General features: G+C 62.5%; 1 protein-coding gene across 4 annotated transcripts; it reads left to right on the plus strand.

The window, feature by feature from the left end:
- The first annotated feature begins 18,414 nt into the window (after positions 1 to 18,414).
- Positions 18,415 to 104,633, plus strand: NR5A2 (nuclear receptor subfamily 5 group A member 2). 4 transcript variants are annotated; one of them, XM_028531382.2, is made up of 8 exons: positions 18,415 to 18,482; positions 27,962 to 28,098; positions 31,716 to 31,834; positions 33,362 to 33,503; positions 36,317 to 36,963; positions 74,444 to 74,563; positions 81,733 to 81,880; positions 104,382 to 104,633. In XM_028531382.2, the coding sequence occupies exons 1-8, from the start codon at positions 18,415 to 18,417 to the stop codon at positions 104,627 to 104,629; spliced, it is 1,629 nt and encodes a 542-aa protein (XP_028387183.1). In that variant the 3' UTR covers positions 104,630 to 104,633. The 4 variants fall into 4 exon arrangements, with proteins under 4 accessions (XP_028387183.1, XP_035871977.1, XP_035871976.1 ...); XM_036016084.1 differs by lacking the exon at positions 27,962 to 28,098 and having other exon boundaries at positions 18,415 to 18,478; positions 104,382 to 104,629; XM_036016083.1 differs by lacking the exon at positions 18,415 to 18,482 and having other exon boundaries at positions 27,299 to 28,098; positions 104,382 to 104,629.
- The last annotated feature ends 34,869 nt before the right edge of the window (positions 104,634 to 139,502 follow it).

Genomic DNA, 139,502 nt, shown 5'->3' on the forward strand with positions numbered 1-139,502 from the left:
CAAACCCAGTGGCCAGCCGGGGCCGGGGCACCCTCGGAAGTTGCCCCGGGGGCGTGGAGCTGAAGGGGGTGGGAATACGCCCGACACAGGTGGACAGGCGGACTGTTGTCCGAGTGGCCTCCCGGTCTTTCTCCGTCTCCGCTGGACCGGTGACGCCCTGATGACGGTGTTTGCTTGGTCAGCTCCCCGCGGGAGCTGTCCCGACAGGGCGGGGGCGGGGGGTGGGGGGGGCCAGCGGTCCTGAGCAGTCCGGCTCCTGACGCATCTCCCGCTCCCCTTCTCCCCCCGGGCCCCCCCCCCCGCTCCCCCACAGAGATCAGGGTCCGCATCGCAGTCCCCGGGGGGAGATTCACTCTCATCCTACAAAGAATGTCTGCGGTTGGGAGGTGACCCCTCTGGAAAGAAGTAATTAAAGCGGGCGGTCTTTCCCTCTCCCAGACCGGGTGAGCGGCGGGCGTCCCCTGGACGGAGATAAGGTCTGGCCGCCGGCAGGCCGGGCCATCGATCAGCGGGGACACCCGGACCCTCGTCCCCAGGGTGCGCGCCGCGGCCTTCCCGCCGGCCGGTCAGGAGAGCGGCAGCCGCGGCGGCGTGATAAATGGTCCCTCCCGGTAGGTCGCTCTTTCCACCCAGAGTCACAAGCGGCTCCTTCCTCTCGGTGACAGCCTGAGCCCTCAGGGCGACCGATTTATCGCTGACTCGGAGCTCCGAAAGCCACGTGGCCGGCCTTGCTGCAGACACGGTCCCGTCACAGGGCCCGGCTCTGTCGCAGGGCTGAGGCCGGGGCGCACCTTCCCGTCCGACGGTGGACACACGGGGCCATGCCCGCTTCTCTGTGGACCGGGGCCGGGGGCGGGGACTCGGGTTTCAGCCACGCGGCCACTGCAAGCTCCGGATGTTAAACGTCTGTTGGCAGAGTCTGGGGTCTTCTCTTCTCCTGAGGGGGTTCAAGGAGCAGAGCCAGCTGCTCCGTCTGCTCCCCAAAGCGAACCCTCCCTCTGACGGCCCGTGTTCCGGGCCACCGTCCCCCGGGCTCCCACGAAATGCCCCCAAAACCTGAGGAGGCCGTGGGGATGTTGATGGTCAGGTGAGGTCACGAGGGGGAGGTCTCACAGTGGGACACGGAGCACAGTCACAGACAGCCCCCCCAGGCGAGTCCATAGCCCCCACTCAGTCCTCCCTGCTTCCCGCAGATCGCCCACCCGGCCCCCTGCCAGCAGCCCCCCGGAGTTCTAGCCCACCGTTCACCCTCACCTCAATCCAGCCTCAGTCTCCCTGCTGCGAGAGAGCAGGAGCAGACCCCCCGGCTCTGGGACCCCCCGCAAAATGTTAACATTTTCCAACGCTGCCCGTGGGGCCAGGCTCCCCGCACACCAGGGACGGCGTCCTTGAAAGTGGCCGGAGTTAGCTTTCAGGTCACACCGGCCACGGAAGGTGAGAGCTTCTCTCGGGGGACCAGCAGACACCAGCGCTCCCTTGCACGGGGCAGACTAGCCCCTCGACAGACCCAAGTTCATGGAGACATTCAGTTACTTGTCAGGGCTCCCCGGCCAACCCTGTTACTGGGGCACTGACTCGTTCCAGCGCCTGAAAGTAAAGCGTGCTCACATGGTTTCAGAAAAAGATGGGAGGCTGCCCACGCCTCTCTCTGCCCTTGGTTCTCGGGGTGGTCATGCGGGGCGGGGGGGTCTCCCGGGCACCCACCCAGAGGGCCTGCCCTGCCCCTGCGCTGGCTGCCCCTCCAGCACCTACCACCGTCATAGAACACAGGCGCGGTGACGGCACTGACTTCGGCCGCCTGTCCGTGACGGCGGACCTGTGCCTGTTCCCCTCCCCCTGTGTGTGTAGCACCGGACAGCTCCCTGCAGGCAGGAGGTGCCCAGCACTGTTGGCACTGTTGGCACCTGGGGACGTGGTGAGCCGCTATGATGTGACAACTGCCACTTGACCACAGCGCGGGGCAGCAGTCCCGGAACCCGGGTCGGAGCCACCGTGCCCACGGGTGGGGTTCTGGAGACGGACTGAGGCAGGCTCCCCCGCCCCTGCCCGAACCAGTGACCGCCGCCCGCTCGCAGGCGCTTGCAGGCCTGAGATCTCCGAGCCGGGGCAGGGGACAGGGCTCCAAGGGGGAGGACAGTCAGGCGGACACCTTGTTCTGGGCGGCCTGCGCTCGGGCCGGGCGGCCCACGGAGTGAGCGCGGGCACCCACAGGCTTCTCTGAGGGCGGAGGCGGGCTCGCTCTGACCCAGCTCTCCAGCAGGGCGGCGGGGGCGGGGCCCAGAGTCTCTGGAGGCTTGTCCTGAACTGTCCCCACACTCCAGCGGCTGAAGCCCTGGGGGGGGTGGTGCAGAGGGGTGCCACTGGAGGGCAGCAAGGGCCTCCTGACGTCCGCCCCCATGTCCAGCCCCGGGTCTCGGGGCCTCCCCCCAGCCCCTCACGCTCGGCCCCCGGAGCCCCAGCCAGCGTGGGGCGTGGCGCGAGGCAGCTTCTGCAGCCCAGCTGCCCGGAGTCAGAACCGCCGTCCTAGTTTTTCTCCCGAAGGTCAGAGCCCGGCTTCTGACTCCGGATACCGGGGCTTCCCTGTCCTCGCCCAGGCCCTCGTGGGGCCCGCGTGCAGGCGGCTTGGCCCTGCGAACACAGAGAGACCCCACATGCTGCTGCTGCTCCCCCCTGTGCCCCCCCCATCCTTAGGGCCTCCCAGCACACTCACCCTCACACACACACTCACACTCACATACACACTCACTCTCACACACACTCTCACACTCACACACACACTCGCTCACACACACACTCGCTCACTCACACACACTCTCACACTCACACACACTCACACTCACTCTCACACACACTCTCACACTCACACACATACTCGCTCACACACACACACACTCTCACACTCACACACACACTCACTCTCACACACTCACTCACCCTCACACACACACTCGCTCTCACACCCCTGGGTAACGGAGCTGCCTCCCTCTCTAACACGACCTTCATTATTCACATTTTCCTCCCCCGTTTGCACCAAGCCTGTCCAGGTGTCCGCGGCAGGGCCAGCGCCCTGGCCACTGGCCACTGAACGCTGACCCTCCCAGGGGCCACTCGGACCGACCTCAATGACTCACCCGGGGGTGCCTCCCATCGTTTGCTCAATGGCTCCATTGCACGGGTTTAATCCCTCATAAGCAAGTCAAAGGCAGCCGTTGGGACCATTCCCGGAGGATTCAGGTGCAAAGGACCCACTGGGCCCTGGAATATCCATCTCAAGAGAACGTGGGTCTCCTCCAGTTCCTCCTGCGCTGGACCTGGACGCTGCTTTCATGTGTAAATCGGGTGCACACCCTTCTTCCCGGCAGACCGAGAGCAGCACTGGGTTTCCCGGCTCCACGGTTAGGGAGTTTCCGGCCCCAGAAGCTCCGGGGAATGAGGGAGAGATTGGGTGTGTTCTCACTCGTCCCTCAGAAGAAAACTGGACCCAGGAAGGTTCCTGTCCCCACCGGGTGGGCAGCGAGCCGCCGGGAGGGCCTATCCACTCTGAGTGACCAGGTCTGGCTAATCACAGGTTGTGTCCTCCGCCTCTAGACATGAGACACTCTTCTATGATTCTAGGACAATCTACAAGCAAAATTCTACGTTTGGTCTTAACCTCAGGGAAGAAAGCATGGCTCCCTTTCCAACCACGCCGTCGATGCATGTCCTCGGTTAATTCTGCGCGCTGCACAGTCTTGGAGGTTTTTGTGAACCAAGACTTTCCTGAAAGGACTTTCCAGTCACCCCCGGCCCCCCGAGATGCTCTAGTTGGGCTGAAGAGGTGTGTGTGCCCTACCACCTAATACTTCTGTGCGTAGCCTTTAACTGCACGTTTCAGAGGGTCTTACACGTACATTGTCCCTGATTCCCACATCAGCTCTACGGAGCGGGCGCGGTGTAGCCGCGTCTGCTTTACCAGGGAGACACCGAGGCACCCGGCGGGTGCGGGAAACGGCAGGTGCCGGCCTGGGCGCCGGCAGACCCCGGAGCTCCCAGCGGAGCCCCCGCGCTCTGCTCACTCCGGGTGCAGGGCCGCCCCTCCACCCCCGGGGACAGGGCAGGCGATGGGGCATTTAGGAACAGGTATGGGATGTCCCGATGCATGGATTCACCTACTTAACGTGAGAACCGCTGTGTGTCAGAAAACAGCACGTCACAGAAGAGGCAGAGACAACCCAGGGAAATACCGGCAACATCCGTGCCAGACGAGAGAGCAACACCTCTCCACCTGGGGTTCTTGCAACAAGAGCACCACGGCCCCCAGAGAGGAGGCGCGGGCCAGGGTTTGCGTGAGCACCGCGGAAGGAAAGAGCGCGTGCACGCTGCTCACAGGATTCGAGAGCATCTTCGAATGCCGGCTATTTGATAAGTGCAAACCGAAACAAAGCAATTTGGGGCCTATAGAATGTGTTTCTTCTACACTAATATTTTCACTGAGGCAGTTCATGGGCCCATAAACTGGCACAATCTTTCTGGGAATTTTTTTTTTTTTTTCAGAGACACTGGGACAGTGAAAGTCATCACTCACAAATGAGGAAAAATGGTGAAAATCTTAATAATTGCTGAACCTAAGAGGCAAGAATATGAGGGTTCATTTTTTTAGACTCAAGTTTTGTTTGTTTGAATTTTTCACCTTAAAAGTGTTTTCAAAACAATTTTTAATTTGAAAACACTCCATTCTTTTTATGCAACAGCTCAAAAAGCATATGTACAAGATTACTCATCTTGACCCTATTTATAACAGCCAAAAATCACCAGAAGTGCATTTCCGACAATAGAAAGTTGTTTTTAAAGCAGTGCCAGGTTAATATAACGGGATGTGGAGCGACCCTCAGAAGAATCACATGCGCAGAGACCGTCCCGTGACACGAGCAAACATTGCTGGCGAAACGCCGAACAGAAAGAAAAGAAAGCTGCAAGAGCCCATGCTCTTCAAAAACATCTTTATACCCCTAAAATGTCTGAGAGAAAATTCTCAAACTATACACAGATTTTCCTTGATGGTAGGATTATAATTTAAAATTTGTTTATACCTTTAAAAATATTTTCTACATTTTTCTACCTGTAGTCATAGTAGAGCGAGGGGGGAATGTCATTTAAACATCAAAGACAGGGAAAAAAAGCAAGAAAGACGGAATCACAGATGCACAAATTAGCCCTGGCTGGTGTGGCTCAGTGGATTGAGTGCGGGCTGTGAACCAAAGGGTCGCCGGTTCAATTCCCAGTCAGGGCACATGCCTGGGTTGCGGGCCAGGTCCCCAGTGGGGAGTGATCACACGAGAGGCAACCACACATGGACGTTTCCCTCTCTCCCTTCCTCCCTCCCTGCCCCTCCCGAACCCATGTGAACCCACTCTGCCCTGAGAGTGCTGGCCCCCCACCTCCCGCCCAAGGTGGCCAACACACGGTGACATCACGGTCTCTCCCGCAGCCCACAGCCCCCGAGGGGTCTCTTCCTGTCAAATCTGAGAATTTTAGAAGTCCTGGTATTCTACCAAAAACAAAAACAAAAAGCAGAAAACAATGCAGACTCCAACTTCCAACAACTCAGGGCGACCACCTTAGAACCACACGTCCAGCCCACCCAGGGGAGCAGAGTCCAGTCGGGGGCCGCAGGTGGTGGGAGGCAGCGTCGGGGGCCTTTGGGGGGGTCCCCAGTGGGAGCCCCACCGGCTCTCCCAGGTGAGCCCACCACCTGGGGACGGGACGTCCCCTGGGGGACCGAGACTCTCCAGACCACGGGGACTGACGCCGACAGCCGACGGCACAGGTAACCGTGCGTCCCTGTCCTTCCGTGGCGCCCGCCGCTGTGCCCTGGCTGCCTCTCAGCGCCCCCAAAACAGAAGGTCTGGGCGACGCCTCCCGGCAGGTGGGCCGCTGTTTTCTCTGTGGTCAGCAGTCAGACGGCCGGGTGTGAAGGGGACGACGTGGCTGATAATGCGTCTCCAGATGGAAGATATTTGAGGGAAATTCAACAGAGTGTCAAAATGTTTATAAAATAGGAGCGGGGAGAACTCTGTGATACAGAACAGGTAGACAAAACAAACAAAGCTAGTCCTTCCGCCACCCCCTCGGTCTCCTGCAAATCTCTGAGTGCCCTGGACTGAGAACCTGAATTGGCTCACCCGGGGGCACGGCGAGAGGAGCCTGCAGCGTGGGCACCGAGGGGAGGGACACACTACGTCTGGAGGGACGTGGCACCTTCCTCGCCCTCGAGGTCCCCACGCCCGGCTGGGAGCCGCCCCGGGCCGGCTTCCCATCTGCAGGCCAAGTGCAGTCCCCGGGGGGCCCTCTGTGGACAGAGGGGCTCAGCGCCATGCAGCGGGCAGTGACACGGGGGTCCCTCACGCTGGAAGGGGGCTTTCAAGGGGTGTTTGTGAGGCGAGAGCCTGGCTGACACACACTGGAAATGTGGCTCTCGGGCTTGACGAGGTGAATTACTTCTAAGAGTGTGAGAGTGCGGTCTTCAAAAGGAGCAGAGGTGAGAATTCCAAGTCGCAGATGAACACCCAAATCCTTCACATACGCCTCCCTAGCGAGGGTGCGTGTTAACAATCGTACCGTGGTCATCTCAAGTGACTTTAAAAAAAAAAAAGAAACTTACGTGAGTCTGTGACTCACGTGTGCGTTCTTAACATTTCCTTCAGCGGAGTTGTTTTGGGCAGTTACGGGTTCCCAGCGACACTGAGAGGCAGGGACAGAGACCTCCCAGGGACCCCCTCGCCCCCCCCACAGGCACAGCCCCCCACACACACACTGGGTTCAGCATCGTCTGCAGGAGGGGGTGCGTTTGGCGTCACGAGGAACCTGCGCCGACCCGCCCTCGTCACCCGACGTCCACGGCCACCAGGAGGGTCGCTCCCGGTGGCGCGCCTGCCCCGGGTCGGGACAGAAGGGTGACCACACGTATCCACCTCGACGGAGCCACAGGGTGGTCCCACCGCCCTGTGCCCTGCCTCCCGCGGGTGCCTCGGTCACAGCGGCCGCTGTCGTCCTCCCCTGCCTTCACCGAACCCCAGCACCCCCGTCTCTGGGCCCCCCCCAAGAACAATGAGGGCGAGATCCCGAAGGTCCCAGCAGCGACGTCGGCATTCCAACCCGAAGAGCAGTTCCAGAAGATTCTTCGGTGAACGGCCTCAGTTGTGTGTTGTCCTTGCGGTTGTTTTGGGGAAAACACCTGGTGTCCCAGGCCGCCCACCGTCGCGCCTGTCCTTCCCTGTCCCTTTGGGGCTTCCCGTCTGGTTCGGCCACCGTGTCCGGAGCGCATCTTGGTCGTCCGAGCCCCTTCGCCTGTCTTCCGGACGCTGCCCGCCCGGGCGTCCTGTCCCGAGTTCTCCTGTCCCCATCCGCCCTCCGGGGCCGCCGGCCTCCTCTCCCACCCGCCTGCAGCGTCATCCCCGCCGCCGAGCCTCTCCCTGTCACTGTCCCGGCACTTGACTCCGATGTAGTTTCTGGTTTTTGCTGCGAGTCGTTTTCACATGCGGGGGCCTCGTCGGCCCAACCCAGCTGTCAGCACTAACCCACGAGGGCTGTGGGTTCCCTTTGAAGGAAAACGCAGGCCCCGGCCGGGGAGCCCGGTCGGTTGGGGTGTCACCCAGGTGTGCGGTGTGTGGGTGCGACCCCTGCTCCGGGCGCACGCGGGAGTCCACCAAGCAACGAACGTGTGAATGGGTGGGGCAGTGGGCGGGTGTTCCTCCCTCCCTCTCTGTCTCTCTCTCTCTGTCTCTCTGTCTCTCTCCATTTCCCTCTAAAAAGAAAGGGAGGGAGGGAGGGAGAAAGGGAGAGAGGGATAAAGAGAGAGAGAAAGAGAGAAAGAAAGGAAAGAGGGGGGAGGAAGGATGGAAGGAGGGAGGGAGGGAAGGCAGGGAGGGAGGGGGGAGGGGGGGAGAGAGAGAAAGAAAGAAAGAAGGAAGGAAGGAAGGAAGGAAGGAAGGAAGGAAGGAAGGAAGGAAGGAAGAAAAGGAAAAAAAGAGAAAGAAGGAGGGAGAGAAGGAAGACAGAGAAGGAGGGAGGGAGAGAGAAAGAGAGAGAGGGAGGGAAGGAAGAGAGGGAGGGAAGGAGGGAGGGAAGGAAGAGAGAGAAGGAGGGAGGGAGGGGGAGAGAGAGAGAGAGAGAGAGAACACACAGTCCCATGCACAGAGACGCAGCTCCACAAACTCTTTGCATTTCTAACTAGATGCCAGCCCCAGTCCACACCGTTTGCACCGCCAGAAAGGCAGGTGTGCCAGAGACCACAAAGTCCATGCTTGCGACGCTGTCACTGAACTTGAACCACAAACCCGCGTCAGTGGCGCTCGCTCTGGCCAGTCCAGACTTTCCTCCAAGCAAAGCTTCCCAGTCGGGAGCCAAGCACGCCGATTCCCGCTCTCCCGGATGACGGAATGGCCCACGGCTAGGCAGGCCGGCCTCCCCCACGCCCCACAGCCCACGGGTGCGTCCGTCCCCGCACGGGCCCTGGAGCGGCACCCACCATGAGCCCATGAGCACGAGGCTGTGTTTCCCGAGAAACCAGCCTGCCCTGACGCGCCTGAAAGGAAGCCAGCTCCCGGCCCCGCTGGAAAACACCGTCCTTCGAGATCGCTTCTCTGCAGATTCCCCTTCCGCGCAGTCCTCCTTGTGCGATCCTCCCAGAGCTCCGTGAGCGTGGAAGCCCCCCGAACGCTGGGGGGTGGGGGGGGCAAGCTGAGGGAGCCGTGTGTGTGGGAGGACAGCAGCCCGTCTGGTGGACGACGGCTGTTTCCCACCTGAACGCTGTCTGCGTGCTGGCGTGGGAAAGCCCCCCTCGCAGCCCTGGCTGGCGTAGCTCAGTGGATTGAGCTCAGGCTGTGAACCAAAGTGTCACAGGTTCGATTCCCAGTCAGGGCACATGCCTGGGTTGCAGGCCACGGCCCCCAGCAACCGCACATTGATGTTTCTCTCTCTCCCTCTTTCTCCCTCCCTTCCCTCTCTAAAAATAAATAAATAAAATCTTAAAAAAAAAAAAGAAAAGAAAAGCCCCCTTTCCTTATGGACACCCATCACTTAGAAGAAAAGAAAACATGGCTGGTGACTGTTAGCCAGTTTTATTCTATTTACCAAGATAAGATTTAGAGCTTCCCCGTAAGAATGCACGAGTGCGCCCTCCCCTCTGCCACCTGGTGACACGGGGGAGGGGGCGGGGCTCTCTGTCCATGCGGGGCTCTCCCGGCACGGTGAAAATGCCCCGACTCCCCTCGCCGCAGCGACCTCGGTGGAGCGGCCGGGTCACAGTGCACTGCGGGCGGCTGGAGCCGCTGCAGAGGCGGCGAGAGCACACTGGAGGGAAGATGGTTTGAACGGGGCTGGGGCAGCTAGCCGGCCGGGGAAGGGAGGCGAGACGACTCCCTGAAAACCGGAGTTCACGCCTCATCTACCGCCGCGTCTCCCAGAGCAGCGCTCCGGCCCAGAACGCGCGCCCGGTAACGATGTTTTCGTGCAAACGGAGGCAGAGGCAGCAACAGCAACCGCACGCCGGGGCCCTTCCCTCCCTCTGCCGCGGCACCTCCCAGTTGTGCCTGGAACTCGGGCCACATGGGCTGGCGCCGCCAGCTTCCGTGAGAAGACTCCCTCACACGCTCGCGCTCCAGGGGACAGGAGCCGTGCCCGGGGGACAATTTATGGAAGGACATTTCTGGGGGGGGGGGAACACATCCTTCCGGGAGCCCCTCTCCGGCGGCCAGCTGGCCCGAAAGCTCCCCTCAGAGCCAGCCCCGCACCGGGTGGGGTCTCCCGCAGAAGGGCCCGGAGCTCTCCGGCCAACCTGTCCCTGTGTCCCAGAGACCAGACCAGCCACCGTGTCCCCACGGGGCCCGCCTGGCCGGCCACACCACTCGGCTTCGCTGGACACGTGTTCAACAGTCCATCGGTCTGGACCGGCGTGGGGAGCAGAGACAGTGACGACAGAAACTGGCCTGGCCGGCTTCCACGTGGCCCAGGCCCAGGGGGCAGCCACCCGTAGGGGCCACTGCGTCGGCTGGTGGCTCCAGTGGCATGTGGAGGCCCCGAGGCTCGGGGGCAGGGCCCCGCACCCGGACTTCACACCCAGGCGGCCCTCCACGCCTCCTGCCGTCATCCCTGCACCTGAGGACCCACCGGGTGCCCCAGCTCACAAAACACGGCCCGTCCTTCGTCCCGCCAGACACGCACAACAGCCCACCAGGGCGTGAGCGCCCACCCAGACCCTGTCCACGCACATGGCCCCTCGGGGAGCTGAGTGAGGCCGCGGGAGGAGCTCTCCCTGCACCCCTGGACAGGCGAGGGCATTTCGGGGACTCCGACCCCAACCGGGGAGCCGAGGAGCCCTGTTTCCGAGCCGAGCCCGCTACCACCGGTGGAGAAACGTGTCAAAACCAAAATTTTGTGTTTTCTCCAAGTACCCACGGAGTCCACTCCGGCTCCAGGTCGCGCGGTGTGCAAAGCCCCGGCGCTGGAGGGGCTGCCGAGGGTGGGGGGTCGCGGGTTGGTGCGGGTCTCCATGAGGATTTCCGTTTCCAATGCACGAGGGTGGACGGCGACTCGGTCAAGGAGGGAGGGGGACTGGACCGCAGCGCATGCGCGCGAAGACCAGCACACGGTGGAGTTAAACGCCGGGCGGGGCACCCGCCCGTCCGTGCGGGGCGCTGCCCAGTGAACAGTGAACAGCGGAGAGGAGACTCATCCGGGTGACCGTGAGCCGCAGGGGCAGCGTTCCGGCCGCGCTTGTCGGCCTTCGCCGCCACCAGGAAAGACAACATGCCCTCTCTCAGCCTGTCACCGTCCCAAGGCCCCCCGGCAGAGGTGGGAATGGACCCCAAACGCCTAGTGATGCCTTGCGGGCAGTAACACCCTCGGACTGGGACTGGGGGCGGTGGGGTTCCTCAGTGAGCACCAGATGCAGCCGCGGCCTTGGCCTCATTTTAGTCTTTCATTCTGTCCGGCGTCAGAAAGCCGTGTCGGGGCCGGCGGGCTGCCCGCTGCACGGGGCCCTCGGACCCGGCCAGGCCCAGGCTGGCTGTCAGCGGAGTCCCGGGACCCCGGCCCCCACTCCCGGTCCCGAGACGGCCCTGCTCAGGCTGGAGCCCTCCCTGCCCCCCGGCAGGCCCCAGCAGGTGCCGTGTGAGTCTCCTCTGGTCTTCTGAAGGGATCCCTCAGGGCGGGCGTGGGAGTTAATGGTTAAGCCCGTGTTTGTGGCTCCGTGAATGCAGGTCACGGCATCTGCCGGCCCCCAGACAGAGGCGCACACAGACGGCGGCCAGTTCAGGACCTTGTTACGGCCTGTCCGTCAAACCCAGAGGGCAAACACAGTGCGGGATTGATTTAGAGAAGAAAAAAGGAAGAAAAGGAAACTCCGGCGGAGAGCCCTCCATGTGCCTTTAGCCCCAGACCTTGCCCCGGCGGAAACTGGAAGTCACGCTCCCAAGTCACCTCCCTCCCCAGGACCGGCCCCTTCCCGGGCGACCCCCAAGAGTCTCCCTCCCTCTCACAGGTACAGCTGCGGGCAGCCCAGAGTCATCCACAGGGAGACCGTTGTCCCCGGGACTCAGCGCAAACGGAGACCCACCCCCCACCCCCCAGAACACCCAGTGTAAACACCCCCTTCCACCCCAAGCACGTCTGCCCCTGCCAGCCCCTGCCTTCTCACGGGACAGGCCAGCCACAGGCCCGCAGAGGCCCGAGGCCCTGGAGGACCGCTCAGGGAGGGGCCCACCTCGTGAGCAGCCCCTTTACTCCCGGCACTCAGGACAGCTGACGCCACTCCCAGGCACGGCTGCTCTGGGAAGCCCCCGGGCAACCCCGTGGGGACTCTTATCACCTTCGACCGTTGTCCCCACGTGGCCTGTTACAAATGGGGGGTGGGGGGAGCAACGATCAAATGCAACACGAGCCAGTTTCCAAAGTGACACAACCTTTAAGTTCCAAGACGGGACTCGGAGTGTTCTTAACCCGCCTACCCACGCACACACACACACGCACACACACACCAGCTCCCGCTGTGTATGAGGGTGTCTCCCGCACAGCCGAGAAGAGGAAGCTATCCCGTGCAGGTTACAAGGGCCGCGAAGCAGACGTTCGGGGAGTTACAAAGTACAACTTCTACGTCGAGGGTAGGAAAGTACCTGTTCCGTGACAGGCCCCGGCCGGAGCAGTCGCTCCGCCACCCCTCCCGCGGTGGGAAAAAGCAGCCCCGTCGTTGCAGCCGGCGTTACAGCTGAGCAGCTGCAGCTGAAAGGGAAACCAACAGCGTCACAAAAAACTCAGGTTTAAGCTCGGGAAGCCCTCCTCCCTGCCCACCGCCCACCTCCCCGGACCTCGCGCCCCAGTTCGCCTGACGCCGCGTCAACGCTGGTCTCAAAACTCGGCTTCGACGCACATTTACCAAAATGGCGACTCCCCCTGTCCCCCCAAGGAGCCTTGTGGAGTTTCTCTGTTAATATGTGGGCAGGTTTGAGATGAAGAGATGGGGGTTAGAATCAATTCCAATCAGCATTCCGTGCATTTTCAGCTCCGGTCAAAAATGTTCCACAGCCCTAGACACAGGCATGATTACTGCCCGCGGTCTGTAGACGAAGGATGGAAGCTCAGAGAGGTTAGGCGACCGGGCCGAGGGCACCCAGCACAGCGGGGCTGACGGCAACCCCACTGCGGCCTTCGGACCCGAAACTCAGCCCTCCACTGCCTCCAGGTAAATGCACACACACACATGCATGGCAGACACATGTACACACACTCACACACTCACAAACACACGTGTACACACACAGACACACACACACACACACTCAGGTGGGACAGGGTGCCACCCGGGCTCTCTGGCCCTCGCACCTCCTCTCGCCTCCTGCGCGTGTCCCTTCCCCGCCTCGCCCCCCCCTCGCCCCCGCCTCACCCCCGCCTCGCCCCCCCCCCGCCCCCGCCTCTGTGGAGTCGGTGCCGCTGAAACGGCGCAGGTGGGCAGGAGGAGGACACGACCTCAGGGACCAGGGGACGGTGCTGCCTGCTTCCCCACCCCAGCCGTTCTCTCTCTCCCCCTGGGGACCCCCTTGTGAGCTCCGCCTGAAGCTGGACCCCGAGTGTGCTCACTAGCCACCCCCGCGCTGTCCCCTCCCAGGCAGGGCCGGATCGGGGGGGGGGGGGGGCTGGGGCCAGGGCCTCACCCAGGACCAGAGCGGAGCCACTGAGTGGCAGGCGTCCACCACTGAGCAGGGGAAAGGCCACCCTCACCCTGCGTCCCCCTGCGCTCCTCGGTTTTGTTTGTTTCACGACGGCTCATGGGCCGCGGGATGACAGCGAGACCCTGCAGACCGCCCCAGCGTCACGACCGCGGAGGACGGACGCGTGACCTTCAGCTCGGTCCGCAGAAGGGCCTGGCCGCCCTCTCTCAGGGTCACGCTGACCTTCTGGGTCTGGCTGCCTGCCGGACGGCCACGGAAGAATGTCAATTACCGTGTGACCAACCAGCGAAGGAGCAGACCAGAGCCAGGCCGCCTGGGCCACTCACCGCGGTGACTGACGAGGCCACACTTGACCTTATGGGACAGACGCTGAGGCCAGGCCGGGGCCAAGCTCCCAGAGGGTGGGGGAGGGGGCGCTGGGCCCCAAGGCTCTGAACCAGACAGACCCGTGAGTCAGCGCTCCCTCCTTCCCTCCTCCCCAGCCGGCGGACCCTGGGCAAATACTTGGACTTCACGAGCCCTGCTTGCCCCACCCTTGAAACGGTTCGGGGGACGTCTGCCCCGTGGAGGAACGAACACCGTTTCCCTAACACGGGGGCCTAGGGGTGGGATGGCACAGCCTGGGTCAGAGCCCCGCCCAGCGCCTGCCCACCGCTCGGCACGTGGCGCCGTGCTCGCCGGGGTACGGTCACCTCGCTCAGTGACCCCCCGTGACCGCCCGGCTGCCCCCACAGAGCCCCTCACCGCCCCCCATCACCTTCCAGTACTTCCCCTTCCTCGCCTCCTCTGCCCCCCTGGCGGTTTCGCCCCGTCCCCGTGGTCAGGACTCTGCTGTCCCTTCCCTCTCTACTCCCTTCACGACCTTGAACCTTCCTTCTCCGAGCCCCTGGGCCGGGCGCTGGGCTCGACGAGTGGAAGATGCGTGTCTTGGAGAACGAGGAAGAGAGAACAGAGCACAGAGACGCCCTGAGACGCCGAGAGAGAGAGACCCTCCAGTAGAGTGACGTGCGTGAGCCCGCGCAGGACCCTCGCCCTGGGACGGGAGGCCCCCGCCGAGACCCGGGCCCGGCGTGTCGCAGACGCCACATAAGCCACGTGTTTGAAGCCCATGTGTGGACCCTAAAAATCCCAAACTGTGTGAGCGCCCAAAGTAAGTCCTGCTTGACGGCTGGGAGATACAACTTGTTAGAGTCCGGGAAATAAAACCGACAGGAGAAAGTCAGCCCGCTTCTTGGAAACTTGTTCTCGTTCTCTCCACGGCACACGGTGCACGGCACATGGCACACGCAGCCTTTGTAAGCACCTCGATGGTTCTGTTTTCCAGCTAATCCTCTCTCTCTGGGTTTTTCTCGTCTTTCCCAAAACACAGCGGAAACCAGGACACATTTACGCCTTTATCATGGAGTGACGTTTTGGTCAACCACGGGTTCCCGTGTGCTGAGAAACTGCACAGAGGACGGGTGTTTCTAGATGCTGCCGTAGTTGTCATTTTGGGTGAAACGCTTCCCCTTTTCCAGCAAGGCGTCAGAGGTCAAGGCCAGTGTCCATTAGGACAACCGAAGCACATCCGAGGTCCAGTCCTACAGCCCCGTACAGGACCCGCGTGCACACACGCCTCCTTCCAGAGGAACGCACGGTCTGAAAGACCACCTCCTCCAGGTGGCCCCCAGACGACGCCAGGTAACGTGCGACCTTGCATGTCGTGAACCAGAAACGCCCGGCGCCTACTTGGCGGGTCCACGTTTTAGAATGATTACCCCACGCGACTCCCAGGGGCATGGCGTTGCAGGCTCTCCAGGGAGTGCGGCTGTCTGCCTGAAGGGGTCGAAAGGTCTTGCATGGACACAAAATGACCGGAGTCCATTCCCTGTACCCCGAATAAGGATGGGAGCCGTCGGCCGTCAGACAAGCGTCACAGGTTGCGATAACCGTGGGGAGCTGGCCCCGGCTCCCGGGGGAGCGCGCTGCAGACGCCCCGGTGGCCCAGCGCGGCGAGGCTGTTTAATGATTAGCGCTATAAAGAGTGAGTAATATTTGCCCGGCCGTCACAGCGCCGTGTCAAAGTCGCTTATCTTTCCGGCCAGGTGCCACATTTCTCACAGTTATTAAAAAGTTTGGGGGCTAGAGGAGTGGTCAAGGAAGCCGATGTTTTTTTCAAGTGTCAAATAGCCCAAGTCCTAAGTACAATCGGGGACAAACGCCCACGAGGTAAGGGTGTGAGGCCAAGCGCACCGCTCAGCGGTGGTTTGGCAGGAACTGGCTGGTTCTGCATTTCTACGGTTTCTGCAACCCCCTGCCCCCGCGTTATCCGGGGCAACCGGTGCATTTGAATGACGAGCAATTGAGGTGCCAGTTCTGAGTGCCCCCGAACTGCAGGCACACTCAGGGGGCCCTCCTGCATGTGGGCGCCCGAGTCCCGACGGTGCAAGAGCGTCAGTCCCGAACGGGCACGTCACCATGCCCCGGGCGAGAGTTCTCAGGAAGCCGGCAGTGACTGTGACTCATTAACTGAACCCGAACACCGTCACGCAACGTGCGCGTGCACACGGCACTGTCACAGGCCTTTCGGATTTCGGCAAAGACGTCTGGGACGCACGAGTTACCCCTCAATCATTCACGAGCCCTCCCTGACACCAGCGGGCGGACGCCGCTCTGTCGTGCTCCAGGGGCCCCGGCGGTGCTCGGACCCTCGGACCCTCGGACTGTCCGAGCCTGGAGCGGAGGGCGGGAGCGGAAAATGCCGGCATCCACGGAAAGGAAGCGGCCCCACGGCGCCTGGCCTGAGGAAAGGAGCCGCTGGGAACGGAGGCTTTGATCTGTGTTGTGTTCCTCCCCCGGTTCAGGGGGGGGCGCGAACACTCCGAGTCCCCAGCACCTGCTGGTGGTGCCACACGTGGCCGCCGCGCCGGGTCCTCGCTCACAAAAACCCGCTCGCTCCTCACCGCACCCTGAAGGTCTGTTTCCACTCCCCGGACAGACGCGCTGTCCAAAGGCCAGATGAACCCGCTGGCGTGACGTTTCCGCCGCATGCCGGGCTGCTCTGCAGGGAAACGAGTCGGCGGGGACGGACGGCAAACCGTGCTTCCGTAGGAGCCTCGTGGGAGTCGGGAAGAGCCTGGTCGCGCTGTCGGCCCCTCTGGGTGCTCTCTGTGCCTCTCGTGCAGCTACTCCGTCTAGTCGGAGGCTCAGAACGAAGCAGGAAACCCGCCGTTTCGTCGTCGCCTGGGTTCCGAGCCCCGCTGGAGGAGTGGGCGGGTCAGACCACACCACTGCGGTGCCCTACACCCTGTGAGACCTGCCACCCGGTGTCGGACGGCGCCCGTGGCTAGCACAGCACGTGAACAAGGACACACGGAGGTCATCCAGGATTCGTCAGGGGAGCCGTGTCTCTCCCCTAGGGCCCACGTCACACGTCCACGCTGGTCTCACGTGACACCTATGCAGGCGTGAGGCACCTCCAGTCGTGACACGGAGCACTTCCTCTGTGTCTTCCCATCCACTTCTCTCCAGAAACCATGACTGGAGCCCACAGCTTTTGCCATCTTTGTCACAAAGAATTCGAGGCTGAGAGAAGTCAAGCGTGATGTCGCCTTACGTCCTTTAAAGCACACAAAGGAATATTTTTAGTGGTGCCACGTTGTTGTTTGATTATTTAAAGAAATAACTGCCAAGGACGGACATGAATGACTATAATCGCCCAAGCCTTTTTTGTTTAAAATACACAGTCACTTGTCCAGCTACAACACTTCACTTCCCAGCCCCCCTTGCAGCTAAGCATGAGTGCGGGCTGAATTTCTGCCTCGTGAGATGTAAGCGGTGCTTCCAGGAAGTGCCTCATAAAGGGGCCTGCCTTCTCTCCCCTTCCTCCACACCGCTTCCCGGCAGTGATGGCCGGAACCCTGGCAGCTCTTTCGGAACAGGAGGACTTGGAGGACAGTAGACAGAAAGAACCAGGTTCCGGACAACTCTGGGGAGCTGTTGTGCGATCCTTGGATTCCGAACTTCTTTCGGAAGAGAGAAGTGAATGCCTTGTGTAAGTCTTCCTTGTTCCTTGTTATTCTGGTTTCTCTGTTGTATGCAGTGAAATCTAATCCCCTCAAATATCATTTTGATGGGGAAAATGCTGTTCATAAGCCTTTTGAGTTTTCCAGATAGAATGTCAGACAGACCAAAAAAAGTTTGCCCTATTAGCCAAATCAGATCGAATCAGAAAAGAATATCGGAAAACACATGCATTGCTCCGAAGGGTCCAGGCCTACGACTCTGAGGGACCACGGGGAAATCCACGAGAACCTAGACCTGCTCTTGTTCGTCTGAGTGACAGCGCCCTGACCCGGGCTTTTCCATGGATTTAAGCAAAGAATAACTTAGACCACGGGAGATGCACCACACAGGCACCACTTTGCCAGCACCGACCTCCAAGGACACGTTTCCTGCCATCGGGGGCACAGACGCAGGCTGCCCCTTCAACCCCCGGCAGGCACACAGGCCGGATGCCCGTGCCGCTCGCTCCAGGAAAACAGGAAGCCCGGAAGTCGCGAAGTGTCAGCCCTATCTGTGGCCATCACTTACGGGACTGATATCTGCCCGCGTTATCACGCAGAACATGTTTACGGAGGCCAGGGGAGCTGCTTCGGCCGCCCCTCTGCAGAGAGGGGACCACGTCAGGGGGCCACATCCCGAGCCGGGGCCGAGCGGGCGGCTGGGGGCCGGCGTGGAGTTTCACCCGCGGCTGAGCATGATCCCCTGACCCCTCCGCCCCGCAGCCTTCCCCTCTCGGCTCGGCTCGGCTTGGCGCCTCTCCGCTTCTGGGTTAATCATTTCTCCACCACTCTCTGCCAACAGTTCTTATCTGTTTTGCTGTCACTTTAGAACAGGGTCCCCTTATCGACCTGCGTGGAGTCATGTGACCCTGCCGGGCCTATGAAAAGTTTCCGTTTTTCTAATTAGGCACCATCACGAAACTGGATGCATGGTTTACGGCAGGTCACAAACGCTAAAAGAAGTGCAGAGTCCAGGGAGAGACTTACTTGGAACCTTCTGAATGCTTGGATTATTATTTTTTCTTTTTTGCTTTTTTCACACTCTCAGGACGGGTCAGCGTGGCCAGGTGCGTCCTGTCCCAAGGCCACGACATTGGACAAGCCGCCCGTTTCCCTGCGCCCAATGACTCCTGCTGTGCACCCAAGGACCACCTGTGCATCCAAGAAGAATGTCTTCCCGCGTGGATTCCGGGGACTCACAGGACCCTCGGAGGCACGGACGTGCACCTGCTGGTGAGTACGAGTCGCTCCGTGAACCGCCTGTCTATTGTTCGGCTCTCACAGGAACGCGTGTATCTAATCTCCTTGTCGGTACTGTCCCCGCTTCCTGCTGTGTCCACTGAAGGCTCAGACGTCCGTCCACACCCCACACTCGTCCCTCCTGAAGTTCAGCCGGAGCAAACGGGCATCTCAGCAGTTATTTATTATGTGCACCGTTGTTGGGTACAGCTCTGTTGGCCTGAAGTAGCTGGGGAAGTGTATCCGTTTCATCCCTGCTATTGTCCGAGAATTCTAACAAGCTAACATTTGAACAGCTTGAAATAAATTGACCGTATGGACTGATCAATCACTGGTCAGACTCGCCCGGACGGCTTTCAGACGTGTGTGAAGTTTCGGGCCACACCACAGCGCCCTGTCTCATTCGCAGCAGATGCCACGGGGAAGCTTTTGTTTTTGTGGCCAGTAAAAGTCGTACAAATACACACACACAATCATCAGTTAAGGGTTAGAAGTTAAGGATTACTGTCTGTTTGTCACAATAATGGCCATGTCTTGTATTTATAAACACGAGTAAGCCCATAAGGATAATTTTCATTTAAAACATTAAAACGGAGAGTCACGAACTTGTCAACACCAGGGCCAGAGCGCCCTGGGTCGGCTGTGGAAGCTGGAGACCGGCGGGGGTCGGGTTACTGGCCCCCGGAGGCCCCTGCCTTCCCGCCCCGGTTTCTGAAGGCCTCTGAGCGCTTTCCCGGGCTGCCCAGGGGCTTCCCCACGCCCCGGCCCCAGCCTCTGCGGGCCCAGGAGGACGAACGCGGCGGCCCGGGCTCTCCCACCCGGTCGGTCGCTCGCTCGCTCGCTCGCTCGCTCGCTCGGTGACCAGCTGACCCCGCTGAGCGCAGCGATTGCTTTTTTATGGGCGCACTACACCCTGGAGTGCACCAATGAGGAAATGGTTACCCAAAAGACGTCCTGTACCGAACGCGAAAGAACACCCGGGAATGGCACGCAGGGCGCACCAGGGGATCGATTGCTCGACAGATAAAAGCAGCTGCGGGCACGATGAAGGGGCTGACAGGGGAGCACCGAGCGGTTCCAAGTCGTTTCCGCGGGCGACCTGTCCCTGCGGGCGGCAGCCGCGAGGGGCGGTCTGTGGGCTCGGCATCGGGGGCGCGCGGCGAGGGCAAGCTCAGCCGGGGACGCGGGCGGCGAGCGGGCGCGGCGGTCCGGAGCACAGGGGGCCGCGCGCGCGCGCGCCCGGGGCGGGGTCACGAGACCACACACGCCCATCGCCTGGCGCAGCGCTGGGGCCGCGGGTGGGTTCGACAGGGTCAGGGGTGGGAGGAGGCGCGCTCGCATTTCCCTTGGCTACCCCCACCCGCGCTGGAGAGGCGGGGGGCGTAGGTTCCCAGCGCGCGGAACACCTGCCGCTGGAGTGGGGGGGCTGGCTGCAGAGGCTGGGGACGCGCGGGACGCCCGCCTCCCCCCCAGAGACTCTGGAGACTGAGCTTCGGGGAAAAGTACCGGGGGAGGCACCCAGGCAGCCTCCCTAAACGTGCCCAAGCGCTCCCCTGCGCCGGACCCCGGGATAACGAAATTCCAGGCCATTTCCAGGCAAACGAGACTTCTTTCCGGATCTGGCGCGCAGCCGCCCGCCCCTTCCCGGCCCCAGCACACGCCTCCCGGTTCCCTGGCATTGCAGGCCTGCGGGCGGCTGAGACGTCCCGGTTGGGAACCTCTGAGTCACCCCAGGAGGCCGCTGGCATAGCCCGTGCGGCCGCGGGACAGCCTCGGAGGAGGGCTGAGTCCATCAGCCCCGGGTTCGTGGCTGGACAGAGCCACCCGAAGGGCTGGCTGGGAGGAAGAGGGGCCAGTGTGCAGTCCTCAGGCTGCCCAGTGGAGCCCAAGAGGCTGACCCCCACCCCGGGGGGGGGGGGGCGCGGCCGGTACAGCCCCGGGCTGGCCCACTGAGCAGAGCCCCAGGGCACACTGTTGAGAGAGTCTGAGGTCGCCGGGCAGCTTTGAGATGGGACCGGGACAGAGCGGCTGTCCACACGGAACCGGGTGTGGAGGGGTCGGTCGGTCAGCACTGCCGCCTCCACGTGAATTCTGTGTGTCCACTGGCAGGCGGGCCTCCGTTTACGTACAAGCTGTCCCTCTGGGTCCCTGCTGGCCCGAGAGTGCTCTGCCCGGGGATCCCCTTCGCCTCCTGGAGTCTCGTTTTAGCGCGGTGACCGCCTCTGGGAAGCCCTGGGCCCACGGGGCTCTCTGTGGCGGAGAGCGAGAGCCGGGGGTCCTGCCGCCCCCCGGGGATGACAGTCGCCCAGGCCTGGGCTCTGGCTGCTGGCAGCTGGCAGCTGAGCTCTGCCACCCCCTCCTTCCCACCCCAGCCCCCCACCCCCCGGGGCTTCCGGGAACCTCCGCCCACAGCTGGGACTCGAGCTGAAGGATCTCTTTAGTGGCCCTTCGAGGAAACCAGGAGAGGCCTGTGGAGGGAGGGAGGACCGAGGCTTGGCAACGCTTTTCACTTGACCCTTCCACCCAGACACGCTGTCTGGTGCTATCTGGGACTCGGCCTTGAACTTGAGCTGAGCCAGAGAAGGGCCCTGGGAAGGCTGCCACCTGGAGGCCCAGCCCCCCCAGCACCCCCCGGGCACGCCGCTCACAGGGCAGGCTTCAGAGTCAGGCTCCCCGAGCCCAGAGCCTGCTGCAGGGCAACGCTTCTTTGGGGTGGGGGGGAGCTGCGCGTCCTCCCTGGCCCCTTCTTGGAACAAAAACTTCCCTGAGAATCCGGTTAGCTTCTAGGAACTACGGGAATGTGGGGGGCGCTGTGGTCTGGGGGGACCCAGAGAAGGGGTGAGATGTGACCAGGGAGCGTGAGGAGACCTGGGGGGCCCATGAGGACCGGCCGCAGCCGGACCAAGTCCTGAAAGCGGCGGCTTTCCGAGTCTGGGGGCGGGTGGGGGGGAGCACCGTGAGGTGTGTTTCGGGGGGCTGAGGAGCACACACACACCCGACTCCCAAACCCCAAACGCCCCGCCACAGAGGGGCAGAGGCAGCCGGCGGGCAGTCTCAGCCGGGCGAAGGGAGCTGGTCCCTGAGGGTGGGGAGCACTCGGGCCAGCCGGCGGGGGTCGCCTCAGTCAGAGGGGTGAGTTTCCCGACAGAGGGGTGCGTGTGGGGGGGGGGGCCGGCGGCGAAGGAGGGGACGAAGGGGAGCCGAGCTGGGCCCCTGGCTCGGTGGGGCGAGCCTCTGTGGCTGACTCTGTTGAAACGCTGTCCCGCCGGCGAGCGCGGGACAGAAAGGCCCAGCGTTCTGCCCAGGGCCGCGCAGCCCGCAGGGCAGCGAGCCGCACACGGAACGCGGGGCCGGGAGTCTCGGACGCTCGCTCTCCCCCAAGGGGCACCCGGCTCCCCCCCCCCCCACAGCTAGGAAGGAGTTTCATATAAAACAAGTGGCTGGATTCAGACTCTCTTCCGGGAGGCATTTGGGATTAAGAAAGGAATTTGTCCCCGGCTCCTTATCGCCCTGCTCGCTCCACAGGGGAAGTGAGACCTGAATCCCCCAAAGGCATAGGCGGGCCTCAGGGTGGGACATCCTTGGGGGCCCGGGGGCCCGGGGGGGGGGGGTGAAGCCTCACTGTGACCATGGCAACGGACACAGGGTGGGGGGAGGGCACGTGGAGAAAACGCGGCGCCTCTGCGGGTGGTGGTAGTGGGTCTGAGGACGACGCAGACCCACTCAGCGTGAGTGGCTGCCTTCAGGGAGAAGAGGACTTGCCCCCCAAGAAGCCAACCCCGGCCCCCAGGGGGACGGGGCAGGGAGAGGGCCTGTAGGAGGCACCGCCCTTTCTTAAGCACTCGTGAGGAGTCCAGCACCGGGTGTGTCTCCCGCAGGGCCATGCGGGCCCCGGGCCCGCCCGCATCCTCCCTCGGTGCCGACCGGTCGCTGCGTCGGGGCTCTAGGTTCCGCAGCCTGTGCCCCGCCGCCTCCTGCGGCCCCGACAGGACAGGACGGGAGAGAAACCCCGTGGGGACCACCCCCACCCCACCCCACCCCACCCCGTCAGGTCCCCGAAGCGACTTCCCAGTTTCCAGGCCAGAAACCGGGGGGAAGTGAAAGGACTTCTCCCCACCTCAGGGCACGCGGGCCGCGGCCTCTGAGTCAGGAAAGCTGTCTGCAGGTTAGAGGGGAGCTGACACTCCCCCCCCCCACCGCACAGCCCTGACACGTCCCCACGTCCCTGGGGTCGGCACCGCCGCAGGCCCCGCCCCCCCAGCACCCAGGGTCCTCGCTGTGCGACAGGACTCCGACCACTCGACGCCGCGGCTCCGCTCCCCTCGCTCCGCAGGCCTCAGACCCAGCGACCCTGGGCGTGCCGCTGCCCCCGGGCAGCAGCCCAGCAGGAGGGGAAGTAGGGAGTGTTCCCTCTGGAATCTTCCAGCCCCGCCCGGCTCTGGGGACCGACCGCTGGGCGGGAACCACCAGGCGGGGCTGAGGAGGGGCTCGGGCCGAGGGGAATGCTACCCCCAGGCTCCGCTGGCTGCCCCGAGGGCGGGGTGGCCTGCTGGCGGGGGGATGGTGCTGGAGACCGCCACTCCTGGTCCCGAGGAAGACTGGGTGGCTCCGGTTCTGGGCTGGAGCTGATGGCTCGTCTCCCTTTCAATCAGGGAGAGGAAGAGGGGGATTGAACTGGACCACCCGCCCAAACTTGTGTCCGCGGCCACTCATCTCCTGAGGGTGGTCGCTCAGAAAGTCCCGGGTGCTCCCAAGGCCGGAGGCGCTGGGCCCCTGCGCGGGTACAGGGCACCCTAGAGAAAATAATGTCGAAAAGTTCTACAGCGAAGCCTTCGTCCAGGGAGCCGCGGATTGCCAAACTCCGGGCCAGACTCCTCGACCTCACCTCTCCCGCCGCCTGGGCGAGGGCAGGAAGCGGCCTGGGGCAGGGAGGGGCGGAGCCTGGAGGCGCCCAGGCCCCCCGACACTGGGCACGCTCAGCCCCGGGAGAGACGGTCCCGCACGGTGCAGGTGCAGCTGGAGCAGGGCCCCGCGGAGCCCCCAACAGCGGCCTCACAGTCGGCGGCGGCTGTTCACGCGAACAGTGGAAAGGGATTGAATTTAAAAATAAAAAAAACAAACAAACAGCAGGACATCTCGCCTATTCAAGTTTATCTCTTCAAAGCCTCGGCCAATACACAGTTCCTTATAATTCATTTGTAGGTCTGAGCTGCGATTTAATTCCTCTCTACTTGAAACCTAGTGCTAGGGACTCCGGGTGGTGGGGGGGGCCGTGGAGGCGGGGCAGGCAGCCCAGCGCCCGGCGCTCAGCAGCCGACCCCCGAGTTTTTGCTGAACTTCACTTGCGGAGAAAAGCGGAGCGCTGCTCTCGGGCTTTTCTGGGTGGGAAGGGCGGGCAGGTCCGGCGAGCGCGAGGTCAGGGGCTGAGGAGCCGCCGCCGCTGGAGTTTCTGCTGGAGGCCTCGGGGGCGGGGCGCAGAAACCTAGGTTGTTTCCCGGGGCTGAAGAAGTAGGCACGTGCGATGGGAAAAGCCATGCATTGTTCTGGTTTCTCAAAAAACGCCAGCAAGTAGGGCTGGAGGAAGCGTCAGAAACTGTTTGCAAGGATGTAGATCCGCAAGGCTGGTGGGGGAGGGGGCGGTCAGGGGGGTTCTCCCCGCATCGCGCGCCCCCGACCGCCGGACAGGAGGGTCCCCCACTCCCGTCTGCCGCAGCCTGAGTCGGCCGGGCCAGGAAACTTGACCCGCGGCCGAGGACCTTGACGTGTGTCCCTTCGCAGCCGTCGGTGTTCAGCCCAGGCCAAGGGCAGGCTGCTCCCCGAGCTGCGGGGCGCGGGGGGAGTGCGAGGCCCTCCCGGCGGCGGCGGCGCGCGGGGGAGTGGGGCGCGCGGCCTGCGACGCAGAGCCGGGATAAAATATGCCAGGACCGCGCTCCCCGCGCTCGTCAAGGCTGCGGGAGCCTCCCCGGGCCATCAGCCTTTATAATTGCAACCGTCAATCAGCGCTTTCGGGCCGCAGGAACCGCGAGGAGGAGCCCTGGAGACCCCCACCCCCGCCCCCGCCCGGTCAGGAAGGAGGCAGGGGAGGGAAGGGTGCCCCAGGCCGGCGGGCGCGCAACGAAGACCCTCAGAGCCAGCCCCAGGCCTGTGGGTGCCTGAGCTCGTCCCCACCCAGGGGCGGTGTCCGGCGGAGAAGAGGGTGCCTTGTCCTTTCAAACCAGTCCGTGTGTCTGTCCGTCAGTCCAGACCACACCGGCCCTGCCCCCGCCCCACCTCAGGCCTCCCCTTCCTGCTCGCCCTGCGGCCTCTGCCACCTGGGCCCGTCCGCAGGCGGCAGACCAAGGCAGCGCCGGCGGCGCGGCCCCTCCGCCGCAGCAGCTCTCCTGGGGGGAGGCTGTCCCAGGACGCCCAGACCCGGCACTCGGCGCGGGGCAAGTGGGTGCCCGGCTCTGAGAGGTGGGGTCGGGGGCACGCCGCGGAATGCAAGGGTCAAGGGGCCAGAGGTGAGTGGTCGCACGAGGGGAGAGGGGAGAGGGCGCTGGCGATGTGCCTGGCGGAGGAGGCCCCGGCCTCTGCAGCCGCCCCAGAGACGGGGCCCCGCTGCGGAGAGCCCCAGGAGACGCGAGCACGTCCCCTCTGAGAAGAGCCAGCGCGGGCAGAAGAGCCCCCCACCCCCACCCCCGCGTCTGATCCAATGGCGGGGGTGGGGGGATTCCGAGGTCACCCAGGGCGTCTGGATGGGACGGGCCCTGGTCAGCAGGAGACCCCCAGCGCCTGGGTGCCCCTCGGTTTTGCTGCTCACTGAGCAGGGCGTGGGCCTGGACTGGCCCCTCCGCCAAAGCCGAAACCCGGGGCCTCTCCTCCTCCCCAGGACTGCGGCGCTGTTCCAAGGGCGGATCTCTAAAACCGCGGCCCCAGCCCCACGTGCCCCCACCGCCCGCCGCCCCTCCCGTTTAGTGAGGCGGTAGAGGAATGCCCGCGGTCCTTCCACCTCCGCCAGCCCCCGCCTTCGGGGGAGGGGCGGAGGGGCGAGGGCGAGAGGGCTGGGCCCTGAACGTCGCTCTGGGTTAGTGCCCAACGCGAAGTTCTCCGGGGCTGGGTCGGCCCCACGTCGAGTCCAGACGCGGCGCTCGGTCCTCACCAACGCTCCGCTTCTTTCCATCCTTCCCCCTCCTCTCCCCGCCCCTCCCGCCGGCGGACCCTGCTGCCAGCCGGAGCTGGGGAGGCAGCGTCAGCCCCCCGCAAGCTCTCTGATGGCGGGGGAAGGACCCCGTCCCAAGTTAAGGCTTTGCACCAAACTGGTTTACTGGTTTTCAAAGCTCACCCGAATCCACAGGCAAAGCCCTGATTTGGGCCTGGAATTCATTCCTGTTCTGGAACGTGAATAGATAAATACATATAAAATTGCACAGTGATATTGCAAACAACTGGTCGTCTACCATGCTGAAAATGGATCGACTCGTCAGGAAAATGCGAGCATCTTAATCACTAACTGCAGCAACTCCGGCCCACGCCCCTTTGCAAGCGGACGGTCAGCCCCCCCGCCCAGCCCACCCCCAGTTTCACTGTTTCCATGAGACCCGAGACTGCTCCTAAAACCAAAACTTCAGCGAGGTACATTGTGAACAGATACCGAGGAGCACAGCGACCAGTGCGCGCAGAGGGCCCGCGCCAGCCGCCGAGGCCCGGCGCGCGGGCGGGCGGGCGGGGAACCGCGCTTTCCTATCCGACTGCGGTAGTGCGCGGCAGAGATTGGAGCCGCTCCCCGTTCGCCGCACCCCGTTCGCCGCACCCTGCACCCGCCGTCCGAATAGGCGACGCGCGGGTCTTTGGAGATTCGAACCCACCCCCTCTTGCGTGCACTCGGGTAGTGCCCCGACTCCCAGCACACACGGCCGGGAGGCATCTCCTGGGCGCCAGGAGGCTGGCACGAGCCGGTCTCATCCCGCTGGGAGGAGACCTGGAAGCCCGCGAGAGGTGGCCGCGCGGGCGGCCGAGGAGCTCGCCCGACAGATGGCTCCTCGAAACTTTAGGAAGGGCTGGGCCTCTGGGCCTCCCGCGGCCCGGCCCGCCGAGGGGACACCGGTGTGGAAAGGCAAAGCCCGGGCGGACGTCTGCATTGCGTCCTACACGGGGCGCAGCTCAGTGAAACTTGGGAAGCCAGTCGCCAGCCTTGGGTTGGGGCGCGGCGGGGGGGGGGGGGCGGGGGCGTTTTCAAGCGAGCAAAGGACCTGGACGAGAGAAACGGGGGTAGGTGTTCCTCCGATTTCCGGCGAGTGGGCGAACTCTCGGCGGGCGACGCGGCTGCCCGCTGCGTGAGCCGAGCTGCTCCGCCACGCCAGGGCGCCGGGGACCCGCGCGGACCCAGCGTCTCCGGGAAGGGAGCCCGACACCCCGGCGAGGCGGGCAGCTGTGCCTCTGAAAAGAGCGGCGAGCTGAATGCACCATCTCTCCCCTTTAGATTGTCGAATAGGGTGTTTGAGCCCCCCCCTTCAGCCCCTCACCCGACGTACACACGAGGGCGCACCCCACTCCCCTTCCCGCCGCTCGGCTCCCCCTCGGCTCACGGAAATCGCAGCCCCCGCCTTCCAGCCGCCGCAGCTGCGCTCAGGCAGAGGTCGCCGCTCGCCCGCGGTAAGACCCGGAAGCATCCGGGTCCCCCGCCCCGGGCCAGGGTGCGGTGGGAGGGGGGTTAGGCGGGGTGAAGAGGTTGGGGCAGGCGCGGGGACTGGGGCGTGCGCCGCCTCCTCATTGGCTGGCGCCTGGGGTCCGACCCGAGTCCGGAACCCGAGTCCCCGGTCACTGTCATCAGCCCTCCTCGCAGGCTCCCCTGCCCCCGGCCCACTCACCTCCCTTCTCCCCCTGGCCCCCTCTTCCCTGCCTGCACCGTCACCCTCGGGGCTGCGAGGAGCGGCCCTGGGACCCGCGGGAGGCGTGAAGGAGGCGCGAGAGCGAGGCTGGAACTTCACACTCCTCACTTGTGCCTGCGCGCGCCAGGGAGCAGGGACCGGGAAGGGGCGGAGAGGAGCGGAGTGCAGCGCGCGCCAGGGAGACCCCGGTCGATCCTGAGCTCGGCTGCGCACCCAGGGCGGGAGCCGCGGAGCCGATCCGCAGCAGAGACTGCGGCCCCGCCGTGCGGCGGCACCCCTGCCCGGCTGCCCGTGCTGCGCGCCGAGAGCTCGGCGCGTCCGGATCCGCGCCCGGGGCAGCTGCGCCCTCGCAGCCGCCGCCTCCGCCGCCGCCGCCCTCGCCGCCCTCGCCGAGCCGAACCAGCGCGCTCGGGCTCCGCCGGGGCTCGAGCCCTCGGTCTCCTCCTCGCGGCACCGCGCGGCTCAGAACTGCGGGACTGGACGGAGCATAGGGGTCCGGACTCGCAGCCCCGGAGGAGACGGAGGTACACTTCAGAGAGCGGGCGGGCGAGCGGACCCCCAGCGCCCTTTCCTCCGTACCGCCGGAGCCGAATCTGCGGTCGCGCCCAAGTGCGGGGCTTCCTCACGGACACCGAGCCCCTCTCCCCGCCCGCAGCCGCCTTGTCATGCTGCCTAAAGTGGAGACGGAAGCCCTGGGCCTGGCCCGATCGCATGGGGACCAGGGGCAGATGCCGGAAAACATGCAAGGTAAGCGGCGCGGCGCTCCGGCTCCCGCGGCCACAACACCCGGACTCCTCGCGCCCGGTGTGGCCGCGCCGGCCACGCGCGGGCGTCGGGCCCCCTCTCCGGGCAGGCATAAAAGTTTATGGCTCTAGAACCATGCGGCGGGGGGTGGGGGGGCACGTTTTCCAAGTAATGCCGAACGGGCCGCTTCTGATTACGAAGGGAGAAGCTTCGACCTCCCGAGCCACCCGAGTGGAGTCTTCGGGGTCAAGGGGGCTGCGAACGGAAAGGAGTGGGTCCCTGGGAGCTCGAGCAGGTCCTCGGTCACCGGGATGGGTGGGGAGGGGACCGGCGCGCCGGTGTGGAGGAGAACAGTCCGCTCCGGCAGGCCCCCGCGGAGAGAGAAGGTGACCCAGGCAAGGCCTGTCTCGGCGTCAGAATGCCCATGGGCAGCCCAGGGCCCAGGCAGGTTCAGCAGGGCGGGCAGAACCGGAGAGCCGGGCGCGGCCCGGACCCCAGGCTCCGCGCGGGTCCTTCTGGAAGGGGTGGGGGAGGGCCGGGCGGTGTGGCTTCGCACCCCGTCGCAGCCCGCGAGTGGGCACACGGGGGCCCTGTGTGTTTCCCCTGCTCCTGATCGCTGACAAAAACGGCGGCTCTCGCTGGCTGCGTTTCCACCGAATTCCCAGACCCCGACTCCGGCTCTGGCCGCGAGAAGCCCTTCAGAAGTTTGCCGCGGCGGCCCCGGGCCGGGCGGGGAACAATGAATGCTCGGAAGAGTTACGGGTCCCCACGCTCGCCCCTGCCCGCGCGCGCAGGATGTACGGGCAGGCAAGCCCGGGATCCCGGAACGCTTCCTGCCGTCCCGGGAGCGAACTTGAAAGGGCCGGGAGGTTTCGGGAGCAGAGTTCAGGGCTGCTGAGCTCACCGCTCGGCCGCGCCGGGAAACCGGCTGGCGGGGGCGGGGGCGTCGGTGTGCGGCGGGCCTGGGGTCTCTCCAGCCCTCCGGGAAGGGCTGTGCGAGTCCCCTGGGCTGAGGCCCCCGAGGCCGACTTAGAGTTGGGCCGCGGAGGGAACCGGGTTGGCCCAAAGTGGCCTTTCCTGGCGTTCCCCCGGGTCCCCGCAGTGGCGGCATGGGGGCGCGGCGTGGAAAAGCCGATCTGCCGCCAGGGAAGCCCTATCCGCGGACCCTCCGCCTCCAGCTGCCGAGAGAGAGGACTCCTCTGGGCGACCGTTCGGCCGGCGCGATTTTTGAGTCCAAAAGGGAAGTTTCTGCTTCTCACCCTGACTCCTGCGTTTCCCAGGGACCCATGGAGACGCCAGAGCCTGAAGTTTGGGGGGGAAATGGGAGGGAAATGCCGCTGTAACATTTTCTTTCTGAAGTTTGAGAGGGGAGTTCTGGTACGACCTACTGACCCAAAGCAGTACGCTGCTTTCCCCGTGCCCCAGGCTCGGGCAGAGCCGCTGGCCGCGCGCACGCGCGCGCACTCGCTTAGCCCTGGGCACGAGAGCGCTCGCCTGGGCTTCCTCCAGGCCACACGGCCGGAGCGGAACCCTGGGGAGGAGCCGGTCGGGACGCGGACCCCATTCCCACGTTTGCCCCGGTTTCAGCCCGAAACGCCCGAGCCGACCGTGGGGAGAACCGGCTGCACAGTGCCGCGCGCCCAACTTCGGGGGAACTTCTCTGAGGGCCTCTGAGGCCCCAGCTTCCCAAGGCCCCACTTCCCCTCCACTTTCTCAAGATAGGGACTTCTTTGTCCCGACAGATCCCGTTCTCCAGACGCCTCCCTGCGTTACACCACCTGGGGAAGTCGGGAAGACGCCCCCGGGTCGCACAAAGGCGTCTGTCTCTCTGCACGGCTTCCGCGGTCGAACTTTCCAAGTGTCCCCGCTCCAGCCCCGTCTTTTCGCTGTAGGGTTCCCACCGTGGGCTCCGAGTCCCCTATGCACGGTGGTCTCTCCGCACCCCTTAGGTGCGAAGTTGGCATTGACTTTGGGGGGACAGGGAGGTAGGAAGTAACAGGCGTGGTTAAGTACACTTTTTTCCGCCCCTAAAACTTGCCGCAGGCGATAACCACGAGTTTTAGGCGAGATGGGGCTGCATCGAACTTCTCCAACCTTCCACCTCCCCAAGCCCCAGGTTCTCAAAACCGGGGGCCGCCCGCTTCCGCCGGGGACCCAGGCTGCGCCCTGGAGGACCGGCCGGCGGCTTCTGCGTCTGACTGCAGGCTAAACCCCAGCCCAGGACTCCGTGCCTGCGGTGCTGGGCGCGCCCTCACCGAGTTCTGCCCCTCCCCACGGCCCCTTCCGGGGCCTACACAACCCTTACAGGAGGAAAAAAAAAAAAACTTAACAGAGAGAAACAGCAAATCCTGGCAAGGACGCCACTCAAGACACGAGCGGCCAGGTATTTCGGAGATGGGGGCGGCTACCTCTCTTTCCTTTTTGGTAAACAAATCAGAAAACTTCTGCTCGGTCACCGGTTCCCCACCCCCCTCACCCCGCCCCCTGCGAATGCCACTGATTAACTTAAAACAAACCGAGCCGGTGTTTGCGCGCCTGTGCTCGGGGAGGTTGAGCAACTGCGCGAGGCGAGTGCGCACCGCGGGTTCACAGGACGGTGCCGAGGGCGCGCGACCTCCGCGGGCCTCGCAGACTCGCAGTCTCGGGAAGGGACTGGAGCGGGGACCGCGGTCCGGGGCGCTCCGGCCACTGCCCTTCCGGGCGCGGACGGTCCACCTCCGCCGAACGAAGGCGCTCGGCGGGGCTGGCTACGGGGCTTCGCGTCCGAGGAAGCGGCAGCCGGAGGCCCGCGGCGCGGCCGGCGGCCTCGTTCCGGGCGGCCTGGGACGGGGCGACCTCGGCGCGTTGATACTCTCCGGTAACGATCGAAAACAGGTGAAGTTCACGCCGGGACTTTGGTGGCTGGGATGAGCCCAAACCCTCCGGCGTCTCTTTTCCCCCTTTTCCCCCACCTCCCTTCTTGCGCCTTCCCTTCTCCTTCTCCTTTCCCTTTTCCAGAAGGTTTTCGAGGGGGCGGCGGTGAGAGTGTCCGGACCGGGCAGACCCGGTTCGGCTTATCCCGGCAGGCGCGAACGCCGGGCGCCGCCGGCTGCGGGGGAGGGGGCGGCTCAGACCCGCGTTTCTGGGGTCAGGTCGAGTTTCTCCGCCAAGGGCTTGCAGTTCCCGGCGGGGATGTGCAGGCCACGAACTTCCTGGGGGCGGGGGGGGGGGGGGGGGGGGGGGGGGGGTTGGGTGTGCTTATTTCTGTCCGTCGGGCAAAGGTGACATTTTTTTGGAACTTTTAAGGAAGTTTCAAAGACATTGTTACGTAGGCGATTCCTCTTTCTGGCTGGGTGGGTGGCTTCGCAGGCGTGCGGCCCCCCTGAGGCCAGGGGGTAAATGTTGGAGACGCTGGAATTATCTTTAAGTCTAAAGAGGTGTATGAGCTGTGCACTCCTGGGTGCCAAGAGACGCTTCGCACCCACCGCAGGGCAGGTCTCTGAAGAACCCCTGGGTGGACGTGACGGTGGTTTTGGGTCCTCCCCGGGGTGTTCGCCCACCAGCCCCCATCGCGCCGTGCGCCCCGCGGAAGCCCCCGGAGGGAACTAACTGGGCCCCGTGTCCCCCGTCTTCTCTTTCAGTGTCCCAGTTTAAAATGGTGAGCTACTCCTACGACGAGGACCTGGAGGAGCTCTGCCCCGTGTGCGGGGACAGGGTGTCGGGGTACCACTACGGGCTCCTCACCTGCGAGAGCTGCAAGGTGGGCTCCCCTCCACGGCGCCGCCCGGGGCGTGGGGTGCGGGGTGGGGGGGGGGCCCGGACCAACCACGGGGCGGCCGGGGCAGCTCCATGCGGGCTGCATGTCCCAGACCCAATGAACAAGGAGAGGGGAGGGCTGGGCCCTGGGGAAATGCGTCTCAGAAATATGTGTCTGATGCAATGCGAAAGGCAAAGGCATGTGACTGCTCAGGAAACTTTGCCGCCCTCGTGGCTTGTAGGTATTTCGCTGCAGTGGAATGACGTAGCTGCGGCGGCGCTTCTATTCCTAGCAGCCCCGAGTATTGACGCTGCTTGACTTATGCACGTTTAAAGCACCGTTGTTCTCCGGGGGGGCGGGGGGGGCCGTGACAGAGTGCTCCCCAAGAGCCTCCCGTGCCGCGGGCCCACAATTCATTATCCCCCGACATAAAAGTCTAAATTCCCGGCCGTGTGATCGCACCCTGATTTACTCCGGGAGTAATTTTTTTTTAAGATTTTTGGAAATTTATATCACCACAGAACAAGAAGCCAGGTCTTAGTCTATAATAGAGTAGTTTTCGTGAATATATGGCCCACTTAAAGTGGAAGGGAGCGATCCGTGGAAAGGGCTACATTGTTGCTGGTATCAGTTAGGCATGAAGGGTTTACCCTGGACCCTTCGTAGACGCATTCCCAGTATATTTGATACTCGCTGTTTTTCAAGGTTTTTTTGACGTGGAAAACTCGGGACAATTACTTACAGCGTTGCCAGGAAAACGCCTTCGCTCCCCACTGCCACGCTCATTCCACGCCGTGGCTCGTGGGGGGGACAGAGCAGCCCCGGCGCCCGGCCGACACTGCTGCTGTGACAGAGAAAGCTGTGGCCTTTGTTCCCGGGGCCCCTGCGAGTGAAACCCAAGGCCCGCACTCGCTCTGCGCTAAGCTCCCTCTCCCCGCTGTGCTCGCCCGCCTATTAGATTCACTTTTTTTTTTTAAACAGTTCCCACACTGGAATGCATTCCAGTGGAATTATGAACATTTTCCCATTTTTGCTCCTTAAATCCTTTTGCTTTTAACCACCTCATGTTGACATTCGCAAAGGATCTGCGGTGTTCCGCTGGTCAGTTTTGCCACCGGCACTTGGCGAAGGTCTGTCGCCGGATTGTGCCGGACCCCGTGAACCCAGCCAGCCAGCCGGCCCCACTGCCTCTATCTGGGCGTGAGGGGCAGCAGGGCAGGGGCACTGGTCCCCACGAGATGTGTTTTCCCCTGACTGTTGTGGTGAAGTGGTCAGCCAGCCCCTCCCCAGGTTTGATGTGATGCTTCAGGGACAGACCCCCGGTGCCAGAACACTCCGCGCTGGGCCCTGGCAGTGCTGGGGGGGTGGGGGGGTCCGCCTTGTCAACATGCAGGACGAGCCAGAGACCCACAAAGGGCTTCCGCCGGGCCGTGTAAAGACCGGCCGGTGGTTTCCTTAGAAATGAAACAGTGGGAGGGAGACGGGGTCAGATGATGTACAGTGCGTCTCACCGCTTTCTCCGTCTTGCAGGGGTTCTTTAAGCGGACGGTCCAGAATAATAAGAGGTACACGTGCATAGAAAACCAGAACTGCCAGATCGACAAGACACAGAGGAAGCGCTGTCCCTACTGCCGGTTCCAAAAGTGTCTGAGTGTGGGCATGAAGCTAGAAGGTAAGGTTCCGCGAACCACGCCCGCCGGCCAGCTCTCCGAGGCCGGAGAGCTCAAGACAACATTGTATCTACCGTATAGTAACATTATTGTCCTAGTCTTTTACCTCCACTGACAGTGATGTGAGACTTTGTGTGTCGTCCACGGAGGAAGGGACGGAGTTTCACTTTAACCCTGCTGAAATCAACTAGCACAAAGGATGTAATAGGAGTTGTGCCCTCACCTTTGTTTTTTTTGGGGGGGGGGGAGTAGCTGTATTCGATGGTAAAAATAAAAATAGGTCAGACGAAAATAAGACATAAGTAATTCAACTGGGAACAAATAAAAATAATCTGCAAAAAGACAATCCTCAAGCTTTCGACTCAGCATGCCCGTGTAAACGCTCTCCTGGGACCTTTTCAAGCAGGTGTGCCCGCGATACCTGTGGCTGCCCCCCACGCGCTCCCTGGCTGAGGAGGGAAGCCGCTCGCCGTCAAAGGGAGTGTCTCGTGGAGAGTGTCAGTTTGGGTAGTGTGGGAAAACACTTTTTTTAATTAAGATCATGACCGAGTCTGCAACATATTAAAAAAAATGTCAAGAAGCAGGAAACTTGAAAAATAACAAACAGTTCAAAAGCCACTTTCAACTTGACGTTGAAAGAGCAGAGCCAGGCCGGCCGACAGCTCGGCAGGTGGGCAGGTGGGGGAGCCCCCGGGTGCCTGCCGCTCCTAACGTGTCGTTTGTGGGCGACTGGGGTGTGTCGCTGCTCTTCAGACGCCCACTTGCCAACCTCCCCCCCCGACACACACACACACACACACACACACACACAGATGGTGTGGGCTGCAAACGACACGGTCGTGGCCGTGCACACCGCGGGCACGCGCCAGCACCAGAGACCGCGCGCTGTCCGATCGGCGCGGCACAGGCTGGCCGTGTGTGGAGTTTTTCTGTTATGCAGAACACAGACGGGCTGGACACACGCCAAACTCCCAATATAAGTCTGCCGAGTTGCTAGCGGATTCCTTCCTGATAGAAGTAGCCACTTTGGTTATCACGGGCACTGTTCCGTCTGGGTTACTTTTAAGAAGAGATTGAAAGGAAGGAATGGGTGTTTATTAATTTCTTTATCAGGAATCACTTCTTTTTCAAAAGCCAAATAATGGCATAGAGACTTAGTGTAGTAGGAGAAGTAGAAAATAAAATGTCAAAAATTCCATGTTGTGATTTCCTAGGATGTCATTGATTTTTTTAACAAGAGGAAAAGTTGCATTGCTTTGCCTGAAAAAAAAAAAAATACTTTCTTAACTGTAAGTCACTTGCCTTGCCTGTGCAATGGAAAAACTGACTAATCGGTAAATTCTTACCCACGTGGGGAACTCTGCTATCTCTGGACGCCTAATATTTGCCATAGGTTGTTAATGCTGTACTAATCCCGAGATAAAAACCTCAAAAACATCACCTCCAGCCTTTTCAGCATGTCACAAGCTGTCAGAGGTCACTGGCATCTGTCTAATCGCCACTGGCCACTAGGGGCTTGGAGAGGACGGCCAGCTCAGTAGGCGTGGCCCGGACTCCACGCCGCGCTGTGACGGCGAACTGTCGGGACGGCTTCTGAAAGGAACTCGCTTTAATTATGGCCAGTTTGGCTAAGCTTAAAAACAGTCACCAGATCAGGTGACCTGATGTGTGTCCATCGGTCCAGGTGAAAATCGTTTTGTAAAGAGAAGTGTGTGCCCAACCCTTTTGCAGCAAATTAGCCAACAGGGCTTTGAAGGAGGAGGGCGGTCTAAGAGAAAGCATCCGCCGTTCCACCCAGAAATGGGTTATGGGGATATCTTTCTTCTCTCAGCAGCCTGGGTTTCCACAGAGAGAATCCCAGTGTAGCTGGCATGATAGCAACAATGCTTAGGAGAAACACTGACACTCCTAAGCAACACAAAGTATCCTCTAGGAGTGGCAACAAAGTATCCTCTAGGAGGGCAACAAGGTATCCTCTAGGAGGGCAACAAGGTATCCTCTAGGAGGGCAACAAAGTATCCTCTAGGAGGGCAACAAGGTATCCTCTAGGAGGGCAACAAGGTATCCTCTAGGAGGGCAACAAGGTATCCTCTGGGGGCAACAAGGTATCCTCTAGGAGGGCAACAAGGTATCCTTTAGGAGGGCAACAAGGTATCCTCTGGGGGCAACAAGGTATCCTCTAGGAGGGCAACAAGGTATCCTCTAGGAGTAGCAACAAGGTATCCTCTAGGAGGGCAACAAGGTATCCTCTAGGAGGGCAACAAGGTATCCTCTAGGAGGGCAACAAAGTATCCTCTAGGAGGGCAACAAGGTATCCTCTAGGAGGGCAACAAGGTATCCTCTAGGAGGGCAACAAGGTATCCTCTGGGGGCAACAAGGTATCCTCTAGGAGGGCAACAAGGTATCCTTTAGGAGGGCAACAAGGTATCCTCTAGGAGTAGCAACAAGGTATCCTCTAGGAGGGCAACAAGGTATCCTCTAGGAGGGCAACAAGGTATCCTCTAGGAGGGCAACAAAGCATCCTCTAGGAGGGCAACAAGGTATCCTCTAGGGGAGTAGGCATCTCTGCAGTGCCCCCAGGGCAGCTAGGTCCCTCCATATCCCAAATACCTTTTTGGTGATAAACACCCTTGGAGGAAACAATCATAAATGCTGAGGACAAGGCTTTGCGGGGGACCTTTAGGACCATTGCAGAGAAAACCACCACACATGCCACTCCCGGTCCATTTTCCGTGTTTCCAAACCACGGGCTGCCTGGGGAACGCTAGTGACGCACGTCTGACTGACACCTGACTTCCCTTTGCCGCCCCTACAGCGGTGAGGGCGGACCGCATGCGGGGAGGAAGGAACAAGTTCGGGCCGATGTACAAGAGAGACAGGGCCCTGAAGCAGCAGAAGAAAGCCCTCATCCGCGCCAACGGGCTGAAGCTGGAAGCCATGTCTCAGGTGATCCAGGCGGTGCCGCCGGAGCTGGGCATCTCCTCCGCCCTGCAGAATGTGCACCCCGCCCCCAAGGGCCTGCCTCTGAGCCACGCCGCCTTGCCCCCCACAGACTTCGACCGCAGCCCCTTCGTCACCTCGCCCGTCAGCATGGCCATGCCCCCTCACGGCGGCCTGCAGGGCTACCAGGCCTACGGCCACTTCCCCAGCCGGGCCATCAAGTCCGAGTACCCCGACCCCTACGCCAGCTCCCCGGAGTCGCTACTGGGCTACTCGTACGTGGACGGCTACCAGGGCAGCTCCCCGGCCGGCGTCCCGCCCCTGGTGCTGGAACTGCTGAAGTGCGAGCCGGACGAGCCGCAGGTGCAGGCCAAGATCGCGGCCTACCTGCAGCAGGAGCAGGCCGGCCGGGGCAAGCACGACAAGCTCAGCACCTTCGGGCTCATGTGCAAGATGGCCGACCAGACGCTGTTCTCCATCGTCGAGTGGGCCAGGAGCAGCATCTTCTTCCGGGAGCTCAAGGTGGGTGGTCCGCCCGCGGCCGCCGTGCGTGCACGCGGGGTCCCGCTCGAGCGAGGCCCTGCTCTCTTGCCGACGAGACGGGCGTGCCCCCGGGGCTGCGCGTGCGCCGGCGTCCACGTCCTTTGTTGCCCCCCCTCTCCGGCGACGTGCGCAGATGAGCTCTCACCTCCTGACCTCGGGGCACACGCAGCTTGACCTGGTGGGGCTGCTGCATAGCTCTTAATTTGTAGGGGTGACGTGTGAGGTGATGTGTGGGAAACAAGCTCTTTACTGTGTAACTCTTAATTTGTAGGGGCGACATGTGAGTTGATGTGTGGGAAGCGGGCTCTTTACTGTGTACTCTTAATTTGTAGGGGTGACATGTCAGGTGATGTGTGGGAAGCGGGCTCTTTACTGTATACTCTTAATTTGTAGGGGTGACATGTCAGGTGATGTGTGGGAAGCGGGCTCTTTACTGTGTACTCTTAATTTGTAGGGGTGACGTGTGAGGTGATGTGTGGGAATTGGGCTCTTTACTGTGCACTCTTAATTTGTAGGGGTGACATGTCAGGTGATATGTGGGAAGCGGGCTCTTTACTGTGTACTCTTAATTTGTAGGGCTGACATGTGAGGTAATCAATGGGAAACGGGCTCTTTACTGTGCACTCTTAATTTGTAGGGGCAACATGTGAGGTGATATGTGGGAAGCGGGCTCTTTACTGTGTACTCTTAATTTGTAGGGGCGACATGTGAGGTGATATGTGGGAAGCGGGCTCTTTACTGTGTACTCTTAATTTGTAGGGGCGACATGTGAGGTAATCAGTGGGAAGCGGGCTCTTTACTGTGTACTCTTAATTTGTAGGGGTGACATGTGAGGTGATGTGTGGGAATCGGGCTCTTTACTGTGTAGCTCTTAATTTGTAGGGGTGACGTGTGAGGTGATGTGTGGGAATCGGGCTCTTTACTGTGTAGCTCTTAATTTGTAGGGGTGACGTGTGAGGTGATGTGTGGGAATCGGGCTCTTTACTGTGTAGCTCTTAATTTGTAGGGGTGACATGTGAGGTAATATGTGGGAAACGGGCTCTTTACTGTGTAGCTCTTAATTTGTAGGGGTGACGTGTGAGGTGATGTGTGGGAAACAGGCTCTTTACTGTGTAGCTCTTAATTTGTAGGGGCGACGTGTGAGGTAATATGTGGGAAACGGGCTCTTTATTTTTTTTTTCCTGGAAAGTACAAGGTCTTTATTTATTCCCTTTAACCCAGATGGTTTATGGCTGGATAATTTAAGTCAATGGGAAACAGCACCTAGTAAACTTGAAAAAAAAATGACCGAGCTGAGAGCTAGCTTATAATGGTGTCGTTTGAAAAGAAAGAAAAAAAGTGGCAACGTCGGGCTGTGGTTGAACCCAGATACCGCCACGGGCGAGCGGCATCAAGCCACTATTTACTGCCTGTTTACCTGGACTTTTGGTTGGTGAAGCTTTTGTTTTTGGAGCAAATTCCACGGGGATGTTTGCTGGCTCTGCAGAGGGGTGGGCCCCGCTGCGGCCGGCCTGCGGGGCTGGGGCTGGGGCTCGGAACCCGTGTCCGCCGTTGATGCTAATGGGTCGGTGCACTGCAAACACAGGGCTTGTTTGCGTAAGGACCTCTGTTTAACTACATAATTATTTTATTTCCTGAAACTTAAGACTGAATTAATATGGGGGAGTCGCATAGATGCCGGGAACCTCGCCGTGGCGACCGGAGCCCACGCGGCGGTCCGTGGTTTCGCTCCCCGGTGTGGAAACAAAAGTGAATTCCGGATTCACTTTCCAAGTGTGCCCGTTACACAAACAACGTCCTCCTCCAGCTGTCGCGGTGGGGTGGCGTGCCTGCTGTCCGAGGTCTCTGAGCACCGCGGCAGCTGGGGCGGGGGTCTCTGAACCCGTGAGAGCACGAGACGAAGCAGACCCTGCCGCCTTTGCAGGGTCTCTGCTAAACACTGTCCGTGCGGAAGGACAGGGGTTGGGGGAGCCCCGAGGGAGGGGCTGTCTCGTGCGTTCCACGGCAGTCCCGTGCGAAGGACAGTTTTATCGGAATGGGGCCGAATAAGCTGGTGGAGCCCGGCGGCTCTCGTGGGGACGGCTGCGGCCCCGAGCTCTTCGGCCCCCCAGGTGCCTTCGTGCAGAGTTGAAGGTGCTGGAGTCAGGGTGCCCTGGTGGCAGAGGGGGCCGGCAGGCGGGGGAGCAGCACCCCCGCCCCTCCCCGGGCCGCCGGCAGCCTGAGTGCCTGACCTTTGGCGCCCATCACTGACAAACCCCCCCTGGGGTCCTCCCGTTTACTGTTTCTTCGCCTGGACGAGAACGGGGAAGGTCTTTGAACGCGAGCATGAGAAGGATGGTTTCAGAGGCAGCCGAGAGGCCGGGGCGTGGAGCGCGGAGGAACACAAGTTTGCACTGCACTGCCCTGGCCCCGAGTGACTTCCACACCAGCCCCTCCGCCCCTGTGGGTGGGCAGGGGGTCGGTCTGCCCTGCAGGCTGGTGTGGTCAGCTGTCCGACTGTGCATGTGGCGTTGAGGGGCAGGCAGTGGGAGGGAGGTTTCGCAAGGGGTCGAGGAGACCCCGTGGGCACAGCGCCCAGCCCCGGGGGCCCGGCACACAGAAGGTGGCTCAGCCAGTGGGCGCTCTGGCGGCCCCGGGACCAGCGTGCAGGGAGCTGGCTCTGCGGGGCTGCGGGGCTGCACAGCACGTGTCCTCTCTCCCTAGCTCACCCGGAGCAACAATGTTGCCGCCTCTGTTTGGAGGACCGCGATTGAGCAATAAACAGCCATTAATGACTCACCCAGCTCCACCGGTTGCCAGGCAGGCAGCTGGGTGTAAGACGAAGTGAGCGAAGTCTAAGACGAGTGAGGCAAAAGATTGCCTCTCGAAGATAGTTTTGTAAATAATTATGGGAAAAAAAAAAAACCTCCGAAGACCCTGAGGTTGTATTTCACAAATCTGCAGGGAAAGGAATGGCGCGCATTGTTTTTAGGTAAAGAGCGAACGTTGGAAAGGAGATACACCCAGAGACCCCAGCGAGGGCTTCGGCGCGGCTAGGAGAACACTTTCTCCCCACGCTTCTCTTCTCCTCCGCCACCGCCAGATCCCGAGGTTCTTTAACAGGCGCGAGGTTTGCTGTTTGGCTAAAATGCAAACACCCCTGGGGACAGGCATAGGAAAGCAGCATTAAGCACTTGGACAGCTGTGTGGTGCGCAGACCAGGGCTCGGTGAGCATGTGGTTTGAAAGGCAAAGGAAAGCCCAGACCTCGGGGGCTCCTGCAGGGTGGGGGGAGGGCCCCCCCCGGAGAGAAAGCCCAACCGGACCCGCCCGCCTTGGGCTTGACGGGAAGCTAGTGGTTCCACTGCAGCGTCTTTCAGGGGAGGAAACGCAGAACTCGGAGGAACCGAGGGAGAGTTAAATGCAGAGCCGAGAGGTGGCGTTCCCGTGGGGAAGAATCCCTTGCCCTCCTGTCTGTGAGGTGACCAGGTGGGACAGCAGAGCAGGGCGCCTGCGGCTGGCGCCGGGGGGCGGCGACGGCGTGGCACGGGCGTCTCCGAGGCCGTGCCTTTCCGATGTTTTTCACGCTGACCCGCAGCAGGAAGTAGGTTTTGCGCTAGAATTGGGTGAACCAGGCCTCACACACACACACACACACACACACCACTGAACCAAAGTTTCTCAGGACAGCACACCACCTTGTCTGTGCTTTGAACCTGTCTGGTCTGTCCTACCTATTTATTTCACGTTCTTAAAAAATTCCTGGTCTCGATCCGCGACCCACGACCCACGACGCTGATTTGACGAGGCACTAATGAGGCATGACTGGCAGCCCAGGAAACCCCGCCCCAGGCAAGGAGTGGTGGGGGGGTCCCCTGGACCTCGCCCACCTGCCTTGGGTGAGCACTGCCCCCCCAAAAAGCCCTCCTCCTCCTGGCGTGGCCTCCCAGCCCCCCGCCTCCCAAGCCCGAGGCCCCGACCTCACCCTACTACCTACGTGCCTGCAAAAGTTGCAACCTCCAAACGTCAGGAAGAAAGATGAATCCTTCCCTTTAAACATTAGTCTTTTTCTTTCAACTTCACAGCAAATTAGCCGTCACGAAACAAACATACAGGGCAGATTGCTTATGACCGTGCCACCCACCCCAAGATGAAAAGTCACCCATGGGCTCCCGGGGAGTAATAGGATAATGAGGCAATTTTGCCAACGACCCCTTGCCCCCTCTCCCGACCCTGCCTTCCCTGCCCTGCGCGCGAGAGAATCCAGAGTTCGTGTGTTTGCTATTTAAGGGGACAGAGGGCTGGGGGAGGCGGCTGCGGGGGGGTTGTTTAGTGTTTCCACATGTTTACAGGGTGCAGAAAAGACACCCTGGTCTCCGTCCAAAATGCCGGAACGGGGAGGAGGCTTTCGCGGCTCCCAAGCTCTGGGCCCGCGGCATGGTTCGCGCATGCGCAGGAACGAGGACCCAGCACCCTCGGACGGACGGCCATTTCGGAGCTGCGGGCCGTCGGGGGGGAGGCCCAGAGGCCCCCGGGACCCCCAGCCAGGGCACCAAGGGATGGAGGCTTCCCAACAGGCAGCTGCCGGAACGGCTCTCGGGGTTCAGCAGCCTCCTGGCCTGGAGAGCAGGGGTTCTCAGAGCCGGGAGAGGTTGGGGGGGGGGGGGCTTGGACCCCAGCGCCTCCTTTATATTTGAGGAAACCGAGGCAGGGGAGGGCGTGTGGCCTGCCCAGTATGACACGGCACTGAGCGGCGGCCCGGGGACTGGCAGATGCCGGTCCAAAGGGGCAGCACGTCGATGAGCCCCCCCCCCCAGCACACACGCACACGCACAATCACACGCACACGCACAATCACACGCACACACACACACGCAGTATTCCCTTTGCCCGAGAGCACGCAGGCCTCGCCCGGGGGTCAGGGCGGCTCTCCGGGTCATCGGAAGTCCCCGGTGACTGAATCACTGGCCGTCGGCGACACGGGTCTCGGCGGAGCCCAGAGGACCCCCCGGGGAGTGCGTGAGTCACTTCAGAAGCGGCAGTCGCTCCTCCAGGCCACGGGGGGCCGGGGCTCCCCGCTGGCTCCGCGCCGTCCCCCCCACCCCCCCACCCCCCGTCCACCCCGGCCGCTGGTTCCCTGGGAGGCACGGGCTCCAGAAGCCCAGGGGCTGGGGTCTCCGCGTGTTTGTGGGAAAACCAGGCAGAGAGAGGCCACCAGCCCGAGACCAGGTGACGGACGAGCAGCGAGCCGTGGGACTATTAGGGGCATCCCCGAGGTCTCGTCGAGTGCAGCACCTCACTTCCCACGCACCTCCGCATCTCGAACCCCGTTCTCCCTGACGGCAGCCGGCGCTCTCGGCTTCCTCCTCGGGGTTTTGGGGGGAAAGGAGGAGCGAACTCCAAGCCACCCCCCACACCCACCCCCCTACTACACCCACCCCCACACCCCACCACGGGAAGAGCTGTCTCTGTGAGTCCAGAAGCTGCCTCTCTCCTGCCCGTGGTTTTCCTCTCCCCCGGGCCCCGGGCCCACCCCCAGCCCCCGCCGGCACGCTGTCGGTGAGTAATGAACTTGCAGCGTCTATTTGATCTTCTAATGAGACCAGATGTCCTCAGAGGATTCTGGGAACCGAGCGAGGAGAACTTCCCCTCGACAAATGATTCTGATACATGGAGGAATTAAAAGAAAAAAACCTGAAATTAATCCTGTCTGAACCACCCAGCCCGCGTTTCCGTGGAAAACAGCCCCGCAGACTCGGGGAGACCGCCGGACGTGCGGACACCCCTTCCCCAGCACAACCCTCTCTGAAGTCGGGGGGCCGGGGCAGGTGGGGTGAGGAGGGGCAGGGGGGGCCTTCTCTTTTTCTGGCCCACTAGAGAAGCTTTCTGGGCAGAGGGTCATTCATTCATTTATTTTTGAGCAGTCCAGATGCCTTTTCCGAGCTGCATTCACCCCTGCCGACCAGAGCAGGTCTGCGGTCCGAGGTTCGACGGCTCTGCCCCGAATGGTGCGCCGTATTCTGTAGTCGCCTTAGTTAGCCCTTCTTTCTTTTCTTTTCTTTTTTAATTTTATTTACTTGTTTTTAGAGAGAGGGGAAGGGAAGGAGAAAGAGAGGAGAGAAACATCAATGTGTGGCTGCCTCTCGTGTGCCCCCTCCTGGGGACCTGCCCCACAACCCAGGCATGCGCCCTGACTGGGAATCGAACCGGCGACCCTTTGGTCAGCAGGCCGGCACTCAGTCCACTGAGCCACACCAGCCAGGGCTTAGTCAGCCCTTCTTTCCTGTGTGTGGGGAAGCGGTTGGGGGCGGCGGGGGGGGGGGGGTGGCTGCACAGTGCCCCACCCCCCGTCACTTTGGCTGGGGACTGGGGTCCAATGTCCCGAGTCCCACCAGCGCCCCCGCAGGCTGCCGTGATGCCCGAGGGTCGCGGACGGCCGCTCTGCCGCACTGCACTTCCGTTTCTCCGGACGCTAGGGGGTCGCCCCCCGGGAGGGGCGGGCAGCAGGCAGCAAACCCTGGGAGCAGGGAGACACGGCCCCCTCACCGGGTCGCCCGGGCACCGGGGTCAGACCAGTGCAGCCGCCCCGGGTGGCCGGGAAGCAGGCTCGGGCGTCCTCCTGTCTGGGGGGCTTGGAGGCGGCGCTGAAGTGGCGGGGGCGACCTGGTCCCTCGGGGCGTCGGGTGTCAGAGGCTGCTCTGAGGACTCCCCCCGGCAGCCCGGCCGCAGGGGCCTCTGGTCCGGTGGGGCGAGTTGAGAAGTGGTCACGTGCTCACACGGGTGTCACTGCACGCGTGTCCACCCCTGGCACGGGGACCCGAGATTCCAGCTTCCTGTCCATCAGCCACCAAGCGGGCCGGCTCTGCTCGGCCACGTCCCCCGCGCGTGGCGGCTCGTTCTCCCGTGGGAGGCCCCCCCCCAGAGGCTGTGACGAGGTGCCTCCCCCCTGCCCTTCACAGAGGTGTCACCCGAGTCCCCAGGCAGCCGCCTCGGGGGTGTGCCACCGAGGCGCTTCCCCTTCAGGGCCCCACGTGCCTCGCTCGGTGCGCGGGTCTCTCTGCGAGGCCCGCTCAGCGCGACCCCGCCTCCCCGGTGCCGGGCCAGTTGGCAGTGGCCTCGGTGGTGGGGACCACGGCTTCGTGCTGGGCTCGCTAAGCTCCCGCTCACGTGTCTGCTGCCTCCCAGGGTCATGGGGGGAGCCAGGACTTGCACTCCCCTGGCTCCGCTCCGGGCCGGGTGGCAGAGGGGACGGGTGAGGAGGGGCTGGCGGGGTGCTCCCTGTCCCCCTGCTGTAGAGCCTGGCGCCCTCGGGTCCTCCTCTGGTCCTCACGCCACGTGCGCTCGGCAGGTCTCCCTCTCAGAAGTGGGGCGAGAGCAGCAGCCTGGGACCCTCGCTCCCGAACCACACGTCTGTGCCGGGGTCACGCCCATCCGCCCCTTCTCGTGCTCAGGGTGACGGTGACCCACGGGGAACCCACGTTGGCTGATTCGTGAAAGGTTACGACCCCTTTGTCACCAAATCAGTCCGTTGGTTCAGCAACGTTGACCAGGGCACGCAACGCAGCGTGAGGTCGGAGGAGCAGGAGCGAGGAAGATGGGGGAGGGGATGGGGGGGTGGGGCAGGGACAAGGCCGCACGAGGAGAAGGGGTCAGGCTGCGGCCGTGCCTGGAGGCACGACGGCCCTCACCTGGGTGAAGGTTTAGGGGACGGAAGAGACTTGTGGCTGCCCTGCGGGCTCCGGGTTCCGGCAACGGGTGACGAGACCACCCGGGGTCCGTGGGGGTTTGGGGATGACTCAGATGAGTGGTGATGCTGCGAGTGTTATCTCTCTCAGTGCCGGGGGGCCCCGAGCCGGAGGGGTCAGTGTTCCTGCCGGCCAGATGGGGCCGAGTCCCGAGCCCCAGAGACAGGCCCTGACTTGCCCCAGGCCACACAGCTCATGCCCGGAAACGCCGTCACCTGGACGAAGGGGGGCGTAGTGTCGGGAAAAGGTCCCGCCCTTTATCAAGGTCACCGCCGTCACTGCTCCCCAGCGCCCCTTTGCAGCAATAGCTCTTCCAGGACCTGTGTCGCCCCCAACCTGCAGAGAGCAGTTTGTCTTAAACTGGCCCAAGGAGGTGTCCAGTTTTCCCCAATCAGAGGGGGACATTGCAGGAACTTTCCAGAAACTTTGCAATGAGTTCCCATTGGAAGGGTCAGTCGTGTGTCCTCGGAGGTGGAGGCGAGCGAGCCCCAAGCTCCTTGGCCTTCCCCTGCGGAGCCGGCTGTGGTGGGGAGGGGGAGCACGGAATGAGGCCAGTGGGGGGAGGGGTGGCAGGCAGTGTCGTCCCCAACCTGGGCAGGCTCTGCCCCCTCCCCCGCCAGCCCCCCACCAGCCCTGGCGTCAGCAGCAGACTCCTCTGTCTGCTTGTCACCTGCCGTGTGCAGAGAATATTCAGGGCACACAGAGCGCCCCCAGACCTCCCGGGAAGTCTGCCCGTGTTGGCTGCTCACGGTCGGGGCCGTGGAGCCCCCCAGTCCCTGGGCCCCCCCCCCTGCGCACGAGACCCACTGCCACACAGCTAGGTCACGGGCAGGAAGGGGACAGCCCGACACCGGACTCCTGGGCGGCGCACACGTTCGCAGGACTCTGCCCCGCTCCCACGAGGAGTGACGCCCGCTCTCCCTCCTCGGGGCTGCGTGAGGAACGGCTCTGCCCGCCCCTCCCCTGCCTCCTGGGAGGCGGTCACACAAATCTCGGAGGGCTCGGCATCCATTTGCGGAATGGCCGCACAGGAATCGGGCGTTTCAGCTACACTTCACGCCCCAGACATTCCTCTCTAACCCGGGGACGCCGCGCGGCTGGCGGGCAGGCGCCCGCACTCCATCATCCGTGCCGGCGGCCCGGGCGTCCTCCGCCGTCCATCCGTCTGCGCCGCAGACCCGGCCCCCGCTGCTGTCCCGTGTCTCCCCACGCCCTGCCCCCGCCACCTCGCCTGCCTGTCTGTCCAGGCCCCCTCTCCCCTTCCTCGGGTCCCTTCCTGCCCCTCCTCCGCCGCAGCCCCCCCCCCAGTGTGCTGGGTCCGGGGGCCACACAGTTGGTGGCCGCCTGCCCCCCGCCGCCCCTGCATCTGTCTGCTGCGGGAGGCACCGGGTCTCGGGGGGCAGCCGGAAGTCTGCGGGTCTGAGCAGGGTGGGGGAGGCGAGAGACACCGTGGGCAGGGTGGTCGGCCGCAGACACGGGCTGGGTCCATGGACCGCAGCCAGAACGCGTGGGTCCCTCCAGTGTGCGGGCGACGTGGCCCGGTGGGTGGCGCTTTGTGTGGGAGCACCCGGTCGGGGCCGAGAGGCGGGGGCGAGGAGGGAGTTGGGGGCCACGGGCTCTGCAGGGGCGCCCGTGCGGGCCTGAGTAAGGTCCCGCAGAAAGGACGTGAAGAGCCCCTCGTTTCCCCGAAGCCGTGGGGTGCCCGAGCGCTGTGGCCGGGGCCGAGGTCCCGCGGTCCCACTGTGGGCCCCCACGCTGTCATCACTCGTGACCTGCTCCTGGAAAGTCTTGCTCGTGCGCCCCCCGGTTTGACCACCGGGACAGAGTCCGAGTCCTCGCACGCGGTGCCCTGGGGGACCGGAGCAGGGGGACGCACCCAGCGTTCTCGGGGGGGGGGGGGGGGGCGGTGGTGCTGAGACTGTCCCTTCCACCCTGGAAGCGAAGAGGAGACCAGGGGCCCTCGAAAACTTAGACACGTCACTAGGATCCCGGTTAACTCGGCGGCCCAACGCGGCCCGACTCGGAGTCCCCTGAGGACGCCGTTTCTCCACGCAGCCGAGAGGGCGGCGGCCGGCGGGAGGTCCGCGGTCTGTCCCTGCCCGGTCCGTGTGGGCACCTCTCAGGGGCAGGGCGTCCTCCCGTCTGCCCGCGCCCTTCCATTCTGGGCCGCAGATACCACAGGCCTCGGGGCAACGGGGCGCAGTGTCCGCAGCAGGACCACCCCTCCCCGACCCCGCGAGCCAGCTGCCCCCGTGCCGAACGACCTGCTGACCGGACACGGTACCTGGAGGGGCAGGACAGTTATCTCCCGTGAGTGGGGCGCGCCCTTTTGTGGGAACCGAGCACAGGACGCGCGGGGGCCTGTGGAGTCGGAACTCCGGGTGTGCGCTGCGTTTCCCGACAGGCTCTCCGGAACGTGGTTCATTTTTTATTTAAAGATTTTATTTATTTAGTTAGTTTTAGTGAGAGGGGAAGGGAAGGAGAGAAACATGGATCGGCTGCCTCTCTCGTGGGCGCCAACCGGGGGCCAAACCCTGAACCCCGGCCGGGAATCGAACCGGTGACCCGTCGCTGTGCGGGAAGACACGTCCAGCCCACTGGGCCACACCGGCCAGGGCTGACATGCCGGTCCCTGCGAAGGCCCTCTGTGCCACCGCGCCCCTGCCCTCGCCACCGACGCCATCCATCCTCCCGCTCACGCCGTCTGGATCTCCGGTTGCGACGGAGAACAGGCTTTGTTTACCGCCTGATTAACCAAAGAGCCGAGAAACGCCGCGCGGCCCCCTGTGAAGCAGAGGCACAGATGGGTGCTTGTGCGGGAGGGCTGTCCCCGGGGGATGAAAAGCGGCTCTGCTGCCCTGGCTCGCTAATCAAACGAGAGGGGCCGCTGGAGGCGCCGCATCCGGCATCAAAGTGGCGGGCGTGGTGCCGGCGGAGCTGATGAAAGGCGGCTCCCCGGGCGGCCCTTTCCCGGTGGATCTGATGCCGCGCGTGGGAGAGCGGCGGCCCCACGGCCCCGACACGCCCCGGCCCGTGAGGCATGGCATTCCGTGCTGTGACTGACTCTTGCCCCAGCTTTGGAGAGAGAGAGAGAAACTGGACCTGTGTGGCGAGAAAATGACAGAGGGAGGGGTCTTGGGAGCCGTGAGGGAGGGCACTGTTGGCATTGGAGTCTCATCCAGCCCCCGAGGGGAAGGCGGCGGCCCCCCCACTGTTGGGGGAGCGACTTGCTTTAAACGCACGAGTCGTTTGCGCCCGTGCGTTGGGGTGTGCGGCTCTGAACGTGGTCGCAGGCGTCCTACCTGGCCACAGAGGGTGACCACGCCTGCGGTTGCGTCGGTGGCACTTGGCCGCCTGGAACACGTACCGGCCTTCCAGCCCCGTGTCTGGGGGGCCCCACCCGAGGTCGTAGCTTTTAAAAAGGATGGAAACACACAGCGTGCGCACACTTCACCGGGTGCGGCGCTTTCCTTCCGGGCTGACCCCCACCCGCGAGTGTCCCTGCGCCTCCCCGGGTGTCCCTCCCCGATCGGCTGTGACCGCGCATCAGGCCAGACTCGGTTCCTGCCCATGCCGCGAGCGACCGTTCAGGAGCACGCCCCCCCCCCCCCCCCCGAGGCTGGTGCTCCGACGGGACGCCCGCCCCTGTGCCGGGTTTGACTGAGGGCAGGATGGGGCGGCGTCCCCCCGAACAAGTCAGTTCCCCCGGCACTCTCCTCCTCGGGGGGAGCCCCAACTTGGAGGCCCGGACGTGGGGCCGACACAGGGTGGCCCCCACCACCGCGCGTGCCCGGACGGCCAGGATCCCGTCTGAACGGACAACTGCCACTAACGAACTCCCCGGACAGCGAGCCGCCCCTGGGAATCGTGGCCTCGGTCTAAGGACGCCTAAGGCAGAGGCAGAGACTGGCCCAGAACGCAGTGCGAGCCCTTTGGGGGTGCCGGCCCCGGGGGACGGGGGACCGTGTGGTCATGGAGGGGCACGAGATGCTGATGGGGGGTGAGCAGGAGTGGGGACCCCACGAGCGGGTGGGAATGAGGGCTCAGGGAGGCATTCCTCACAGAGAAGGATGGAGCGGAAACAGAGGCGTCGGCGTTGGGCTCGGAGAGAGGGCAGGTGTGTGTGGGGGGGGGGCTGCGTCGCTCCGTGGCCGTGGGGCCAGCGTGCGGGGAAGCTGGAGGAGCTCAGGCGTGCAGGCGGCCAGGGTTCCGGCGCCAGGGTCTTCTGTGTGGCTCTCTCTGAGGCGCGGGGAGTGAAGGACAGGGGACCAGGGCACACGCCGCCGTGTGACCCCGTGACTGTGGCCTGGGGAGAGCTCCCCCTCGTCGCCTCAGGGTGAGCCGGGAGTTCGCTCCAGCAGGTCCCGCTGCCCTTGTCGCTGCTGCAGAGGGGCGGTGGGTGGTGCCTCTGCCGGCTCCGCTACTTGGGCTGTTCTTTCCGGGGGGTACCCCCCCACCCCCGGGTGAGTGCCAGCTGCCGTTCTCGACCTGCAGGTACTTGAGGTCTTGGTTCTGTTTTGTGTTTAATTTGAGCAAATGTAATGTTGTAAACTGCCTTTGGTGTAACAAAACCAAAACATCGATGTTGTGGCCTCGGACGGGTCTGTTGCTGTTTACTTTGCCGTCATCGGTCCGATGGCACCAAAGGGCCTTCCGAGTCTCACACACGGGACGAGAGGGGTGTCTGGCCCAGCGCACGTAAAGTGACCACAGGTCTGCTTTTCCAGTGACCTGTCCCCTGGCCCACAGCCACCCCTGTGGACCCTCCCTCCATTCACTCTGCACGTGTCAGACAAATGGCAGGGCGCCCAGGGCGGGTCTGGACCGGGGACACTGTCGGGGCCGAGAGCAACACGGGGGGGCTGCTCTCATTGGGGCTCACGTTCTAGTGGGAGGGGAACAAGTATAACAACAACAATGATGATGATGATGATGATGAAGAAGAAGAAGAAGAAGAAGAAGAAGAGTTGATAGAACAAAAGAGCCAGGGGGGGGACAGGGAGGGCGAAGGTCCGAGGGGTTCGCAGTGGACAGCTCTGAAGAGTTGACTCTAGTGCCCCAGCTGGTGTGGCTCAGTGGATTGAGCACCGGCCTGAGAACCAGAGGGTCACCGGTTCGATTCCCAGTCAGGCCACAGGCCTGGGTTGCGGGTCAGGTCCCCACCCAGTAGGGGGTGCTTGAGAGGCAACCACACGGTGATGTTTTTCTCCCCCTCTTTCTCCTTCCCTTCCCCTCTCTCTAAACATAAGTAAATTAAATATTTAAAATTAAAAAAAAAAGATTTGACACTGGCCCTGGGCTCTCAAGAGCAGGGCCAAGCTAGCCACGCCGAACCGGGTGCCACGCCATCCGGACACAGGATCCGCGCCTGCGGCGGCCCTGGGGGGAGACACGCTCGGAGTCTCCAGGAGCCCCGGGGACAGCCAGGGCCGCAGAGGTCAGCTCTGGATGAGGTCCGGCAGGCTGGCCGGGTCTGGCTCAGGCAGGGCTCGGGTTCTGGTCCGCCCGGCCCCGGAAGTCAGAGGAGGGTTTTCAGCCACGGAGTGACGTCATCGGACTCGCACGATGAGAAACGCCGAGCGCTGGGGCTGCGGGAGGGAGGTGCGGGGAGAGGCAGGGGAAGGGGGTGGGGGCGCGGCAGGCCGGGGAGAGGGGGCGGCGGCTCTGACCGGGGCAGGACCGTGGACACGGCAGGAGCGGGTGCACTCGGGGCTCCTGTGGACACGGGTCCAGTGGAATGTGTCTCAGAGGCTTTGGGGGATACAAAGACGAGACCAGCGAGAGAGGTTCTGGCTTCCGAGAGCCCTTTGTCCCTTTGTGGAGGCGGCACCGCAGCCCCCAGGGCGGGCCCGCAGACTCCCCACAGCGCTCCCTGGTCGGGCGGAGCCAGCTGCCGGAGCTTGTCCGTGGGTGCCCCCCCCCCCGCCCCAGGCACTACGGCTCGAGCCCAACCCCCACTCTCATTCGAGAGGATGCAGCGAAGCCCCCGGGCAGATGCGAAGTCCAGCTCTCCCCCAGGCCCAGGGTTCCCCTCGAGTCCCCGGCCACCCAGGTCAGACCCCACGGAGGTGCAGACGACCTTGTCTTCTCTGTGACCTCAGTCCTTCCCTCGGCAGCGCGGGCCCCCCCGAGGACGTGGTTACTCGGGCTGCAGCCGCATGAAGACCCAGAAGCACTCGGTCACAGAGGGACCCCAGCCATCCTCAGCGATCGAGTCTGAGGGGTCTCGCTCGGAGGGGACCCCAGGCTGACAAACGGGCCGGGGTGCAAATTCAGTCAGCGGCACACAGGGAAACTCGCGGCCGGGGACACGGGGGGCTGGCCGCCCGGGCCACCCCGTCCTAAGACCGGCTCCGAGGGGAAGGAAGAGGGGCACTTGGGACCCCCCTGGGTTGCGAAGGGCGGGATGTTACTGCTCAGGGTGTTTCCCTTCCTTGAAAACAGAGGCCACCGGAGACGAGGACCCAGAGCCGCAGGTGGTCAGCGCCAGGACGCGGGGGCAGGCTCTGCTGCCGGCCCCTCCGCGGGCCCTTTCCAGGCTGTCTCTCGGCCCTCAGTAACCTCTGCTGCTCTGCCCGGGACCCCTTCTGGTTGTTTCCTACAGCAACGCGGGGTCGCCAGCCGAGGTTTATTTGGTGGTTGTTGTTTTCTGATGCCTCTCTCCCCGCCACGCAGAGCTCTGGGCGGTGTTCGGATTATAAAACAAATCCGGGGATTTATCTACAACATTACAGACGAGCGTGAATATGTCCTACACGCCGGAATCGATAACTCTGCTAATAATGAGTGTTTTATCTATGCTAATTCTTAAATCTCCCCGTATTCCAAAAGGAGCCGGGCCTCCCACCGCGCAGCTCCTGACTTCATTTACTCCAGACCCCGGGGCGGGGGTGGGGGCGCCCGGTAAGGCTTTTGTCTGGTATCTTTGTGGGCCCAACAGCTTCTCGCTGCCGGTTCCTTTCTGGGCCCAAGTCCCGGGTCGCCGACAGCAGAAACCAGTCCCAGGTTCGTGGACCTCGGAGCTCGGGTGGTTCGGGGAGCTCTGGGTGAAAGGGGATGCGGACATACGTATCCCCTGTTTTGCACACTTTCCAAAACCCTGAGCTCCTCGAGGAGAGGAGGTCGGATGCGGAGAAGATCACTCCGCGCCCTTCGGCGGGGCCAGCGCGGCCCCGGCTCTGAGCGCCGCCCCCTCCCCCCGCGCCAGAAGCGGGAAAGGGCCCTGATGCCGCCACAACCAGCCGCCGCCCGAACGCGGCTCGCTGCGCAGACGGTTCCGAGCCAGGGCGTGTGCGCTCCCCGTGACCTTGATCGAGGCAGAGTCGGCGAAACACGCGGAGCTGGCGCAGCGCGAGGGCGCCCCCCGCCCCCCGCCCCGTCCACCGTCCCTCACCCCGGGCGCAGGGCACACGAGCGCGTCCAATCCTCCCCGCCCGAGCAAGGGCGAACGACGGCCACCTAAGCGCTCCCACTGTTCCCCATTCGCAGTGTGATCGGTTTTAGAGCGCAGGAGGAAAGCGTATTTCTATTCAAAAAGGGGCTTTTGAGATGGAATGCTCGACTTAATGGCCGGCCTTTCTCTCCGTAGACCTTTGGACAAAAAACCGAATTGTCTTCGTTCTCGTGGGTGGGGAGGTGGTGATGGGAAGCTGAGCGACCGCTCCCTGGCAGCGCGGGAGAGCCGGGGCCCCCGGTGTGACTCCGCGTTCAGCCCCCCGGGACAGGGCAGTCCTCGCCGGTAGCGTGCCTGTTCCCCCCAAGGTCCGGAATACGGACACTCCGGAAGGGTCACGCCCCTCCTGCCTGGACTCTGAGGCTAAACCAGTCCGACCAGGCCACGCTGGGCTGGGGGCTGGCCCCCCCAGCTGCGCATTCCTGTGCGTTTTCTGGACGCGGGGCAGAAATTGATTGATCTTTGCTGTTATCTTGGCTGGGGCTGCCTCCACCAGAAAATGCTGAGAACGGGGCGGGGTCCACCAGCCTCCTCAGAAATCCGGGCACAGGAAGTGCAGAGGGAAAGGTAGCAAAATTGATCTTTCTGATTTTGGATGCTTCTCATATCGGAAAACTCACCGGCTTCAAAGGGAATTTCTGTGTGCGACCGTGTGTAGAGAGGTGGCTATCCCGGTCAGCAATCTGGGGGCTAGGGGATTGGGGGAAGAGGAGGCATTTTTACATATCACGTTTTCTAACTATATTATATGGCCATCCAATATGTTTTAAGTCAATAGTTCGTTGATTAGTAAATTCTTCATGGATTAGCTGTTATGGCTATTTTGCTTCCGTGTCCAAAGACAAACCTGGAGTGATTTGAGAATACATGACCTACCCCAGAAAGCGAGATTCTTTTAATCAGAACATCTGAAGGTCAGATAATGTTTCGTGTAAAATTTGGAACGAAAACAGTCATATACCCCTCCCCCCCCCCCCATTGAAATCTGTTTTTAGTGCACCGGACATGGGAGTAAAATACTTTATTGAGCCTAAATATAGGCTTTCATATATTAAAAGAAAAGCTATTTACAGGTGATGTGTTACTAAATAAACTCCTGGAGGAACACTTTTAATCACCAGAAAGGTAAAGCAACAGAAAACACAGGAACCATACGTGAATAAGTCGCTCCCAGAGCCATGCTGCTCGGGGGACTATAAATAACCCCCAGCGCAGCCTCTATTATTAGCACGTGTGAACAAAAGAAGATTCCAGAAATAGAAAGGGAAGAGCATGGTGGGGAGCTTTGCGCTGCCCTGCATAGGAAATGCTTCTAGCGAGCTCGAGAGTCGAGGGGGTTAATGGGCGTTGGAAAAGGACATTTCCATGCCGCCCGTTTGCCGAGGAAATTCTTTGACCGGCGTGTTTGTGGAACGGGCAGGCCCCTGCTTCCTCTGGGGACCCGAGGTGTGATGAAGAATTTTATCTGCACTTCCTCACTGAAGTCAGCCCTGATTACTCCCCCGCTGTGAGCTTATTTGGTTATTAGCAGACGGCACCCACGGGGGATCGGTTAAGGCAGCTGCAGGAGGACACGGCGGGGGGGGGGGGGCGGGGGGTGTGCTGTGCGGGGCACAGTCCTGGACCAGGAGCCAGGTCCCCTTTTCACCCGAGCCACCAGGGAGCTCCAGGACCCGGGCAGAGCTCCGTGTGACCCCTGCACCCATTCTCTGGATGGACAGGCAGTGCACAGCGATGGAGCCCCCCAGGAGCCCCTCACCCTGCCCAGCAGAGGGGAGACGGAGTCCCTGAAAGTGCCTGTGAACACAGACCCGCGAGCACATACTTACAGTTTATAAAGAGTGTGTCGTGGGGATGACACATTCGTGCGGGCCCGGAGCAGAGCCGCTCCGTCTGTGGAGGGGACGCTGGGGTGGGGGGGCTGCCGGGGTCCGCTCAGGCTCGCAGGAGCCCTCAGAGCAAACAGAAGCTGCACACTGCAGGAGGCCCGCGAGGAGCTGCTGGGGGGCCGTCCAGGAGACGCGAGAGCCCACAGACCAGATGCACGCAGACTGCCCTCGTCCTGCGTGGTGCCCCCCCATGCCTGGATCGCACCCCACTTCCGTGACAAACGGCCTCAGGCGCACCCACACGACACAGCTGCTAATTTCTGATTGTCTGGGGGTCGGCTTATTTCTTTTTGGGTAACGACTGGGAGCGTCCTCCTTCGAGAACTGGCTGTGAAGGCGCAGAGAAAAGGGAGAGAAACCCAAATCGCAAGCACGTGCGTTATGTTGGGTCCCCCCGCCCCCCCCCCAGTACAGACCGGCGTCAGATGGAGAGGGAATGACTTGCCCGAGTCCAGACACATGCCCCCGAACACAGTAGAGACAGCCATCCATTTCAAATCTGCCTGTTTGGGGTGCCTTTCAGGACGTGGGATTTTGCGGATGAGAAACACAGTGCGAAGATCCTCTTTTAAGCACACACTCCGTCCCCAGCCCTAGGTGCGCCCCGGTTTAGAAAGAGATCACCTTCTCAGCAAAACAAGGACTAGGATTGTCGCTTGCCCGCAGACTTTTATTATTTCCCGTGCTCGGCCACACGGCTCGGCGATTATTTCGTTTCGTGATTTATCCCTGGTGTCTCTGAGAGCCCCCTGCGTGCCGTGCCGACCCAGGCGAGCGGTACGTTCGACACTGGGTTCCGGCGTCTTTCAGAAACGTTTAAAAACACAGGCAGATCCGAGGTTCACCGCACCTCCCTCCCCGCCCCCACCCGCATTTCCACCCATGCGTGGTGCCGCTGTGCACCACAGAATAGGGGGGAAAGCCTCTTTGCTTCGGCGGTATGCAAATTCATTTGGAGGGGCGTCCGTGTGGAGCCAGCGTGGTGAGCACCTCGCTCCCCCGTTTCTGCTTTGGTGGGAAGGGGATGCCGACCGCCGGGAGGGTGTGACGGAGAGAGCAGGGTGCCGCCCTGTGCACTTGCGCGGTTATTGATTCAGAGCCCAAGTTCAAGGGCAGAGGAGAGAGTCCCGAGCGGTGTCCTGTGGCCGGCTCCCCGCCTGCCCCACCCCACCGGCGTTTCTCTCTGTGTCTCTTCTCGCTCTTCCTCCGCCTGGTCAGGCTGAGCCGAGGGCCCTCCTGCTCGCAGCCCGGGGGCGCCGGGTCCTTGTCCCCAGGTCTTCAGAAACTAGGAGCTGGGTGGCTTGAATTTAGAAAAAAAAACACAAGTGTGTACAAAAGCTCTTCTGGTTTTGTTTGATTTTTGTTAGAAACAATAGTGTTTATTTGTCATATTTGGCTTAGAATGTCTTTGGTGTTCGGTCCTTTCAATTTGCACAAGAAACTCGGCTCAGGAACGTCTTTGAGAAACAAAGCAGTTTTTGGCTGAGGGTGGGCGAGGGACTCGGACGAACATGAGTGGGGACCTCAGCCCAAGGACAAAGCGGACCAGGGGCTGTTTCTCCCCCCTCCCCCTTCCTCAGGAGCAGCCTTCCGCGTGCCTTCGTGCGCTAACGTAACCCCGGCTCCCATATTTCAAAAGACGCAGAGCTTCCCAGCACGGTGATAAAGTTTTCCTGTGTTCCAATAATAAAGCCAGCGCCCGCGATTCCCAGTTCCTCTGGGCTCCGCGACTTGTGAGGAGGGCCGGGCTCCGCGCGCTGGCAACAGTATCAGTGTGGGAGTCGGAAACAGATGTCCGCGGGACAATGCTATTTGTTGTCACTGTCGATACGATGTGGCAACTTCCCCAAACGAGATTGTTTGCGGATGGAAAAGAATGCGGGCAGTGGTTCGTGCCCAGGAATTCTTTTTTCTTCTTTTTTTTTTTTTTTTTTGGTTTTGGCTGCAGGCTAACCATATTTTATTTGTTTTAAATCCTAGAACGTGAGGATAACTTAACTATTAGAGTTTCTTTCCCATTTTGGGGTCCAGCACTTTCTTCTCAAAGGAAGAAATGCTTTAGGTGGTTTACTGGAAATATTAAGTGCCTCATTTCTACCTGCAAATTCAGATACATGAATGGCATGCCTTGCTTAGTGTTTTTGTAAATAACTCTGTTATTTTTTTTTATTTTGTGAGTCACGCGCGTAGAGAATTCAAACTAATCAGACGTTAAGTGGAAACATAGTTATTGGTACCAGGTGGCGTTGCGTGAACCTGGTTGGAGATTTTCACGACTTGCGAAGGAACACACACGCTGACTGATACTGTCAGACGATGGGTTGACCCGGGCCAATGAAATATTAATTTATAGAGAAGCCGAAACTGCTTGCAACGAAACAGGCACGACAGAGGTCCCTGAAGGTTGGACCCAGCGCGTCTCATCACACACACACACACGCACACACACGCCAGTGTTGGCGGGAAGCAGACCGAACACTAACCCAGCGAGTCTCATCTCTCTCACACACACACGCACACACACACACACGCCAGTGTTGGCGGGAAGCAGACCGAACACTAACCCAGTGCGTCTCATCTCTCTCACACGCACACGCACACGCACACTCACACACACACCGGTGTTGGCGGGAAGCAGACCGAACGTAGACTCAGGCACACGGCCCCTCGTCCGAGCGCTTTTCCGTAAAGACCAGGTGCGTCCACAAAGGAAGGTCCGGGGACATTTATCCCGAACAACAGACGCCCCCGGCCATCGTGAAGACCGTTCTGTGACTCTGCATGCCCGGATATTTGTTCTGCTGAGGGTTCTGCACGCACCAGGGGAAGGACTTCCGGCCCAGGAGGCAAAGGCCGGCCTGTGCCCGGGCGGCTCGGGGCAGGGGAAGAGGCTGGAGCCCCACTTCTGCCGACTGTCCCCTTCGTGGGGGGGGGGCGGGGGGGGCTCCCTCACGCTCCGCCTTCTCTGCCTCCAGAAGGTGACTGGTCAGGCTGGGTGACCTTGGGGTCGCTCAGGGCCAGCCCAGGTTTTGCTTCTGGTTGGGCAAAAACTTGGAGGACCTCCCACTCTGCTCTGGGGACTTCTCTGAACATCTGACGAGAAAGAGGCTCAGTCCTCCTGGGAAAACACGTGAACGGGAGCGTTGACGTGACAACCCCGCGGCTTCCCGGGGGCGGGCTCCAGGGGGACAGCCCTGAGCCCCCGGAGCAAAGCTGGGAACCCTCGCAGCTTTCTGTGAAGGTCGGAGCAGCAGGCAGTTTTTAGTGACTCTGCTTTAGCATCAGAACTTTCTAGTGCATTTTTTATTATTTTTATTTCTGATCATTTCCGCACGTTAGGAATTAGGTGCTTGGTGTCAGCACTTGTGAGGGACAGTGACGCAGGCATCAGCCAACTGAAGACCAGCACGAACTCGAAAGGGGCACCGTGCGTGCCCAAGGGCGGGTGTGGGGTGGCAAGGGGGCCTCCTTCCCGAGTGTGTCCTTGCCTTGGAACAGGAAGTGAGTCCACTCAGCTGCCTGTCACTCGTGAGCCGAGACGGGTGCTGGGGCTTGTGTTTAACTTATGAAAAACTCGCAAGCACTTGAGCGCCCCTGTCACAGAGACGAGGGGCTGGGGGACGACGGTCTCAACACAGGGCGCCCGGAGGGCTGGAGGAAGCAGGCGCTGCAGCAGCAAACGCAAACCAGAAGTTCCTTCTAGCTCAAACGCAAGAGCATTCACACTGGCCGCTTCCTTTCGGGAAACACATCTGCCGGCGGCTTCCAGCCCCCCCGCCCGGCGGGCCCGCGCTCTCCCGGGTTCCAGTGGCGGTGGCAGAGAGCTCTGGACTTCAGACCCGCGCGCACACGGCTCTGTTTGATCCTGTGCCGCCGTGTTTTTTTGCAAGTAAGACGTTGAGTAACTAAACCCGTGCGACTCGTTCTGGTGCACGATGCAGCAAACCCCTCAGCCTGAGCGAAACTTTCTCTTTACCTCCCGCACGGTAGCTTCTCGGTTCTCAGACCGACCGAGGCTCCACGGGCTCGTGCTGCGCGTGCCCCCCTCACCTCCCCCCACTGGGGTGAAAGCAGGTTCCCGTGGCCCCTTTCTGGCGTGTGCGGCGCGTGAGAGGCCGTATCAACAAAGCAGAAACTGCGGTCCCGGGGTCCCGGGGAGCCCCCAGTCTCCGTCAGACGCGACCGCGGTAGGAAGTCCGTCCCTGCCCTGTCTTCCCGGCGTCACCTGCACGGGTGCCCCTGTGGGAAGGGGGTGCCCCAGGAGCCCGGGCGCCCGCCGACGGGGGAGCAGAGCCCCCGGAGCCTCCGCAGCCTGCCTGCGGTCCCCGGCGGTATTTTTCTCTGTTATGTCACAGAGGTCACCTGGCTCGTGTGTGACAAACTGCCTGCATAAGTCACAGTGCCAGTGGCAGAGATTTGTAACCGTGCCCCTGGTCCATTGCCTTTGAGTTATTTCCCGGGCCCGCTGCTTTACATCTGCGCCGCGCCGGAAGATGGACTGGGGCCGGGAGGAACTCCAAGGGCAGGGTCTCATCCTGAAGGACAAGGGGAACAGGTGGAAGGTTAATGGCCCTGCAGCCATTCCGCCAGCCTCTCAGCCTTGATATATGGGCCTCGGGCCCGAAACGGGCATTGGCTTTCAAAGATATATTATTTCATTTGAGCAGAGACACTCCGGGGTTCCTGCGTTTGTCCGCTGATGGATGACCCCGTCCGCAGCCGGCTCTGGCAGGCGCGTCTTCCTCGGGCCCGCGCCTGTTCATAAAAATTCTGCTGAGCTCTCCAACCTCCGCCGGCCGTCACGGACGGGGCGCGCGGGGCGCGGCGGGTGCGGCGGGCGCCGGGCTTTGCCGCTGCTCCTCCGGCCGCTCCTTCCGAACCGGGGGGCGAGGGGGCGGAAGGCACTTGCGTCCATTCACCTAGAACCTGATGCGGTGGCTTTGCCCCCAAAGGGGGGTGCAGGGGGTGTCGGGGGTCCAACTCAAGCCCGGGTCTGGGTTTCAGGCGTCACTCACGCACAAGGGGGCCACTGCCGCCGAACAGCTGCTCTGCGCCCCCCCCCCCGGTCTCCCCAGCTTTTGACAGACAGCTTTGGCGGGACCTGGGGACGGGCCACGACGGGCAGGTGGGACAGGTGCTTGCACACGGACACTGAAGACGGACTCGCCAGAGCCGCTGCGTGGTGCTGCCGAGAACCGCGCCCGAGGGCTTGCAGGTGACGGGCGCGTTCGGCCGGGCGCCGGACTGGGGGCCGCGGCCGCTCCAGGTCACCCCGTGTGGCCCCTCAGAAGCGGTGCCACATCCGAGACGGCCAGAGGCCCGTGGCCCCGGCCTCCAGTGTGCACAGGTGCTCACCCGCACCTTGGGGACTGGACTCGGCCCTGATCTGTGAGTGCCTGAAGTTGGCTACTAGCTCCAGTTCGGGGTGTGTGGGCATGTATGTGAATGTGTGTGTGTACATGTGCATACGCACATGGACCTTGGACCTGAGAACCCTGCTGACGGACACCGGCCGTGCCGGGGGGCGGCGCGGACTTCCGCGGGGAGCACGGGGAGCTCCGCCAGCCCACGGCCCGGGCAGAAGGAGTCTCCCTTCCCGGTCTTGCGTGCCCCCGACGCCCCCGTGTCTGGCGACCACTCGCGCCGCCACCCAGCGTGTCCGGATCCCACGAGCACACGTGTTGGCCCCGAACGGCCTGTCAGAAGCACATCCCTCCCATGGGCCGACTCCCCATGGTCACCGGAGATGCGTCGGCATTTCTGAGAGGTTGATGTCCGGCAACCGACCCCACGGCAGACGAGAGCCGACGGGCGTCTAATTTCCGAGCGAGGGACACACTGCGTGACGACCCACAGACACGGCGGGGCGGCCCTCACCCCCGCCCCCATCCCATGTTTGTGCAGACACAGCAAGCCCAGCCCTCGGGGGAGGGGGAGAGCTGGGCTCCGGACCATCTGCCAGGACGCTAATCACATGCGGGGAGGGCGCGCCGTGAGGGGCTGCTGTGGAGCACCCCCTCCCTTCCCCTCTGGGACCCCGGAGAGCGCGGCCCGGGCCGGGAAGACTGCGGGGTTCCGGCAGGAGGAACACCCGACACCTTTGTAAAAGGGAAGCGTCCGAACCGGGGGCAGCACGGAGTCCCACGGCGGGCGTGGAGGCGGAGGGAGCCTGCCCGTCACCCACTTGTTGCTGGGACCCACAGATAAAACACCGCCGGCCACGCCAGCCCCCGCACACCCCCCCCCGTGGTGGAAGCAATCCCCACAGAAGAAGGGGGGCCCCAAACCCCACGGACAGGCTTCTCCGTCACAGGATGTCTGTGGCCGCTGCAGGCTTCCCTGCCTGGGACCTAAACGCCTCTCCCTCGTACCTAACAAGTTGCCGGCTCCATTTCAGTCCTCCGCACCCTCCCCCGGACCACGCCCCCGTGGCCGTGCCCCCGCCCAAAGCCGGGCTCCAATCAAAGGGGCCCCGAGAATGGAAGCTCCTTCTGAGCCAGGCAGGGACTCAGCCCCCCACATCTGTCCACGTCCCGGCTCGGGGAGGGGGGTGAGGAGGGACCCCTCTCTAAGCCGAGCCACGGGAAGCCCAGCGCCGGCCGGCGACCAACAGGCAGGCCCCGCGGCTCATTTGCAGTCCGACAAAACGCCCAACACAGAAAGGCTTCAAAGCCCGCGGCACCGGGACCTCAATGCACGGAGTCGCTTATTGTCTCGGAATTAGAATGACAAATGCTCCCAGCGTGAGGCCCACATAAACTTGCCCGGGCATTATCCAACCTGAGAGGCGCTCAACTTTTTTTTCCCCAAACAGCCGGGAAGGGGCCGCTCCGCACCGTGTTACCCTCCGCTGCTCCCTTTAATGACACGCCTCGGTCCCGCCACACTTTGTGTTTGTACGTGTAATTACCCGCATTAAAAAAAAACCACTCATTAGCGTTCCGTTCCACTGACTTAATTACGCCCTTAATTAAATCTTGACTGACTGGAGGTCGCCGCCGTGGCAGCGGGCCTGGCCCTGTCTGTCAGCAGGTGTCTCTGCTCGCGTCCAGCCCCGGTCTCCCTGCCGCGTGGCGGTGTGTGTGTGCTCGCGGGCTGCCTCCCCCCCCCCCCCCGAGATGCCGGGGTGGGGGGCGGGGGGAGGCACAGAGCAGCAGCTCCCGGACGGGCGGCCACTCCCCGACAGCTCGTTTGTGGGAGGAAGCCATGGTCCCCGTGAGTCCGGGACGGTCTCCGGTCCCGGGCTCGTGGGAAAGACGCCCCCGAGAAACGGGGGCGCGAGGGGCGCGCCCTGGAAGGGACGACGGTGTGGACGTCCCGGAGACCGGCATCTCGGTCGTGTGCGCGAGTCTGCCGGTTCCCTGGAGAGCAGCAACACACCGTTTTTCGTGGTTGTCACGGCAACCACCGCGTTTGATGCGTTGCTCCCGGGGGCTTGGTATCAGTTCATTATTTGGCTTGCAGTTGTCGCCGGTGAAACTGGGGCACAGAGCACAAAACCAGGGACTCGGCTGGAACGGCGAGCCTGTCCTCCTCGGTGCGCCTGGTGCGCACAGGGGAGCCAACTGGTTGCGGGGGGAGACGGCCCGCCATGGCCTGGGGTGCCGCGCCTCCCCATGTCACGCGGGAAGGTTTTCGCCTCGCCGTGTCCGCCCGATGTGACTTCGGGGGGATGTGATCCCCATGTTTACACATGCAACATACAATGTCGGTCTGGGGAACTCATGCGTCCCGGCACGCTTTTATAATGAGCCGGCGGCCTCTCAGCAGAAGCCCCCCAACACTCGGCTGTGAATCTACAAAGCTTTTCTGTTTAGTAGTCGGCCTTTAATCTGAAAATGTATGCGAGCTGTCGGGAAAGCTTTTTTTTCCCTGAAATTAAGACGCCCCTCTGGCATAAGCCCTAAGAAACTAAACTCAGACTAGACATATGCCTCTCGGTGTTTCAGTCCAGAAGGTTCTGGACTGTGGCATTCCGCTTTTTAAGTAATGACGTGTATTTTCCTTGAAAGGGGAAGAGCCACAATTTTTCTACCACTTAAGCTTTTTTCAGGCCTCAGACTGCTAGTGGTAACTTTATATCAGGCTCTCACCCGTGTGAAACAGTATCATCACTTTGTTGTCACGTTTTGTCAATACAGAAGCAATGTTTACTGTTTTAACCTACAAATGGGGTATGGCAGAGTAAGAAGGGATTTTAAAAGAAACGTATACAGTCATTCCATTTGCTCTGTTTCTGAAACTCAGACCAATTCATTTCCTCTGGAAGCATTAACTCCAAAGCCGCCTCTTCTGAAGCAACAAATAGTCTCATTTGTAATTCAAATAATTCTCAGAGCAATTCTCATTTGATGTTTCCTCTAAGTTTCTTATCATGTCTAAGTGATTTAAAATTTAAATACGGGAGCGGCCCTGGTCTCGACGCCAACTCGAACGGCGAGACAGGCCTGTTACGCACCCGGTGCAGGTCCGGCCCGCCGCTCACTGTCCAGGGTCGGGACGTCCAGGTCCCGGGGGTGGACAGGTGCCAGCTAGGGGCCCAGGCTCCCCGACACTGACCCGGTGGAGCTGCAAAGGGGCAGGTTAGTGACCGCCGCAGGGGGAGTGGATGTTGCCGGGTCCCTCCGTCCCGTCAGCGACTCCTTGCCCAGTGTCATACGTGTGGCGGTCAGCTCGGAGGGTGTGGGCACCCCACAGAGAGCGCAGGAGAACCCCTCCCCGGGAGGGACACGCTTTATCCTACATGGACTCCAGCGATCCTGAGTGTTCCCAACCACGCTACTCTATCGAAAGTGTGTATAACTCAGCAGCAAAGTAGCCAGTCAAGTATTAAAACAGCAAATGATGGGTGTTTCTGTCCCCTCCATGATGGTTAAGGAGGATAATGTTCTCCTCGAATTCACAGTCAGTAACTTTATGTAGGTGAACTTATCACAGAATAAACAATGATTTTAAAGCTGGAAGCTTCTCGGTGGAATGCTAAACCCCCAAAGCTCACGCCCACGTCAACCCCGCAGACCCGCCATCAGTCTCGGAGAAGGAGGGGGTACCACGTTCGGTTTATTGGAGACGAGGCGGGGCCCTCGGGTAGAAAGTCCTCCAGCCCACTGACGTGTTAGTGCCCGAACAAGGCAAACCCGGAGCCTGACAAAAGGCAGCGAACCGTGCTCGACCTTAAACCCCGTCGGTGACCTGGGCTGCACCCTCCCAGCCTCCTCCCCATCTTGTGTCCCCGGGACTCCTTCCATCTAGAGGCCAGGACCCCTGTTCCTCTCCGGCCGCTCACTCCCCCAGCTGCCTCCCCAGCTCCTCGCCCGCCCCCGCCCCCCGCCCGGAAACCCCGCTCTCCTGCAAGTCCTCCGGTCGGCCCCTCCCTTCTCACGCGATTTCATTCCCCGCGGTTTCACCCACGCACACAGAGACGCCCTTGCTCCCACACTCCGCAGGGCGCCTGGCACGGCTTGCAAATGCACGGGCGTTCATCGCCAGCATCACCTCCGCTCCGTCCCTGCCTGTGCCTTCCGGGGACATGTCCCTTCCACCTGTTCACCCCGGTTTCCTGACTTGCTCACGTCCCTCTGCACACCCTGTGGCTCCGACAGGAAGAGGGAGGACTCCCAGACAGGTCCCCACCTCCGTCACCTTTCCATCCGCCCCGCCCCCGGCTCACACCCGGAGCCCAGACACCCAGACCCTGCCTGCGGCCGCCACACCTGTGCTTTGGCGCACCTGCCCCCACTGCTCAGCTGCCCGTCGCTGCCCCGACCGGCCGTGGCCGAGGGAGCTTCAGGGCCAGCTCCAAGGCCCTCCCTCCGTCACCGCTCTGATCTGGACTTAGCCTCCCTCCTTCCCAGATGAAGGGTGTTTTGCTTGTTCCTCCCTTTCAGCGCATAGAACCAGGTGGGGCAACGGCAGGTTCACAGTTGTGGGCACCGAAAACACGGAGCTTCCTCTTGTGTTGTTACGGAGGGACTGTCGCACCATTTTCCACACGGACACCTGGCACCTGCCTTTGCCCGCCCTCCGTGACCCACTCCCGGGCCACTCGGGCCATCCATCCGTCTGCACGTGCTCACGGGGCTGCGTGAGGTCGGGGCTCTCCGACAAAACCCGGGACGCACGGCGACCATAAATGTACAGCTACGCCCCCTCCCCCCACGGGGGTCGCTGACGTGTGTGTCCGTGTCCCCAGCTCGTCCCCACCCCTGGCTTGTCGCTGCTTCCTCCCCTGACCCCAGCGCAGAGGTGGGGGCGCAGCAGCTGCACCCCACATGGCCTTGCCCCTGGCTGGACCCCGCTGTGGGCGGGGTGGGGTAGCTCAGGGACACTGCCCTGCGCTGGGGGAGACCCAGTCACCACTCGGCACCGTCCAGGCTCTGAGTCGTGGTCGGGAGAGAGGGTGAGCGTGTCTTTCGGCAGGGAGAGGCCCTGGCTGGTCCCTCTCCAGAAGCGAGGGGGAGGCTTTGTGTCCTCGCCAGGGGGGTTGGGGGGAACGGCTGGCGTCACTGAGACGAGGACACGTGCCGGGCTGGTTTCGGGGACGCGTGCTGCGGCTCCGAGGTCAGGACCCTTCCCTACCCCGGACACGCAGGAGCGGCAGCGGCCGGGCGTGGCGGCGGGGCCGGCTGTGTGCCCACAGAGCTGTGGGGCCGAGGGCCTGGCCACCCCACCCCAGGCTTCTGTCTGTCTGTCTGTCCACACAGCGGGAAGGAGGCGGCCAGGTCGGTTAAGAATTAGTGGACTTCACGGGGTGGCTGGGCTCCTTCCTTGCTTGAAAGGGCAGAACTGACCCGTCCAGTCCCCCCACTAGCCCTTCTGGGGCGCAGCCTGCCGCCCGGCGTCAGAAGAGTCACCACGAGCCAGCAGGAGCGGGCGGGCAAGCCGCGGGCACACCTGGGAGCCAGCAACTCCCAGCCGGGCTCTTTGCCACCTGACTGTTGGGTCCGGGGCTCCGGCCTCACGTGCCTCAGATGGGCAATCCAGGAAACGGCAGCAGCCAGCCCAACAGCAGCCGTCCAGTGTGCCAGTGTGAGTGAATCACAGTTACACCTGTGTTTTGTTTTCTGGGTTTTAAAGATTTTTTATTTACTTATTTTTAGAGAGGGAAGGGAGGGAGAAAGAGAGAGAGAGAAACATCAATGTGCGGTTGCTGGGGGCCGTGGCCTGCAACCCAGGCATGTGCCCTGACTGGGAATCGAACCTGCGACGCTTTGGTTTGCAGCCCGCGCTCCATCCACTGAGCCACGCCAGCCAGGGCTGTTTTCTGTTCCTGTCTGATCCGCACACTGTCACCGTGCCCCTGGTGCAGGACATTCCCCCTCAGGACGGGCGGGCACTGGGGAATGACACGTTGGTCAGAGGGGGCGGGGCGCGGGCAGTGCGGGCATCGCCGGCGCTTCCCATTTCCATGGGGACGCGGCCCTCCTCCCAGGTTGCAGCTGCTCGGCGGGGTGGGGAGTCCTGCACTCCGCCTGGCCCAGCCGTGGGAAGGGCCCGCCACCAGTGGAGAGGTGATGACTCAGTGTCACCTGGGGACCCTGAGCAGCCAGGTGCACCCCAGTGCCGAGGTGACCCCCCTGAGCTGGCCCAGGGGGGACAGAGGGGAGTGTCCCGCACTCTGTGGGGCCGACAGGACTCATCCCGACGAGGTTGCCTGTGGGTGCTCGGGAAAGGTCCCGGGTTCAAAGTAGGTGTTTGTCCGTCCAGATTTCTCCAGAGAAATCTGGCCGACCCCGTTGTGTTGTGTAACAATTCATGCGTTTTCCAAACTGGGGAGAGAGAGCAGCTTGTTCCCTTGGGCTCCGTGTTCGTCCCGGTTCCGGTCTGCCCGGCAGACCCGCGGACCCGCCTCCGTTTCCCCACGGGCCCCGGGGGTCCGGTCGGTGCGAGGTCTTAGTAGTTCTCACACCCCGTCCTTCAGAGTCCCCCCCCCACACCCCCACCGCCAGAGCCAAGAGCCCTGTCTGGACTCTGCGTCCAGGCCCTGCCCGGGCCCCGTCCCCCGGCGGCCCGGCCTGTATCTCCAAAGGACCTCGGCTCCAGAATCACAACCCCCCGCACGTCTCCAGCGGCGAGACCACACCGCCGAGAGCGGCTTCCTGGCGGGAAGGAAACCGAGGCAATGCTGCGTTTACACAACAACCTTCCGGGGGGAAGAGGAGGAGACTGGCCCCCCGTCCGGGGTGAAGGGGCCCCCTGCCGGCGCCGTGGGCTGGGACCCTGGACACCGGGATTCCCACCTCCCTCCTCCACCTCGGCCACCCTGCCGACGTCCCAGGGGGCGTGAGTGTCCCCTGTGAAGTGCGGGAACTAAGGGGGCGCCAGGTGCCTTCCGTGCTGATCAACCAGACGCTCACCGAGCCCCCGCGGCCGGCCCAGGGCCGGGGCGGGGTTCGCAGTGGAACCAACGGCTCGGGGCGGCGTCCACAGCGTCGGAGCCGTGGGGGGGCGGGGCCAGCAGGAGCTGTTGCCATTGGAAACGCACGCAGTTCAGGGCACGGCAGTGACCATTCCCCAGTATACGCTTTGGGGGGTCACGTGCCCAAAGCAGGAACGGTGGGGTTTGCCTAAAGACAGCCCCCCCTGCACCGGGGTGCTGACCCTTCGACCCTGCTCTCCACAAGCCCCGCCCGGGGTCTCTCAGGCAGAGGCTGTCCGTCCCTCCGTCCGTCCGTCCGTCCATCCACCCGGCACCGCGGCCCAGAGGGAGCGCGTGAACTGGGTGCAGGGGGTGTGTCCCCCGCCCGCACGGGGGCCCGGCAGAGGGAGGCTCCGGGAGCCCTGGTTCCCAGCCGGCCCGGTCACCCGGTCACGGCGCCGCCCGCAGGGACCACGCCTTCGCCTCTGCCCTCCTCTCGGCTGCACTTTTGCCGAGCGGTGCTCCGGCCGCCTGGGGCCCGTCCTCCGCCCCTTGGCCCGCGGCCTGCGCGGAGCAGCCGGCCAAAGGGACCCAAGGACGTTTCGTCTCCAGGAAGTTGTTTTTTTTTTTTTTTCTGGCTCTGAAACGCTGTCCGCAAAGGAAGACGTGGCACGGAGACCTTCCGGGCGTCGCTCCGTGGCCCCAGCCCATCCCCTGCTTCCCCGAGAACCTCAGTCGTGGGTCCATGTCCCCCGGCGGAGGGCGGCCTGAGTCTGCCTCAGTTTACACCTTCCTCATCATCACGGGCGTCCAGGGGACAGGCCCCCCCCCCCCCAGTCCAGACGCGACGACCGTGAGCGCCCACTCTCTGGGCGTCCCAACCCGCGGAAGAAGAGCTGTCAGGCTGGGGGGCTTCCTTGTCACGGCTCCTCGGTGTCAGACCCGCGGGCACGTCCCTTCGGTTAGCCAGAGGGCGGCTCTGAACCCGGGGACAGGAAGCAGGCGGCCACCGGCGGGCAGGGGCACAGCGCCCGGCGAGGACAGCTCTGGAAAACAGGTCCCAGCGGTCCACCGACGACGCGGTCCACCGTAAAACGTCTCTGCTTCTCGTCGGCCGTCCTTTCCCGGGCCCTGAGGGGCCCTCCCGTGCCCCCGGTCACCTAGCGCCTCTCTTGTCGGTTCGGATCGAGATTCCCCTGCCATTCCTGGGTGTCCTCTTCCAGGGGGGCCGGCCCTGTTCTTGCTTAGCCGTGTCTCCGCCCTCCCTCTCCCCGGATGTGCACGCCCCCTGTGTTTCCCTGTCGGTCTCTCGCCCTACCCGCCCGTAGCTGCTCCCGATCTTTCTTTGTAAGGGCGTGGATGCACACACAGGTATGTGTGCAAAGATTGACATGGATACTCACGCTCTAGTTATTAGTTGTGCAAACCGATGCTGTACCTTGTTCATTCCGTTCCTTTGTAAGCTCCTGGCGGGTAGCAACCAGCTTCCGATCTGCTTTGTTCTTACTAAGTAACGTGTGGCTGGCGGACCCAAGAACAAGCTCCCCATCTAGTCCCGTTTCCGTGGCGCCCAGCGCCGGCATCCGCCGCTGGATTGGTTGTCGGGGGGCACACGCCCGCGCTGGGACGAGGCACTCGGGGCCGGGCTGCCGCACCTGCGTGCGGACCTTCCTTTCAGCATCTGTCCCCCGAGCTCCAGGGCCGCTCTGGCCCCCAGGTCCATCCATGGGCTGGCTCCTGTCTCGGGGCCTGGCACAGGTCAGCAACCTCACGGCACCGCCTCCCACACGGCTGACCGACCGACCGTCCCGTCCCGGGGAAGCGGCTCTGAGGGGGGCCGGGCTGGCACCGCCAGCCTCCTGGGAGGGACAGGGTGCCCTTGCCCGGTCTCTGCACGTCCTCACGCCCACGGGGACTTCAACACTGTGCCCCACCCACAGCTGCGGGGAAAGGGACTCCGGACGTCCAGTGCCCTCCGTCCTGGGATGGTGGGGGCAGGGGCGGGAGCGGCTGTGCACAGACACTGGGACGGAAAAGGCCGCCGGGCACCGTGTGCGAACTCCCACCTGCCCACAGCTGTGTGTGATGGATTCCTGTTTCAACAGGAAGCTTCTGGAAACCGGGTGAGAGGAGGAGCAAACGCTGGGCAAAGTGTATCGTGAGAGACCGAGGCTGTGACCGCCACACCCTCTGCTCCCCGTTCCCACGGACGGGTGTGGCGGCCGGGCAGGGAAGGAGGCCGGTGGGGAAACCCGACCCACGTGGAACGCGGGGCTGGAGGGAGCTCTGCGGAGACCCTGGGCCGCCCCGGGGGGGGGGGGGGGATGAGCCGGTGGGTCCCGGAGCAAACCAGGCCTCAGCCGTCCCTGGGGGCAGGACGACGGTGACGACGCTGAGGCTGCCCTGCTTGGAGCTCCTCGTGAGGAGGCAGCGTCGTCGGACAAGACGGGAACACGGGGACGGCAGAGGCTGCGGGGAGGAGGGGACCGGCCGGGAGGCGGACAGACTCCATGAAGGGGGCCGTGGGCTGCGTCCCCGGGGCGGAGCGGGGCTGTGAGGGCAGGACAGGAACCCTGTGGGGCCCCAACTGCTCCCACAGCCGTTCTGGTGACCCACGGCGGGGGGCGCCTGCTGTGAAACCCGGTCTCGGCCACTCCCTCGGGGCCTCCGAGCATCCTGGCCACTCCGGGGGGAGGCTGGCAGTTCCGTGTCCTGTGTCCTCTCTCTGCCCACAGCCCTCCCCCTCCCCCCTTGTCTGTCTCCTGGTCCCTGTTCTCGCCTTCATGTTGCACCTGGTCGTGCGGGGGTGGGGCAGGACCGGGACGCCCCCCCTTTCCCCCGCTTCCCCGGAGGTTAAGGCCTCAGTGGCGTGACAGCCACTTTCCATCCTCCCCTGCTGGGTTCCTGCCATGGGTGGGGGGGTGCCCGGGGCCATCCAGGGCTGCCGGGCCAGCAGCCCACAGGCTGGGACCCATTCCAGCACGCGCTGGCCCGGGGGGTCTGCTTGGGCGGAGACCCTCGACGGGAAACGTGGGGAGTTCGGGCTAAGTTTCTGTCCAGCGGGCAGGCACCAGGGGGCAGGTCAGTCTAGCACCCGCGCTGCGTGGGCACACGGGGAGAAGTAAGTGCACGGCTGGCCACGGCCGGGTGGGAGCTGGGGGAGCTCCGTCCGGATGGGGTTGGGGGCGGAAAGGGGCAGGTGTCGTGGACTGGAAGCCCCCGTGCCCCCCGCTTCTGCCGCCGGACGGAGTCTACATCCCGGGGGCAGAGAACACCCCGAGTCCCGCCCCCGAGGCGTGGAGCGGGGCACCCGCGCCTGTGATCTGCAGCCGGGAGGGCCGGGAACCCACCCGGCGTCCCAGCAGCCGGCAGGCAGCCCTCCCGGCTGTGATTTCTCTGGCGCAGCATTGTTCTTCGCGCTTGTGTAATCATTGCTCACGGGAGGTCCTCCCTTTCTTGGACTTTGTAGCAGTTTGCAGTCATGGGGTGCTTTGTATAAACAGTGTCGAGCGAGCGCCTGGCCCCGGGCGGGTTCTCGTTGAGGGGGGTGAGGTTGCTTCCGATTGGTTTCGGTTTAGTTTCCTCCCCCACTGCGTTGGCACAGACCCCCCACTGACGCCCCCGAAGCCACAGAAGGAAGTGTAACAGACAGGGGGCCCTCGGCCGGCGTGGCTCGGGGGCTGGGCATCGTCCTGGAAGCCGAAAGGCCGTGGGTTCAATTCCTAGCCACGGCCGGGCCTGGGTTAAGGGTTGCGTCCCCGGTTGGCGCACGTGTGACAGGCAACCAATCGATGCTTCTCTCTCTAGTCTCCCTCCCTTCCCTCTCCCTGCGTCAATAAAAATAACCAAATAAGTCAATGGGGGTCCACCTCCAGGAATTCTTGTTTACTTTCTGCCACGAAGCAAACGTAACAACGACACCAACAGTGACGACGGGACTTCGTCTGTGACGGCTCTGGAGAAACTTTGTGTCTCGTTCTGAGCACTCTGTTCCGAGGTTCGAGGCGGGAGCCGTGCGAGGAAATGCCCCCTGAGTGTCTCTGTCGCACAGCAGCCGCCAAGGCGCGCCCCTCTGGGAGCCCCCGGGAGCCCCTGGGAGCCTCCCCGGGAAGGGAACCCAGGAGAACGCTGTGGCTCCCGGGGACCCACAGTGGCGGCGGCGGGTGGCACTGCCGTCTCCTGCCCTTGAAGGCGGCGGCCAGGTCTCGGTCCCTGGTTTTGCATCAAGGTTCTCACCCACGGCCTGGCACGCCCGGCTCAGCGCGCAGCAGACTTCAGGAACGGGTGCGGGTCCACTTTAAACGCTCCTCGCGTGCGTCCAGAGAACGCCGTCCTGTAAGACTCCTTCCGGAAGCTTCACCGCAGACGACCATCACGCCCCCTCCCCACGCCCAGCAAGAGCGCATCCCGCCGGCCCGGCTGCTGGGCGGTGGGACGGGGAGGGAGGGGGCGGCCGAAAGCCTGTGACAAGTTAAACGGGGGCTTGAGAAAGATCCACACATTTTTCTTCCTCGGCTGTTTACCCGCTGGCCCGTCCTTATGAGAAAGCACAGGTTTGTAATGATTAACCTCCGGGGCTGTGGGAGCCGGGCTCCACAACAATGCGGGGCTTGTGCTCCTTCCACGCTGCCCACAGCGTCAGTGTGAATGGCTTCCCCGGGGAGTGACCAGGTCCCCAGATAAGCCTGCCTTTTATGACAGCTGATAACCCAGGACTGCACGGGGTGGCACCTGCTGAGTTCTGCTGAGGTGCATGCCATCGGCCCCCCCTCCCCAAGTGGCCCCTTTTAAATTGTTTACTGATGGCACTGGCAGGTGAAAAATCGACTCCAAAATCCAGGTGATTTTCCTCCTGTGCCCCCACCCGGACTCTGACTTCCAAGGAAAAAGTATCTTCTAAATTACCAACCTTTCTTATCTCGAGATAAGGAACCAGTCGGCCGTCACACCGACCCTGTCCTTTTGTTCAGAGCTGCACCCAAACCCTGTCACCCACAGCCCTGCAGAGCTGTGTCCCCGCCAGGGTCCACAGAACAGAAAGTGTGACGTCATCGATTATGAAAAACAACGAGGCAGAAAGTTGGCTCGGGCAACCTCCTCGGAGGGAGGGGAGGCGGGCATCGGTGGCTCGGGAGGGCGTTGAAAGCGCAGTCGGTCGGGAAGGCGTCACCAAGGGCCCCAAGAAGGTGGGTGCAGACCCATGGCCATGCGGAGGGGCCCGTGCACGGGATGGCCCTCACAGGGCTCCCCCGGCCGCAGCCACGGGCAGCTGCTCGCTCAGCCGGGGGCTCAGGGCCAGAGACACTCAGGGAGGAGCAGAACCTGCAGAACTGAAGGCCGTTCCACCGCTCAGCCCGTCACTGCACATGCTCTTACAAGACGCACCGTTTTTGCCTGGCACCGCGGCAGGCGCAGCACAAGGGACAGCTCGGTCCTCCAGCCCCCCCCCCCCAGGGATGCAGACAGGTGACGGCGCTCCCACAGGACCTGTGCAAACGGGGTCGTCACGGAGACCCTCCGGGAGATGCCAGGAAGAGTGAGGACAGACCCCACCAAGCACAGCACCGAACGGCAGGCTCCAAGGGCAGGAAGCAGATACCCGCCCGAGGCCGCCACCTGCGGCCATGGGCAGAGGGGCCGGACGACGTCAGCCCCCAGTGAGGGACCAGGGGGTTCAGGGGAACGGGGACCGAACACCCGACACCCCACCCCTGTTCCGAACAGGACACCGAACCACTCCCTCCTTTGCAGACACAGGCGCAGCACCCCCACAGACAGGCGGCCGGGAGACGTCAGTTCCTGCCTTGCAGTCGGAAGGACTCACGTCCCAGGGCACCTGAGGGTCAGGGGCCGTCCGGGCCCACGGGGGAGGGGGACCTGCAACCAGGCCCCCCACCCCTGGCGCTCGCCTTCCCCGCCCTTGTGGCCGGCGGCGACTCTGGGCTCCTTCGCCCCGCCTGCACAGAGGAAGCCAGACGCCCCCTCGCTGCATGAACGGCTCATGAACCGGCGTGCCCCCACATGCACCCCCCCCCCGCCTCTCCTCCCCCCCCCCGCCGGCTTGACATTATCCGCGACGTTGACGCGCACGGTAACTGTTTCTGGGGAGACGACCGCACACACGGCACCGTCGGCCTCGGGCATCGCTGGGGCTTCACGCGCGTCACGGGAGGAAACGTGTCTCGTGGGGCCGAGTGGCCGCCGCCCTGGTCCACACACTTCGGGTGCGACGCCGGGGGGGGGGGTGTCAGCTGCGCGGTGGAGAGCACGGGGGCACCCCCGGAGCCCAGCGCTTTGGTCTGAGAGCTCCCCCAGGACCTGCGGCGGCTGGGCCCGGTGCCCGCCGCTCTGGGGCCACAGCCTGGAGGTTGCGAGGACTCGGGCCACGGCTCCTGGAGCCACTGTTTGCTGACCAGGCTCAGGCGGTCTCTACCACTGCTGGCTGCCCGCGTCTGATGGGTGACACCACACGCGTGTGCCCCCCTCCCCCCCGCCAAGACTTTCCCTGGAAACACTCTCCCCGGCTGGTGGAGAGCCTGCGCCTCCCGATCGCGGGGCCTGGCTGCCGCTCCGACCGCCACGGTCGCCTTTCCGCAGGCCTTGGACGGGACGGGCTTCTCCGCCAGCGTGTGCGGTTCCACACCCGGGGGGGGGGGCTCTGCGGCCCACTCTCACGCCCCCGCCCTGTGACGAGAACTGTCCCGTGTGTTCGGGCGGAGGGTCAGGCTCGGAGACAGCAGGGGCTGCCCGGCCCTCTCAGGCGGCAGTCGGATGGTTGTGCCTGGAGTCCCTGTCGCAGCTCGGGGGGGGGGGGGGGCGGGGGACCGCAGTGTCTGGGGCCCCGGACTCGTGGACACGGCCTCAGGGTCGTGTTGCTGCTGACGCACGAGGGGAACCTTCCTGAGAACCATCCAGCCTCATCCCGAGGGCCCTGGCGCGGCCGCTTCCACGAGAATGTGTCAGAATGAGTTAGGTTTGCTCGGTTCCTAAAATCCCAGCGCCCCTCCAGGTGACCTGGACACAGCCTGGTGCCTGCGTGGAGGCAGCGCCGGGGTGGCCCCGCCGACCCTCTCTGGGACCCGGGGGCACCAGGTCTGCCCACTGCAAAGGCAGGTCCCGGGAGTCCAATCCGAAGCACCGCACGGAGGTGCTGCCGCCGCACGGATGCCGGGCGCCGTGTTTGCGGACCCACGGCGCACGTCTAATCAGGGCCACAGCCTCTGGGACGCAGTGGCCTGTGGCTGGGACAGACTCCACAGCACGGAGTCACCCGTGGCCCGTCGCCGTGGCGATGGCGACCACAGACCTGTGGGTGGTCCCTCGGGCGTGCTTTTGTCACGGACGCATGGGGCCCCCTGCAGGGCGAGGCGGAGCGCGGGTGGAAGCCCTGCTGTGCGGTCTCCCGGTTTTTTAGACTCGGAGAGTGAACGCGAGAGCGTGTGCGGGCCAACCGTCTGGGCCCGAAGCGCCGGCCGGGGAGCCACAGGGCCACTGTGCTCCGAGCAGGGTCTGGTACAACCCGGACACTCGGTTTTGCAGGCAGCGGCAGGGCGCCCCACCCCCCAGGTCCCTGGGGCTGGGAGGCTAGTGTCCTCTGTGTAGATCCTCCCCCAGTGGGCAGCCCGCAGGTGTCCGCTTCGGTTCCGTCAGTCAGTCAGCCTCCGGACGCGTGAGCACGAGCGAGCCGGGGGTCACTCCACAGGGGTCGCGGGGGACGGGCGCCTGCACCCCCACCAGCCGGCTCTGCCAGCTCTGCTCATGCCGGGCAGCTGCCCGACGCCCTGGGCGCCTTCTCCCCGCGGCTCGCCGGCTGTGAATGCTCAGCGTCAGGTGCTTCTGGGGGGGCAGAAAACTGTGCGCCCAGATGGAAACGCTGATTCTCAGGAGCCACGCTGTAAACCCTGAGCACCCTGCTTTGGGGCCGTGGGCGGGGACCCCCTGGCTTGTTGGGGTGCGGGGGGCTCTCTGGTGCACAGAACCGTGCGGGATCGGCGGCGAGGGCGTATAACCGTGTCGGTGCCCCTGTCCCGCTGCAGGTGGACGACCAGATGAAGCTGCTGCAGAACTGCTGGAGCGAGCTCCTGATCCTCGACCACGTCTACCGCCAGGTGCTCCACGGGAAGGAAGGGTGCGTCTTCCTGGTTACCGGGCAACAAGTGAGTGCCGAGACCGACAGTGTCTCTTTATTAAGCTTGTTCCGAGCGGCGGGGACGAGACGGGGTCGGAAGGGCTCTCGTGCTCCGAAGAGCCAGGCTGGCCGCGGGTCACGGACAGAGCTGACCGGCGCCCGGTGTCCCTGCCCCAGAGGTCACGGCTGAACTTGACCGAGCAGACGGACTCTCAGAGGCGCGGCCGTGGCCGGGCCGCCGGGCTGCCTGCGAAGGGCCAGAGTGACCGCTGAGCCGGGTCAACAATGAGACCCGGGGCGGTTTCCTCGAGCTGCTGCTGCCCGTTTCCTTTGAGTGTCGGCGACTAGAGACCCTCGTCGCCTGTGGAGCCCTGAAGACTCGGGGGCCCCGCGGGCGGAAGGGGCGGGCTCAGAGCCACACGTAATCTGTGTGCTCGGCGTGGGGGCAGGGGGGTGAGGAGGATCAGGAGGCTTCCTTGTCAAGAACGGGCTGCCATTCAACAAACAGGAGGATGGAAGGAAGAAATCACTGCTGGTTCCCACTCCCTTTCCTTTTTAAAAAAGATTTATTTGTTTTTAGAGAGGGAAGGGAAGGGAGAGAAAGAAAGAGAGAGAAACATCCATGTGCGGTTGCTGGGGGCCGTGGCCTGCAACCCAGGCACGTGCCCTGACTGGGAATCGAACCTGCGATGCTTTGGTTCGCAGCCCGAGCCCAATCCACTGAGCTACGCCAGCCAGGGCGACTCCTTTTTCAATAGATCCTCGCTCTGGCGACCACTGTTCATGGAGCACGCTGTTCTGGGGCTCCGGCCCGGGTTCGAGGGCGAAACAGGAAGGACAGGTGCCCTCGTGGGAGTCAGGGTTGGCTCGGGGAGCAGCGGGCAGCGAGTAGCCCCCTAAACGGGCCCCCAGGGCCGCAGAGGCCAGGTGCTGCTGAAGGGGGTAGAAAGGGTCGTCACAGAAAGGGACGTCGGCTCGCACCCGGGACCCGAGGGCGCCACGTCACGTGCAGTGGGCTGGGTGGGTGTCCGGGGCAGAGGACATCGGCCCCTGGAGACCCCCCACCCCGTTCCACCCGCACGGGACCCGGCCGTGCCCTCGTATCTCCGACCCTCCATCCTGTAACCGAGCTGTCACCGAAACGGACACGGGGGGCACCAGGATCCCGTCAGTGGGTGGCACTGTCCCTGCTCAGGTGTGGCTGCGGCGGTCAGCCGCGCTTCGGCCGTCCTGCATGCGGGGGCGGGGGCGGCGGCCGTGAGTGTGCCACGGACCTCGGGGGGTGAGAGGCTGTCTCCACGCCGCCCACTGTTGCTGGACACGCGCGTTTTCCCAAGCAGACGCAAGGCAAGCGCTGACCCGGAGGTCTTGCAAACTGGGTCCGTTCGAGCCTCCTCACGGCTGCCGGCCCCTGCCTCCCAGGTCTGTCCCGGGAAACGCCGCTGGGTTGGGGAGCAGAGCCGCCGTGGCCTGCCCGGCTGGGCTTTCCGATGCTCGTTGGCCGGGCGCCCCGCCCCCGCCCCGCGGCTCGGCGGGGAGCGTGCCCATGTCCAGAGCCTCGTCGCCCGCTCTGCCTCCCGCCCCCTGCCCTCGCCGAGCTCGGAGCTGCATTAGGAGAAGCGCAGGCCTCAGCCGCAAATTAATGTGATTTCATTTCCGCCCGCGTCTCGGGGACGAGATGGGCTCTGCCGTCCTCTCCCAGAGCACTTCCATTCCGGCTCTTTAGAAATATTCCTTCTTCACATTTCATTTTCCCTTAAGTGCTGCCCCTGGGCAGGCGTAATTACCGTTTAAAAAGTAGAGAAAGTGCATTTCTTGTCTTTCTGTTCAAAACCAAGAACAGTCCGGGCACAGATGCTATTTGCGGTCTTCTGCAGCGGCTACTGCCGCCCGGGGTTCTGCCCCCACCGCTGGGGGCGGGGGGCGGGGGGCAGGGTCACCGCCTCCCACTGCCCCTGCCGCCTGATCCGTCCAGGTCTCCTCCCCCACCACACTTTTTCCAAAAATTATTTTTAAATTGTAGTTGAGGTTAAAGGTTACATCAGTGGCAGGTGCAGCACAGGGACCTGGTTCTAGGTACCTCACGACGTGACCACCTGCGTGCGTCCGGCACGCCACCTCCTAGTCCTGCGGTGTTATCGACCAAGTGCGCACGCCCGGTCCCAGAGAGCCGCGTCTCCGCCAACGCCCCGCCCACCCTTTCCCGCCGGGTCCAGGGGAGGAGCCCAACCGGGATCCGTCCACCGGGCAGCCCACTTACGGAAACGCCGAAGCAAGTCCCGTCTTCCGTGGAACAAGCTCGGTGAAACACTGTAAATGTGTCTCTGGGCCTCCTGCGGTTTCTGAAGACGCAAGTGACACGGGAAGACGTTTGCCAAGGCACGGCAGCTCTCTTCCAGGAGGAGGAAGGAGCTTGCACCCAGTGCTGGACGCCTTTCGTGTCTCCGCGACACCTGCGTGACCCTGAAGGTGCCAGGCTCGGGACAAGCACGAGCTGGGCGGACTGACCCGGAACTAAACGTGTCCCGAACCTCACTGCTCAACGAAAACAATTACCTTGGACTCAAGACCCAGAGGGCCCGCCCCCACCCCTCGTCCCACCCACCTGCCACTTCCAGTTCCTTCGCGTGCGACCGAGACACCGCCACGCTCCTGCAGCCATAAATCCCCTAGGAAAACGGGGGGGGGGGGGGGTCTTTCATAATGCTGCCCCCCCCATCAGCCATTTCTGTTGGGTTCTCTCCCAATCTTTAGAGTAAACATGCTAAGTAGGGGCAGGCGGGGGGGTCTTACTTTCCTAAATAAAATAATCCATCTGCCACAGGGGCATGTCGACCCCCTAGCCCGGATTCGAGCAGAGCGCGAGCTCTGAAACGACGACAGAAGCCTGTTTCTGTGAGGAGGCGTGTGGAATCAGCTCAGCACCATCACAGGGGAAGCTACACGGCATTATTTCAGAGAAGCACGCAAAACACCCGAACACGCACCGATAACCGACAGGGCGGGCATAACTTCCCCACGTGGTTAGGCTGTTTCTGAAGGTCAGTGACGGGACGCTGCAGATGTGATGGGGAAACTCTAGACCCCGCCCGGCCCCCCACACTGATGACGGGCGTAACCCACCCTCGCTGGGTGGGGCTGGGCCCCCGGCACCCCCTCAGGCAGTCCCCAGGGCCCAGCTCAGGAGAGATGGGAGGAAGGTGCCTTATCCCTGGGGGGAGGGGCTGACCACTGTCCCCCTCCCGAGGTTAGGTGACAAGGAACCGCTGGGCAGAACTTGAACTTGAACCCGCTCCCTGCTCGGGTTCAACCGGAAGAAACCCAGCGCAGTACTCCCTGGTCGCTCATCATACATTTCCAGGTTTGCTTGGAGACTTTTCTCCACGGCGCTGAGACAATCCCTTTCCAACAGCTGAAAATGTTTATTTGCGTGTTTTAAGATTAGGGCCATGGCATTGCCACTGAGGGAACCCCGGCAGCACAGCACCCTGTGTCACCCCCAAACACGTGTGCAGCACCCGCACCACACCTATGGCAACTCCGATGGGTGAGCCGGGGGGGGGGGGGGGGGTGGTCCCCGGCTGCTGCTCCGCCCAGAGTCCAGCTCTTCCCCGGCTCAAGGCCCATAGTGCAGCTCGAGGTACAGAAGTGACACATGTACCCCAGCCCGGGAGTGAGAGCAAGACTAGGGGGAATCTCAGAAGTGGGGGGACTCCGGGCAAGTGCTGCTGGACCCTGAAGCGAGAAGAGGGACAGGATAGCACCCCCTCCCCCGGCACATGCCCGTGTCTGCAGGGTGGTCCCCCCAGGGTGCACGCAGGGCCCGAGCCCTGGAAGTGGTTCCAGCTCCAGCACCTGGTACAGAACCGAGAGCCCAGCATTTCCCACCAATTTCCCACCCAACCCGGAGTCAGCTCTGGGTTTGGTTTTTGTTTTTGTTTTTGTTTTTAAGATTATTTATTTATTTATTTTTGAGAGAGGGGAAGGGAAGGAGAAAGAGAGGGAGAGAAACATCCATGTGTGGTTGCCTCCTGCACGCCCCCTACTGAGAACCTGACCCACAACGCAGCCCTGAGCCCTGACCGGGAATCGAACGGGCCACCCTTCAGTTCTCAGGCCAGCACTCAATCCACTGAGCCACACCAGCAGGGCGGAAGTCAGCTAGTGTGTTTTCACTCCGTCTGTTAACCAGGCATCCACATAAGCACACACTAAATAGCCTGGCCCAGCAAAAAGGAATAATGATGATCACAAACAGTAAGCATTATCACAGCAATTCTATATGTGTGGTATCTTACACCTATGGCAAGGGCCCATTTCTACCCAGCACGGCAAAACGAAATGCACCGAAAACATATACAAGGCAACAACAGAGTACTCTGTGTTAAGGCTGCTTTTAGTCTTTGCACATTGTAGCTAAATACCAGCCTCTGCAACATCAGCCCTGTGGTCTGCTGGCAACTTACTATCTTCTATCAGGGGCGGAGCGTATTAAAATGACGGGCATCTCACAACATTCAACTCATCAAAAGTTTCGGCTGTTAGACACAGCTCACACCGCTCCTACCCTCACGACGCGTGAATTCATCCAAACGGGACGACGCCGGCCACCAGGATTTCGTCAGTCCCTGCCTTGCGTCTCGCGGCACGCAGACAACGTGAAAGAGGGCGACCGGTTAACCTTACTAAAAGTACAAGGAAGGCCAGGCCCGCGGGCCCTGACACAGGTGCGCGCTCCGCCTGCGACGACGAGAAAGTACCTGTGTTTGCAATAGAACGGGAGGGTGTCGTGGCTGAGGGCGCTGCCGGTCTGCTGCCGGTCTGCAGGAGAATCGCCGGGCCTCCTTCGGAGCCGTGCAGTTTGATACACTATCCCGGGGGGAGGTGTTATCGGTGTTACCGGAGCCCCTGTTTAACAGTGAGCCTGTCTGGGCTCTCGAGGCAGCACGTAGGCGCTCGCCCGGCTCGGAAGGCGCTGGTGAGCCGTGGACTCCGGAGTCCGCCGCCTCCCCAGGCACCGGATCCCACAACAGCCCCCGCTGAGCCGTATCCGCACAGACGAGCCCGGAGCGGTCACGCTGATCACGTCACACCTTCCAGAATGCTCTGCACGCCGAGTTTCAGTGGACCCGTCTGGTCACAAGAACACCCCTCCGTCAGGCCCTTCGCAGCTGCAGGCACGACCTCGGCAAACTTCCCAAAGGCCCGGGATTCGAACTTGCGGCACACCTGCTAGAACGGCAGGCCGATGGGATGGACTCCGTCGTGATCGCCTTCCCGCGCCCGGGCCTGCCCGGTGCTCCGAGCGAGGTGCGCCGTGTGTGTGCGCGTGCGACGCTGCGGCTGCACCACGGCCCTCGCTGGCCCCGCGCTTCGGCGGGCAGGGCTGTTCCCCGCCCCCGGCCCCCCCCTGAGAACCACGGGAGGGGGAGGCGCCTTATTACCCTCTGGCTGCACGGCCTCATTGCGGGGCTCTGAGGCGCGGAGACTTCGGGCGACTCGCCCGAGGCACGGTGTTCGGAAGGGCCGCGTTGGCCGAGGTCTTGTGCGGCAGCAGCCCCGTCCTCTCCCCGCTCTGCGGCCCCGACTGTCCTCCACCCTGCCCCCCCCCCGCCCCGCCGCCCCACTGGCTCCCGCAGGGTCTCTGTCGCCCTGGTCAGGAGGAGTCAGAGCGAGAACAGTCCTAGAGAGATGGGGAGCTCAGGCACCACTTTACATAAGAAAAACTCCCCTGGAGTGGGCATGTCTGCCACGGAACTGGCAAAGTGGTCGGTGACTCGCCCTTCTGCGCTGGGCACTTGACCAGTGGGTGCCCCCCGGGGTCCGCCTGCCCCCAGCTCCAGGCTTGGCCGCCCGTGCGGGCTCTTCCTGCACCCACTGGAGACAGGAGCCAAAGGAGCCCCAGGACCGCCCCCCCCGCCCCAATGCGCAGGCGGCCGGGATGGAAGCCACCCTCGCCGCGGGCAGCCAGGACCGCCCCGGCGGGCACGCTCGCCGTGGCGTTTTCATGCGCAGTTGACTCTGCACAAACTGATTGACACCTCCGGGGGCCGTCTTCCCATGGACGCATAATTTCCCTCACTCTTCAAGAACGCTTCTGTACACCCAGGGTTCTCCGGTGAAAGCTGAAAATTCAACTCATCATATTTACACAATAAAAACAAAACCCTTTCTGCCTCGTTTTTAATTGCAAATCCCCCTCCCGGGAGCGGCCCGCCGGCGTGGGGGCGGCCCCGCGCCTTCTCCTAGACAGGCGAGCGCAGTCAATTATGGTAATGAAATGTCAATAAATATAAAAATTTCATGCAGCCGCTCCAGCTGACTGGCACAGGAGCCCTCGCCTCCCAGACAGATTTGCTGCTTCTGCAATATTAAATGCACCTGAAAGAGGCGTGTGCCCCAGAGCGCCTCGGCGGAAAGGGGGGGCGCCAGGTACCGGCTGGGCTTTCCCGTCAGACGGTAATTGGTCACTGACAACCACCCCGACATCTTATTATTATTAGACAAGGAACCTCCCGCGTCTCCGAGAATAATCCCAGCTCGGTGCGCCGCAGCACCGGTTCTGACGGAAAAGGACGTGAGCCTTTTTGTGTGTTGCTTTCTCAGTCCAGAAACTCTTCTTATAAACAAGGCCGTGGCTGTCTCTGGGGAGAAATGTATCCGTAATCACATGGCCACAGTCTGCTGTAGCTTTGCAGGGAGCGGGCAAGCTACGCAACAGTGTAACTGGGGCGCTTTCAGCACCCACAAACACGTGACCTCGGAGGAGGTCTTTGAAACACAGTCTCTGAACAGAAAGCTATTTCTGCCTCCCTGTTCCCCCCGGGGCTCATTCACACCACCCCTGTGTGCTCAGAGAACTCTGCATTGAATGAACTCAGTTTTTGTGGACGGTGTCTTTTTCTTTGAACTTGTTCATGAGAGGTAACGCCTTAATCTTGTGAGATAATGCAATTTCACAACGGAAAGGGGATATATATATATGTAATTGAGTCAAAAACTATTCCCTACAAAGCTATCAAAATAATTAGACCTATCAGAGTAATCTCGGGGCCTTTTCCAGTACGAGCGTGTGTCTTCGGCTGCTCGTCTGGGGAGAGCCACCTGTCACGAGTCTGTGCCGCGCGTGGGAAAGGGCTCAGGCGAACCGCGCCTCTCCGAGCGCGATGGTCACCGGCCCGACGTTCTGCATTGCAGGTGGATTACGCCATGATAGCGTCGCAGGCGGGGGCCACCCTGAGCAACCTCCTGAGCCACGCGCAGGAGCTGGTGGCGAAGCTGCGCTCCCTGCAGCTGGACCAGCGGGAGTTCGTGTGCCTGAAGTTCCTGGTGCTCTTCAGCTCAGGTAAGGAGCCTCGTTCTCCGGACCGCGTCCCGCCGCACGCCACGGCGGGCAGCCCAGCTCTGCGTGTCTTCAGTTCCGTGCGTGGTTTTGTTCTGTCAAGGTCACGCCCTTCCTTCCCCATCGTCAAACCTCCCGATGCGACCAGGACGCCGCGGTGGGCAGGCTGTGGGGTGTGGGAGAGGAGTTACGAGACCGGGGTCCTGAATTTCCTTCCTTAGTGGTCACAGTGAGGAGGTGGCAGTCACAGGAAGCTGTGACGGAAGGTTTAATGGAGACGGCTTGGGAAGGAGAGATGGCATCGAGTTCTGGCCATCTTTCTGCCGTTTGTTTATGGCTTGTCTCTGTGCGTCTTTCGTTGTAGCTGGCTACCTGCTGCTGGTTTGTTCTTGTCAAAGTGGATGGTAACTAGGAGCCTGCGTCTTCGGCCTCCGTCAGGATGCACCAGAGAGCGCCCACGCCCAGAGGGGCCGCTGAGCACGTGCAGAAGGTGGCAGTTGTCGGGGGAGGGACGCGCCGTTGGGAGGGCTTTGGAGGAGAAAGATACCAGAGCAAGACAGATTAGCCAAATCAAGGTTCTCGGTGAGTCAGATGAGAAAAATCACCACTCCGTGCAATAAAAAAAGGATTAAGGAGATGGATTTTTATTGACTTCAAAGGAACAGATTTTTCTGCCTGTCCGAGGCTTGATTTCTGCACTTTGTTGGCTTAATAAAGCCAACTTAAATAAACTTTTTGCCAAGTCCATTTATTACTTATTGGCAGGCGGCTGAAGGAGGCAACTTCCCTCGAACGAAAAAATGCAGAAACCAGATTTACCAACATATGTTTTTTCTTTAGCCCTCGGCTATAAGATAGCTGTGGATTCATATCCCAAGGAATAAAATAAAACAAACTGCGAAGTAAAACAGATGTGTCCACTCTCCGAATGGGGCGCTTGGGTCCGAAAATTCCTCTTGACATCGCTGCACAACTGTTGCTAATAAAGGCCCGGTTTGAAGTAATAGAACCAGGGTTGATCTTTCACATGTCGTCAACACTGGAAGTAGAGGGAGCATTTTTATATTTTGGAAAATGTGATAAATGCAGAGGAGAGCAATGTGACTGAAATGTGAAAGGACAACAGGATTTCATAGATGTGGTGTTCAAAGGTTTCCCATGCCGGGGCCGAATCCTGTGTGGTTTCTCCGTGAACCACAATAAATGGGACGGGTCTGGCCGGGGAACTCGCCATCTCCTACCCAAGACCAGATCCCAGAGAAACCTGAGGATGCGAGCGTAGGCCTGTTGGCTGTGACCGCACAGGATGTTCTGGGTTATCCGGGTTGTGGCGAGATACTCGTCTCTTCGCCTTGTGCGTTCGCGTCTCTGGGGAGAAATCTCACGGCGTCTCCGTGGTAAAATGCTTCGAGTCGTCTCGCGTGAGTGGTGCCTCACGTTAGCTGGATCGCTGCGTTACGTTCAAAGAAGTAGGGATGAATCACGACCGGGTTTGGTTTTCATCACTTTTATCTTGGCTTCATCGTTTTTCAAAATTGTCCTCTTCTCTGCCAGTGCCACAGAATGGGGGAAGCGTTGAACCTCATGCATGACCTTCCGGAGCAATGGGGCCATGTACCTACCGTCCCTCCTCCTGTTGAATGAATGTCCCTACCGTCCCTTCCCCAGTTGAATGAATGTATCTACTGTCCCTTCCCCAGTTGAATGAATGTACCTACCGTCCCTCCTCCTGTTGAATGAATGTCCCTACCGTCCCGTCCCCAGTTGAATGAATGTATCTACCATCCCTCCTCCTGTTGAATGAATGTCCCTACTGTCCCTCCTCCTGTTGAATGAATGTGCCTACCGTCCCTCCTCCTGTTGAATGAATGTATCTACCGTCCCTCCTCCTGTTGAATGAATGTACCTACCGTCCCTCCTCCTGTTGAATGAATGTACCTACCGTCCCTCCTCCTGTTGAATGAATGTATCTACCGTCCCTTCCCCAGTTGAACGAATGTGTCCACCACCCTCCTCCTCGCTAACACACGTGACCGCCTCAGCAGCCTAGGCACCAGGGATGAGCAGCCTGGAAGCCCCTTAGAACCCTGCCTAGTGTTTAAAGAAGGAAGGAAAGCATGGCTTTCAGAGCAAAGCTAAATAGTTTGGGCCAAGAGTTTGTTGTTAAAGAAGCAGATACAACCTAACAGGAAGTAACATTTGAGTAGTTCCCAATTTATGAAGGGAAGGCTCCCCCCCACACACAGAAACAATAAATAATCATCAATCCTAGCATGGGAGGGGCACCTTGGTTGGAGTACATGGGCACTGAGCCCCCAGGTCCCTGGGCTAGCCCGCAAGTGGCTGCCTTACCCCGAAAGCCGAGCCCAGGTCCAAAGCCAGGACCTGCTGTCCCCAGACCCTCCTGAACCTGGCTCCCCAAGTCTGGGACCCAAAATGCCATGATCCCAGCCCAGCCCCTCTGACCCGGGAGGCAAATGAGGCTTTCGCCGACTCCTCAGGGGCCGCCAGGGCAGGGGTGAGAGGGGGCTGCACAGCGCCCCCCACCCCGGTGAGAGATGAAGACGTGTCTTGTGGCAGATTTGGTGAGAGCAGATAGGGTGTGAGCCATGCAGGTGCGGTCAGATTCCCACCCTGTGTCCCCCAAAAACAAGCAGAGGTGGGGGGCAGCCCCCGGGTTCCTATTGCAGCCCCTGAACCCATTGCCCCGAGTTGAGCCCGTCGGGGACATCGCTGTGGCCCAAGTGCCCAGAGTGACCGGACGTGGCCAGCCCAGCTGTTCCTCTAGGTGGAAGGTGGCCGTTGGGTCTTCCTAGCCTGTGGACTCGGCGGCTGGGCGCGGCTGGGCTCTTGCGTGTCCCAGGTGGCAAAAGACAGCCCCGGGGGGGCCTGTCACATCCTGTGTCCCCGATGAGCAGCGGCCTTGACCCGCTGTGAGTCACTGTCTTTCCCGGCCAGCCAGGGCCCCTGGGGGCACCTCCTCCTCCTCGGTCAGGTCAAGAGAAGGTTACCCAGACGGTTCTCCTCGCTGAGGGGCTTCCCACCCCGAGACGCGGCTCTCGCTCTGGGCTAAGTCGCCGGCGGTGGGCGGGCTCCACGTGGCCCTCCGAGCACTTCCGGGCAGGACTCGTCTCGCCTGCGCCTCGCTCCGTGGACCCCGGGCTCCCCGCACCGTGCTGGGCGCTCGCTCGCCTGGGGACTCGGGAAATGCCGCTGAGAAAGCAGAGGCACGGGTGGCCCCATTTCGTTTTAAACTCGGAGCAAAGGCTTCACCCAAGTGGTTTGTGACACACAACCAGGACAGTTCGGCCAGCAGGTCTTAGACTGAGTGCAGGTCAGTTTTCTGGAGCTGGTTTCCCCAGACAGTCCCCACCAATACCTCCTTAGCACTGCACCATCCAGCTACCGGTCTGTCCGCATTCCCGCCGTGCACGAGGTGGGGGCGCTCGCTCACTCACATGCTCGCTCTTCGGGAAGGCCGGCGTGTGGAGCTGCGCACACTCACGCACGCTCACAGCTCACACGCACACACGTCCCACGTGCTCTCAAAGTCGAGGGGCAGCGAACGTCCACCCCACGTCCACCCCACTGCCAGGTGCGCCGGCTCCCCGTGAGGCCAGGTGGGCGACACGGACCCCCAGGGCTCTTCTCCCCACGCGCTCCCCGTCTCCCTCTCCCCCGTCCCCCGTGGGGCGTGCTGATTCAGAAAAACGCTCATAGACGCGGGTCAGACCACTGCTCCGGCGCCCGCAGCAGCGGCTGGCCGGCGGGCGCGGGGCTGGCCGTAACCCCTCCCGGCTGGCCGCCGGCCGCCGCAGCGGGAGTCGGGGGCATTGATCAGCAGCCCGAGAGGCCACCGCTCGATACTCGCGCCGCCGAGCGCCGGCCGGGGCGAACAGCAGCACATAAAGTTGACGCGTGTCTTAATTAAATGCACTGTGATCGGTGCTGCGCGGGGCTCTTCCTTCCTTGCAGCGCGCAGAGCGCTTGGGCGAGGGCCGGAGATAATTCATTTTGGAGTTCTAAGTTTGAGCTTAATCAATATGTGCTTACAGCCACAGGAGAAGGGACGGCCGTTTCTTATCTGCCGGCCCAGGAATATAATTGCCTGAATAGCCCTTATTCAGGCATATTTCTGGAGAGCGCGTACTTAGGAACGTTTATTACTTGGGGGGCGTTAATACTCCCAGTGTCATCGCACTAAGGGCTGCGGGGAAGGGAGAGGAGGCCTTGGAGACAGGCGGGTCTCTTCTCCCGCTGCCTCAGGAGCGGCGTCCCCGGCTCTGGCGGCCCCGAACCCGCTGCTGTCCTCACCTCCCCGCCGGAGCCCGGATGGCTAACCTGGTCGGCCCGGATCCCGCAGGCTGGCTGGCTCCGGGCCTCGGGAATGTTCCAGAACAGGCTCGATGCACCCATGACTCACAGCCGAGTCACCCGTCCGCCCCTCTCCGCCCTCCCGAGAACGCCCGGCAAGCCCAGGCTGGCGCCCGCGTTCCATGTGGTTTGGAGGGTCGCATTCCAGGCAGACGGGCTGGGGGCTGGGCACCTGGGGGGCTGCCCTGGACGCTAATGGCCTTCGTCCCTTTGAAAGATGAAGGTTCACAGACAGACCCAACGACCCGACGAGCAAAGCCGCTGCAGTGGGTGCTGTGAGCACCTGCAGCCTGCAGTCTGCCCAGAGGGGGGCCCCTCGGTGGGACTCAGCGGCGCTGTGGACCCCGGGGACGTTGTTCTGAGGCAGGCACGGCACAGCCGGCCGCCGGCCACACCCCCACACGGCGTCCTGCTGTCCCCCCCCCCCCGAGCCCAGCCGTGCACCTGCCCCACGCGAGGCGGGCATCGGGCCTGTGACCCTCTCTCTCGGGTCACACAGACCTGGCCAGGGCAAGAGCAGAGCTGGGAAACTGGGCGCAGGGTCACCTCTGGGGCCTCAGCGGGAACCCCCATGCCCAACCCCCGCACCCTGAGCGCCCCGATTGTTAGCAGAGACTCTGGCCTCAGCCCTGAAGGGACGGCGAACCCCAGAACCTTAGAGAGGGGCCTGTGCTGCTGCCAAGCCCACCCCCTGAGGGTTGGAAAAGTGGGGGAAAAGTGGGGGACACGGAGTGAGTCGGGGTCCCGGCTGAAACGCTCGCCCGGCAGGAGGACCCCAGGCCCGGGCTCCCGCCGTCACTGAGGCTCTGCGTCTGTGTCATTGCCGAAGTCAGGTCTGGATGTTCCCCGGCCGTGCCCTTGAGCTGCATCTAAAAGTGTCCTCCTTGTGGAGGGTGGCGGCCCCCGCCTCACGGGGGAGGGGGCCCCGGGAGCTCTGTGCCCTGCGTGAAGGTCGCGGCGACCTGGTGACCGTGCTGACCTCAGATTGGGCAATGCTGCCTCCTCTCCCCGGGGGCGGTAACCACATTCCAGCCACGTCACCCTGCTCTGCTCTGTCTGTCTTGGAGGCCTGTTTGTGGGGCCGACAACACACCTGAAACAACCCACCTCCCGCCCTCTGCCCGGCCTCGCTGCCCGCTGTGCGAGCCGTCTCGGTCAGAGTCAGGTTTTTCGTCGCTCACGCGACACCGCAGGGGACAGCGGTCGTGCGGAATGTGGCCGGATTCAGAGCGTGGTCTGCCCCCAGCCAGGCTCTCGGCGGAGCCAGACCTGGGCCACGGGCTGTGCCCCGCATGCAGGACGGGAGCCTGGTGCTCCGGGTCGGGGTGATGCGGGAAGGGCCGGTTTTAGGAAGAACTCGGCTCGACGCCCAGCACGCGGTGCTCGTGAGTCGTCACCCCGGGAGGCGCCAGCGCTGCCGTCAGCAGAAGCCGCATCAGCACATCAAGCGTCTGGGGTTCCTTCCGTGTGCCGCCCGGCGCACAGGAAGCCCCCCTCAGAGGTGCGGCTGCTCTCAGAAAGGAGGAGCCCGGGTGGGGGGGGCTGCCCTGGGCAGCGCGGCTCGTTGGGCAGGGCGTCGTCCCGCCAAGCAAAAGGTCACCGGTGGGTGTGACCCCTGGTCAGGGCACAGGCCTGCGCTGTGGGTCTGGTCCCCAGTCGGGGTGCATGTGAGAGGCAACCAGTCGACGTTTCTCTCCCTCTTTCCTCCCTCCCTTCCCCCCTCTCTAAAAACCAATAAATAAAGATAAATAAAGTGTTAAAATGAAGCCAGGGAAGCGGAGGCCCCGCCGTGGGGAAACGCCTCTTCTCCGATATATCACCTCCAGTCGGGGGGGGGGGGGGCGGCCTGCAGGGGAGGTCTGCCCCGTGTCCTCGGCCACTGCTGTGGTCACTCGGCCGGTCAGCCACGGCTTGAGAAGTCTGCCCCGCCCGCCGCAGGCTCCATGAGGACCCTGGGGACCTGGCGGTGTGTGTGTCACAGGGAGCAGACTCCAGCCGCTTCCCTCTTCTGTCACCTGCCACGTGTCCCGGAATCAGACGCCAAAGAGCGAGCCCCCGGGTCTCGGGCGGGGGCGGGGGGCGTCGTGGCTGGTGACTGTTCCCCCTGGGCGGGGGTGGGGGGCTCGTGCCGGGAGACGCTTCGGCCTTTCCCTCCCACTTCCTAGCGTGCAAATTCCCCGTGGGCAGCTTCCACGTGAGGGCGTGCGTCCCCCCTTCCGACTCATCGGTCCCCCGCCTCTGAGTCCAGCGGCTCAGCAGGAGTGACGGCTGCGAACACAGAGAACCCAAGGTTTCGCACAGAGGAGAGCCCGGTTCTTCCAGGACTGAAACCCCAGAGGACCGCCTCCTTCCGCGGGAGGAAGGGTCGGAATCTGAGAGCCGAACCCTTTCGGAGAAGCTCGCTTTGGTCTTTTACAAATTTTAAACACGAGACTACGACGCCTTATAAAGAGCTGCTAGCAGTCCCCGTATCACGATAAGATTAGCAGCTTCTCCCCTCCTCCCGGTGCTGGCTTCAGACTCAGGGGGCTGCGTGGAGTTGGGGGTCACACATGAACGTGCCCCCGTATTAAACTGGTGCTTGTTACCGCTGCGTGCTGGCCGGGGCCGCCCCCCCACGGGGAGGCGCTGCCCGTGTCCACCCCGAGTTCCCGGCACCACGGAGCCCGTCCCCGTGGAAGGCGGTGCTTGCTCTGCGTTCAGTGCATTCAGCACGGCACGTGTCCGTGACTTCCGAGCCTGAGCCCCGCTGCGTGCCCTCTCCGACCCCAGGGTGCGCCTCAGAGGGCGAGTGTGGCCGGCCTTTCCCGGTCCGCCCATCCCCAGTCCCCGGGATCGGACCCAGACACCAGCCAGAGAGGGGCGGGACAGAGGTGTGCCCACGCCCTGCTCAGGTGCATTCCTCCCGCACCGCCCGCCGCTGAGGAGCCCACGCGTGGCGCTCCGTGGGCACGACGGTGCTGACCCCTCGGACCAGGCCCCGCGGGAGTCCGGAGGGAACCGGATCCTCGTCCATTGCATCGGATTCTTTTTCTTGAAAGCGCCCTCTCGGGGGTGGCCACGCCCCTGGCCAGCACCCCTGCAGGGGCCCAGTGGGCCCGCGTCTGGGGCGGCTTCTAGTCTGCGGTCGCAGGAGCGGGGTGCGGTCACTGCAGAGTCGGACGCACCGCGGGGGACAGAGCGTGTGTCCCCCGTGCTGACCTGCCGACCCTGTGCGGGTTCTCTCCGTGACGGCAAGGAGCCCCTGGCGTCCACGCACCTGCCTCCTCACGAGTCTTGGCGGGGAACGAGGTCGGACCCTTCCCCAGAGCCGCCCCATGGGTGGTCCCCAGCGTCTCCCTGCCCCGAGATCGCTGGCTCCGGACCCGAAGGACCGGACGGTGTCCAGTGGGAGGGCAGGAAACGGAACTCGGGCCGCGGCCCCACGCCTGTTTCCAAGCATTTCTAGGACGCGGAGATCAAACTCGCACCGCAGAACTCTCCGTGCGTTTCTGATGCTCACGGTCAGGCCAGAGTTTCAGGAACTTGCAGTTTCTTCAAAAACTTTTCTGTCTAAGCTGCTGCCCTCGCTGGCCACAGCGATGCCAGGAGAACTGGGCAGTCACACGTGCTGGGGGCGGTCCAGGGCAGCGCCGACGGGGCGGGGGCGCCGTAGCGGCCACATCTCTGGTCGTAACTTCGCGGAGCCTCCTCTCTCGGCGAGGGAGCTGCGGAAGCTCGTTCTTATTTGACAAAAAAACACGGCTCCTAGGATCGGAGCGCCTTCCCTCATCCCTTACCCTCCCTGCCCCCGGTCCAGAGGCTGGGCGCCGTTGTCAGTGAGCCGTTGTCAGCGAGCCGTGCTCAGTGTTGCGTGACTGAGCCTACTGTGCGCACCGCACTGCGGCGGCTGGGTGTGCGGCCGGGTGTCCGTCACCAGCAACTCCGAGGGAACCCCTGTCTCCCATCTCCCCCTACACACTTGGCTGGGCAGCCCTTTCGTTTCCAGAAATCCCCGAATCATTCTCCCGGTGGCTGTACGTCGTGGCCACCGTGGGGGGCAGGTCGGGGGGGGGGGGCTCACATTTCCCCAAGCCACCAGCCCCACGACTGAAGGAAGTGCCGTCATTCTGGGTTAGTTTGCATTCTGCGGACAAGCGAGGTTGGGGATCGTGTGCTCCGTCTCTGAAGTGCCCGTCCCCGTCCTGTGCCCGGTGGAATCTGTGTCCTTCCTTACTGATCCGAAGGTCCCGTCTCGACAGGCGAGGTTCGGTTAAACCAGATTGGATTGGCTTTCCTGTTCACCCTGTTGCAGATCTGTGCTTTCACAGAAGTAACCGTATTCTGGGGTCTTCTGTGTGTGCTTTGTCGTTGCTCTAGGAAATCCTGCCTTGAAAGTCATAAAATTCACTCTCCTTTAGCTTTTTTTCCAAACGCATTGAAGCCGCACTCCCCACACTCAGGTCTTCAGCGCGCCCAGAACTACTGGCCTCCGGGCACAGGAGCAGGTGGGCGTCTGCTGTGTGTTCCAGGCCGTCTCGTTCCCCTGCCGCGCGCGGTCAGCCGTCCCGGGGCCGAGTGGCTCGTCCTCCCCGAGTTCTTCATGCCGCCCTTCTGCTCACGGCCTGCGTGTTGCTCTCTGGACCCTCGGTTTCGTCCCACTGGCCTATTTGGTCATCACAGTGCGAATCGCACATTTTAAGCGTTTGTTTAAATAAGTCTTAACGGGCGGTTGAGCACACACATTACCCTTTGGCTATCTATCCCTCTACCTCTGGGTTCAAAACAGTCTTACGCTTTGCCTTTCCAGGCACGTTTCAGGGCGGGTTTGCTGTGAGTCCACGAAGACCCTAGCTGGGAACTCGAATAGAGCTGCACACTTCAGAGACGAACGTGGGGGTCCTCACACCCCGCAGTCCCCCACAGCCAGCACCGGCACACACACACACACACACACACTGATCATGTGGTGCCCAGGGGTTGCCTCTTTGCAGGTTCCTGCTTGACACCCCCACGGCCTGTTTGTGCCAGGGCTTGCGCTGCTTGTCTGAGGTCTGTACCCCAGAGCTCAGCACAGAGTCAGTGTTCAGACTATGTGGATGGGTCCGTGGATGGGTGCACGGATGGGTGCATGGATGGGTGGATGGATGGTGGATGGATGGATGGGTGGATGGGTAGGTGGATGGATGGATGGATGGGTGAGTGGATGGATGGGTGGAGGATGGATGGGTAGGTGGATGGATGGATGGGTGGTAGTTGGTTGGGTAGTGGATGGGTGGAGGATGGGTGGGTGGACACATGCATGGATGGTAGTTGGATGGATGGATGGTAGGTGGGTGGATGATAGTTGAATGGAAGGCGGATGGATGGGTGAGTGGGGGATGCATGGATGGATGTATGGATGGTAGTTGTTTGGATAGTGGATGGATGGGGGAGGGATGGATGGGTGTTGGATGGATGGGGGAGGGATGGATGGGTGTTGGATGGATGGGGGAGGGATGGATGGGTGGGTGGGTGAGGATGGGTGAGTGGGGGATGGGTGGGTGCACGCATGGATAGATGGCTGGGTGCATGGGGAGATGGGCGCATTGATGGGTGGGCGGATGGAACACTCACTGATGAGAAGCTCCACCAAGCACCTCACAGAAGCCCTCCCCACCGCCTTGGTTCGGTGCCGTCCGGTTCATTCACTCCCCAGAACAACACGTAACAGGAAGCCAAAGTCGAATGGAGAACCAAGAACCTGATGCCTATTTCCTCATCCTTGGTGGATACTTAGTGCAGGAGATAAGAAACTGTGCTCCGTGTACAAGGAGTTCCCAGGTAAACCAGTTTACCCGCCACTCGCCTCAGTCCGGTGGAAAGACAGAAAGAGTCCTGAGCACCAGTAAGCATCATTTATATTTAACGCCCCCACGTTGACACCAGTAAAACCCTGATGACTGTCAGCACCACTTAAAAATACGGCTCCCCGGTAAATAATTAATGCATTTGATGGGGGCGAGCTCCAGGCAAAGCTCAAAGCCCAGTAATTAATAGACTGATTACAGGATGCTTGTGAAACCGCTTAAACACGGAGGGTGCAGCACAGGTGTCATTGTTTCAGAGTTGCCCTGTGTCCGTAAATGTGGCTACACGCCCTGTGAGGGTGGCGGAGGCAGAGGGGCGGGGAGAGGGCGAGAGAGAAGGGGAGGGACTGAGCGAGCGCACCCACTCAGAAGCCGCCATTGATTCAGAGCTGTGAGGGGCCCCGTGAGGCAGAGCGTGGCTGTTTGTTTAGGGCTGTCTCCCGCCAAACGGGAGCATTGGCCGTGGGGCACGGGGCGCCTGGAACCTTTCTGGGGAGCACAGACCGCTGGAGCGGAAGTCCTGCCCGCCTGGTCCCCTCCCCTGACCCAGCCACCGGGACCCCTCGCAGCCGCTGCCCTGGCCCCACCCACGGGAGCGCCGTGCCTCGTCCCGGCCCCTCACGGGTTCAGAATGGATGGCGGCTTGTGTGTCCCCCACGGCTCGCTGTCCCCAGGAGAGGCCCGCGCTCGGGGCTGTCTTAAAGCCTGTGACATTGGGGCTCCAGAAAGGGAGGGGGGTGGGGAGGCCACCCACCGAGCTGGAAGGGGCCCCCACCGCCACCGGTCCCCACCCCCCGGGGGGGGAAACAGCGTCCTCTGGAGGATGACACCTCGTTGACCTGTGCCCGCTGGCACCGCGCTGCGGGGACGCACCGGGCGATGCCAGGGCAGCTGTTTCCGGGGAAGCCAGGGGCTCTGAGTTAGCAGGACCCGGCGGCCTGTCCTGAAGACTCGGCCACGATTTACTGTCAGGACGTCACAAACCCCCGGCCTCTGCCTCCGGTGAAACACTGCGCTTTGCTTTGCTATTGATGTATCAACTCTAATAGTTACAAACAGCTACAGGAAAATCAATAGCGAGCATCACGTGCGGAGAGAGCCCCACCTCGTTAGTTACACCCGCCAGACGCAGCGCACGCTCCCCACCAGGCGGGCCGCCTGCAGGGAGTTTATTTAAGACATTCGGCCTCACGGCAAACGGGGGAGGGGGAGCCTGGGAGGGCCACGCACGGGGCGGGGGCGGGGGCGGGGGCAGAACCGTGTTTCCGAGTGAGAGCCGCCTTGCCCAGGGGGACATGCAGACTCCGGGCCGTGCGCTCTGTCTTGCCGCCCTCTCCTTGGGGACACTCGGGCCCTGGGCGTGAGGGCCAGGTGGGCATCTGCCGGGTGGACCCGCGAGACACCAGCTGAGCGGCGGCTCGGAAAAACCAGCGCGAGGAGGGGAGCGGCTGGAGGCTGACCCCCAGGACCCAGCCCCCAGCCCTACGCCGGCACAAAGTTTAATTCCCCTTCAAAGCAGACGAGGAAGAAGGCAAGAGACTTGGGAGGCAACAAATACCTGAGCTGGCCTTGGGGAGCACATTAGCTACCAATTAGTGCATGTAAATCAAGATCGCCGGGAAACAACACCGGGCTCCGCGGCCCTGCGCGCCCGGGGGCCGGTCAAGGCCTCGGGCCGGCAGAGCGCTCCCGCGTCAATCTGTCCGCGCGAAGGAAGGGGGGCTCTCCACGGGGGACCCTGCTAAGTCCTGGATCGGGGCCCGTGAGGAAGCCGCGAGGCCTGTCGAATTCCCCGTCTCGAAAACGGCACCGTGAAGGGCATCCACACACACTCACGCACACATGCACATGCACACACATGCACACACACACGCACATGCACGCACATGCACATGCACACACATGCACATGCACACACATGCACACACACGGCTTTCTGATGGGAAGTCTGCCCACGGGGTTTTCACATTTCACTCTCCGGGTCCCGCTCCCGCCCTGGCTGTAAAAACTGTCTTCAGACTCGATGGTTGAGGAGGAAGGGGAAACCTGACCCTGGCTCACCGTGTGCCTTCGTGGGGGGGAGTCCTAAGGAGCAGTAACAACATTTGTTGGAAACATCCCAGCGGCAGCAAAGAAGAGCCCGGGGCACACCCACCTCCCCAGACGCCAGTGGACGGGCTGATGAGCCTGCCCAGGTGGGCGGGTCTGCTGGGAGGGGGGGTTGTTTTCAGCGATGAGTGTTTCAAATGTCCATCTTCTAGTATATTTTCCCCAACTTCTGCCCCCCCCATGTTTCCATGCCACCAGAAATGTTAAAGGGAATTTTAAGTTTCCCTTTGACGTCCCTTCTGAGGACAAAGTGGACTGACACTCAGCTCCGGCCACCACTGGATACGTTTACGATGTTCCAAAACGCTCGCCCCCTGAGGAGTGGGGAAGGCGACCCCACCCGCACTGGGTGCCCCTGAGGACAGGGCGGCAGAGCCCCAGGCCTGGGCACCCCGGGAGCAGCAAAGGCCACCAGGTTACGGGTGCTGTCACTCGCCAAGGTCCCTAACAATTAACACTGTAACGACAACGCAGGCAATCCAATCACGAGTGACAACCTCACTGCCGTTTGCCTCTCTCCCTGTTTCCTGTGCTCACTCGCCTGCAGCGTCTGTTTATTCTTGTGACCCCCTTCGCCGTGGTCGTCCTGCCTGTGATCGGGGGTCCGAGGACGAGGGGTGGCGTTGGGACGGTTTCTGACCAGGTGGGGGTTACAGGTCTCCCTCCGGGTCACGCTCACACTCGCTTTAGTAAGCCCGCCGTCTGCCAGCGAGGCACCTTCTCCCCGTGCACTTTGTCTCGCGAGTCAGTCTGCGGCACGCCGAATGCGCACACCAAACACGCACCCCGAACACGCCAGGGCCGCCTCCCCCCGGCTGCCCAGAGGAGCGCCCACTCCCACACCCCAAGCGTGGCGGCATCCCCACCCACAAACGCCTCCTGCAGGACGACCCAGAGCAGGCACCCTGCACCGCTGGGGCTGTCCGGGCCCCGAGCCCGAGCCCAGTGGGGCCGGCTGCCGGGGAAACCCAGCACGCCAGCAGGTTTGCCCCGGACACAGCTGGTCCCGCCCTCGAGGCCGAGGTCGGACTGGACAGGCGGCAGCAGGGGCCGGGGTGTCTTAAGACGCGCACAGGAGTGCGCAGAGCAGAAGGCGCGGTTGTCGCAGGAACTGAGGAGCGGTGAGAATGCGGTGGCGGTGACGGAGCAGATAATCAGGAGAGAGAGAGACGGAGGGAGGGAGTGGGAATTCCAGTCTGGTCATTTCGTCCCCTAATCAGCAGCTTTGAATTTTCTTCCCAAGTAAGGAAAAGGACAGAAGTCCATATGTTGGGGGGTGGGGGGGGAGTTCTGAAATGGCACCGGCCGAAGCATTCATCTGGGGTCCAGCCGTGGGAAGGCGTGACCTACGCCGACTATCTGACAACTGTGCCTGGACCTTCATGTGTTTCACAGGGTGCTCCTCGCTGTCACTGGGTCCCTGCAGCGGCCTCCCCGCCCTCAGGGCCGCCTGCCTGCTCTGGCCTCCCCTGGTGTGCGTCCCCGTGTGGTGGGAGCCGCAGTCCTGAGGGTGTGTGTGTGAGTGTGTGTGTGCGTGAGCAGGAGGGAGAACTCTGCTGTGTGTGTGTGTGCATGTGAGTGTGAGCAGGAGGGAGAGTCCTGCTGTGTGTGTGAGTTTGTGAGAGTGTGTGTGTGTGTGTGTGTGTGTGTGTAAACAGGGGGGAGAACCCTGGTGTGCATGTGTGAGTGCATGTTTCACAGATTTAAAATCTCCTCATGCCTCCAGCCGTGGGAATGCACAGACCCAGTAACTTCTCAGAGTGTGCACACCTTCCGCCTCGCAAATCAACGATGCCTGGGTGTGCAAAGGCGTGGTGGCCGCCGGCGCTCAGGGCCCTCCCTCTCTGGGGCTCAGAATCGAGTGTCCCCTTGTACAAAACAAACACCACCCGACACAAAGTATTTCAGCGTCACCAGCACCGCCGTCTTAGCAAAATCCATGGGTACACGCAAAAAAAATAAAATCAAAATTAGAGAGTAGCTTCCTTTGCAAAATGTTTTAAGCTCTTTTAAACTGAACTTCCTGTTATTTTCTCTGTTGCATGGTTAAAAAACACAAAACACATGGGTAATATGGATTTTCTGTCTTTCGCATACAAATCCATGTCCCTGAGCAATCGGATGAATTATTAATTTCAGTTATGCAAAAAAATTGATAAGTATTTGGCTTTAATGATCTCGTCGGGTTGTCCATTGGCTTTCCCCTTGTTTCCCCCTCAAAGGCCCCTTTTGTTGGCCCAGCCCGGGCAGGGCAGGAGAGATGTGGGCCGGCTGAACGATTTCCCCCTTCGTTCCAACCCCCGATCTCACCGAGCCGAATCTTAATAAGCTGAGGGGAATGACCTAAGAAGAAGGACCGCGCACACCGAGTTCTTAAGGAGAAGTTTTATGCTCGCTCTGCAGCCTGGGAAGGCGCCCGCTGCCCAGGACAGGTGCGCGGCAGCTGCACAGGTGTGCGGGTGCACCGGCTTGCGGGCTGCTACGGAGGGGGATGCTGCTTCTCACTGCAAGTGGAAGCAGAACGTGCAACGCCCAGTAAACCTCACCAGTTCAGAGCCGGCCGGCCTCGCGGCAAAACGCCGAACGTAGTGGCAGTGAAGACGCGCAGTGTCGGCGGCCTCAGTCCCGTCCTGTGGCCGGCACAGGGAGGTCCCCCGAAAAGAGTCTGGGAGCATCGGAAGTGACCCCGAAGTTCCCACTGTCCCAGTCTCCCAGTAATTCCCCGTGTGTCTGTCCAAAGAGGTAGGACTAGACCTTCCGGAAGTGCTGGGGCACATGCGACAAGGGACAGAGGAAAGGGCTGTGACAAAAGTCCGAAGAACTGAACAGAGATGTCGTCCCCAGAGACCGCAGCACCGACGCCAAGCTTACGCTTCGCAAAGCACCCTGTGAAAGGCCTTCCCTGTTTAAACGAGGTTCTCAGACAGATGGGCCACCCACCACCACGCCCTGCGCGCCCGGGACCTCTGCTGCTGCGGCCGGTCTGAGGGGGGGCTCACCTCTCACGAGGGAGGACTCAGCGTCCACACAGACGGGCGGCCTCCCCACTGCCAGCCGCAAGGGAGACCCGGCACACGGTGGGGGCCGGCCCGGCGCCCCGGTGGCCGAGTCCTGGTCGGCAGACCCACCGGAGAGCCGTGCGGGGTTCTCCTCCGCCCGGCTGCTTGGGAGGCGGCCTGTCCTGCCGGGTGCCGCGCCCCTGCGTGGACTTCACTCCCGCATGTCCCGTCCTGTTAACGTGATCCACGCGGGTGCTGCCGAGTGGCAGGGATGTCACGTGCGTGTCTTGGTCGCAGCCTTCTGCTGAGACAGGGGGGCGAGTCCCAAGGCCGTGGCCCGCCCACACCCAGCGGCGCGGCGGCGGGAGGTCTGTGGCCACCGGAGACTGAGTCCAGGGAAGATGTTACGGGGTTCCCCCGCTGACCCCCACCCCGCCCCCCACCGGGGCGCCGAGGTGTGCGGAGCACAGGTCACAGGCGACACCTGCGACGGTGAGTGCCTCTCCCACGACGCCGTGGGGAGGAGCTGTGGTCTGAAGCGCGTTCTGCTCTGTCACGGCCCGTCAGCCTCTGTCCCCGTGGACCCTCCTCCCCGCTCACCCCGTCCCCCTTCTGCCCGAGCCCCGGTCCCTGGCCGCCCCTGAGACCCGCAGGAGCGAAGGCTGCTGGACAGGCAGCCGCCCCCGGCCATGCGAGCACGCCGCGGCCGACGCGAGCTGTTTAAAAGAAAGGGATTTCTTTCAAATGCTGAATTATGGAGCAGTATTGATCGAGGGGGCGCGAGTGCCCGGGAGCGTGCGTGCGAGCGTCTCCTGGACCCCCACCACAGAGCGGGGCCGGGTTCAGGCCAGCCACTCGAACACGGGCTTCGTGTGCTAAACGCACGTCCACACCCCCCGGGGTCGCCTCTGCCGCTCTCCGGGGGGCCTCCCTCGGGAAGCCGGGGCGAAAGCCGCGGACACCGCGGGCTCACACACGCCGCCGCGTCCGGGCTCCGGGCCGCGCGCACGCAGGGTAATGTTTTAATTGGCGAAGCTAATATTTGATCCAGCCTCATAAAAGTTTGAAACCCAATAATGAAATGCAAATACAGTCCGCGTCCCGGAGACGGTAAGAATGCCTCTAAGCTAACATTTTTAACAAGGCGTGCGCGGCAGCCTCTCTTGTAAATTTTATCACACCTGAGGCGGCGCTCCCCTCTCGGTTCGCTGGGCAGCTGCATTTGTCCCGAGGCAAGCAGGCATCTAGCGCAGGCTAAACTCAACCTCCGGAGCCGAGATTCGGCTTAATGTATCCCCACGTGGATGCGCCTGTTTAATTCTCTTTCATGCGGTGGCGTCGGCTCACCCACGGCCCCGCCTTGCCGCCTGCGCAGACCACAGCACCTCCCGTCTTATCGGAGAGAACGGGGGGGGGGGGGGGGGCGGGGGGGGGGACGTGGAGGAAAGCCCCGAAGTCTCTGAACGGAAGTCGATGCACCCGGGCGACGCGAACCCTGTGCTCGGACGTGCCCACCGATCGGAGGGGCGAGCTTCCGTCTCCGCGGAAGGGGGGCTCTGGGTGAAGGGGGCGTTTCGTGTTCCCAGGGGACAGGTGGACATCTTACGGGAAGACGAGGACGGTGACCCCGCGGCCCGAGGTCGGGGCGGCTGTGACTCCGTGTCTCGGGCACCTGCTGCCTGGTTGCCAGATGCTGCCTATGCCCGAAGTGTCGAGGCTGCCCGACACCCCACTGTGCGGAAACTTGGGGGGACACCGGGAAGCTGCCTCATCCTGCGCCCCTGGCCATTCTGGTTTCTGGCTCAAAGTATCCCATCGATCCCCAGCCAGAGACCTTACTTTTTGCCTTTGACTTTTCATGCGTTGCCCTGTGGTTTCCCTGTCATCCGGGGCGTAGAGACAGACGAAAACACACTTGCCTCAATTCACGAACTCCGACCCGCCTGGGCGTAGCCTCCCTCCCTCCTTTTCATCCCCGAGGAGACGGGGGTGGGGGTGCTCCACGTTGGCCACGCAGACCCTCACGCAGCGCAGCCCCCCCCGGGGGGTCCACACCCCCAGGTCCCTCCCGCCCCCAGCCCTCCCAGGGGATGGCATCAGTGTAGAATCCCACTGGGCTTCTCTAGGGGCAGACGGCCGGAGCCGTGTTCTGTTGGACCCGACACTGGGGCTGGACCTCGAGTGGGGGGGGGGGAGGGGCCGTGTGAAGACAGCTGGACCCTGTGCGGGGGGGGGGGGGGTGCGCAGGGGGCGGTCACACGGACGGGGAGCTAGTGTGCAGGGGGGCGTTGCAGCCACGGGGCCTCACTCAGATGAGCCAGTCGCACAGCACTCGCTCAGTGTCTCGCGTGTGTGTGGCGCTGTGCTCGCGTGTGCTGTGCGTGCAGGGAGAGACAGCAGGCGGGCCCCTGCGTCTGGGAGGACGCGGTCCGGCAGGGGGGCGGGGGGGGGGGCAGGGCCCAGACCCAGAAGAGCCGAACAAGGAAGACACAGTTGGACACACTGGAAGATCTCCCAGAGACCCGCAAGGGGACATGAGTCTTTCGACCGACAGTTGTGACAGGGGCCCCCACCCCGCCCCGGCGCCGTGCGGGGCAGGCGAAGGCGGTGTGCCCCTCCCAGGGCCCCCCCCTCGTGCTCGTAGGGGTCAGGGAGCCGGGTAACACCCGGCCCTGTGTGTCGGGCGACGGGATGGAGGGGAGCCGCGGGCAGAGCGGGCTCAGAGAACATGTTCACAACCGACTTAGCCGTGATGCGCTGGAAGCCTCGGGGGCCCCGCTGGCTGGGCACGGCTGGTCGCAGACGTCGGCCCGAGAACCGCCCCGCCCTCCCGCCGCCGGGACCCGGCGTGTCCCCCTCCACCGGTTCCCGCCAGGGGGGCGACTTCACAGATGGTCCCGGGGAGCCCCACACGGTGATCTTTAAAACAAACTCCTTGCAGAAAACGCAGTTCCTCGGCTCGGCCCGGCCCTGGTTTGTCCACAAGCACAGGGTTCCCTGAGGACGGAGTGTGCCGGCTTACGGGCTCGCCTCCTTCCGGAACCTCAAGGGGACGTGGTCCCCACTTTCGTATCTTTTAAAGGGCCAGACGGGACTTTTCCCCAAGCATGTGAAAAATCAACAGATACCTGTCTTCTCAGCAGAAGACAGCACCCTCCTCGGGGGGCACCCCGCCCCCACTGCACCCCTTGTGAGCAAAGGACCAGCCGCTGAACAGCGCTGACCAGGGTGGGGCGGGGGGGGAGTCCCAGGTGGGCTGCAGGGCAGGGACCAGGACGGCAGGCGCCGGCGTCTTCCCCCTTGGATGGCCCCGACGCTGCGCAGGACCCCACACAGCCGGGGCTGTGATGTATTCAACAAGACCTCGGGGTGTCCTTTCCAAGGGGGACGGAGCACATCTGAGCCCCCGCCGCAAGCTCCTGGCAGCACGGCCGCTCACGGAAACTGGGTAATTAGTCCCCGAGTGCAGGCGGGACGGGGGGGGCGGGGGGGCGAGAGGCCGGTACTTGCTGCAGGAGCCGCGGAGAGTGCACGGCCCGTCATCAAAACTTAACGGCGCCCCAGACGGGCCCGAGAAAGTGCGTCTGTCCGACCGCACGCCAGCGCCCGCCCCAGTGTGTCCTGACCGCGCTGGCCGACTCTCGCTCTTTAATTGTACGAAACCAAGCACGCGTGCATTCCAGAGGGTCTGGGGGCGCACCCCGTGCGAGGGGCTTTGTGATGCAGCCCCAGGAGCCACAGAAGGACGGGGTGGGGGGCAGGGGGTGGGGCTGTGGGTCCTGGGACCACCTCGGCTCCTCCTCTAGGTTCCAAGCGGGGTGCATGCGGCTCCGTGTGGGGACCCAGCGGCCAGCCTCGGAAACACACAGGTGGCCCTTCGTCCAGGTTTTGTTTTCCGTGCAATTCAGTGTCCGTGCGTCGGTGACTTTCGGGGCGACAATCTCCTGCTGCGGATGGGTGGAGGTGCCGCCATTCTCGGCGGGGAGGGGGGGGCTTGGTTTGTAGGGGGGGACATCCCAGAGGACGCGGCTGCGACTTCAGGGCATCTCACATTTACACCCTCACGCAGGGGCGTGACCCCACAGAGAAGCTAACCCCACGAGCCTCCGGGGAGCACACCCAGGCTTCTGGCGCTTCCTCGACAGTGGGTGCTCGGGCGCGGCGGAACGGGGGACACGCCGGGTCTCCCGAGAGCGGGTGGCTGCCGTGTCACTGCGTGTCCCCCGTCGCCCTGGGTCGGGGGGAGTGCTGCCCTGTGCATGCGCTTCTGAAGGCTGGGGCTCGGGAAAGGAAGGGAAGCTGGCTTGTGAGACGGTTCACGCAACAGGTGTTTTCACCTTGGGTCCCCCTCGGGTGAGTGTGCCCACGACACAAAGCAAACGTCTGTTTTCTCCGGGGCTGGGGCTCCTGGAAGGAGACGGAGGCCTCACCCCGTGCCGGGCGGTTAATAAAACGGGGTGCTGTGCAGGGAAGGGGGCCCCCGGCTGAGGAGACACCAGAACAGAGCAGAGGTCCGGGGACCACGGGCTCAGGAAGTGAGCAATCCCATCCAGATCCTTCTCTTTCTTCTTTTAACTTACAGCTTAGATAGCAGGGGTTTGCCCCATAATTACAAACTGCCTGAGTGGACACAGAGACAAAGTGGACAGTCGGTCAGTGAGCACCTCTGGGCGGATGAGCTGCGTCTCTCTTGTTAAATGTAATAATAAATTCACAGAAATAGCTGGATGGATCATTATTAATTCTGTCCTGTGAGCTGGACTCTGGCAAACTCTGGAGAAAGTTGCCTATGTGGCCAGGTGTGGGAAATCCGTACATTTTCTGCAGCAGGAAACTGCGTATATTCTTAAACTTCGGGGGCAAAGGCACCGGAGAATGCTGATCTGAAGACTTCACCCTCTGCAACAACAGCAGAACAGGCTAAGCTAGAACTTGACCCGCCCTTTGGCTTACGTTTCTTGGTAGTTTTTGTTTCTTAACAAAGCGGCATAATTCATCATAGGAGATAGAACCTAGTTTCTCAGAAGCACATTTATCAGAAGAAGAAAGTTTCAAAAGCAACGTCCTAACAAGAATTACTTGTGGATCGTACATTGTACGCTGTGCAAATGTCTCCACCGTAATCTCTGTGACTGTCGTTAGCTTTTCTTGCTGCGAGAACAGCTTCCATTGCAGCGCAAGATAACCCTCCGTTTCTCCTTTTCCTACAAATGTGTTTAAACCCCTGTGACACTGGATGCGGCTTGTTCTCTGCTCTAACCCCCTCGCCTCACGCACGAGAGAAAGCCGGGTTCGGTCTTGTCTCAGCCAGGCGGGGGGCAAGGGGGTGCAGCCTTGAGGAGCTGGTCGGAATTCAGGGGAGCTCGTTTCCCAGCATCTTGCCCTCTGCTGTGACGCGTGTGAAGGACCGATGTCCCCGGCCAGGTGAGTCTGCGGGAGTCCGACAGGTGGGGCCGACACAAAGCCGAGTGGAACTCAGGTTTTCCCGCCACGGACCCAGGCCTGACGCATCCCGGGGGTTTCCAATGGCTCACGTTTCGTGAGCTGGACCGAAGGTTTGGTCTCACACTCGCAAGTACTTTCCAGTCATTTCTAATCGTAATCAGATAGTTTCGAGAAGACAGAGGGGAATGCCAGAATGGTCCCGCACCGCGGGGGCACTGGGTCAGCTTAGAGGCCAGAGGCCCCAACAGTGCGGCGTCCACCACACTTTCCACTGACAGATAACCGGCGGTTTTTCGTCCTCCCGTCTCACCTGGAACCAGTGTCGCGTCCAGGGCTCAGGGGGTCTGTTGCAGGGCCAGCTCCTCGCTGATTTCACTCGGGGCAGAGACGGGGGGTGGGGATAAGGCAGGAGCGTGTTTCATGCAGAATTCACGGCTCAAATATAAACACGGAAATCACCACGGACACACGCCCTCAGCACACGTGAGGCAGCCTGACTGTCAGGGCGTCCGGAGACCCCCCACGCGGGCGCGCCCGTGCACATGCTACACCTCCCGAGAAAGAGCGCCTGCACCGGGGCGTGGGGGTGCTGGGTCGCTGCAGGCTGGGGTCGCTGCGCCTGCCCTCCGAGTCACAGCGTGGTGCGGCTGCTGGAGACACAGCGGGGGGGGGGGAGGCGGCTGCCTCGGTGCACACCCTTAGCGTGATGTGAGCACACACACACACACACACACACCCCTCTACACTTTTCTCCCGAGGCCTCTACAGATACATTGTCTAAACTCTGTGCTGTTAACCGCTCAGCAGACTTCGGGAGAGGAAGTTACTGTAACCGTTTCCCTCCCTCCTCCTGGGTGCGTGTGCACTCGATGCCAGGTGTCTTTGTCCTCACTCTGCCTCCCTGTCACTCGGTGCTTACAAGGACCTCAGGGCAGGTGCCGTAACACAATGGGGCGACCACTGGCTGAATGAGCGGCCAGTGTCGGTCACCTCCACCTGAGTGGCCCAGGGACGCAAAGAAAAGCAAAGTGTCCGGCCGGAGGCCCCCCCCCCCCCGCAGGTGAAAGGGCACCGGCCATCCTGGCTGGGCTGCACCTAAGGGACCAGGCGTCCACGCGCCAAAGATCATTAGCCACCGCGATCCGCGTCTGAGCGCATCCCCGGTAGCCGGGCCCTGCCGGCGGTCACTGGAGGGCACCAGATGGCCCATTAGCATGGGCTCGACAAGTCACAGGCTTTCAGACTCATTTAGAAAATGTCAAACAGAAACAAGAACCCTGTCACTTTTTATTAGAATTAACTACATCAGACCCTGGGCCCAGATTTCACCTTGGGTCGGAGAAACGAGTACAGAATCGCATGAACCCTGCGACACACGGGCTGAGATGGGTCGGTCTCCCCCTGGGGACCCGTTTGCGGTGGTCCCCCCTACCCCAGAGCCCTCACCCCGTCCCCCGGTCAGGCTTGCGAGGCGCTGACCTTGCCCAAGACCCGTCGGCGTCTGCCTGACGGGAAGGAGAGGCAGGCGTTCAACGAGGTGCTCTTCCTGCAGCCCGTTTCTGATCATTCTCCCGGGACCCCGGGGGCAGGGGGTGGGGGGGCTGGCTGATGCCCCCCGCAGCGTCAAAACCACGCTGCCTGTCAGGGGGAGACTCCCTCCCTGACCTGAGCCCCCGCGGCCGCAGGACACGGCAAGGAAACGCCACGGGAATCACGAGCTTCTTTTCTTGTCTTCCCCTCTCAACCCAGACGTGAAAAACCTGGAGAACTTCCAGCTGGTGGAGGGCGTGCAGGAGCAAGTGAACACGGCGCTGCTGGACTACACCACCTGCAACTACCCGCAGCAGCCGGAGAGGTTCGGGCAGCTGCTGCTGCGGCTGCCGGAGATCCGGGCGCTGAGCGCGCAGGCCGAGGAGTACCTGTACTACAAGCACCTGAACGGGGACGTGCCCTACAACAACCTCCTCATCGAGATGCTGCACGCCAAGCGGGCCTGAGCCGCCGGGCGGGAGCAGGCCGGTGGGGGTGGGCGGGGAGCACGGGGCGGGGGAAGACAGAAAAGGACTCTGAACGGCTGCTCCCGGCGACACTGGCGAGGAACTTGGGTTGAAGGGGTTGCATTGGGAGAGGCGTAATAAGCAGATACTTGGTAGCAAATGAGGGGCGGATCAGGGTATGCGTACTGTCAACTGTGAACCGGAAGCTCCACGTGCCCCCACGGAGTCCACGTGAGCGGCGGCCGCCGAGGGCCACGGGCTTGCAGGCAGACCCCAGCGCCACACACGGGAGGGGGAACGCGGGCCGGCCGCGCCATTGCGGGGTGTCCCCACGCGTCCCCTCGAGGAGGCCGAGGTGGGGGCCGGTCCGAGCCATCAGGGATGCCCCTACCGCCGGCGGTCTGAGCTGACACAGGCCCTACTCACCCTCGGTGAGGCCAGCCCGAGGCTCTGCTCACAGCCCTGTCGGCCACCCCCCCCCCCCCGGAACGGCCCCTCCCTCTCCCCCTCAAGGACCCCGCACCTTCTGTCTGGTGATCGATCGGTGAAATCGATCACGGAGCCTCTACCAAGGACTCAGCCGCCCCACTGCAAGCTCCGCCCAATCTCAAAGAGCCTAGTTTCCAGTGTCTGTGTGTGAGACGGGCTAAGAGCTAAAAAGGACAGTCTGGCAACACGTGAGCTTGCCACGTCAATATGCCCTGGTTGGGTTTGTCACGTGTTCGTCATGTTTAAAAAAAAAAAAAAGCAGGCCGTGTCCCTCTTCTGATCCCACGCAAACAGCGTGCGTGAGTGTCACGGGAAATGCCGGCACGCTTCCACCCCCGAGCACCCCCGCCAAAGCCAGCTAGACCTTGTTTCTGCTGCTGCCCCTGAAATGTGCTCTGGCGCGGCTGGGTTCCGCTGAAACACCCCTGGTCCGAAGGCTTGTGAGGACACGGCGGTCTTCGTGAGCACCCAAGTCCGTGGTTTGTTTAAGAAGGAAACTCGTGTCCTCTTTCCCCGGGACATCTCGTCACCACAGTCGTCAGAAGCCGAACACAGCCCGCAGCACGTGGGGAGCCACGGGGACGGAGAGACGGGGAGAGCAGACCGACCGGTCGCTCGCTCGCACAGCCCCTCGCACGGGACGGGAACCGGGGGTGGACCCGTGGCTGGGAAGACAGGAGCGAGACCCAGGTCCTTCCGGACGGGAAAGGAAGAGAGCGGCCCTGACCCCCCCCGCGCCAGAGACCAAAGCCGGCCGCCCGGACCCAGCGGGTGGAGGGCCGCCCAGCCCACCTGCCGGAGGCCACACTCGGCACTCCTGGTGACACCCGGGCGCAGTGGGGGAGTCTTGCCTTATGTCGCTCGTCCGGACGGGGGCTGAATCAACGTCTAAAATAAAGTATTAACACTTTAAAAGTCTCATGAGATATAGTGTTTACATTCTTTAGGTCCTGTGGGGGGTGGGGAGGGGACCGTGATAGGACAAAGTAGCTCAAGCAGTAATACACCTAATGTCACTCTTCTGGTCGGTAATTATCTGGGACAGTGCTGAATCATCGTCGTGAGACACTAAAATCAAGGACGGGAATCACATTGAAGACTTTAATTCTGTTTTGAGATTATCGGCGGCACAATCACGTGTAGAAACTGTAAAAAAACAAAAAGAAGAAGAAGAAGAAGAAGTATCTCCTAGTCCCTTAATTTTTTCATAAATGTTTCTGGCTTTTGAATAGTTTATTTATATTGTATATCATAGTTTTGACTGTAGACAATTATGATGCTAATTTATTGCTCCTTGGTCTCACCTCTGTATAGACGTAGCCGAGACCGAAGAAACCAAATAAACGTGTGTGTGTGCACGGCGGCATGTCTTCAAGTCAGTGGGGCACAGTTCAGGGACGGAGACGGTCTTAATGAATTCAAATCATCCACTTGATCACATGCCTGTAAATCTTCCTAATTATTTCTGTAGTTTATTTAATGTCTGTTGTAAATTATGTGACCGGTAGCTTCCTGTTTTCCAGCGAATTCCGCGAGGGTGGCGTCTTTCCTGGTTTCCCTTTCCCGGCATCGTGAGGTGTAGACCAAAGATACTAGTTGTTGCTTCTGTGTGTGCGGAGAGAGAGTTATTTCATTATTTTGATCCACCACCTCGACTCCTCGTCCACGTGAAGGGTGCACATTCGCCACGCGGCGTGTCCGAGGCCCCTCGCGCAGAGGCAGAGCTCCGTCCGCTGGGCTGTCCTCCTGGCCCACAGGACAGCGGGAAGGGGCCGGTCGGGGCGTGTGTCCAAAGTGGCGAGCAGGACGGCCGCGTGGCTTCTGTCCCGTGCAGAGCCCGGGTGGCCAGAGGACACGTGCACAGGGGAGAAGCATCGACGGCTAGTGAAACGGTTCTGTTGGGGACGGAGGACACTCAGGAGATCGAGGGAAGTTGTTTGGAGGGTCTTGAACACTGCAAAAAAAGAAAGAAAGAAAAGAAAGCCTCCCCAGTGCATAAGAAACCTAAAAGTGTCAAAGATGAGTATGTTGTTAGCCGAGTGAACCACACCGAGAGGCCCCCGCAGACGGCTGGCGGCCCCCCCCCCCGGGGCTGGCAGGTAAAATGTGTCCAGTGTTCGCCGTTCACCTGCATCACCGGACAGCTCCTTAGCGACCGTGTCACCAAGGCGTGGCGGGACTCCTTGGGAAGAGCAGACCCCGCGGCAGAAAGGGTCCAGGCTCAGCCCAGTGGGTGGCAGCGGGTCGGTCTGCCCGCAGGCGCCCTGCGGCGTCTGGGTCCTCGCACGCTGTCCCCCTCCTGCTGCCCCGGGCCTGGGCGCACGCCGTGTCGAGAGTGTGCCGCCGTCGGTCACGTGCTGACGTTCGCTTACTGTACCAGTGAAATGCACATTGTCATGTCTGTTCTTGCCAGGAATTTGTCAGCCAAATGTTTTTTTTTCCAGTATTTCAATAAACATTAATATGTGCAGCCTGATCACTGTGGAATGCCTTTCTGTGCTCTCTCTCCGGGGGGCGGGAGCTCCAGGGCGGCCAAGGCACTCGACTGGGGGTGGTCAGAGGAATTCCCCGCAAATAGATACATTCCACGCAAATAGATACATTTCCTGGCCGGATGTTTCCTGGAGTGACCCAGCGTCCTTCGTTGGATACTTCAAGCCTTCGACTCAAGGTGGATCTACACACAAAATGAAACAGTTTCTGTCGCTCACTCCTAGAGCTGACGGACAGAGACGTCTCACCGCATCTAACTTTTTGGCGGCGCTCCTGGGCTCCGACAGTTCTCCCAGGGGCTGCGTCCACTCACGTCGGCCTCAGAGCAGCCCTGGGAGCTGCCGTTGTCTTCACCTGCGTGCCGCCCGCGCGGAGCAGAGCACCGGTTGGTGGCAGGTTGGAACCCAGGCCTCGTGGCCCCTCATCCGGGGTTGCCCTCGGGGTTCGCTCCGGAAAGAAAAGGCAGCGGAAACCCAGGCAGCCAGTCGCCGTTATCAGACACGTAACCGTAGCTCAGAAGCAAACGCCGTTGCCCTTGACGGGGCTTAGCGCTGAAAAGGGGCACGTCTGGGCTCTAGAAATCCGCCCCCTTCAGGACAGCCGGGTCTTCAGAGATGTTTGCGGCAGGAAGACAGCCTGCAACCACCCGTTCTGGATGGTAATAATCACCTCTGTTACGAAGTAGCACAAGAGCCGCAAAACCCTTCACAGTGCTAACGAACCACGGTGGCCCGGCCCTCCCCTCCCCCCCGCCCCCCACCTCCCCACCTCCCTCAGGTGAGCCAGAGTGGGCCCCTCCCCTCCCACCAAACAGACTTTCTCAGGGTCCTACGAAAAGCCCCCTCGGGATCAGGTGCAAGTGTGCCGCACCACACAACCACTTAGTGGCAAACCACGCCTCCCCCGTCGACCTCTTACTTGGAAGAACTTTAAAAAAAATAATAATCCTTGCCGACCTCCCAGGGAGCAGACACAAACATGCATCCATATGGAGCTGGACTAGCGTCCCAGAAAGGGCAGCGTGACCCGTTCCTCCACCCGCACACACCGGGCGGTCATCACACGGGTGAAGCAGGACACAGGACGTCATCTTCATTTTATTTATTTATTTATTTATGCTAATTTTAAAATTTTTTTATTAATTATTTTTCAGGTACAATTTTCCACGGTTTACTCCCATCCCAGCCCAGCCACCCAGCCCTCCCCACCTCCCTCCCATTTCTGAACCTCATCTTTAAAATGTCCTCACCCGTGGCCATGCATGGGGTTTTTTTTGGGGGGGGGGGTTGCTGTGGTAGTTAATCATTGTGAGTTTGCTGCCCCACGCACAGGTTTTAAAAGTAGGTGGAAGGGGAGGCTCTCCAAAGCCCGAGGCCCAGCCGGCCGAGGTCACAACGCGAGAGCCGGGCCGCGCCACCAGCCCTCAGAGCCACGCGCCCGAGGTGGCCAGCTCCATCAGCGTGGGGCGGCCGGAAGGAACCCAGCGCAGCTGGTGGGCGCGGGGTGGTTCCAGCCGATGCTCACGGTCACGGGGAAGAGGTCCGTCCCTTTAACTGAGAGTGACATTCGGCTTGAAGCCGCCTCTGACGGGCATCTTCACTGGAAACCCTGGGGGAGGGTGTCCAGCCCCACACAGGTCCGAGTGCGGTGGAACTCGGTGGGCCCAACCCGTCCCTGGAACCGGGCAGAGCCCGGGCTCCCCTCGCGCTGCGCAGGGAGGGAGGGAGGGCAGAGCCACGTCCCTGCGAGGGGCCGTTCCCGCAGCTCCTCCTCTCCCAGGGCGCCAGCCTCGCGCCAGGGGACGGGCCCGTCACAGGGGGCCGACCTCAGGCTGTGGCAGCGGCTGCGGTCCTGTCTGCAGACAGGCCAAGCACCGATGGGGAATGCCATGTGTTTAACTGTCACCAGGAGAGGGGGACCGAGGCACAGAGGGGGTGGAATCGGACTCGCCCTGCCTCCCTGGAGGGAGTGTGACACAGAGGGCTGAGGGCCCCCTCCGCGCCCGAGCAGGGGCCAGCGCGCAGCGGACCCCCTGGGGCTGTGGGTCCCAGGCCGGACCCCCTGGGACCCTAGATCTGAGACCGCCCTCCGGCCCCATCCGTCCAAGGGGGCCCAGGGGGGACGTGTGGGCAGCTGGTCTGCATCGCACTTCTCAGCGAGGGAGGCTGCTGTTCGAGACCCCAGAGCTGGCCGTTCGAGATTCTATATCCACACAACCCCCCCGACCCAGACCTTCCGCACGGAAGGGCCCGGACCCCTGGACCCCCGGGGAGACTCAGGCGGGGAGACGGAAGCTGCTCTTCTTGAAGCCGCTGAGTTTGGGGGCCTCTGTCCTAAAGCGTGGCATTCACCCTAATGTGCAAAGGGGGTTCCTGCAAGTCCTCTGGGCAGCCCCATCTCGGGACCGAGGGGTGGGAATCGGGGGGGGGGGCAGTTAAGTCGCCCACAACTGCCCACGGCGGGGCGGTGATGGGCCGGGGTCCCCGCAGCCCGGGGTGGTCGTCAGCCTGAGCTCTCCAGCTGGGCTGCAGGGCCTTCCCCGGGGCCTGGGCCCCCGCCCCCCGCAGGGTGCCGCCTCCCTTCACTAACAGTGCGATTCCTCCCGGTCGAAGCCAGCGGCACGAACAGGCGTGTGTGTCTTTAAGTGATAACACTGAAGACACACGTGTTCTCGGCCTCCACAGGAGCCCGAGCAGGCGCCCGCTCCCAGCGGGAAGAAACGCGTCCACGGCCCCCTCGTCCGGCCCAAACGTCCGGCCCCACTTTCAGAGCCACCGGCGTTTCCTCGGGCCCCAGAGTGACCCGCCGCTTCCCCGGCATCTCAGCACGAAGCCCTTTGAGGGTCGCCCGCACGCATGGAGCACGGAGCACGCGTGGAGCGCGGAGAGCCCCACACGCATGGAGCGCAGAGCACGCGTGGAGCACGGAGCACGCGTGGAGCGTGGAGAGCCCCACATGCGTGGAGCGCAGAGCACGTGTGGAGCACAGAGAGCCCCACACGCGTGGAGCGCGGCGGGCCGGGAGAATGAACGGCAGCGGCAGCTGCGTGGGTGAAGGGAAGAGGTTCTGTGCCTGCCCCCGCTGCCCGCCCCTGCCGCCCGGCTCCATCTTCTTTCTGCAGATGAGGAGCGTGGGACCGCGTGCCCCCGCCCCCGAGCGCTGCCCTCCCAGGTCTGACTCCCCCTCTGTTCCCGCCGCGGGGCCTGGCGTCCAGTGCCCGGCGCTCCTGCGGCCACTGTGTGGCCAGGACTCCGGCCATGCTCCCCGGGCAGCACCAGCCAGTACCCGCTTACCCTCCCTGTGCCCTTGTCACCGGGGCCTGGGAGCGGTGGCCCCACCAGGGTGGGGGACAGGGAGGAGCCTCACCCCTCTGGACAGGGGCTGCTCGACAACCAGGTCCGGGCCACCGTCCCAGCACCCACCCCCACCCCCACCCAGGTCTCTCATGAAGATGAGGATGGTGATGAGGGACAGTGAGTCTCCCCCTGAGAGGGCCGAGCCCCCGTTAACTCCATCCCCCCGCCCCCGAGTTCTCACAGCAGCCCCGAAGAGGGCGGGATCCAGGCCCCATGTGCACGAGGAAGCCTCAGCCTCGGGACTGGGCACTCCTGGAGGCCGCACGCACAGCTGGTCGGGGCCAGGACGCCCACCCGGCCTCCCCGACCACACGGCCCAGGCGGCTCCCCCGGCCGGGCAGGGGTCTCCCTCCAGAGTGGCGCAGGGTCTATGAGGCAAAACGCCGGCCAGACGGGCAGTGAGATGCCCATCCACTTCTCCTCTGACCGCCTGCCGGACACATCTTCCCCTCCCCGGCGTCCACCGGGACGTGTCAGAGCCGGGAAGGGGCAAGGAAGCACCTGGATGCCTCGTGGTCAGCTCACGCCCTTGACAACGGCCCCTTGTTGGGACGAGACCCAAGGTCCGGGCACCGTGACCCAGCGGTTTCTGCTCCGGTGCTGCTCCTTCTGTGTGTGTGTGTGTGTGTGTGTGTGTTGTTTCATTCTGGTGCACACGGAACTCTGCCCGGAGCGGGGTCTACGTTCAACACGCCACACGGGCGCCTCTCGCAGCCCCACGGCCCCCTGGAAAGTGACCGTCAGAGAGACGCCGGCGGAGGGGACACGTTCGGGGCCGAGGCTGCTGACCAAGGCGCAGAGGGCTGAGCGGCGGGCGACCCCGCGAGGGGGCTCCCGGCCGAGGAAGCACGAGACCCGCACACCAGCCCCCGGGCGTGAGCGCAAAACACGGAGGGTTTTTATTTAAAGGAGGTGCAGCGAGGCCTCGCACACGACAGAGGAAAACCCGGCAGAGTAGGGCCACCCAGGCACCAATGAGAAGCTGGCGTTTCTCCTGACGAGCCAGCGGCACCGGCACCGGAGGGACAGCTTGGTGGCGGCAGCGCCCCCGGAGCGCGCTCAGCACTTCCTGCGCACCCCCACCCCCCACCGCCCGGGGCCCGAGGCTCGGGGAGGCGGGGAAGGGGCTTTCCGCCCCCGCTGATTTACGGCCCGGAGATGCCCGCTTCCTGTTTTCCCGCCGCGGCAGGAAACCGGCCGAAGCTGCCGCGCCGTCCGCACAGGCGAGGGTCCGAGGGAGGCCCCGGGCTGGCCGCCGGCGCCCACGGGGGACGCCGCGCGCTCGTGCGGAGGAACACAGCTCGCTGCGGTCGCAGGAAGCAGGGAGGCGGGGCCTGTGTGCGAGCAGCGTGCAAACAGCCGCTGCCAATCATCTCTCTCTGGGCCCCTCTGGGCCCCAAGCAGACCACACTCTGCCTCCCCCCACCCCCCCATCCATCGGGGTTTCCTCCCGAGGTCGGGCACAGGGCACCGCAGGCCCTCTCGCCCGGGCCCACGTGGGGTCTGTGGCCGCAGGGGCTGCCTGGGGTAGGAGGGCAGCGGTCAGGGAAGGGCGTGACTGTGGCTTCGCCAGCAAGGGCAGAGGGGGGCACACGTGCCAGGTGTGGATCTGGGGATGCCCCTGAGGAACTGCCAGGCCCCCGGAGCTGGAGGGAGGGGACACCCGTCCCCGCTGCCCGTCCTCACACTCCGCGGCGCGACGGCCACACTCAAACCCGCCCACCGCCCTCCCACACGGGCCAGGGCTTCACCCCCAAAGCGGCCGTCTGTCCCTGTCACCGCACCCACGGCCACCAAAATCGTCTATGGGGTTCCTCCCCCGTCAGACCGGGAGGTCCCCCCACGGGGCGCTGGCCACCTCTCTGAGCCCCGGCGTCGAATACACTCTGTGACCCTCAGCAGGCTCCCCGCGAACATTCCCCGAGAAAACGGTTCCTGTCTGTTTCCTAGCCTTGCTCTGGAAAGGACGCCACCTTAGCCGAGGCTCTCGGCCTCTAGGGCCCCCCCCCACCCCTGGCAGTGTGCCCTGAGGACCGGCTGTGTCACCCATGGGCTGCATCACCCGCGGGCTGCCCGGGCCAGCCCCACCCAGCCCTGCACTCCAACAAGGTCTCCAGGTGAGCACACACACCCCTTCGGGTCCGGAACACACCGCCGGGCATAACAGAAAGGAAAGCAATTTCATTTCTTTTTAAAAGTTTTTACTAAAACACTAGCATGCATATTTTGGGAGTAATCTATCCTGAAAAATACAAAGTGTAACCGACACTTGATGCTCTCACAGATACAGGGACTTCGGGCCCCAGAGGAGGGGCAGGGCGGGGCGTGGGGGTGGCGTGTGAGTTGCCCCCTGGGACACTCCCAAGGCAGCGGGCTCAGAGCGGAGGACGGTCCCGACGGGCGGGTGGGCAGGGGCACAGCCGGTGTCGCCCCTCGTCCGTCTCTTGTCGCCACGGGCTGTGCAGGGTGACCCAGGCAGGGTGCCGGGGGCGGAGGGCGGGAGAGGCAGCCGAGGTGGGTCGTGGGTCATGGGTCGGCCCGGACAGCGGTCACCGGACACCAGAGACCCAGGCTCCGGTACCGGAGCGCTCACTCCAGTGATGGGCTGGGGGGGGGGGGGCGGTGGCGGGGGGGGGGGGGGGACAGCACGTGCCCTGCGAGACCTCGGAGACCAGGAGGCCCTCCCCAACTCGGGACGCGGCGCACACACCTTTTCCAAGGAGCGGCCGGCTCAGGCGAACTGGAGAGGGAGCGGCCACGCCGGGACGGCCGTGGGGTAGAGCCCCCCGCCGGCGATGTGCAAACGGGCCCCCGGCCTCGTGCTGGAGGGACGTTTCTTCTGTGAGGAGGTCAGTACTTTTTGGCCGAACTCGGTTAGTGGGCCTGCCAAACCCCGAGGGGAAATCCAGATCATCTCCACCCTGAAAAACCACACCGTCCACATGGGTGCAGAAGACCCAGGGCCACGGGAAACGGTGCCTTCGCCGGCCTTCTCGGCCGGGTGTGAGCGGGTGTGAGCGGGTGTGAGTGGGTGTGAGCGGGTGTGACCGCGGCAGCCGCACCGGCCACGCTGAGCACCAGAACGGCAGCCTTGATCACCCGCAACCCAGGGGACTCCGCTCCAAGGAAACTGCATTAAGCCCCCCCATGTCTGCGCAGCCCCGCTTGGCCCCCCCATGTCTGCGAGGCCCCACTTGGCCCGAGCAGGAGCCGGGAAGCCCCGAGTGCCAGGACACGGTGTTCGGCATTCGGACAACCGACCGAGCAGGACCTGGGGCTGAAAACGGGAACGAGGTGAAATAGAACGGCGCTCGGAAAGCGAAGGCGGTGCACTCGGCCCCTGGACGCGGATCCCCGGCTGACCGCGGCGTCCAGGTGAGAAAGACACGGTCTGAGGCCACAGCCCGCGGGTGAGGCCGCTCGCCTCGGCATCCGGGGCACGCGCCGCCGACCCCCGCTCCGAACACGTGAACCTCCCCCTTTTTTGTTGTTTGTTTGGCTTCCCCATGTGGGTGGCTTGGAAACATGTCACTTCAATATTACACTGCCACTTATTTTTGTTTTCTTCAATTTCTTTCCTTCAAGACCTTGCGCTTTTCATCAGTCAGACAATCCTGTCGACAACGTCACAGCGGACAGGCTGTAGCTGCTGCTGGTGTTTCTGAACATGCAGCTGAAGGCGAGGAGCCCCGGGTGTCCCTAAGGGACAAGGGTGACGACGTCCCGTTCCTTCCGTGGGGAAGGCCCACGCGGTGCACGAGACCCGGGAGGGCCGGGCGCTCCGGGTTACCTACGCCCCGGGCAGACCAAGCCCCACCTGCACATCCCTGGAGCAACAGACCCCGACTGCAGTCGCCGTCGGAGGCCCGTGAGGAGTGGAAGGAAGGGAAACCCCGGCCCCGAGATCGAAACTGAATGGTCGTCCCTTCCCTCAGAGCGTGGGGTCGCTCCACAAAGACCAGAACTCAACGTGGAGTTTGGGAATATTTTTTTTTGTCCTGTAACGGCTTCATTGTATTAAATAGCCTGTGACAACGGCGAGGAATGGCAGGAGCGAGGAAATTGATTCTTCTCACTTGATGTGTCTTGAGTGGGTGCTGGCGGAGCCCGGGGAGCCCCTGCCCCCCCGAGAAAGGTTTAATGGCCGCTGTCGGAGAGCCCCCCCGGCGCCCCCCCCTGGGGCGCTCGGCCGGGACGAAGTGCTCTGTGAAGGGACACCGTGGCCCGAGGAGCGGCTCGTGGGGTCGGCGCGCACAGTCGTCAGGGACTCGCTGGGGTGTCCACAGATTAAAGTGAGTGGCTTGAACCCCCAGGCAGAGCGCCCACGAGGAGCCACACAGCCCCTCCCTGCCCGTGGCCCCGCCCTGCCCGTGGCCCCGTCTGCCCGTGGCCCCATCTGCGGCCCCTGCACAGTCCATCTCCCCTCCCTGGACCTCTGCCTGCTCGTCGGTGTCAAAGGGCGGCTCGGGGAAGGGGCTCGGGGTCCCCTCGGCCCTGACATCCGGGGACCCCGTGAGCACCCACCCTCCGGGCCCAGGGCCAGACGCACGCTGACGGGGAATCGCTGTCTGACGTTGCCCAGCCGCCAGCACGTCAGCGTGGCCACAGGGACCCACCTTCTAAAGGCTTACGTGTTGGGCTTTCCGTCCCGGTCAACTCAAAGGCAGGTGTGAACAGAGGGAATGGGACACCCGAAGGAGAAACCCCGCTGGCACACTTCCCTCCGCTGTCCCGGGGCCTGCCCTGACCGTGGTGGCACCCCGTGGATGCTCGGGGTCCCGTTCCCCACGGGGGCAGGAGAAAACCCCGATGACAATGACGAAACACTGGTGACAGGGCCTGCCCGCGGGGAGGAGCCCCACGCTCTGCGTCTTGCCCCGCTGCTTACGTGGCGAAGAGATGCTCTTGCCCGCACAGGTGTGCCCCCCCCCGCTGCCCCCCACCTGTCTCCTCTCGGACCCCCGGCCTTCCCCCCCGTCGTTCGGCCACAGTCGCTGCCCCTGCCCCCACCGGTCCCCGCTCCCTGCCCCAGGCGCACCGCCCCGAGACGCCCCACCCGCCGAACATGAGGTTTGGAGTCAGGCCCAGCTGGACTCCGTGACGTGATTTTCCTCAAAGGTCACGTATGGGCTGGGCATGAGGGCAGGTGACATCCTGCCTGGGCTCCGCCGGCCAAGCCGCGCACCTTCCGGTCCCTCGCAGGCGGGGGTGGGGGGGTGGGGGTGGTGACGGGCACGTCTCGCCCCCCGACAGCAGAGGCAGCATCCCATCTGGGTCAGCCCTGAACCCCAACCATGGAGCATGGGAAGGGGGGTGCCCGGCACAGGCCAGGGTCACGAGGGTGCCTGCTCACCGAGGGCCAGTCCCCAGAGGACCCCTCTCCCTGGGGGGCCGTCTACATGCTGCTGGCCTGCCCCCAGGCGGCCGAGACCCCTCAGGGACCACGAGAGCCAGGAACACCCCCGGGAGGGGGCGAGCCAGATGGACGCCATCTCAGCGGGAGTCGATTTACCCGAGACGGGAAGTCGGTGGCTCTGCAGGACCCCGGGAGACTGGGACGAGGGACGGACGGATCGGAGGGGAGGAAGCCCAGCAACGCCCCTCCTCCCCCCTCGACCCCCGGGCCCCGAGCGCCCTCTCTGACCAGGAAGAGTCGTGTCAGTTAGAAGAAGGTGCCCTTCCTCCCCTCGTGAGACGCAGGGTGACTTGCGTCGATGGAAACACCTGCACCCACCACACACCTGTCCTCCGTCCTGACGGCCCCGTGACGTGCTTTCCCCCAGGGCTGGGATCTGGGCTGGGGGCCGGGGGGGCGGGGGGAGGGACTGCAAAGGGCAAACTGCTATTTTCAGAGCCGTCGTGGGCACGCAGAGTCCGGCACAGACGGGCCCTCTGGTTGGCTCGCACCGGAACGACCCGTGTGGGTCCCGGCGGGCACTGGGAGCACGACGGGGTGGGGGGCGGGCCGGGGGGGGCCTCTCAGGAGGACACGGCTGCCCAACCACCACGCTGCGCACCTGACGCTGGTACAGAATTACACTGAACGTCGGCTGCTATTGGGGGAAATTTTTAATAGACATCTCTAAAAGGAAAGAAAAAATACACAAAAGTAGACATCGGAAACACCCGCGGTGTCCAGAGCACAAAGCGCCCCCGGCAGCCCCAGCCGCCCCGGCCGGCGTGGGGCGGGGCTCACGAGCGACCGTGGCTCACACTCCCCGCTCTCCCTGCCCCTCGCCAGTCTCCGCCGGCTGCCTGGGCCTGCATGTCGCCACGCGCGGCCACGGCAGGCACGGATCGGGCCCGGAGCCGAGTCCGGCGCTCTCCGCCCGCTCCTGTGAGAAGGGCCCCTCCCTTGTTTCACGTGGGGGTGTCACCTCTCCTCCCCAGCCCTTTGAGAGCTGTGACGACCTCTCTTCTCCCCCGGCTCCTCTGTGACGCCCCATCTTCTCCCATCTCCTCACCCACTGCCACCATCTTCACTTTCGGTCAGTCAGTCAACAAACACAGAGTCGTGGGTTTTAGCCACTATTGGTGAGTGCTTCCCCCGTGCCAGGCCCCGTCCGAAGCCCCGGGGACACAGCCAAGGACACGTGAGACAAGGTCAGGCTTCCCGCAGGGTGCAGGGTCCACGGGGAACCACAAACAGTCAGCACACAGCCAGCTCTCGGGGAGAGAGAAGACAGGGGCAGCGTGGGACCCGGAGACCTGGGACAGCCCCAGGAAGGGCCCGTCCACGGTGAGACCTCAGTGACAGGACAGCAGCCTCGGAAGCCGGTCAAGGTCGTCTGCGAGTGTAAAAGCCCCGGGACAGCACGGAGCCCGTTCACGGGCCAGAGGGAAGACCCGGCGGCCTCACCGGCGCTTCGGGCCGAGGGGACGAGCCTGGAGCCCCTCCCTCTGCCGCAGGAAGCCACCGCAGGGGCGGAGGGAGCCGGTGCCGGGACGGGGACTGGGTTCCGGAACACCCACCCCGGCTGCTGCTGCGCACATAGGGGACGGGCATGCGGTGGGCACACGGCAGCCGGGCGGGGGCTGCCCGGCAGAATGACGCGGCCAAGTGCCCCCTCCATCCCACACCGGGCGTTGGGCCGGCTGAGAGGGCAGATGGCGGCCAGGAGCCGATGTTCCGGTGCCTCGTCTCCCGAGGGGACCACGGGCGAGGAAGGGTGCAGGGGAGACGGCTCAGACTCGGTCCACCCTTGAAGGAGGCCAGACAGAAATACAGACAGAGTGTCTGAGATCAGGTCCCCAGCCCTGACCGGCACAGCTCAGTGGGTTGGGTGTCGTCCCGCAAAGCGAAAGGTCGTGGGTCATGGGTCTGATTCCCCATTGGGGCGCAGGCCTGGGTTGCAGGTTTGGTCTCCGGTCGGGGCACACGGGAGACGCAACCCAATGATCTTTCCATCCCTCCTTTCTCCCTCCCTTCCCCTCTCTCTAAAAACAAATGCAGATTATTTAAAAATACACAAAGACGATGACAAAACCAGGTGAAGAAGAGCCGGCAGCCTCTCCGTGGGGATGTGGGGACCGAATGGCTCAGGCCAGGAGTGCGGGGCTGGGCGTTGGGCAAGGCCCAGGCGTGTCCCTCCCCAGCCCCTGCCCCCCGCCCCCAGCCCCGATGGAGCGTGGCCCCGGCTCGGGCCCACCTCTGACTCAGAGCACGTGACCTCCCTGCAGCCCTCCCCTCGCGCCGGAGCCCGCCCCGCCGAGTGAGCGGGGCCCCGAAACCTGCCCGGCCCCACAGACCTGCTTTTGTCGACGTCACCGCTCCACGACGTCCGACTGCATGGCGGCCGGCACCGCCCGCCCTCTCCCGCCCCGACACACAGGCCCCAGTGTGTGGGTCCCAGCGGCCGGCGGTGCGCTGGGTCACGCGCCAGGAGGCCGGTGGCGCCGTGACGATGGATGGCCCCAATAGATCACCGGGGCCCTGGCACCGCGGTGACAGATGCCTTGCATCCATCACGCAGGGCCTCGGCGCTCGTGATGGATTATGCAAAACCATGGCAACGGCTGGAAAAACCGAGATAAGTTTTTGCGGGTTTTAAACGTACTCCCGGCGAGTATGGTTCTTTAGGCTCCCACAATAGACCGTGTGTTCCCGGGGAGGGCGGGCACGCGGGTCAGAACGGCGTCCCGACGTTCCCTGGGGCATCCTTCTTCCGCAGCGACCGGGGACCTGCTCCCCTGCCTTCTCTCCCCGGGAACTCGCCGGAGTCTCACAAACACCGGCGTCGCTGCCCAAGGCGCGGCTCGGTGCCGGGTCCGGGGCCTCCGGCTCGTGGCAGCCACGGCACCAGGAAAGGTGAGTTCCCGACAGCGGCTCCAGCCCTTTCCGGCCGGCTCTCCGGAGGAGCCCGGACCGTATCTGGACCGGAACGTCCTCAGGAGACTTCCGGGTTTCTGTCCGCGACGCCGGAGCCGTCCCCACCCCTCCCGCTGCCACGGGAGTGAGTGTGCCTGTCCGTGTGTGCATGCGTGTGCCAGACGGAAGCTCGCCCACTCTGCCAGGGGGACTTCAGCCTGCATCTCCGGTCTCCCCTGTGTTTGGCACGAGGAAGCCCACCGGCAGAGGGAGAACTGCAGCATCGTGCCATTGATAACTGTATCAATACCGGCCGGTGAGCCTGGAGTGCAGACCCTCACAGCACATCCCCCCCGACTAACCCACTCGGGAGTGACCTGAACACACACAGGGTCACACAGAGATGCCACACGGCCACCCCACTGGCCCCCGGGCCGGCCGTCGCAGGAGACCCTCACGTCGTCCTGCTCACCGCAGCCTCCGGGGCTCAGCCCTCAAACGTGGATTGGTGCGACACTTCAGAGCCGGCGTCACCTAGCCAGGGGCAGCCGGCCCCGGGCGGAGTGGGGGAGCACGCTGCCGTGAATTGTTCAGGAACCCCGTTCCACTCGGCGTGGCCGGTTGTGGGATTCAGGAGCCTCCGGGCAACCGCTCCGCCCCAGCCCGGCCTCCACACGGGGTGTCGACTCTCGCCCTTTGCCCAGCGTCGGAGTCAATCTCTCAGCCGCCCCCGTGAACTGCCCCCACCCGGGGCAGGAAAGCCCCTGCTTGCTCTGAGCGCCGACCCAGGGAATGAGTCCTGTCCCCTTCCGCCCTCCTCCGGGCCGCGAGCGCACAGGCTGCCGGAACGGTGACTCAGCGCCCTTTCCTGCCCTGCGCTCCGGGATCAGCTGGTCTCCATGGCAGGGAGAAAGGGAGAAAGCCGGGGGGCGGGACAGGGACAGGCACAGTCACACCAGAAAGGGGGAGGGCGAGAGCGATCCCCAGCTCGAACTCGGGCCCTTGCTGGCAAGGGTGGGCAGCAGAAGTAGAGCAAATGTTCTGGTTCTGGTTCGTGCTTGCAGGGACCTGGGGGGCCTGGTGGCTCATAAACCACAACCAACCACAGGGCCGCCGGGGGCCTCCCAGATGGGGGTCCAGTGCCTGGTTCCAGCCATGGGGCACGTGACACGCTGGTGGATCCTGCCATTCCCGACGGCTTTGGGGGGCAGCTGTTCGTGATCCCCACATTCCGTGGCGCTCAAACAGGAAGAGAAGTTCCCCTCTGCCCAGGATGGTCACCCCCCCTCACCTTCTGCACTCGCCCCAGCCCTGCTGCCCCTTTAAAAGCCAACCCTAAGTGCCACCTTCTCCAGGAAGCCTTCCTGACTTCCCCCGATGCCGCCTATCCCTTAGCTTTCCTTGCCTGCTGCTTTGTGTTATCGCTTGCCCTTTCTAAGTGATGTCCAGTAACTCCAGCTTCATGAACTTCAGCAAAAGCACCCTGTGCGGGGTAGGGGGGGGGGACGGGGGGGACACATGCGTCTGCCCCTCACAGGGCCGGACACGGTGGTCAGAGGGGACAGAGCGTTTTCTTTGGGGCAGAGACGCAGGCCAGCCACGTGCTGTGTGCTGCCCTGGCAAAGCACCTTCCTCCAAGCAGCCGCTGAGCGTGGGGTCCCTGAAGATCGAGAGACACATTTCTTGTAAAGACTGAAGATACTGCTAACCTGTGTGTGACACAGGTCCGTCTGTTTCCTGGCTCTGGGGATAACCCGTGTTGGCCACTCGCAGAGAGGAAGGAAGCCGCACTTCCAAGTCCCTTAAACCGGGGCTCAGAATAAACCCTGAGCGCTCTTTACTGTCGTAGGCTCGTCCCTTCTTCCTACGGGTCCGCGCTGGACTGTTACAGCAGCGTTTCGGGCACGGCCGGCCGGCCCCATGACGATACCAGCGGACACTCAGACACACACACGCTGCAGCTCCTTCCCCACCAAGAACGCTTCGCAGCGCCCACGCAGCTGAGGATACAGAGGGACTCGGCATTTCTGTCCGGCTTCTTCCAGGAAAGCGAGAAGCGGACGGTTTTATCAGACTTCTTCCCAGGAAACAGACACTGTCATGCAGCTTCCTGCGGAGCCCGGCCCTTCTGAGCACTTGTAAACCGACGGCCCGGGTAAACAGGAGGTGCTCACATGCACCCCAGCGGGGCTCTCCCTCGGCTCTTGTAACGCTCCCCACGCACACACGGGTCCGAGCGCTCCGGAGAGCCCACTGAGCCGCCACCATCCAAGGAAGGGCAGGTCCCTGGCCATGGGCCTGCTTTTCAAACGGATGAAACTCGCGTCCTCAGGAGGGCGCGTCTGGGATGCGAGCCCACGGCGCCTCGGTTAAAGCACGCCGCCGCGTACGAACGGGACGCTGAGCACCAGCCCGCAGCGCCTCACGGCGCGTCCCCGTCCCCCGGCCGAATCCTGGGGACCCCCCAGGCGGCCCCGTCTTCTCTGCTGCACCCAGACGCCCTCGGGGCCGAACGACAACGCACACACACCCTTCCCGTCGGGGCGGGAAGCGCCGTCCGGGTTCACGTCCAGCGGGCAGACGCCTTCCCCGGCCCACTGTCCGGGGCCGGTGCACAGAGACACATGCCGCACGTCCGGTGCCTCCGCCGGGGGCGTCCCCTGGGTGGGCAAAGAGAGGGCCACGTGACCCTTTCCGGAGGCAAAACCCTTCTGCGGGATGGGGGGGTCAGGCCAGCCACGCTCCCCCCGTATGTAACTCAAATCTCTTCGTGACCTTCCCCCCTGCTCCTGCCACAGCCTCCACGCCCGAGACAAGCTGTTTAAGGGAACGCCAGCACCGTGTTCTGAGGCCAGGGATGCCGGCTCCGCCCTGGGGCGGGGGTGGTGGGGAGGGGGATGCAGAAGCAAATGCCGGGAGCAACCCCGACACTGAAGACCTCGCTCCCTGCTGAACTTGAACCTAACCATTGCGCGGAAACGAGAATCCGACCCCGGAGTCCCGCGTCTGCTCTGAAAACTACAGACGCTCTCACTGTCCCCCCCGCCCCCTGTCCTGAACCTTTCCCCACACTCTGCACACCGTCCCTGAGACGTAACAGAGCACACGTGAGGGAGAGCCGGGCGCGCAGGCAGCGGCGGCCAGACCTCCTGGGGGGTCGTCCCAGGGCGCACGCACGTCGGGTCGTGAGGCGGCGCCCCCGGAACCAGCAGAACGGTCCCCACCTCATCCTAACAGGCCTCATCCTAACAGACCTCATCCTAACAGGCACGCCCGCCCTGGCCACGAGGCCTACTTGGTGAGCGTCGTCCTGCACACTGGAAGGTTGCGGGTTCGATCCCCACTCCTGCGGGAGGCAACCAGTCCACGTTTCCCTCTTGCATAGGTGTCTCTCTCTCTCCTTCTCTCTTTCTCTCCCCGCCCCCCCCTGCAAAAAGCAATGACAACACGGCCTTGCCTGAGGATGAAACCTGAGAAGATGCGCTTGGTCGTCGCTTGCTCTCTCGGGTACCACAGGCACTCCCTGCTCAGGCACCCCCAGCTCGCCAGCAGCTCTGTCCTCCCTGCACCGCACACCTCCACCCCAGCCCTGCCCTCGTCGGACTCCCGCCACCCTCCCCCCACCCTGTGCCTGCCGGCCCCTCCAGCCTGGGACTGGGCTTCCCCTCCCGCAGCCTCGCCTGCCGGCCCTGTCCCTCAGCCCGCGGCTGTCCCTCGTCACATGGGCACCGTGTGGTGACACATGTCTGCTTCCCACTCCAGCTGCCTCCGGGGCAGAGGTTCCCGAGGACAGGAGCTCTGTCGTCACTGCCTCCCAGCACCCACCACTGCATGGCACGCCGAGACGCCCCCACGACGTCTCTGGTGGCCTGTGTCGTGGACGTGACCTCTGGACACCTGGACGCCCGGGAGTGTGAGACAAGCAGCGGACGCAACTCCTCACACAGAAAGCCGAGTGTGCGCCCAGCCCAGCTCCCTCCCAGCCGCCCTCGCTCCCTCCCAGCCGCCCTCGCTCCCCCTGGAACGGGCGTGGCCTCTCCTGCCCCAAACTCGTCCTTGCGAGGCCAGGTGCTGCCTCCCCTCATCCCCAGCTCTACTGCCGGTCGCCTCGGGACAGAAGCCACCCCCGGCCGCGGGGTCTGAGGGAGCTGGCTAACACGGGACCACTCCCCTCCCCGAGCTCCCTCCTCTGCCCGGCTCACGCCGCCCCCACCCCGGCCTGCGACTGCCCTCCCGTCCTTCCTGCTGTCACTTCGCCGCCCCCGGAACCTGGGCCCAGAGGGGGCGCAGACCCCACCTGAGCCTTCCCCACGGCCGTCTCCCCAGAGTCCAGAGCGCCGCCAGCCCACGGCTGAGGATGGACAGATGAATGGATGAGTGAACGCACACTCTGGAAGCTCCTCAACCTAAGTCAGAAACTGAGAGGATACTCAGAAAGTGCCTTGAAACCAACCAGAAAGACCACCCCGTGTGCACGCACCCCGTCTCGTCTCAGGACGGCCTCCGATCAAGACTAGAAAATGCATCCCTTCTGGGTCTCCCGGGGGCGTCCCACACCCTCGAGGGCTCCAGACACAGGGAAGTTGCCGAGCGCCAGAGCCATCAACGGCACCGCTAACCACCCTGACCAAGGTCCCAACACAGCGTGTCGGGTCTGGGGCCTCCGCTCAGTAACCGTGTGACTCCAGACAGGCCCCCGAGCCTCTCTGAGTGACCATGTCCACCCGTGGTGACATCACGTCATGGAGCCATGTCCCAGTCACTGGCAGCCCTCAGCGAGCTCAGGTGTGCGAGCCCATGAGCAAGGAGTAAAGGCCCCACAGTGGCTGGTTAGCGGGAGTCTTGTCCTCGTTAATAAATGCAGGACAGCCCTGGCTGGCGTAGCTCAGTGGATTGAGCTCAGGCTGCAAACCAGAGGGTCACCAGTTCGATTCCCAGTCAGGACACATGCCTGGGTTGCAGGCCACGGCCCCCAGCAACCGCACATCGATGTTTCTCTCTCTTTCTCCCTCCCTTCCCTCTCTAAAAAGAAATAAATCTTTTTTAAAAAAATAAATGAATAAGTGCAGGGGGTTGTTCTAAAACACAAATGTCCCCGAGGAGAGAGCCGGGACGCAGAATTTCGAGTCACGGGGCTCCATGTACACAGAGAGCTGCCCGGGACTAGTTCAAGTCCGAAGCTGAGGTCGTGGTGTGCAGGCTCCTGGCCAGGCCCCCTTTTTAAGAAATCCCTTTGAAACGGTGGGCCTGTCAGCTGATATGGAAGGGTATTAACAGCGTGTTAGTGCTTCTCCAGAAGGAATTACATTGTACATCCGCAGGATGGGACTCACCGCTCCCGGGCTATAATTAGTCCGTGTCCATTAAACAGAGGTTGCACAACTTCCTAGTAATTTACTGGCATCCTAAATTATAAGGCTGCTTTCTAAAAATGTTTTCGCCTGCCTCGTTCTTCCCTCTCGGCCTCAGCTGCTGCTTGCAGAGCGGCGGACGGATGCGGAAGCCTTCCACCCGGCTAGCTTCTCCGTTCCCCCCGCGGAGGAGCGAGGAAGGCCACGCAGCCACCAGAGCGGTCGCCGGGCAGACAAACTCTCTCAGGTCTCACGGAGACATGGCGATCCTGCCCGCGCCGCGGCAGACGCCCGGCGTGAGAGATGTCGGGAGCCCGTGTGTGGCCATCCGTGGTGTCGAGGTGCCTGCAGACAGGTTGATTAGGTGAGGCATGCACCACCGAGCGAGAAAATACAGGCCCTTAAAGAGATCGCCCCTCTTCAGGGCGGAGAGAGAACGGAATGCCAGGACCGGGGTCCCCCCCAAGGCGACTGTCCGTAATCAGAAAAGAGACCCTAAAAACCTTACATCAGGGCATGTGATGAAAGTAAAAGGCAGAGTCATCACTTTAAAAAAAGAGATAGCATCACACATAAAAATGAAATAGATGTGCGTTCATTTAGAAAATTTAAAGTAAATCAATATTGTATAAATTACAGGTGCTGGAAATTGACCAGCTAGGTTTTTAAAAAAGAGAGAGAAAGAGAGAGAGAGAGAGTGCTTGATCAGCCCTGGCTGGTGTGTCTCAGTGGACTGAGCACCGGCCTGAGAACCAAAAGGTCATGGGTTCAGTTCCCAGTCAGGGCAGATGCCTGGGTTGCGGGCCAGGTCCCCAGTTGGGAACATGCGAGAGGCAACCACACACTGATGCTTCTCTCCCTCTCTTTCTCCTTCCCTTCCCCTCTCTCTAAAAATAAATAAATAATTTAAATTTTTAAAATAAAGATCATCCACGCTGTTCTGCAGGACGGCATTAAACAGAGTTGTGGACTGCATCAACCCACCAATGACGGGGTCCAACGGCACCCACACCCCCTCGCCCGTCGGGGAGGGTCAGCCCTCCGCTTCGCACATTGCCACCACCCGGTGGCGGGGAGGGGCGGCGTTGGCAGGGCCCCCCCTCCCCCCGTGGCCAGCTCCGCTGCACTCAGACCGGCCCCATGTCCACTCCCTCGTCGCGCCGCATCCCGCCCAGCTCCCCGCTGGCTTGGACGGCAAACCCTGCCCGCGTCTGGCCCAGGCCCCCTCAGGAACCTGGGTGACAAGCCCCCGCCGGCCCTGCCCCCCCATCCCGGGCCGGGTCTCAGGCGGCGGGCCGGCCGGCCACAGCGAGTGAAGCCCGTTTGTCCCCAGCCGGACACACGCCCGAGAGAGGCTGGCCCGGCAGGAAGTTCCCCTCTCGGGAGCAAGGGGGCGATAAATAGGAAATTCCTGCGTTTTCCAGAAATGCGGCGTTTCAGGAATTGCAGCCTCGTGACGAGGAGGCTGAGGGGAAACAAAGAGGAGGGTTTTTTTATCCCTCGTCTTCTGGCGCCCCCGCCGCCGGGGCTCTCACTGGCCCCGCGGCCCGGGACCCCACTCGAGTCCATGAGCTGCCGTCTCGCCCGGCACCGAGAACACCCCTGCCACGGATCCCCCCGTTCACTCTCGAGAGACCCTGCGAGCCAGGGCTGCTCCCCCCGCCCCCGACGGGAGCACGCAGGCAGTCGGGGTGGCGGACAGCGGGGACAGGACTGAAGCCCCCCCACACACACACACGGTGCAGCCCTCAGCCCCCCCCACGGCCCCCGTCAGGTCACATCACGTCACCCCCCATGCCTCAGGGCGGGCTCCGGAGGGGCCTCAACCCTGTGAGCCCCGCCAGCCGGCCACCCCTCCTGCTGCGCCCCCCCCCCCCCGCACGTGCTGTGGGGGCTCCTCCCACCTCCCGCCTGCTGTCCTGCATCCTCAAGGCTGTCCCCGCCCCAGGGCCCTGTCCCATCTCGGGTCCCTGCAGAGGACTGACCCCCACACCGGGTGCAGGACGCAGCCACACCGGCCTTTCCCCCGGACTCTCCCGGGCCCGGAGAGCAGCCCTCACCGGTCCTCTTGCTTTTCACACTATCATGTGAACGTTTGCCCCCGGGCTGGGATGTGCTCCACTGTGTCCCCAGTGTATGGCACGCAGTGGGTCTGCACGGACATTCGTGGGCAGAGCACGTGTGTGCGTCACCTTGTGGCCAGGCAGGGGACTCCGAGGGCCGCCGGCCACTGCACAGCGGGGCACCTGGTCACTCTCAGGAGTCCAGCTGTGACTGCGAGTAAGTCTTTCACGGCCTGCAGCAAATGAGGGAATGACTGGAGAAGCCCCGGCCGGTGGGGCTCAGCGGACTCAGCACCGGCCTGCGACCCCAAAGGTCGCCAGTTCGATTCCCGGTCAGGGCACAGGCCCAGGTTGTGGGCCGGGCGCCCAGTCTGGGGTGCGTGAGAGCGATGTGTCTCTCCCTCTCTTTCTCCCTTCCTTCCCCCCTCTCTAAAAATAAATAAATACAATCTTTTAAAAATCTTTTAAATAAAAATGACTAAAAAGGCTGTTGAAACCGTGAGCGGGGAACCAACGAAACCTTGCAACAGTCTCTACCACGAGCCAGGGGGAAAGGACCAAGTGAAACGATGACAGGAACCGCGTGCTCCCGCGCCCACGCAGCAGTTGTTAGGGGCCAGGATCTTCCCCAGAAAAGAGTCCACAGACGCCTTGGCCGTGGGTTGGGAAAGTCAAAGGTCACCAACGTGGCAGCACCGTGGACGGCAGACCATCCGCCGCAGCGCTCTGTCCCCTTGGGGTGTCCCTCCGCGGGGACTGCGGTCTCCGTCCGCCGTGGCCCCACTGGCCGCGGGGGAGCCGGCCTGGGGCCCCTCCAGGTGACGGATAGACGCGCGCAGGCGCGCCACCGCACAGGGGCCCGGGTCTCCGAGGACGGCCGTGTCGGGCGTGCCACGGCCCGCGGGGCGCCCGGCCCTGCGGTCACCGAACCGTGTTTACGAGCCCGGCCGGCGGCGCAGCGCCCGCCCAGATACCGAATCCCTGCGGCTCAGCCGTTAGCCTCGAGCCCCCAACTACCGCACTTCAGGGAAACTTTCTTGAAGAAAACACGAAGGGGGGCGGGGGGGCAGGGGCGGGCAACGCCGTCTGGTGCCCCGGATAGAGCATCAGGCTCCGACAGGAGGCGGCGGCTCGGGGAAGTCCCGCGCATCCGGGCGCGAGGGCGAGGAATCAGAGAAAGGGGCCGCCCGGGCACCGTCGGGCCCCGGGGAGCACCCCCCCACCCGCAGCCCCACAGGCTCTGGTTGCCCGCGGCACCCCAGGGCCCAGCGGACCCGACGACGACAGTGTGCGGCGGGACCCAGCTACGAGCCTCCCACCCGCAGAACCGGGTACTCGGACCGCGCCGGGCCTCAGCCCGAACCAGATCTGGGGACGCGCGCCCTTGAACTCTGAGGACCTGTCTAGCGCCATCACGCCAGCTACCACGTGTGCTCCAGGGAAACCGGCGTCAGACCAACCGACCGTCCCCGCTTCACCCTGGCGCTCTTTGGGAATCGGAAAGGCCTCCCCACCAGTTACCGCGGAGCAAAAACACTCCTCTCGGTGCGGTGATGAAGGCAAAAGCTGCAAATAAATCTCGCGAGTGTTCAGGAGCAACAACGCACGTGAGCAGCGTTCCTCCGCCGGAGTGCACGTTTTTGTCGGCTTTTCAGCCGGGGCCCGCCACCCCGGTTTTGTGCTTTCATTCCCAACACACTCGGGTGGCGACGGATGCCCAGAGCATATGGGGCCTGCTTATGGGGCTAAGTGCACGGGGGAGTATGGAAAACTGGGATGGCATTAAAGGTCTGGGTTTAAAAATGGGCATTTTTTAAAAAGTCAATAAACAGGAACAAGTATAAAGGACACACGGACAAAAACTGGGGGGGGAAGAAATGGGAGGGAGGTGGGGAGGGCTGGCGGGGTGGGCTGAGATGGGGGTAAAAGGGAGAAAACTGTACTTGAACAACAATTAAAAAAACTTTTTGCAAGATATCTTTGTTTTTTTAAGATTTTATTTATTTATTTTTAGAGAGGGAAGGGAGGGAGAAAGAGAGAGAGAGAGAGAAACATCAATGTGCGGTTGCTGGGGGTCATGGCCTGCAACCCAGGCATGTGCCCTGACTGGGAATCGAACCTGTGACACTTTGGTTCGCAGCCTGAGCTCAATCCACTGAGCTACACCAGCCAGGGCGCAAAATTTTTTTAAAAGTCAATAAAATTTAAGAGTCCGTAACATTCATAAAAGTGAAATTCAAACACGTTTGAAGGGATAGTGTGGGGTTTTTTTAATATTTTATTTATTTTTAGAGAGGGAAGGGAGGGAGATAGAGAGAGAGAAATCTCAATGTGCGGTTGTTGGGGGTTATGGCCTGCAACCCAGGCATGTGCCCTGGCTGGGAATCGAACCTGCGACAGGGATAGTGTGTTTTAGGAGGAACGAGAAGGAGGTGAAACTGAGAAGCCCTTTCTGTTGGGAGAGGATTAGGAAATGAGACCATCAGACTCCGGCGGGGGGCCGGGGCCGGGGGCGGGGGGGGGGGGCGAACACTTCTCAGGCGAGGCCTTCCCGTGACAGCAGCCTGACCGTGGGCCATCTCCGAGTTTACATTGTCGTGAAAGGTACGCCACGCCCTCCCACAAGTGCAGGTGGCCTGGCTTTGCAGAAGCAAGTCTGACCCGGTGTGCTCCCGGGCCCTGGAACCTTCTGCGTGTGCCCCCCGGATGCCCCCCCTCCCGCCTGCACTGACTGACACCCCAGCCCCGGGCTGTGCTCCCTTAGCTGAGAATCGTGTCTTGTGTTAAAATGCAGACAGCCTGGGAAGGACGGACTGGTCAGCAAACGGCCGTGCACGCTGGCCTTTCTCCTCGTCTCCGGAGTGTCGGTGAAGAGCGGGGGGCAGGGGGGGATGCAGGGGGGTCTGGGGAGCAAAGCTGCAGAGAGACGCAAGCAGCCGGACCGTGACTGGCTCAGGAGTTGGCTGCAGCGACACAGATTCCTAAACGCTGACCCATTTCATAACGATGACCTGCCCCGACCTTCTTCAAACAGCTCAGAGGTCTTGGTGGCCGTTAGCCTCGGGTTCTGCACCCCAGGGCTGGAAGGTCGTCACCTTGGCGTGGGCCCCACTTCCCAGACGCCGGACCAGGTCTGTTTGACGGAGGCGGCTTAACGAGCGCCCTGGGTGACAGTTACAAGTTAGCATTATCATCTCCGGCATAATGATAGCATTGTGCGTGTGCTAAGTAAAACAGGAATTAGCAGAATTCCAGCGGCTTACTTGGGCGATAAATAATGAGCCGCTGGGAGGAAGAGGACCCCCGGGGTGTGCGGAAAAACCTGGGGCCGAGGGCGCGCCGCAGGAAGGGGACCTCGGCAGAGGCGTAAACAGGAAAGCGGCGGCTCGCGGGCGGCCGGACAGAGCGGCCCGTCCGTCCGCCGTGGGCACAGAGCGTGACCCCTGGCAGGCGCTGCAGGCGGCTCGCGTTGGCTGACTTTGTTCTCACATCTGTGCTCCCTGTGTGTCTCCAACTCTGACGCAACCACTCCCAGCCACCCACGGAAGACACCACGCGTGCCCACCACTGACAGAACGGTCCCCCTAACTCAAATCTCAGGGATGCCCCCCTCCCCACCACCGTTGCCGCCTGCCCCACGCAGCCCTCGACCGACACGGGGTCAGGGGAGAGCTTCAAGTGCCTCGTCACGGGCACACAGTGTAACTGGTCTCACTTAACAGTGTGTGAACAATATGGTTCTTTTTTAGGCTGGAACATGGGAGCTCCAGGTCTGGATCTCAGGTGACGGTGGAAAGGAGATCTATAAGAGAGAGAGGCGAGCCAAATGGATTTCTGAGCAAATTCACTGAGAGGCTCCGACCCTGCGGGGCGACCGTGGAAAGGAAAGCACCCCCCTGTGAGGGTGGGGCCCCATGTTCCCGTGCCCCAACGGCCCGCATCCCCCCTCCTCCGGGGACTGCACGGATCACAAGACTCGGTCTGGAGCCACGGCAGAGGACGCTGTGTGATACCGATCTCGGCCTCCACTTAGAGGAAAGGTTATTTCTGGAGAGAAGAGGCCAGCAAGTCAGGTTTTCCCCAAGCCCTTGAGTGTCACCATTCACGAGCTCACCCGTGCCGGAAACGCATCAGGAAACTCCGAGGGGGGCGCTTAGAAACGAGACAACACATGCTGCTTAACTACTTTCCAAAAGTATGGCACGCGACCCAAATGTGGCGTAAATTTATGTTGAAATGACCTACCTACACAGACAGCATTCACTCAAATAATTATTGAGCTTACAGGTGTGAGGGTCTTTTCTGTTCTTGTTACATCGGGCTGGCCAAAATGTTCCAGTTTTGTTTTTTGTTTTTTGTTTTCTACACGATGGGTCTAGTAGTGCTTGGTTGTCTTGAACGTCATTTGAAACCGTTTTGTTAGATTGTATCGTGGCAGCTGTCACATCAGTGTGCATTTAAACAGAGCTTATCAAAGCTGATGAGTTTGCCTGGCTGGTGTAGCTCAGTGGATTGAGCTTGGGCTGTGAACCAAAGTGTCGCAGGTTCGATTCCCAGTCAGAGCCCATGCCTGGGTTGCAGGGCACGGCCTCCAGCAACCGCACATGGATGTTTCTCTCTCTCTCTCTTTCACTTTCTCCCTCCCTTCCCTCTCTAAAAATAAATACAATCTTAAAAAAAAACACTTAAAAAAACTGGTGAATTTTTGTGCAGCCATTTCTATGTTGAAGATGGAAGGAAACATGCAACACTTTTGGTGTAGTATGCTTTACTATTTCAAGGAAGGTGAAAGTGCGACGGAAATGCAAAGAAAGGTTGGACCGGTGTGCGGAGGAGGCGCTGTGACTGGTCGGACGTGCCGGAAGCGGCCTGCGAGGTTCCCTGGAACCACAGCTCCCTGCTGCGGGGCCGTCTTAGGCACCGGGAGACGCTGGCAGCGCCCAGCCTCTGCCCACTGGCAGCCAACGGCAGGAGAGAGCCGACATACTCAGAATGTCCAAATCAGTGAAGTTACTGGTGAAAATGAAAAAAAAAATGTGTCTTATTTTATGAGAAAACTAAGCGGACTCTTTGGCCGACCCAATATTCCGAATTCTAGTGCGGATGAATCAACGGCTGTGTTTAGCAGGGACTCTTTTTCCTTTTCTTCCTTTTTTTTTCTCTTTTTGAGGTGTGCTACAACAGGAGAAACTGGCAGTGACTCACACAGCTGGTCGCAGACACAGGCTCTTCCAGAGCCTCCCTGATCCAGGCCTCAGCTGCCCTTCGGTCCCCCGGCGGTGGGTCGGCGGCGGCACCACCAAGGTGCAGGGCGCAGTGTGGGTGGGGGGCGTGGTCTTCCCGCGGGAGGTCAGAGGCAGAAGAGGGGAAGTGCGGGTTTATCACTCGAGGGTGTTAATCCCACACGTGACAGGCCCTGAGGTCGCCGCCGCTGGGAGGAAGGAAACAGAGCCACTTGCCGCATGAATGTCCCGAGAGGAGCTGAGGAGGGGGCCGGGGGCCTGTCTGCAGAGGCAGATAGCGGGCCCCTCCCCCCACCCGAGACTCCCCCCCCCCCCACCAGACACGAGGCCCCGCTCTGTGCTTACTGGGTCCAGGCTGCAGCGCCCAGTCCACACACAGAATCGGGGTCACGTCGCTCGGGAACTGGGAAACGACACGGCTGGCCACCGTCACGCAACGCCCTAACTCAGGGCCGGGGCTCACGCCCCGGGGGCCGGAGAGCAAGGGGCCGGTCCCCGTGGACAGAGGCGAGGGGCTCCATGCCGATGCTGCGAGAGCCGCACCCCCGGCCCCCGAGGCTGAGGCAAACAGCCCCTCGTGGCAGCGAGCGGACACAGCAAGCGTCTGTCCGCTTCGTGGGGCCCTCTGGCTGCCCGTTGTGTCCGGTCCCGGGCCAACAGCCGCAGGACGAGAGCGGACATGTGTGGAGTCCCAGCAGAGTGCCCAGACCCGCTCTGGGGACCTCGCGGAGAAGGTTCCAGTGTGCGCCGGAATATTCCGTCCGGTCGCAGCCAAGCCGCCTGCTCCCCCGTGGCTGCGTGCCCGAGTCCTCCCCAGGGCGGGTGTCACGCTCGTTCGCCACTGGGAAGGGCAGGGGCCGGTGCCAACGTTCTGCAGGGGCGGCCGGGGGAGCACCCCTGGCAGGGGGGATCTTCCTCCATTGGGGAGGGGGCGGGGGTGGGGGGCAGCCACAGACCCGAGGGAGCGCGGGCTCTGCTGATGAACAGCGCCCAGCAACGCCCAGCAACGCCCAGCAACGCCCAGCAACGCCCCGCCAGTCAAGAGCCAGTGGTGGGCGTGCGGGGGAGGAGGCGGCCCCGGAAGCTCGGGCTCCATCACCTGTGCAGGGTCCTGCCTCGAGTGCTCGCCTCCTACCCAGGCATCCCCCGTGTCCCTGCAGTGGGGCAGGAGGCAGGACAATTCAGGAGCAACACATGCCACCACCACGAAGAGAGAGAGAGCTCCACGTGTCCCCCTGAGCAGGTAACACACACCCCCAGGCACCGGGCCGCCCTGCAGGGTGGCGGCTGCCGTTTTTGTTTTTTCTGCTGCATCCATGGAAACACAGTTTTGGAAACGGAATTTCACTTCGCTGCAGAGGAGGTGGAAACAGGAGAGTGGGTGAAGGGTGACTCGATCTCAGACCGTTCGCGTAGAAACATGAGGATGCCCCCCGTGTGGGGCCCGGCCAGGTCTCCCCGGGGGGTCGGGTCGGCGGCCTGGGAGAGCTTCCTGCCCGAGTGGCATCTGTGGCTGCCGTCCCCTGGGGCCCGAGGTTTAGATGGCAGGCGGTGAGCGAGCGTCACAGTGGGCGCACCCGGGCGGCGTGGTGCTGGTGAGGGTGCACCTGCAGGGAGAGAGGAGAGCAGACGGGCCACCTGTGCGGTGGGCTGGCCCTGCCCGCACCACCGGGGACCCCTCCCGAGGCTGCAGGAACCACAACGAGCTGCCCGGACGGCAGGACGCACTTCCACAAACGTCGGTTGAAATGTTAGTGTCAGAAACGTCATGCTGAGGACTGGGTCCTGTCCAGTTGTTCCGTCTGCAGATAGGCACCCTCAACCATGATTTTTAAAACACCTAAGTAGGTGGCCACTGCTTTTTTATAAGGAGGTCTCTAGGTTCTATTGCACAATTTACACCAAGCATTCCAACTTCCATGCACGGGTTAATTATGTACCAAGAGCAGGATAAACCTCCTGATCACTCCTAAAAACTCCCGGTCACTTAACACTTTTCACGATTAGAAATTAGACAAAGAAACCCTATACGTTAGTTCAAAAGACAAGGACACAGAAGAAGGTATCATGTCTGTGAAATAAGATGGGTGTGCGCTGGAAGCTCCTCTCGGACAGTGACTTCTGAAGCGGCCAGCACGGAGCCTGGCTCGCTGCGGAAGCAGGATAAACATTCACGGCATGAATGAACGGTCCCAGACACGGAATCCCCCCCTGCAGAAATCTCAGGTTTCAGCATCAGACAGGACTGTCAGAGCAAACGGGGCTCCGAGGTGCCAGTGCAGCAGTCAGTCTGCAGCAGCTGACCGAACAGCTAGAATTTCTGAAACGACGTGGCTCCCTCTCGTCAGAACGTAACTGGTTCTCACAGGACGGTTCAGTGTGTGCTGAGGAGGCAAATTGCTACAATTTTTTTGAAAGCCCTGGTGTGTAGTTGTCCTTGTATCTTAGCTTACAGCTTACACATTTCAAAGTGATTTTGCACCAATTATCTCGTTAAAAGCCACCTATCTCTACGCCTTTTTTCTGAAATGAAACACAGGTAGAACGTGGTGTTTAAAGAATACAGTTGGAGTATTCGAATTCCGTTTGATTTTCCATTTGCTTTTTACCCCCCTCACATGAAGTCATACAAAAACAGCACGAGGGCACAAAGGTGCTGAACCTGTGATTTCTGTGGCAAATCGTACCGTCCACTGTCGGCCGCGCCCCCGTCGCCCCCCAGCTCCTCCGCAGGTCCCTGTCCGGCAGCCTGACCCTGACCCTGCAGCTGCTCCCTTCCGGGAGGAGCTTGACCTTGAGCAGACCCCGGGACTGGCCTCTCAGCCAACCCCACCCAAAGCTCGGGTGATGCTCTGGGACACCCAAGGCTCGAGGTTTAAAATACTGTGTCCTCTTGCCTTGCTAGAAAGCGACTCGAGCAGCCGCTGGGGGGCCCACGGGGAGTGCCCCCCCAGCCCACAGCCCCGGCTGAGCGCCCAGCTGACAGCCAGGGCCAACCCGAGAGCCCCCGACCTCCACGGAGCCGGCACCTTCAAGGTGGGCCCTCGGGCCCCGGGGCCAGCCCCCCGGCAGACGCACTCTGGGTGCACTGAAGAGCCGCCAACGCCAAGTGCGGTGTCTCCGCCCCAGACCACGAGCTCCGGGGACGGCTCGCTGTGCAGAGGCTGCTCTGGTTCCTCAGACCAGGACCCCGGGACCCCGTGGAGCTGCCTCACGTGTGTTATGTGCAACACCCCCTCAGTGACGTCCCGGGTGCCGCCTGGCACCGGGGTGCACGTGGGGGGCTAGGCTTCGGGCTGACGCTCTCTGTCGGAGCTTTCGTGGCATTGACCCTCCCCTCCGCCCACAGAACACAAGGGCGAGCTCGGGGCTTACTCACGCTCCCCAGGAGCGGCCCAGCAGGGGCCACGGAACAGCCACATGATGGTATCAAATAACCACAGCGTATTGTTACTGCTCAGTCAGTGCCTGAACGGAGCCAGCCGGGGGTTATAAGAAAAAGGCGCACAACCATCCCCTGAAATACGAAGTCGGTTGTTCATCGAATGAAAGAATAAAAGTAGAAAGAGACTTCGTGAACCATGAGTCGCTCCACGAAGAGAAGTTGAGATCTGAACATTAAAAAAAACTTATTTCAAAGTCTAACAGTGAGCTCCAGCCAGACGCACATGATCAGAACACTGTAAATAATGCATCTATAAATTCATTAGTCCTTTTTGAAATTCCCGACTAATGAAAAACAGTGCATTTTTAAACAGCCGCTTTGGCAGCGAGGGATCGAGTCAGATGACCTTTCCGAGTTCTCCGCACGGCCCCCACGTCGGAGGAGCAGCAGCCGCCCGGCGCCGGGCAGGCACCAGCTCACAGAGGGTTTTAAACCCAATGCCAGTGGCTCGCACGCTCTGTGTCAGACAAGAATGCCCACAGCAGTGGATTCATCATTAAATCGTGTTTCAGGACAAATGGCGTTAATGTAAAGACCATTTGTTGCTGGAGAACATGAACAGTATTTGCCTCTGTGTTATAAATAATCATGATTTTTAATTTTTAAAATGTAACAGCCCGAGTGTAGCTGTTAAACCAAAAAAAAAAAATAACCCCCCAAAAAGAGCTGTGATGATAAATTAATAGAATGCAGTCTTTCAAAGAACATATTCCCAAATACTCATATTTCATGCAGGTCCCAAAGACGCGTAGTAAAATGTTTCTTGAAACCATGTTGCCCGTCTCTGAGTGAGGGGTTTCTAAGTGTTTAATGGAGCCGTATGAATATTCATGACCCATCTGCATACGCTCACCGAGAGCTTTGATTCCTCCGCTTCCGTGTAAATGCGTGTTGAGATGGTTGCTGCCTCGGAAACAAGAACAGCAACCGCTTGCATGCTCAGACAATGAAAGCGAAACGTGAGAAGTGCGTGGGGATCCGGGGCCGCGGCAGGGGCGAGCCGGCGATTCCGCCCCAGGTGCCTGGGACGGGGCGTCACCTGGCTTCTTAAGAAGAGAAGGCGCGAATTCTGCTGATGAAGACGTTGTCCCCCCTCCCCGCGCGCCCCCCCCCACCCGTTCATTATGCAAGGGCTGCGGAGCGTGGGCACGGACGTGCGGTCCACGCCGGCTAATGATCTCCCACACCTGCTCATGTGGTGCGGCTTTAATTAACACTCCAAGGAGGTTTGTCAAGAGTAATCAAAAATATTGTCGCTTATAAAGCCGTGGCAAGAAATCAATAGTTTTCATCAGAAAAGGTAAGGTCTGGCATAACTGAACCATTTAATTGCTTCGTTCCAATAAACAAAAACTGCACATTTTAATGACTGGGTCCGGGGGATCGATTCCTGAGCGCGGGGCGTGCGGGGCAGCAACACGTGGTGGGGCTCGTTCGGAGTCGCCCTCGCACCCCGGGCAGCGCGCTCTCTCCCATTCCGTCCCCAGGGGCGGCGGGGGGCGGCCCGGCCACCGTGCTGCCTGATTTATGGAGGGGGAGTGACCTCTGGGGCCGCGCGCCCGGGATGGGTGACTGGCTCTCAATGGGAAGCCCCTGGCGCTTGACAAAGTGCCGGCGGCAGGATGAATTCACTTCCCTCCCTTGCTCGGCCGTCAGCGGGCTCGTCCTGACCCCCGCGCCGGCCCCCTCTAACCAGATCTCCTGTCGCCGCCTGACAAATGGACTGCCGCGTCCACCTCCCGGCAGCTCGCGTGACGGCCCTGTCACCGGCAGTGAACGGAGCCCGCCGCAGGTGTAACTAAACGCCAGCCCCCGTCCGAACGCTGGAGAAGTGAGCACGCTTCCCCCCACGCAGGGTCTCCGTGAGCCGCCTGTTCCCCCAGAGCAGGCTCTGGGCCCCCTCGAAACTCGTTTGTTTGTGGGGCCCAGGACCAGGCAGCTCTCATTCACTGAAGCCACAGACCCCAAGAGCTGGGGGTGTGTCACTGGTTGTCACTCAGCGGCTGAAGTCACACGCATTTAAGCCGATTTGAAAGTTGCTTGGAAAAGCACCGAGCGCCCTGGGGTCCTGGGTGAATATACAAGTTTAGGGGAGGAAACAGACGAGCTGCTACACAGTTTAAGCGCCCTGGCGGGCTCAGACTTTGCGGCAGTATTTTGAAACACACTGTCAGCGAGCGCCTCCCAACAGGGACTGCAAAGGCGCTCGGATACTAAGTATCAGCTCTCAACCACCGGCTCTAGGAAAACGGACACAAAAGGCAGAAACCCCCCACGCGGAGGGGAGGCGTCCGATTTTAATGACCAGCTTAAAACAACGGAGCCATCTGCACCCTGCCCTGGCGCACCCCAGGTCGACCCCGAGCCGGTCGAAAGGCCGACGTGGGGAGGGCCGCTCCGTCCCCCCGAAGCCCGACGCAGGATTTCCGCTCCCTCTTTAATTTCCCGTTCTCGACCCTCCCGCTGCCCGCTTCACGGCTCCCGGCGATTGGCTTCTCCAATCTGTCCCCCGGGAGCGAGGAGTTATGGCCCCTGTCGGCGGAAGAGAAAGCGGCGTTACTCCCTGTCACCTCTCGGCTCCGGCAGGTTCCGGGCGCTGATGGATCGCCTTCGCGGCAGACAGGCGCGGGGACTCTCTCTGGTGGGGCTCGGCCCGTCGGCCCCTCCGCCTGCGCCGCCCGCCGGGCTGCCGTCCGGGGGTCGGGGTGACACTTGGCGTCTCCCGAGTCGGCCCCAGAACTCCAGGAGCGACAGCGGCACGGCCTCGCGGTGGCCGCGGCGGGACGGCCAGGACGAGCGTCCAGCCCACCAACGGTCTCTTCGGCGCCGTGACAACAGCAAGAGTTGGCTTGCCGGCGGAGCCCCCGGCGGGGTCCCCGGCTGGCTTTCAAGGCGCCGCATGTGAAACGGGCACTGTGGCGGCGAGGGAGAAACCGGGGAGGCCTCACTGGAAGCACCCGGGGGTGCCGGGCCACTCGGCCACACTGCTGACGACCGCCTCCTTCCCCTGGTCGCTGCGGCCTCATCCCGCGGCAGAGCAGGTCGGGGACCAGGCGTCTCCGCAGCCGCACCCACCCTTGTCACGCCCACCGGGCCCTCCCTGTCCCCTCCCCTCTCTCCCGGAGTCGAACCCTGAGCACCTGCGTCTGTCCAGGCTCAAACCCCAGGACTGAAAAGGTGTTTTCCCAGCGTCACCTTTAGCTGACATGGGCTGTTCTGTGCAGCTGGAGCAAAGGTGGGTTCCCAGAGCCCGGCCGTGAGTGCCCCCCCGCCCCGGGGGATGTGGCGTCGGACTGCCGGCCGCGGGACGGTTCCCATGGAGGTGCTCGGCCTTTCCTCCTGTTCGGTGTTTGGTCTGTACCCCACTCCCGCCGTCCTCCAGCCTGACTTCACCCTCAGGGCGGGGGAGATCTGTGGGGTGCAGTGGAAGCCGCGCAGGCGGACCCCGCCCCTGCAGGCCCCGGTCCTGAGCCTCGCGTCCAGGCTCCAGCACCCTCGGGCACGAGCCCCTGTCGGGAAACACCCGCTGAGCCTGTGCCGGCACCTGTGCTCCTCTCCTCCCCCGCGCATCACCCCCGAGGCAGGTCCCAGTCCCCACCCACACCCTCCGAGCCTGGCGCCCCCCAGACTGCTTCCAGTTCCGGCAAGGTCACGGGGGGTACGCTGCACGTCACGTAACATTTGCACAGTGGGGGGCCCTAGGGCAGCACCCCGTGAGGAAGGACGCCGAGACCCCTTCGCGGGGAGACGTCTGGTGGTTCCCGACGGGCTGAGAATAAACGCAACGAACCCCACACGCCCACCGAGGCCCGTTCCACCGGACTTCGGGACACGGGGCTGCGGGTGAGGGACCAGGAGCCTCCCCCGCTGGGTGCCGGGTACGACACACGCCAGCGCAGAGAATGTGGGGCGAGGGGGTGAGAGGTCAGAGCCGAGAAGGGCACCCAGCTCGTCCCTTCCGAGGCCGAGGCTCCCGTGGCCGCCCTGCTCCAGAGCGAGGCTGTACAGGGAGGGCCCTGAAAGCCCCCACACACACAGCCCCCCGCCCCCCACCCAGGGGGACGGCCCGTTGTTGAGATGCGGGACCCAGAGCCGCTGCCTCAGCCCCTAGGAAAACGCAGTCCC

The sequence above is a fragment of the Phyllostomus discolor genome, chromosome 15, assembly GCF_004126475.2.
Source record: "Phyllostomus discolor isolate MPI-MPIP mPhyDis1 chromosome 15, mPhyDis1.pri.v3, whole genome shotgun sequence".
NCBI classification, from domain to species: Eukaryota; Metazoa; Chordata; class Mammalia; order Chiroptera; family Phyllostomidae; genus Phyllostomus; species Phyllostomus discolor.

Bases quoted from the DNA above. Each gene is read 5' to 3' on its own strand.
- NR5A2 (XM_028531382.2), top strand. From the start codon at position 18,415: ATGTCTTCCCGCGTGGATTCCGGGGACTCACAGGACCCTCGGAGGCAC. The intron at 18,483-27,961 runs GTACGAGTCGCT...GTCGCGCCCAAG, and splicing joins GGACGTGCACCTGCTGGTGA to TGCGGGGCTTCCTCACGGAC. The intron at 74,564-81,732 runs GTGAGTGCCGAG...TCTGCATTGCAG, and splicing joins TCCTGGTTACCGGGCAACAA to GTGGATTACGCCATGATAGC.